The 127386-nt window shown below is 34.9% G+C and overlaps 2 protein-coding genes across 5 annotated transcripts; both read left to right on the forward strand.

Annotated features, from left to right (window-relative positions):
- The first annotated feature begins 2796 nt into the window (after window positions 1–2796).
- On the forward strand, window positions 2797–108405 carry rps6ka1 (ribosomal protein S6 kinase a, polypeptide 1). 4 transcript variants are annotated; one of them, XM_087289572.1, is made up of 23 exons: window positions 2797–3351; window positions 24162–24206; window positions 75391–75447; window positions 83200–83319; window positions 85583–85664; window positions 87927–88007; window positions 89789–89868; window positions 89958–90064; window positions 91731–91768; window positions 91853–91995; window positions 92087–92157; window positions 93797–93885; window positions 95700–95764; window positions 95850–95952; window positions 98032–98162; window positions 99550–99675; window positions 100212–100301; window positions 100435–100593; window positions 101536–101697; window positions 103109–103185; window positions 103274–103391; window positions 103464–103601; window positions 105993–107437. In XM_087289572.1, exons 1-23 carry the CDS (start codon window positions 3289–3291, stop codon window positions 106113–106115), a joined length of 2268 nt encoding a protein of 755 aa, XP_087145698.1. In that variant the 5' UTR covers window positions 2797–3288; the 3' UTR covers window positions 106116–107437. The 4 variants fall into 4 exon arrangements, with proteins under 4 accessions (XP_087145698.1, NP_001071243.2, XP_087145699.1 ...); NM_001077775.3 differs by lacking the exon at window positions 75391–75447 and having other exon boundaries at window positions 2799–3351; window positions 105993–108405; XM_087289573.1 differs by lacking the exons at window positions 2797–3351; window positions 24162–24206 and adding an exon at window positions 72192–72347.
- Window positions 108406–113368: 4963 nt separating this feature from the next.
- On the forward strand, window positions 113369–120504 carry trnp1 (TMF1 regulated nuclear protein 1). The gene has a single exon (XM_087290625.1). It carries the CDS (start codon window positions 113377–113379, stop codon window positions 114052–114054), a length of 678 nt encoding a protein of 225 aa, XP_087146751.1. The 5' UTR covers window positions 113369–113376; the 3' UTR covers window positions 114055–120504.
- Window positions 120505–127386: the final 6882 nt, after the last annotated feature.

Genomic DNA, 127386 nt, shown 5'->3' on the forward strand with positions numbered 1-127386 from the left:
CTTTAAGAAACACAGGTAAAGCACATTGCATAATGGGAAGACACTAGGAATACCAAAAACGTATAACATCCTGACTTTAGCCAGCAGTTTTAAGTTATTATTATTATTTAACCTTTGGATCTCTTCTGGTATGCGTAGAGGCTCATGCGAGCTGTAGACAATACAACAAAGAGAATCCCCTTGCACTGAGTGTCATTGTGTACATACCACAGTATTTGCTGTTCTAGCAGATGCTTTTGATTCGAAGAGATTTTACAGTACTGTAATTGTAGAAAAAAAAGCTTGCTTGCAGTATGCCTGGTCCACTATGTAATAGGCTTAGCCAACAGCAACAGTGAAGAGCATCAAAGCCAGTGGTACTGTCTCAGAAATTAAGGTACAAATCTGTCACAGCACTGCAAAAAATCCTGGTGGGTTTAAATTTTTTAAGCTGAATCAAATGAACCTTATGAGTCCATTGAACTTATATTATGTTAAACTGACTTAAAACAGCTTGTGTAACTTATACAATTGAGTTAGAACTCATTTAACTTAGTTTAATAAGTTGCAATGACCTAAAAACATGCTGTCAGTGTAACCACCCCTACACCACCCAAACCTGCTCTGAGCCAGGATTGAACCGGCGACTCTTCCCATGGTGGTCGGGTGCTCTAACAAGGAGGCTAAAGACCTTGGCCTCCAGCATCTGTCGATAGAGCACCCTTAAGAGGTCAAAGGAGTAAGATTAACCTGCACAGCACTTCACTAGCTGGCCTCCATACACTAAGCCCCCTAAACCTTACTCCCTTCCGGATCATGGCACCAATGTAATCACCACCGGTCCTACACCACCCAAACCCGCTATGAGCTGGTATCAAACCGGTGACTCTTCGCATGGGAGTCGGTTGCTCTAATAATATAGAGGATAAAGACAGTGGCCTTTAGCATCTGTCGCTAAAGGTCAGAAAGTGAGGTTTATCTGCACAGCACTTCACTTGCTGGCCTCTGTTACATCAGGACTAATTGATCATATATTTTTTTTTACATTTTGGTACCTGTAAAGTACTACACTTTTTAGGTATTATGTACCTTTAATGTGTAAATGTGGACAGTTACAGTACAAACATATTTCATTTCTGGCAGTGGAGCATTAGTGCAGAGAATAGCAGTTTCCACATCCTACTGCACAACACACACACACACACACACACACACACACACACACACACACACACACACACACACACACACACACACACACACACACACACACACACACACACAAACACATCAAGTGTGTTTGCAATGCTTGATTTGTTTTTGTGAGAAGGATTTATAATTGTCTTTATATCCACACTTGCAGGTCTTAGTCTTGATGCCTTTTTTTAAATGTCACAGTTTAGCCTGACAAAGCCCTACATTATCATTAGTGTATTTGAGTGCCATTAAAATCAGTTTGTACTTTGTCCCATCATTTGACTCAATGAAACATGGTCCTCTACCAATGCACACTCCATATCCTCCCACTACCATCTCATAAAGGCGGCCATTCATACTCTGTTTTACTCTGGCAACAGATTCACCGGCACGCTGGCAGATGGTCTGTGGTTGCCAGTGGTAACCACTCTCAGCGAGAAGCAACAGTTGCTCTTCTCTGCTCCCTTTGAGAGAATAAAAAGTCAAGAGGTATTGGCATATCACTGCCTCGCCACAAAATGGGCAAGCCTACAAGACAATTACAATTGAGAACATCGAACAGCATTCCTAGCATGATGGAAAAGGAGATAGGCTACTTGTGCCAGTAATGGGGAATACTTTGTTACATCAATCTCTCTTTTGTTGAGAAGTTTTTTTTTTTTTCTGAGAAATGCCCTGGGATGATATGCTTTCATATCAGTCAAATGCAGTTAAAAAGATATTTTATAGGAAATTGGTGGTGGTGTTGTTGTTTAAGTGATAAAAAACATCCAAATGTTATCTTACACCTGAAAAACGTGTAATAATCAAACTGCTAGATTTTTTTATTTCAGAACCCAGTTTATGAATTGATGACTTTTTTGATTAGACTTTAACAAATTGATTAAGTTGGTTGACAAATTTATGAGAGTGTGGACTGAAACACAAAACACAAAGTCTGTAATTCAATCTGAATTTTTGTGACATAGCCAATACTTTAAATTCGCACATAATTCTGACGAATTAATGTCATGTGAACATGATTGATTTATCAGTTCTTGCTGAAACCCCCAAAATTCCATCTAAATGTATCTTTTTCTGTTACTTTTGTCCTTCTAACTTTAAAAAACAAAACAAAATTGTATGAGTTTTGAGGAAGATAATTGTTTTTGTTGTGAGTCTTCTCTGTGAAATGTACTTTCAGACACAAATGGAATTTTTAAAAACAAAAAGTATTGATCTCCAGGAGTTTAAGAAGTGTTTTCATCTGGCCTCTTTAACTTTGACACAAATATATTTAAATTTTAAGCTATGGACAGCAGGACATACTTTTATTTGTGTGAGGTGACGTGACACGCACGTGTGTATGAGGTTTGAACGCAATTTCCCGATAAATCCACGCCGAGACCGCAAAATAATTAAACTACTGTATGTTTGGAAGAGGATTTTTTATTAGTTACATGAGAGTTTGTTTGAATATAACAACCTGTAAATTTGAGCTAGAAGTTTCAGCCCTTGTCAGTGCAGCTTTAGAGTTTGCCTTGCAGTAACAGCACAGGTCCAGAGAGGGGCGTAAGCAGAGTGTTTGGAAAAGGGGCTGGCCGAGAACTGTCTTCAAACCAATGATCGGCTGAAGCTTTTACACTGTGGATTCGGTTCAGAGGAGAACACACTGACAGCATCGGCTCCTCTTTGCAGCGTCTGTGTGCACACCGACAGTCAGTGTCAGAAGACACTTTCCACCGTATTGCATTAACACATCTTATTGGATTTCCTCGGAGGAGACGCGATTGATCGGCGCAGACGCGCAGTGCATGTTCTTCTGAAAGCCGAGTCCACCTGCGCGTGTCTGAGAGATTTGTTCATTTCCAGGAACGGGGCTGTGCAACTCCTCTTCCTAGCCGGACTGAGAGGAGAATCCGTCAACGTCATTTAAACGGGAATAACAGCTTTGATCTTTCTTTTTCTACGAAGTGATTATGCGCGTCCTGCGCGGATTGTAAGCAAGGAAAGTCGCCCGTTTGCTCCTGACCCAAAGGGACATATCAGGTCGTGCCAGCAGGAAATACACGGGTTCGGAAGAAATTCCCATTCAAATTTGAGGACTTGAGACAAACAGAAGGAGCGTGCACAATGCCTCTTGCTCAACTGGCAGAGCCATGGCCCAAAATGGAGCTGGTGCAGTTGGAGACGGAGGTGAGAGGTGGTGAAATCACAGCACTAAAATTAACTGATTTAATGTGCGCCCTTTAGGTTGCTCTATCCGTGCCAGAGGTCCACGTGTTTGACTTTAGGAGTTCATGAGAAATACAGCAGTCGTCTAGAAATGTGATACTTTGTGCAAAATAACTAAAGAGTTGTGCAGGTGTGATGGTCAGGGTCTTTATTCTGTTCTTTTGGAGCGCCAGCAGGACGCGCAGCGCTCAAGTAGTGCAGGTCAGATGTTTCCTAATACTGGAGGGTCGTTTCATAAAAAAGTGCCTAGGTGACCTTCATAATCGATGACTTTAACCAAATAATCTTTTTCTAACTTAAACACACTCACACTCACACTCACACACACACACACACACACACACACACCAGACCCATAAACCTTCTTCATTTGGATGTCAGTCGTAGCCTTGTAATGATAGCAGTGTGAATATCAACCATGTTTTCAAGTTTCTTTTTTGATGAAAACCATAATTTTTTTTAAGAATCATGTTCATGCTATTTCACAGCTGCTTTGGAAAAAAGTCAATTATATCTAGATTTTAAATAATGTGGCATGAAAGTATAATCCAAAAACATGCCACCACTTCAGTGATTCATAACCTTTTTTCTAAATCAGAAAATCACATAAAATCACATTTTCAGCGTGGAAAAATGAACCAATTTTAGGGAATGACTCTGCAGTTGTGTCATCTTTAAACTCCAGCGGAAGAATATTGTTTTCTTGTTGTGCTCAGTGAAGCAGCTGTTTTCCAGTTTTTCACTGTGCAGTTCTCTTCTCTGGGGTACATGTCAAATGTCATAAAATCAAATAAATAATACAGCAGTTTAAGGTCAGAAGAAGCATTGGGAAACAACACTCGAGTTATCGAGCTCTTTTGTATTTCTGAACTTTAGTTGTGGTGCATAAGAAAAACACAATTTTTAGTGTTTTTTTATGTTAAACATGTTATAAAATTATTGGCATATAAATACTTAATATTTACATTGTCAAAATCAAATAGCATCCACTCGTATCTGCAGTATAAATTGTCATGCTTGGTTATAAAAAAATTAGGTGTTTTTTCCTTTAAAAGATTTAAATTGCGATATGTGTTCAAATATGCTAGTTTGATGATTTGTATCTTTTGGTGACAGACCACAGTGCTGACATCTCTGAGAGCTAAACTCCTAGTCAGTTCGAGTTTTGTATCACAGAATACTGTCAAGACGTTTGCATTGTACAGCTCTGGAATTTCCTCTTCCAATTCAGCTGCAGGCCAAGTTTGCAACTACAAGGCAAGCAGAGACAATATGTTCTGTGAGTGATTAATGAGAATGGAAGGAAGAAGATTTAATTTCTTATCTTGCTCTCAGACTAATGTTGATCTCATTTGAGAATCACAATAAGAGGCGTATTTTACTCTTTTGTTCCTGTTCGTGTAATCTGTGCAATTTTGAGATTAAATTAACTTTAATTTTCCCTTGCCTTCTGCTCTCTCACCTGCGCAATGAGTTCACCACCAATCAACTGGCAGCAGGTTTGCTGCAGAAACATTCTCAGTTTTCTCAGTCATTTGAACGAAATTACTTCTGCAGATGAAAACGAGAGGCAGAACTGATCAGAAAAAAATCTAATATAAGTTTAGCAGGAAAGCTCTACTGATTAGAATCTTGCTACAGCATTTCTGCAAGTAGCCTACCACAAGATCTTAAAGTGCTTCTTCCTGATATAGACTCGCTGAACAAAGGACTAAGCACAGGAAGTCACACCACTTAATTTGTCTGAAAAAGACAGGTTTTAGTTTTTTCACATGCTGCTAGTGCTCAAAGGACCCCAGACACACAAAGTGTGTAGTTACTAGATTGAAGAAAAAATGTGTCGTCAAAATGTAAATGTATGTAAAATGCACACCTGCCTATTCTGTCTGATATTATTTTAAAAAGGGCATTTTGCCATTTGCATCAAATTATATTCAACATAAGTGCAATTTTGCAGTCAAAACATGACTCTTTACAAATAAATAGATCTATTGCTAGTTTTGATATGTTTGTTTTGATAATCTGACATTACTTGCAGCATTTTGGTGTATATATTTTCATGCTTACAGAATCATGAAGTATCAGTACACATTAAGTTAGCTTGGTTTAAAGGTCCTGTGAAGTGCTTTGAAATGTGCATTTTTGGTGTGTGACAATTTCAAATGAAACTTGAAAACAGGGCAGGAAAGCTCCTCCCCTTTTAAAAAGCAGCCAATAGCTTTTTATTTTTATTAATACTCTGCCAGTGTGATTGTGTGAGCTCAAGTGCATCAAATTTAACGCAAATCTGAAGCGTCTTGAAGGGGGAAACATGTAAGAAACTACAGAGCATTTGCTTGGTCAGAAGATTTAATGTGAAACTGAAAAATGAAGTGCCATCAAAAAAATAGCTAATCCATTTAGATCATATCTTTTTCCTTTTTTCCCCGGTATGCTCCTGTATTTTACAATTCTATTCCGCTATCATCTCATAAAGGTATTTTTCTATTTCTCCCATATTTTTTATCTGTCTATAAAGGGTGGCAATAAACATTAAAGAGCCGATCCTCTCTATACTCAACCCATACATCCGAACCACCAGGGGATGCCCCTTGCTCTGTAATGTAAATCTGTTCTGTGCCTTCATTTTATTTAGGCAGGAAAACATTTTGAAATAAATATTAAAACGGTGGGATTCCCTTCCTTTCCATTACAGATGTCGTTGCTCTTACTATTCACTAATACAGTCAGTTCATTTAGCTGTGCGTGACTGTCAGACATGCTACATACTGATAAATAGACACTGTTTCCCCAATGGATTCTGTACACGTGATTTGAAGTGGAGCAAAAGTGGACACTCTGTTTTGGCTGCGTTTGAGACAAATACACAGAATATTAATATCAAAACATATCCCTTATTTTCACATCTCAATGTTGACATTTCATTTAGACAGAAGTGACAAGCTTTGGTGGTTTATATCTTCATTCATTTTTCTTTTCGGCTTAGTCCCTTTATTCATCAGGGGTCGCCACAGTGGATTGAACCACCAACTTATCCAGCATATGTTTTACGCAGCGAATGCCCTTCTGGCTGCAACCCATCACTGGAAAACATCCATACACACTCATTCACTCACATACACTACGTACAATTTACCCAATTCACCTATATACTTTTAAGTATATGTCCCAATCAGGTTTTTTTTTTTTTTTTTTTGCCTCTGAGTGATTTGATTTTGGGTATTTGCCGATACCGAAACCTGGTCCGATTCCGATACTTCTAAAAGGCCTAAAAAAAGATTGAAGAAGAGCAAAGACAGATCCAGGATGTTCCTTATTTTTTATTTAATTCATCTTATTTAAACGTTTAACAACTCTGTTAAAAAAACATCACTTTTGTGAAGTAACTTAAACAATCATATGATAAATAACATCAATTCTTCACTTTGGACTTTTTGACTTTACAGCTTTAAAACATGTACTAGCTCTATTGCAGTTCCTAATGCATTAAAAGAGAAACAATACTTCTAATTCATACGTGCGCAGTGCACTTGATGTTAAATTTATCGTTCACTATTGTATTTGCATGCTGTATGTTGACTAGTGATGTCAGTTTACTGGAATTGCTAACATGAACAATAGAACTGTTCTAATAACTTATATTAACATGGACTCATAAATGCTGCAGATCCGTTTCTTGTTACTTGTTATTGTTTGAATATATATTAATACTTATAATTTTAACATCACCATTTTTAAAAATATGATAAACATATTTTTGTGTTAATTTCTTATGTAATCTATGCAGGGTGGTATGTTGAACAATTGCATTTCCCTGTTTACCAGCGCATAAGTCTAGGTTAAAAGGTTCTGCTGTAGGTAAAAAGAAACACCATATTTCACATCCTGATAACTTTTTGGAGTGAAGCACAGACACATCTTTCTGGTGTAATTGTTTCAAGTTTCTATCAAATGAAGTATTCTTTGAAAGACAATGTATTCTCAACAGTGCTTGTAGGCTAACATTAGGAATGCAATGATTATAAATTTTGGTTGTACAATTAAAGTCTGAGGAATAATCAAAGTTTCACGGTTATCGCGATTATTATTCATTCATTCATTCATTCATTCATTCATTCATTCATTCATTCATTCATTTTCTTTTCGGCTTAGTCCCTTTATTAATCAGGGATCTCCACAGCAGAATGAACTGCCAACTTATCCAGCATTTTTTTACGCAGCAGATGCCCTTCCAGCCGCAACTCATCGCTAGGAAACATCCATACACACATTCACAAACACTCAAACACTATGGGCAGTTTTAGCATATCCAATTCACCTGTACCGCTTGTCTTTGGACTGTGGGGGAAACCGGAGCACCTGGAGGAAACCCACGCGAAAACAGGAAGAACATGCACTTCACACAGAAATGCCAACTGACCCAGCCGAGCCTCGAACCAGCGACCTTCTTGCTGTGAGGTGAACGTGCTACTCGCTCTGCCACCGCGTCACCATGATTAATATGTATTCATTAATTTCAAAACACTTCTAGTTTAGATAAAAACACGAAAACACCTTAAAAGTGTTATTTATTGCTGCTCAGTCACTAAGTAATACAGCACAAAATAATAATAAAAAACAAACAATAGTTCATTTTTCTTTAGACTTAAAAATAAGTGAAAAATGTTTTTGGCATTTAAACATAGGTACACAGCAAAATCCTCTGACTAAAATTTACTCAGTATTCTGTCCCTCTTAAAATTGAATCAAAAGTTACTCAAGTCATTGAGACAATGAAAGGATTAATTAAAAGATGATTGAGCACTGATGATGAAACCTGATGTTAATAAGCAGAAACACAGAAGAGAAACACAAAACTACATCTGAATTCAGTCACAGCCTAAATTAAGTCAGTGAAAATATAATACATTAAATCTCTCAAAATCTCAGCAGAGGATCATTAAGCAACTCCACAAACAGCAGCTTTACTTTTTACCAACCTGTTTGTTCTTATTTAAAGAGGGACCAATTACTCTCTGAACTGAGTCAATTTTATTCAAAGGATTTTGCTGTGTAATAATTTTACACATCTTCATTGGAAAAAGCAAACTTGCGCATGCAAAATATGGGATATGTGAAAACCTTAATTATAATAGTAATAGTAATAACCTCAGCCATTGTTAAATTCAGCAGTTTATCCAGTGTGTATTCACCTTGGTATATAAGCTTGGAACTTTAAACTAACACACATTTGGCATAACTTTAAGTTGCAGCAGTTTTGTTTCATGCAGAAATGCAGTGTTGATAAGTGTTTATGATTAATTAACTGTGACTAATTAAAGTGCAGTTAGTAGTGAAACTGGTTAATCGTTGCATCCTTAGCTAACATACGCTTAAAAATGTTTTGAAAAGTACTTTAGAAACTGGTAGGCAACTGCTTTAATTATTTGACAAAGTCTTATTTCCTTCTTTTTTAATCTGTGTGTAGAACTATCATTGCCTGATGAAATCTATCCATGCTTTTAACTGCAAAGGTTTTAGTTAATATTTTGTAAAGGTTTAGCTCCGAACACCTGCTGTTCATCTATTTGATGGCTTTTGTGCCCAGGGGTTCGACAGTGAAATGTGTTTGTAATCATACATATTACACAAGGAAGATTGGCGTCATTATTTGAAAACCCTGCAGCTCTTTGGAACATGCAGTCTGTTCAACAAGAACTTCCATCCCTTTGGAGGTTAAATGTAAAGAACAAAGGAAAACATTTGAGGCAGTACACTTCCATTAAAGGACATGCATTCTGTGAGCTCCAGGAGTCACTGGTTGCGTTCTCACTCCGTCACCGGTAATTCATGAACCTGGGAGTCTCCCAGATGCGCTTGAAGCGAGTTGACGGTATTTCATAGTGTATGAGGCCCAGTCTGTCCCCACAGGGAGGATGATATTTCACTCGGAAGAGCCAATATGAGTGTGTCCTACTAGCCAAAATGTGAGGTTTGAATTCAGAATGAAGGAGAATTCAAACATGAGTGTTGTTGGGTTGGGAATAAGCGATAGCTTATTGTTTCTAATAACACAATTCTTTCCTAAGATAACAAGGATAAAACCAACAATCTGGAAAAGGGTTTGGTCAGGGCTTCACAGTGAGACAAATATCGTATGTGCAATGAATAAATGTGCTACAGAACCATGTGTGCAATACAGAGTTTAATACGAGTCTTTTTTCGGAGATTTACTGAAATCGTCTTACTCTGATTTCACTTTTTTACACCAGTCGAGTGTTTAAATGAATTATTTTTGTGACCAGACATGATTTCACATAATGGAATAAGGAAGAAAGGATACTATTTCATAGATCATAGCCATATACAACTATAGAGCGCCATCTGCTGTTAAAAGCAAAGCTCAAAATTGATACAAGAGAGAATAGCGATGCATTTTAAAAATGTAAGATTCGATTTCTCAAACAATTTTTCGCCACAGCTCTACTATTTTATATTATTCTATACAGTTAGAAGAACTATGACGTTCAGCATCGCATTACAAATTCACGTTATTCTTTTAAAATACCCAGTAAGGCTTAAGGAACACCGAAAAACCATGTATTAACACAACTGTATGCTTATTGTCATCATGTTTGATCAGGATAGGCATTTCTATCTTGTTTTTACTCCATTACAGGCAGCTTCTAAAAATCACAGACTTCCATACTATATAGTATGCTAAAAACAGTATGCGCGCTAAGTAGCATGTCCGAACACATAGAATTTAAAAAACAGTATGCGAGAAGTACCCGGATGACCTACTACTTCTGGCAAGATTTTGAAATGCACATCCAGTGCATGCTATGCTATCCCATGATGCCCTGTGAGAGAATTTATGAAAGGGAATGAAGTGACGCAACTGATGCGGGTAGGTCACGTGATCATGACAAAATAGTGGTTAGTAAATCTGTGTTCCATTCATAATGTACAGAATGTACTTTTCTAATGGTCGAGTTGTACGTTTAAATACAAATCCAGTAACTACTGAGAAGTAGGTGATTTCGGACGCAGCCACAGTGCTAAGTTCATTTTTTTTTCCTTCTGTGATGCATTTGCTTTACGTGTTTTTTGAATTTAAGCACATGCTGCCCTCTAGTGTCCAGTGTGATTGAAACCTTTTCATTTCATGCCTTCTCACACCCAATGTTTGGTAAAAAAGATAGCAATTATTCTCTGCAAAGATAAGTAATATTTTCTGGTATACATATAAATGCTGATTAAATGACTATAATTTATCATCTTTGATTTTGTGATCACAATAAATGCTAGAAAATATCATGATTATAGGCTGGTTTCAAGTCCATATTAAACATCTCTATGTTGGTTTCACTTGCGTTGATTAGATATCGTCAACATCAGTAGTTCCTTTTGGTTTCCTTTGTGATTTTCCAAAGAATATTCTAGTAGAATGTTACAGCTATATTCTGTCAGCTTGCTCTTGCTTCTTTTGCGTAAATATCTCGTACTCTCATACAAAACGGCACATGTTTCCAGCATATGTTCCTTGGGAATATGAGATGTAAAGATTCTGTGTCTCGGCTGTCGTTGTACGCAGTGGTTACTTTGAAACGTGATACGCCGTAGCAGAGCACGAATATAGAGATGGCCACGAATATAGAGATGATGATTTGATCCGGAACTCACAAATAAAGACAGAATATCCACTTGTCATTTACTTTTCAATCCTGTCACCTTTGAATGCTAGTACAAATCAAAATGAACATTTGATGAGTGTTTAAATGATTAATCTGTAGTTTCATCCATAATTCAGTTCATCAGTGATTTTTGTTTTCATCTTTGTCCTCCTTTTCTCTTTATGTCTCTTTCTACATTGCCTTCTTCCTCATCACTTTCTGCTTTTCTTTTAACCAGGGCACACAGATATTCTGTCAGACCTTCATCTTTGATGCGTCACATTCATTGTTGTTCAGTCTTGTATAACTGCTTACCATGCAGTCTCACATGCTTGTCAGGTTTGACATTGAAACAGGCACAAATGTTTTGTATGTCAAATGTCTGAATCATCAGCAAAGTTGACAGTTCTGACTCATATTGTTTAATTTTCCTATTTATATGTTTTATTATTATTATTATTATTAATAAATAAATAAATATATAGATTTTTTGTTATATATTTTTCTAATTATTTTTGTAAATATTAAATGCATTAATCATTGTAGACATTTTTAGATATTTTATTTAGTATTTTAATGCTTTCTTTTGTCCATACATACATCCATCCATAGATAGATAGCTGAAGACTAAAACTATTAAATATTCTGTAAAATAAAAAAAAATTCAATTCCTTTTTATTATATTTTTTCATGTACATACACAGTTTCATGTACCAGATATAACATAAACCAACAAGCAAACAAATGAACAAACAAAACAAAAGGCTCCTCTGTATTTTAAATCAGATTACAATATCACCTCTTTTACTAATCTACAGGGACTAAAGGTCCCTGCATCTCAAGCAAGTAATCTGCAATATTTTCATTATATTTATGCAATAAAACTGGAGTTATGTAAATCCTCATCAACCACTTATATTGTAACAGTTTCAAACAAGTGTTCATTTTTAGTGATTGAGTTTCCTCACATGTCTTGACCCAGTCTTCTATAGATTTATCCTTCTTAAGATTCAATCTCTATACTTCTAATTTACAATTAGAAGATTCCTTTGATCCTGACACCAGCATCTTGTATAATGCAGAAATTAAACCTTCACTAAAACAGTCTTTAAATATAATCTTTTTCAAATATTTCACAATTGATGTTTAACAGAGCAAGAACATTCGTACACAGCATTTCTGATTATATATTTAATCTGGAGGAAAAAGTAGGGATGTCCCGTCAGGTTTTTTTTTTTGCCTCCTAGTCCGAGTCGTTAGATTTTAAGTATCTACCGATACTTAAACCTGATCCGATACTTCTATAATACATAAAAAAGAATAAAGAAGAGTGAAGAAACAGATCCAGAATGTTCCTTATTTTTTTTGTTTAATTCACCTTATTTTAACTTTCAACAACTCTGTTAACAAACAGAGCACTTCTGTGAGGTAGCTTGAACAATCGAGTAATAAATAACATCAATTGTACACATTTGGACTTTAGCGCAACAGTAAATGTATAAAAAAATAATATAAAAACAAACAGCACCTCAAGTTAAAACACCCAGCAGGCAATCCCAAGTTTACAAATCTCAAAGTTTGCTATGACAGTGTTGTCATCATCAACTTTATAATACCTCCAAACTGCAGACATACTTGCGCTTTCTGTTTCAAGCTGCTTTCACATTTTACTTTGCCGGCATTTAACCAATAGCATCTCTGCAACAAAGTGATGTCATGCTGCACGCGTTGCTGTTTTTGTGTGAAGTCAAGATAGAGGTTTAACTCTGTGACACCGCATAACTATAGATCTGTTAAAAAATGATTCCGATTTTAATTCAAGTCTGAAACCGTGTGATCGGGCCTGCTTTCTGATCACGTGATCTGATCTGGACATCCCTAAGAAAAAGCCTTATTTCTTTTTATTTGGCTGGAATAAAAACATGTAAACGTCATCAGCATCACCTGATTTGTAGGTTAAAGGTGAGATTAAATAATGGCCTAGTTGCATATTCCCTCTGCTATGAGGAACAGTGTGACCTACTCGGGGACTTCAGAAGGATGTTGAAAGTTTCAACATCCACTTTATCTGCCTGTCAGTCACATTTGTATGGAATTGAGTCACACATATATGGACAGGTCTGACTGTTGATAATAGTTCCTTCAGGGCCTGAATAAATGAGAATATTCCCCTTGTGTAGTCTAGATGAGTTTCCTTCAGTCAGGGTGCTGTAGAGGTGATGTTTGACTGGACACATATTACACCAAATAGGAAAGTCCAGCATTCTTGTCCAAATACAGAATTTTGTTCTTATATTGATGGTTCTGCTATTAATATTCTGTAGCTTGGAGAGGAAAATGGCTTTCATTAGTAGACTGTGAATCACTGTACTGAAGGTTTTACCTAAGGGAATTGTTCATCACTAAAAAAAATTTTCTTATTATTTACTTACCCAAGGCCGTTCAAAATGTATGACTTTATTCAGCAAAGAGAAATTAAAGGGATAATTAATCCAGACTTTAATATTCTGCCATTTACTCCATTTGTTCTAAACCTGAAAGACATTTTGAAGAATGCTGACGTTCTTCAGAATCCTGACGTTCTTCAGAATATCTTCTTTTGTGTTAAACAGAAGAAGAAAAAACAGTTTGTGTAAAACTTGAGTGTAAGTAAATAGTGAGGAACCCTTTATATTTGGGTGAACTATCCCTTTAAGGTTTTTAAGGACACATCCCAGGCTTTTTCTTCCATGTAATAACATAAATGTAATGAATTCTCTAATGAATATGAAAGTATTCAGTGAAATTATCAATAATTTTTAGAAAAAAACAAAACATTTATATATAAATTTTAAATAAAAATGTTAATTCTTTGTACAACTCATTTATTTATTTGTTTGTTTGTTTGTTTATTTATTTATCTTCCTTTAGCAATTAATCTGTAAATTTTAGTTTTGGGCTATAAAAACTTTGTTTAAAGGGTCAGTAGGTGAGTTGCCTAAATGCTATCCATTAGCATAATATCTTTGAAACATATCTCCCTCCCCTGCCGTCCAAAGCCACGCCTTCTAAAATCCCAAACATGCACATTAAAGATGACAGTAGACAACCCACTAGATCATGTCATTCGCCAGTTAGAAAACTTGACAGTACTTTGCAATACTACAATTCTGAACGAAAAACGATATTATAGCTAACACATTTTCAGTTGTGTAACAAGGAAAACTTTTCACTGTGCAATATTTCATGCATGCAAGGATCACTGGTTTCACTCTCTCATGCATTTTGTCTTAAAGTGACTACTGTATGCTTTGTGTTTGGCCAGCAGCATGCAGGAATTACACTTATTACTAAGCCGTACTTGCATGCTATTTCAGATAGAATATTCAAAGTAGCGTGGTAAACATTATAGGGAGCGTTTCACAGGTTGTCATTGTTCAAAAACGAACCAAAGTGAATATAAAACCAACTTCACCTCAGTAAAGCAGGCTAGGCTGTAAAACAGGGGTGTCCAAACTCGGTCCTGTACGGCCAATGTCTTAGAAAGTTTTGCTAATACCTTAGTCAAACACACCTGAAGCAGCTAATCAAGCTCTTACTAGACATACTAGAAACTTTCTGGTAGGTGTGTTGAAGCAAGTTGGAGTAAAACTCAGCAGGACACTGGCCCTCCAGGACCGAGTTTGGACATCCCTGCTGTAAAAGGTCCCATATAAAATTGAAAATAGTCACATTAATCTTTCGCCAGAAGATTTCAGTGACTGAACAAATTCCATGCACCTAACCCATTTGTAACAACAAAATCTACATCAGCTTTAAGTGATTAAATCAGTTTTAAAACACAAACTCCAATACTGATTCAGGATTTTAAAAAGTTTTGATTCAGCATTTGCTTCTACCGTTCTCTCTCATTCGTGCATGTAAAAACAGCACTCGTTCACGCTCAAACGGCAGATCTGCTTGAACTGCTGCACAGATGTGCAAATCTACATTTGTTGACAGTTTGGGCTATACTTATCAGAATAATGGGAATTGTCGGCCCAACAAACTTTAAATGGATGAACATATTTTTAGTCTAATGCCTAATCCAGAATATAAAAATACACGTAAATCATTAAGTTTAATAATTACTTTTGGACCAGCTTAACAAAAAACATTTTTGAAGACAATCACCTTTTGCACCTTTAAGTGTGTGTTTAAATTTAAAAGAAAGTGAAAAAGACTCACTTTTGATTGATTGATTTTTTTTATTTATTTTTTTTTTCAAAATGAGTTGTACTGTATACACAGTAATGACTAAAACATAAACAGTATACAGTATTTTAAGGGAAAAAAGAAAGAAGAGAAAATAAAATAAATAAATAAAAATTATGAAAAAAAGACAGCAGTATGGTCTAATTTAAAACAATACCGCGGTGTGCACAATTAAGGATAAATAGATGACTTGTAATCATTGTCATGACAGGTCAAACCTAGTAAGCACAATAATGGGGAGACTGTAACCTTCTGTTTATGTATTATGGACAGTTTGTCACAAACGCTTTTGATTTAAGATTAAAAAAACTATTTGTAAATGATATATTTTTGAGATATATCAACCAAAACTCAACCCTTACCACAAGAATTAGCATCCTTAAATCATATTTTGTGTAAATGTACACATACATATTATGAGTTTGGTTGGACCCAAGCTTTAGGCTTCAACAACAAAAGCTGTTTAGTCTTTTCTTTCAGAAGTTTCGAAGCCTTTTTATTTTGCTGTGTAATGAAATCTGCAGTTTTTGCTACCGTTTCTGTTCCCTCCTGCTATGCACTTTACTTTCATGAATGGCTAAGTCACTTAAAATACAAGCCTTTTAATTCTATTCACATCTCCATTCCCCCTCTTTTCCTCTCTATCTCTCCCTCAGACACACACACACACAGTTCCTCTCACCTCTCCGAGGAACAGTTTGGTCCCAATTATTCGCTGGCTATTTCTGTAACAGGGTCACATTATGGGAGAGATGTTGTTAATTTTGTGCAGACGGCTCTTTTAGCGCTTCATTTGCATGGTGTTGTCAGGAAAAGAGTTTCAGGGTCGCTTGTGACCAGCAGCCCTGATCGAGAGCTTGTTATGTTGTGTTTTTACTTTAGTTTGCACATACATTTTGCATATACTCAAACTGTGATCTGTGTGTGCGCTTTCTTTTTCTCATTAATCATTTGTTTGATTGTTTTTCTAGAAAATATATGTACACGAAAGGTTCTTTGCCTACATTTTGTTTCCCATGTTGAAATATCATTGATTTCTTTTTATTTTATTAATACGTTTAACATTAGGCACACTTTTCTTTCTTATATCTTAGAGAGAACAACTATCAAACATAATCTATCAGTAGATGATCTGTGCATCTTTTATGAAGTTTTAGATAAGCTGTATTCATCAGAGTCGTAAGTGTTAAATGTGTGTGTGGCGTTAATTAAGCACAGCTCATATTCCCTTATCAGTTTTCTTACAGATATCTGGTGTTCACGGCTCACTTTGAAACACTTTGTTAATGATTTGTGAAAGCACACATTGGTTCTTTTATAATTAAGCTGTAAATTAAAGCTGGAGCCTGTCATTTCTGTGCTGATAGCACCATAAATGTACATTGCATAAATTATTACTGTTTTTAATCTAGAATTGCTTGGTAGATGGTCTTGCCTCTGACTCGACTAACCCCAACCTTTTTTCTTTAGGGTTAACCTTAGTAATAGATTGCTTATTGTTAGAAATGTGCAATATGGCAAAAACGTATCTTGCACAATATTGTTATGTAAAAGTACTTGTATAGTCTATAGATGATGTGTATAGCTTGTAGTATATGCATAGTCAGTGGTTAGTATAGTTAGTTTATCGTTATGTATAGGTTTAATATAGCTCTTACGTCCAGTCACAGTGTTGTGTTCATATATTTTTTTTTATGTAGCACCGTGGTCCTGCAAAACACAACATTTCGTTCCACTATATGTCCACACATACTGTATAATGACAATAAAGCTCAACTTAAACTTGAACAACAAAAAAATATGTCAAAATTTTGTCATTTTGACTGATTCAAAAACTGATTCCAGATTTCTAAAACATTACTTTATATAACTAGTTTATATTTGCAGAAAAGAGGTCTGAACTATAAAGGCAAACATTGTGAATGTCCCAGTCAAATCCGGTACAATCAGAAATTATATAAAATAAGAAAATGCTACATAGTTTTGAGCCACAATGTACACATATGGTTTTAAAGGTCAACTCATTTTATTTAAATTAGCACCAGTACTAGCCCATTATTAACAGTAAAGGTTTTGTAAATAAAAATAAAATAGCAGGTTCTTTCAGTCTCTGTGAAGACATAAAGAACATAAATAAAGAACATAAAGAAATATCAAACGTACAGTATTTAGAGCTTTTTTTTGCTGCCTTTTTAGTTTTTTTTTTTTGCATACATTTTTTGATTGTTGCAGTGAGGTTTTAAATTTGATGAAAACGCACATACAATTATTAATAAGGCTTATCAAAGACAGCTCATTTAATGATGTGAGTTCTTATGACTTAAAATTTGTTTGTTGAAAGTATCTTGTCTTTCCCTTTATTGGTTGGTTTTCCTCACTTTCTATAAATAACAAGAATCATCTTCAAGGCATTGTTAATTTCTGCTCAAAAGTTTTAGAAGTTCCCCTGCAAAGTATTGCATCCTATTACAAACAGCAGGTGTTGAGGATGGCACATTAAATAATAGAAGATGGCACACACCCCTAAAACAAATATTTTGGGTGAAGTCTAAGGACAGATCTTCCACAAATCGTTATAAATTTACTTTTGTGCCCTAAGCAATTCGTTTCACAGTGATGGGTTGCAGATGGATGGGCATCTACTGTGTAAAACATGTGCTAGATAAGTTGGCGGTTCATTCCGCTGTGGCGACCCTAGATTAATGAAAGAACTAAGCCGTGAAGAAATTGAATGAATGAATGAAGTTCATTCAGTTCGGTTACTTGGTAAATGTACTGTAGTTAATCGATTGGTTATTACTGCATTATTTATTTATTTATTTTTTTCTTTAATAAATAAATATTATTAAATTTGTTTTCTTTTTTTTCTGCAGTTTTCTCGATAATTATCTTCCTTATTGAACGATAACTATAGATTTTTCGGTATAAGTTGTTAACGCTTTTAGCTTTAAGAGTACCCCAACAATGACTGAAGCCACAAAAATTTGAGCGTCCATTAAATGCCGTAACATATTTTTGACAAATCGATACATCTCTAATATCAACACACTTTAATTCCCATTAATGCACATTTCTGCTGTGTGATTGGCTCTTAGATCAATATAGAGTAAAAAAAGTCCTGATCTTATTATGATTATTGACATAAATTATATTGTGATTTGATATTAAGTCGTTTATCGGCCCAGCTCCTATTTGTACAATCTCATTTGTAGATTTTAGTATGGTTTGTTCATCTCACAATGATGCTTCCTTATAAATATTATACATTTTCATACTGAACTAGCATAAATTCTTATAAATTAGCCATTAAACTGACAAAATGTTGAATTGTTATGTTTCCTTGAGATCAGGGTGGGTTTTCCTTTTAATGTCATTTCATAACAAGTCTTCGAGACCAATATGGTAATATTCATGGTAAGATTACCTGGTTTAAAGGGATGGTTTCCATACTTTTATACCTCTTTGTCTGTTAAACACTAAATAAGATATTTTGATGAAAGCTAAAACAATTGTTTTACATAAGTAAAACAAATAAGTTAATGGCTTTCCATTTCCAGCTTTCTTCAAAATATCAATATATCTATATTTTGTCTTCAGCATTTTCAGTTTTGGATAAATTATCCCTTTGAGCTTATTGTAATGTTTATTTAATCATTAATTTAGTTCATACATGCCTATTTACACATTTTATACTGTAGATTAATCATGACATGAACTGTGCACCAATTCTTGATTGTAATTTTGTCAAAAAACATAACAAAAAGCATGTTGCAAAGTGACAGTTTTCTTTATAAAGGCAACTTGTAATAATCACACAAGTTATCCACATACTTTGCACTAGAGCTTCAGTATGCCAGTCCACAGTCAATGATTCACTACAGAGAGTAAAAGCAAAAACAGACAGAGCTGTCTCCATCTGTCACACCATTACCATCACACATTCTCTCAGAAAAGATGAAAGATAAATCTACTTAAGATTCTGAAGCTGCTCACAAAGTAAATATCCAATTGATATTGTCAGTGGCATTAGCGGGTGATATCTCTGGCCGTTTTATCTTCGGTCTGCACAACTCTAGTTTTGGCATCCCAACTGAGGTTGTCGTTGTTGTTGTTGTAGAAAGGTGTGTGGAGTGCCAGAGGTTCTCTTCACAGTTTGGAGACAATGCCCGAAGGTCTTTGCAGTTTCCACGGAAACTCCTTTCCTCAGACCTCTTGTGTTTCTTGTCGTCAAAAGTGTCATTGACTTGGCTTTTTTAAAGCGAGGCTTCATAACTTCCAGAGCCCTTGAGTAAATCGATCTGAAGTCAGCATAAGCGAACAACGCTCTGATTTCATGTGACAAATCCTTGATCTCTGTCTGTTTTTCTAGTTTTGCTCTGAGCTGCCAGACGTGTTTTCTTCCTTCCTCCAATTCCTTTTGTAAAACATTTGTATTTTTGTCTCTTTCATTTTCCTGTCTCCTTGCTCAAGGTTCTGTCTTGAATGAAACTGAAGCAGCAGCCAGTGTTAATAGGACATGATTGTAGTCTCATGGGAGAACTCTTTGATAGATTGCATTTCTGCATATTCATGTTTATTCAATTTTATGAATACTCTCTCACTGTTTGTTTCTGATCATTTTAGTTTTAAGGTCAGTTGACTGAGAGGTAAATACTTGTTCTATGGGAGAAATGAAGGAAAACCACACAAGGAAGTGTTCTTTACTTGTGTTTTATAGTCCGTTTCCACTGAGTGGTATGGTACGGTTCAGTACGCTTTTATGGCCGTTTCCACTGTCAAAAGGTACCAAAAAGTGAACCATACCGTACCACTTTTTTGGTACCCTTTCGGAAGGGTACCTAGCACAATAAAAGGGTACTAAAAGACGGAGCGAGACGTGCTACTGAACGCTATTGGTTTACTGAGATAGGTCACTAGCTCATGCACAAGCCAGGAGAATAAAAATAAAGGAAGCGCCATTTTTGAAAACACAGCTGAGACATCACACTGTAATATTATATACATATAATAATAAGCCATGGTTGACCCGAGCTTTAACAAATCTTGTCGTTTTATTTTTATTTATGAATTTATTAGACGATCAAAACGATTTGTGATTGTGATACAGATTTAACAAAACACTAAAACTGCCCATATGAAAATTTACCTACAAATAAAAACAGAATACCATGATAATTGAAATTGAACCACAGTTGCCACACAATTATATTTTTAATCTAAATGGCAAAAATGACAGTGATACCGGTAAATATCTGGAAAATTTCATATATTCAAAAAAGCGCTGTTCACACCGGCGAGGACGTTACGAAAATTTTCCGGAAAAGAGCATTCACACATCCATTCCAAAATACCGGTAAATTCTGACATCATTCACCACAAATGAGCTTTAAACGGCTGCGCTTGTATTTGTAAACATTTTACTAAATTACAAACTCTGTGGATGATCAATATTGTGAACAACTTTCGCTGGATCACTTTCGCATGTCGAGATGTTCATAATATGTGCGTGTGCAGGCGCTCACAGGCTGTTTCACAGGCAAACGCAAAGCTTGAAGGTAAACAAACAACGGCTTATCATAAGCATCTCATCGATGATTATTTACACAGTTGGCATTAAGAAGAACATATAAACGTGTTCTGAGTAACATCTAGCAGCTAAATGTGTCTGGAAAAATATTCAAAGGCTTCTATTCTCACAAACCGCGCGGACGTAAATGCGTCTGACTGTTGTGATTGGCTAAAGCAGACGTCTCACGTCAGCACATTCTAGACGTGCACGCGCTAATTACGGCAATCTTCCTTCTGCATTCACACAGCGCAGCATTCCGGCAAATTGCCGGTAATGTTACAACTTCTCTTTCCGGAAAATAGCCAGAACGAATTTACCGGTATTTTCAAAAAGGACCTGTTCACACATACAACCTTTCCGGAAAATTGCTGGCAATTTTCCAGAAAGGTGTGTATGTGTGAAAGGGGCTATTGTCAGAACACTTTTCCTATAATAAATCCATAATATTTTTATAGGAGTTAGCTTGAATCAAAAATGTGCATCTTTTCTTTCTTGTGGTTTAAATACAGGTGAAGTAGCCTCTTAAAATGAGAACAATTGAAGGGATTAATCTTTTTAAATGGGAATTTATTGTTTTGTTGCAGGATTGTGGTTCAGTCAAGATTGCTATGTCAATTGAATAACGTAATTGTGCACAAATACACCATCTGTAATCAACAGCAGTATTATGTAAAAATATTAAAATGGTTAGTTTTTCATGATTTATTTAACACTGCATTTCAAGTATAGCATGTACAATCTCAAAACCTAACTATAATAAATAACACAGGATTATTTTAGGATTCATTTGTAGCCAGACTTTGATTCTATGCTTGATCTATTCTATTCTCTATAAGCACACAAAATGAACAGTGAATCACTGTAAACATAATAGTAAACATCTTGTGAAATTGGTGTTACAGAAGATCCAACTTGTGGGCAGAACAGATGCTCGGGCATATTCTTCACAGATAGTGAGCGTGGATGTGATGTAAGGAACCAAGTCTGTATAAATGCCCTGGGAGCCATTGATTATGTCACCTAGACATAACACGCATTTATGATTTTTGACACCACAGCTGTGAGCCTTCAAGTACATTGATTCACACATGCGCAAACACTCATGCCGTGTCTGTTCTCACGATAAGCCAGAGGATCCAGCTGTAAACTGTCCTCAAAATGTTTATGTACACTAGTTTAAAGGCTACGTGCTTGCAGTTATTTTGCATACAATTAATCAAATTAAACTTGATGAAGTAAAATGAGCCCTTTTAAAATGCTTCCCAATTGTGTTGCACAAAATTGAGGATAACATTTGACATTTGTTTTGTGTTGTGTGTCTGCGTGTGTTAGAAATAGATTCTCTTACAATTCTGAAAAGATATCTGAAGTCATTTCAATACTGATTTTGAAAAATATGGATTAGCTGCAATCTATGTATGAAATGCATCATTAAATATGAAATGGAAAAGTTTGAATTAATGATTCAGTGTCTTTATTCAGTTCACATCACTTGTTTGACATCTACAATATTGGGATTTTGTATGCAGGATTGGGTAGGCATGAACCGGTGTAAGATTCTGACAGTATGATAACCTTGGATTTATATATAATTGTGTCATAGTATTACTGAATTGTGATTACTGCTGTAAAGTAAAGAATGTCTGGGTAAAAAAAACAACTTTTTCCCAATAGAACAAAATGCATTATATTTTAAGAAAGATTTAAAGTATTTTGGAACTGTAAACATGTCAGGCCAAATAATCAAATTGCTCCATTAGAAAACACAGATTTCTTTACAACTTGAAAAGGCATCTTTGGAGATCTTTTTTATAGATATACAATAAAGCCACTGCACTGTTCAGATCTATAGCACGCTAGGATTTTGGTGTGTAAGTTAATTTAAGTTAAGTGGGCTGACACCAGTAGCTTTTGATGTGGAGGGTCCTTTTCTGCTGGAGAGACTGTTGCCCTGAATACATAACTAAATGAAATTGTTGTTTAGAAAAACAACTTACTTATACCATAGGAACATATAACAGAAATGTTTTTACAGTTTTAAAACCTCGACTCTTCCAATGCTTAGTATTTCGTAGTCCATGCATCCCAAATGACACTGTAGGCATAAGATTCTGACGGTATGATAACCTTGAATAAAAATATCATGATTTTACAGTATTGTGATTGCAGATCTAAAATATATTCTTTTAAATGTCTGGGTAAAAAACAAAAACTTTTTTCCCCTTTGAACACAATACGTTTTATTTTGAGAAATTTTTTATAACAGTTGAAATGTCAGACTAAATAAGTGAATCATTGACTTCTGCTGTCTTCATTAGTTTCATAAACACAGATTTATTTACAATTTAAAACAGCATCTTTGGAGAGATTTTGTGCTGGAGATGCTGTTGTCCTAAAAAAAAAAAATAATGTAAAAAAAAAAAATACATTTACCTTAGGAATGGTATAGCAAATAATTTTGGCGGTTTTAAAACCTTGACTTTTCCAAACCGCAGTATACCTTGAAAACGGTTATCATCCCATTCCTAAATGACACACTATACAACTTGTACTTATATGCTTAACCCTTAACTGTGATGTTGTTCCCAAAAGGAAAACAACATTTTTCCAACCATTTCCCAGGAGATGATTAATGGTTGCCAAATAAGTGAAATAAACAACAAAGCTTTCAAATAGTACCTTTCATGAGTACAACTGCAGGTGGCTTAATTAATAACATAGGAGAATTTTGACATGTTCGTCATTCCACACTTCTGTTTATTGGTTAAATTCATCTTCCAGAAAAAGACTTTTTTTTTTAATAGATTTATTAGATGAAAACGGATTTCTGTATTTCCCGATGAGTAGCTTGTAGCTTATCAAGCTAATACCAACACTGGTATTATTTAATTAATAAAGTGTTCATTTTGCACTTTGAACTACCACACCAATGTTAATGAACAGTTTCCCAGTACTTCTGTGATAATTTGAATGTTTGTAGCATGGAAATTACAGTTTGAAACACTTATGTCATTTCATAACTACGCATGACAGCTGCTCTCTAGGTCAAACACAGATCTGATCATACTTGACCATCATTTACATTTACATCATTTGTGAATAAGATCATGTGGGTGTTTTCTAATCGAGATCACTGTCTTTTAATGATTAATCACCACTCTTCTTCCCACGTGGCACCTCAAAAGTGGCTTTTTTGGTTTATATGACTGTTAATGTTATTGTAAAATATGGAAAATGTAAAATACTTTCTATTCATACCCAAACTAGTACTGTGTGTGCATTTAAACATGAATTTCTGTCTGGTTTTCTTGCAGAATGGGCAGAGCACCACTGAGGATGGAGTTTCTTCATCTGTAAAGGTAGGATTCAACTGACCACAAAAAAACACAAACCAACTTGTTTAGGATGGTCATAAGAGTTTTAAAGAAACAATATTAAAAACAAAAAGAACTTATTCATCATTGAGTTTCTTTCTCATAGCAAACGAATTGTAAGAGGGGTGTGGTTAAGAATATTGAAGTTAACAGCGCAGGACGGACACCCCAAACACAGAAGCAAATGGTCAGAAGCAAAGTTTTTTTAGTGCGTTTACTTGCATTGATTAGTTGCTCACCTAAAGAATAACAATGTGTACAAACAAAATAAACATCGTACATTTTCGATTTCACACAAACTTCATATTATATAGGTAATTTGCAAACTCGGTAAAAGAGTTTATATTTGTTTTTTTGTATATCAGTCAGTTTTTTACAATTTTTACATTTTTATCAGTCTAATCAGTAATGATGCAGTAATCTAACAAAAATAATTGATTTAAGTTTTTTTTATATTGTAATAGTGAATACTGTAGTTTAACTGAAAAAATATGAAGTGTTTTGTATTTTTTTACATTATGATATAATACAAACTTTATTCATGAACGACCTCCAGCGAGCAGAACAAAGTGCTGAAAATTAAAAGGAGTTCATAACACAACACAAGACTTATAAAACATATTTAAAAGAAGGAAGACAAACACATATGTAAGATATATAAAAAACACTATTCAAAACAAATATAAAATTAATTGTCAAAGGCCAAAGAAAAAAGATTTTTGAGATGGGATTTGAACAAAGACAATGAAGGGGCCTGCCTTATATAAAGAGGCAGAGAGCATTCCATCGTGTGGGAGCAGCCACAGCAAAGGCTCGGTCTCCTCTGATCTTACGCTTGGCATTAGGCATTTTAAGGCCGCGTTTACACTAGTACAATTTATTTTTAAAGCCGTGTTTTAGAACAAAGATGATCCACGTCCCGACTGGCGTTTCACCTAGCATTTCTAAATAGCTTTCCATCCACACTGCATCACTGAAAACTAGGCACGGTTTGGTTTACGGTTTTGGAACCACGGTTCGGTTTTTGTTTATTTCTGATGTCTTTCCTCTACAAATTACTTTTAGTTTTCGACATGTGTGGCAAAAAATGTTTACATTTATTATATGTTTTTTGAAAAGTCCTTTTCACAGATCAAAAGTGACAGGTCCTGCTGTAGAGATCTGTTATGAGATTGAATTACGATCTTGTGTATGAGCCAGGATTGTGAGTGGCGTATTTGACAGACCTCAGAGCAGCTTCTGTCTCACAGCAGTGTCTGAGGTCTATTGGCAGCTTTCTGAAACAATCGATGGAACAAGCACTGTAGATTTAGAGTTGTGGCTCAGAGACTCAGAGGCCTCTTTGGGTGTCTAAACGGGTCAAATTACTTGCCTGTTCCTCGGTCAATCTTGACTTTATCTAACTGTATGAGGAAAGCCTTTTTCCTGCTCCCTCACAGATCCCTGTATTTAAAAAAAAAATGTATGTGTAACATGAGCCTGATGTGCTGGACAAAGAGACAGTCTGTCTCCTCCAGCAGCAGCAGCAGCAGCATGTGCTTTTCTTCATCTTTCTGAATGGTGAGCTCACCTCAGGACTGCAGTGAAGCTCTGGTCAAGGTCCTGTGATGCATAAAACCCCAGAGACTGTCGACAGATATTTTTGGGCTTTTAATTTAGTCTGTCCAAAGACAAAAGTGACCTCGCTTAAAGGCACAGGATGTCATTTTCTCGGCTAGAGGGCACACATTTGCAACAAAGGCATATTTTAATGAGTGTGGAATCATGGGAGTTGTAGTCTTCATTGCATTCTAAAGGACTCCTGCTAAAATCATGTTCATGGATGAGCTAAAAGATTCAAAACTTACTATCATAGTAATATGAAGCAAAGTAAGGCTGAAAGCTTTGAAATTATTTGAGACTGCTGAAGAGATATGTACACTGAGCTTTTATCATGGCGTAGTCAACTGATTCCGGTTCTTCCGGTCAGGATCATGTGAGGAAGCACATCTTAGAATCCTATATATATATATATATATATATATATATATATATATATATATATATATATATATATATATATATATATATATAGAATCCTGCTATATTGCTGCTATGTGTAGTGTAATAAGCATATATTAAAGCATAAATGTCTTTGGGGTTTCAATGTTTTTATGAAACCACAATGAAAATTGAGGATTTACAGTATGACATCTTTATCATTGTGAAACAGGACATGGTCTGTGTCACTAGTAGGTAAAATGGCTTATTTCTCTAAATTCAAACATTTTTCATAAGATTTCTATAACAAACCATTCACATATAGCAAATTATTTAGCACAGTTTTAGTGTTTTGGGATATTTGATTAAAGAAAAACTTACATATGGTCACTTTAAGCAGTAGTTTCACTAGTCTTTGCAGCTTCATTTGTGAATGACTAAATATTATGCAAATATTATCATCAATTAGTGAAGGTAGTTCATTAGCTGTTGATTAATAAGCATGCATTTGTGTAAATACAGCTTGTTAACATTTTAGTTGTTATTTCCTGACATTTCTTAAAATAAATTGCATTCATTTTTGTTATGGTTAGTGCATCATCATCATTATTCTCGGCATAGGCCATGATATGCATCATTTCCAGGGTGCTTTGACAAAAGTGATTCAATATAAACGATTTACTGCACATGTAATGTCCTGTCTTGTTAAAATGAAGCCTCTTCAATGGCAATTAAGATATTTCTTTTAAAACAGCATGTCAATTTTCTTTTATTGTGCTATTGTGCTCATGTTTTAGGGTTTTTTATTCTCTGTGGTGCCATTAGATTCTCATAATATGTTGATCTCTTAAAAATAACAAAGAATTAAAGACAGTAGAACAGATATACTTTGATGCTTAAACAAAGTAAAAAAAAAAACTGAGACAGACTGTGCAAATAAAATGTAAAGATGTTTCTTATTTGACACAAACAATAGATGTTTTATTGTTCCAAAGGCAAAATGAGTCGTTTTGAAAAACTTGCATGTGGATCATGCATCTTCCTTGCATTGAGATTTTTAACAATAACATTTGGTAATAATAATAGGTTACATAGTAGATTAATTTTTTTCTATGAATATTTTTAGATCAAATTTCTTTAAGTTAAATACAGTTTAAAGGAATTGTCAGTAATTTTTCCATTTAAATAATGTAATCAAAACAATTCAGTTTTTGAATCCCATTAACTGAATTGGTGATTACACATTTAAATGATTTACGAGTTTGTAAAAATCCCCTGAAATTCCTCCATACAGTATATATGCACATTGATAAAGTTCATGATAACTATTAAACTGATTAATTGTAGTTTTTGTTCAATGTAAACTAGGGCTGTGCGATTAATCAAAATTAGATTAGATATACTAAATTAGATAATTGCAAGAGGCTGCGATATGAAATATATATATTATTTAACTTCCCCCACTCAGAGCAAATGCGTGACTGCCGTCTGTGTGTGACTGACAGACTTACTAGCCAATTGATTGAGCGCACTTTCGTTCTGCCCAATCAGAATTGCGCAACTGAACTATGCTGCACAAACTACTACAAACAAACAGTTTTTAGTGCTAAAAACCGGGGTTCTGCCCAGCCAAGAACAAGTAAAAAAAAAAGAGAGAGCTATACAAGGCCTGGGTAATCATCAACAAATAAAACAACTGCATTCTGACACTGCACTCATATGACAGGGTATGTGAACTGTTGTAAAAAAATAAATGAGTGAATAAGAAGAGAGAAACCAGTCCAGGAGACTCGAAACAAGCAGAATTCCTTCATTGAGACGTGTTGGTTGATCTGCAGTCATACAGCGTCTTTTGGATGTCCATGTGTCCGCAGAGCCTACTGGAGGTCCGCAGTCTGCAAGTTCTATCACGAGTCTGAATTAAGACAAAGATGTCCTGTCGATATTGTCCTGTTAGGAGGAGGGGAGATGGCTAAACAAAGCATGCAAATTCAGTATTGGAGTCAGCATGGCATAGGTGTTAAAAACCGGCCCAGCTACTGACCACACAAGTTAATCAACATAGGGTTTCTGTAGCATAAAAGCAACACCCGAAGACAAAGATGGAGCCATTTAAAACATTTGCACCACTTTGGCTTAGCCTGTAGTCAGAAAGACAAAGGTTAAATGTCCCTCCTAGCTGGCATGTTAATGAAATTATATAATTAAAAACCAAAGAATATAACTTTTGAGTTATACGTAGGTTATTGTTCATTCGGAATTCGGAATTATAAATTCGAAATTTATATTTCCACAGAACTTACTCTTTCACGATTCATTCTTAGCATTCAGTGTACGCAGTTGAATTAAACATATGTAACTGTTTTTGCTGAAATCATTGCTGCAATCAAAAACGAGTAATGTGTATGATTAAGCATAGCGTGAACTTGCCTGATATAAAATGAGAACTGCAGAGTCCAGCATTTTTAATTAGGTCCTCACTTCTTTCAGCTCCCTTTTAGCCAAAAACGTCTGCGGTTGGCATTAAAAGCAGTGTGGTGTACAGTAAAAGTTAGGTTTTCTATTTTCGAATTGGGCATCCTACTGCACAACACGATATGTTTGCTATTTCAACTGGTTTCTTTTTGCAACTGGGAACCCGTGTGACGTAGGTTGGTAATTCCTCCATTGCCAGTGACAAGCTAGTAGCAAGCAAAATACAATTTCAGAGTTGTTTGCTAATGTAAGTTGATATCTTTTCAGTTCCTTTTATTAACTAACACTCACTGTATTTTAGCAGTAAAAAGCTACACTACAGATTATTGAGATGAAGCTTTACTACATAATTAAATCAGAAATCGAAATCCCAATGTCTGTCAAAAAATTGCACTTACTGTAGATATTTTCCTCAAATCACACAGCCCTATTGTAAACCTTGTTTTACCTTTTTTGTAGTTCATTTGTAGACTCTTCCCAAAAGGAGTCCTGACCACCAGAGAAAGAACCACTGTGCTAAAAGTAGGTTTAATGTTCACACCATAAAGAATTTCTCATGATTTGTTGGCAGTATTTGACCTGGACAAGTTTTGAAGATTTTCCAAATGCTGCCTGAAACCCATTTAACAGAACTCGTGCAACAAATATGGGCCCATAGCAGCAGACACCATGATAACAGCCAGAGCCTGTGATTCATGAAGCCATTACTGATCCACCAGCTCACGAACTGTCACTGCGCCCCTTGATACATGCTTATTGGTTGTTGTTGTTGTGGGAGCACTTGGAATAAATCACATGACTTTTTATTTCGTTTCATGTCAGCATCAGGTCGTTGGTGAGGGTCGATTAACTGTCGATGAACTTGGATGTGATCTACGGTCATCATAAATACAGTGAAGTCAATCTGTTTGGAAGGACAGGGCCGGCAAAACAATCCAGCTATGCACTGAAGCTAATCTGAGACGAAACAAGGCCACGCACAAACAAAAGCAGATGTGTTATGGCAGATTCACTGTGAACACTTCAAAAGGCCATGGCTTGTTTCACTTGTCCATGTTTGCGGATGTTAAATTGGGGTGTGTGAATAAATGGATGGATTTGTGCCTGTTGAGGGTTTTGTCTTTGGTCTCTTTATGCAGTTATTTTAAATAATCTTGTTCCTCTTTTTGTAAGGGAACATTCTGTCTAAGGGATGTTGATTAGTGGGAACAAGTGGTGAACATGAAGATGAAAGAGATCAGTTATTGAAAAAAAAAAAAAAACAGGAACAGTTAATGAGGTGAACTCTTGTAGTTTTTACTTCATACGCAGATTAAAATTGCTGTCTAGAATGTGTTGGTACCAATTTGCCTTATTAAAGGTGAATTTTTATTCTTCTCTTTTTTCATCTCTCTCTCTTTAATATGCTGTGTAGACCTACATCACACAATAACCCTGATTTGCATTTACATCTGAAAGATGTGTTTTTTTAGCATGTTTGCTCATCTGCAAGATGTTTTTGAGGCTTCTGCTGCTTTCTGAACTGTAAATAAATGGAGTTTGACCCTTTTAGTGTTCGTGTGGAGATCATCACTATCATGGACAGAGTAATAAAGTATTAGAGTAATCTACAAGTTAATTAAAAAATAATCCAAGGCATGAATGGATGGGTTTGCAAATGTATTTAATAATCTATAAATTAAATAAATTGATTAAATGGCAATATTTCAATGGTTAATTGATCGAGTAGTTCTAAAAAAATCTAAAGGAAATAGGAATCCATCAATAAATCATTCAAATTAAAAAAGAAATTACCAGAACGTTCAGAAAGTTCATTTAAAAGGGTAGTTTAATAAGAAAACACATACCTGATCATGTACTCTCCCTTAATATATACACTTATTATTATTATTATTATTATTATATTTCTGTTGAATGCACATGCACCCATTGACTTCCATAGTAGGAATGTATTGCTATGAAAATTGATTGGCCCCATCAACCAGCATTCTTCAGAATATCTTCTTTTCTTTTTAACAGATGAAACAAATTTGATGGGTGATTGAAACGATGACAGAATTTTCATTTTTGGCTGAACAATCCTTTTAGGAATTCATACATTTATGGCATTTCAAAGTGCATTTGCAAGGGCAGTTTAAAAACAGAAACGCATAACTGGAGCAACAAATAAAATTAAAAGTAGAGATTTTACTGGAAGTTAGCTGTTAAAATGCCAGTTCGGTTTTGATTTCCTAATGTTAGCTTTTTTTATAATAGTATTTGGATTGCTTGTTAATTTAGCCTTTCTATTTTAGCTGCTCTATTGAGCTTCTCTTTGAGCATTGCACTTGTAAAGGTAAAATAATGCAGATTGGCCATGGTTGATGAAGATAACAAGCTCTCTAATTGGCTGTCACCTGACAAGTTTGACAAGTTTTTTGCCAATACACAACTATTGTGTTGAATAATAAATACTGCATGTAGAGCATGAGTTATTCAAGATCTGAAAGCAGATGTACAAGGCTATTCCGACTTGAGCTGTAGTATCGATATTATGCATGAATGCTGCTAATAATACCCGGTTCTACTGTAACCCTCCCCCAGACAGATAGCAGGAATAAATAGCTGCATGTCCAGGAATCTCTGTCAGCCAGGTCTTGAGTTGAGCAGAGTCAAGCGTGACATGTCGGAGACTCCAGAAGACTGTCTTAGATGATAAGAACAGAGAATTTAATGAGATCTTATCATCTCTATTTCATGGCTTTTCACTTTCATCTCACTTTCATACTGCTTTACCTTCACATCTTGCTTCCTTTGTCATTAACAGTCTCTCCTTTTACCCCTGGCTATCTGGGATTCTAAATATGGGATTATTTGAAACTACAGTGTGAACATTTTATTTATTTATTATAATTAGAAATGGTTAATTTAATATATTCTTCATAATTTAGGCCCGGTTTCAACTTGGTATTAACATATGTTAGAATGTGACTTTTGTCGAGACTCTTTCCTGTCTTGTTTCATCATTTTTGCCTGAGCACTAAGTGTGTGAGTAATAATGAATGAATGAACACGTTGATGAATTGGTGGGCAAATGGGAAAACTATGTATTTAGGTGGAAACTATGATTTAGATTACATCTATTTATTTTGTTTCATTACAGAAAACTATGAACACTTTGTTTCAGGGTACTAACTCACAAGACACAAACATATAAAGCATACGAGTATTTCTAACAAAATGCCTGGAGCATTAAGACAATACGAATGTCCTACAAGTGGTTTGTCAGGCCCACTCACCTGCATGCATCACACTCATGCATCATACCATTATGTGTTGCATTGTGTGTATGATTTACTGAAATTTAGTCTTTAAGTTTTGAACTGAGATACTGTGTCTGAGCCTCGGACATTATCAGGAAAGCTTTTCCAAAGTTTAGGAGCCATAAATGACAAGGATCGACCTCCTTTATCAGACTTTGCTATTCTTGGTAATACCAGAAGCCCTGTGTTTTGAGATCTTAAAGAGCGGGTTGGACTGTAGCGAGACAGAAGTTTGGTTAGATAAACAGAAGCTTGATTATTTAAAGCTTTATAGGTACGAAGCAATTTTTTTATAATCAATACGGAACTTAAATGGCAGCCAGTTTAGGGAGGATTAATTTGGGGGGCACATGGTCATATTTTCTTGATCTGGTAAGAACTCTGGCAGCTGCATTTTCTACTAACTGAAGTTTATTAAAAGAGGATGCTGAGCAGCTAGCGAACAGAGCATTACAGTAATCCAGCCTAGAAGTCATAAAAGCATGGACTAGCTTTTCTGCATCTGAGATGGATAGAAAGCTTTGTAACTTATTTCTCAGATGAAAAAAAGTCAGTTTTTGTGACGAGAGATATGATTTTTAAAAGTTAAGTTGCTGTCTAATATAACTAACACCTAGATCTTTTACAGTAGAGCTAATACTTGCATTGTATTCTTATTTCATTACGGCTCCCATAGTTAGTAAAACATTAGTTAATTTAGCTAAATTGTAAAATGAAAACTACAAAACCGTTTAGACAGGATCTGACTTATTGTTTCTTATTTTAAAATGTTCTTTGCTTTTTCTGTGCAGAATTATTTTTTGTAACATTTTAATGATTGATGCTGGTTGAGTTTGAGAGTATAAACGCTTAAACTTAACACCTAAAATAAAATAAATCACTTCTTAACTTTTATTTAAGGTTTATAATGCAAGTCCAATTAGAAGCACTGCAGCAGGACTTGTATAATACATCTACTAAAAGAAAATTTCACTTTACAAATTGTGATGCACATAAGTCCTTTAATCATTTGCATATTATTAAATTATATTTCTGAAATTAATTTCTAAACTCAATACATGTACAGTTGAAGTCAGAATTATTAGTTCCCCTGATTTATCAGCTACCTGTTTATTTTTCCCCCAATTTCTGTTTAACAGAGAACACATTTCTAAACATAATAGTTTAAATAACTCTTTTGTAATAACTGATTTATTTTATCTTTGCCATGATGACAGTAAATAATATTTTACTAGACATTTTTCAAGACACTTCCATATCTTAAAGTGACATTTAAAGGCTTAACTAGGTTAATTAGGTTAGCTAGGCAGGTTAGGGTAATTAGGCAAGTTATTGTATAGCGATAGTTTGTTCTGTAGACTATCGAAAAAATATATAGCTTAAAGGGGCTAATAATTTTGACTTAAAATGTTTTTTAGCAAAATCAAAAACTGCTTTTATTCTAGCCAAAATAAAACAAATAAAACTTGAAATGTGGTTGGTTGAGTGAAACGACTAAAATGCCTTTCCACTACCCTGAATCAAGCACACATGGATCTTGAGAAGTTGCATCAGTTTCTAGAGTGAGACTTGGCAGAAATTGGCTGTAATGGATGTCAGATCTCATCCTCCCATAAGGTGAGCCTCCTCTGCCTCAAGGCTTGTTTTGGCAAGTCAGGCGGTTCCTCTATATTTTGCTATTCTTAGCATTGCATAACTTGCATTATAGGAGTTTTTGAGTTTTGCCCTGGAAATTTGATTATGATTTATGCTAATAATTCTTAATAGCTAAAGTACTGTAGCTCTATTACTCCTTATTCTAGAAAATAGATTTACTAGTAATTTTACTATCAGCTTGAAAAGTCTTTAGCTTATTAAAAAATTTGATTTTCTTATCTGAGAATTTAAATATTAAAAAACTATGTCAACAGCATAAACTATTAAACTATGTAAATCACTCAGACTGACCGTAAAATGAACATTCATGTAAACTGTTTATGTAAACATATAAATGAGAAATTTCAGTAAATTGCCGAATGTTTTGACGCCTGCATAATTTCCAAAATCCATGTAGTATCCATGGGCTACATTTAAATCTTGTAATTCTTACATAAAAGGGGAAGATTGTGATTTCATGATATAGATTGCACTGATACAATATATTAAATTGTTCTCTTATTTTGAAATAAAAAATATGTAAGTGCAAAAACCAGAAACCATTTTACAAAAAGTTTTTAGTTTAAAAAAGTATTTAAATTCCTTGTTGTATGACGATCTTTTCAACTGAATTAGTGGAGAGGTTTATTTTAGCTAGGAGTTACTGAGATATCTTTACTTAACCAGAGTAACCTTGTTTGCTTCAGAGGTAAATTGCGGATGGTGAAATATAGGCTAATGGCAAAATCATAATATGCTCAACAAAAAGGACCAACAAATGTTTTTACAGTTGTATTTTGTATTTTAACATATATAAAAACACAGGTATGACTTATTTTCAGCCTCTACTGTACAAAAATAGTGATGTTTATTGGCACCTTTTACTTCAGAAATATCACAGTAAGAGCTTAGTTATGACACGACACATAAACATTCACTTTTATAAGCAGTTTACGTGTGTTTGTTGCTTCATTACAAACATTTACAGCAAATTTCATAATCTGCATGTTAAACAGAAGATATACATTCAAACAGGCTTTTAATAGTAAGAATATATTTATAATCCTTATATCCTGCATTTTGAAGTACTGTGAACATTTTGGCCAGTCAAATGCTGCCTGCGGGATGCCTTAATGGCCATGTGTGGATTGAGAATCTTTAAATAATTCCTTGCAATTAGTGAGATATGTTGAGGTTGGCAAATATTTTGCATGACTTGTGCCCTCTAGTCACAACATGCTCTAACATCTGAGATCATTCTGTTTAGGGTGGCTCCTTATGTTGAGATTATATTCAGGATGTTCTCCTGTTTTCTTTCTTTGTACAGTCAAATGAGACTCCTATTTGTCTGATGATTTTGATTTTTATATTTTTTCATCTTATCAGGCGACTTTTCAGAAATTATTTTTAAAAAGATTATAGTAAATCTCATTTTACATCGTCATCAAGACTCTATTGATGAAATACTGCCTTTTTTTAGTCAGTCCTCTGATTTTTAACATTTCTGCTAGTGATTTTGGCCAATTTATGGAGTCATTTCCAGAGTCGCTGCTGAGATTGGAACAGAATCAAAAGCTCATGTGAAAATTGAAAGTGAGAAATTGGTCCTGTATGAGACAGTTCAGCTCTGTAGAGCTGCAGAAGCACTAAACTACCAGTCAATATCTTCTGATGAATGTATAAAGCTTCTCATCTAGCCTAGTGGTAGAGTTCAATCTTCTTGGCTCTACTTTCTGTGAGTATGTTTTGCTGAAGTTTGTTTAAAAATTCTGTTCTGTCTTTTGTTCTGAGAGGTTTTCAAAAGCAGGAACGAGCCCTGTGGGAGACGTCCAGTGGTTTGTCCTGTTTATAAAGTGCTATCAGAACTGCAGCTTATTCTCTAGAGAGCCAGGAGAGAAATAATCAACAGATATTAAAACAGACAAAGTTGTTGCTTGAAAGCAGAAGACTACAGGGGTTTTACCCAAAATATAATTTTGAAAAAAAATTTCTTTCAGAACATGAAGATCTGGCAAACTGTTCAAATATGATTGTCAAAAAATTAAAAAATTTGACTCCAGAATTTAAAAAATCATTTTGTTGATCATTAGGAAGAATAGTATTTTTTATTTAATTATTATTTTTTGCTTGGTGCAAGTAGTTTTTTCAGAGTTTCATTCATTTTTTCCCACACCTTTTGCTTAATGCACAGAAACCGTCTTGAACTCATCTGGGAGCATTTTTTTGCCTATTAAAAAAAGAATTTCACAAGTAAATAAAAAAAAAACAATACAGTGGTCCCTCGTTATTCATGGGAGTTATGTTCTAAAAGTAACCTTTAATAGGCGAAATCCATGAAGTAGTCAGCTTTATTTTTTACAATCATTATAGATGTTTTAAGGCTATAAAACCCCTCACAACACAGTTTATACACATTTTTCAGACAGGCATTAACATTTCACACTTTTCTCTCTTGTTTAAACACTCTCAAAGTTCAAACCTTCGTAGAAAAACAAGTCCAAAGATCAAAACCATCAAAGCCAAAAATCTTCATTTATTTTTTGTGTAATGCTGCCCTACAGCTGCGCAACTTTTACCTTTCTTTAGCATGTCCAGAAGTTCAGTTTCTGTGCTATGATTAGCATCTTTCTCTGCCTTTTGAGTGCTATTGGGAGAAAACTTGCAAGCATACAGTACAACACCTTAGAGTCACACTGCTAGCGATGGAAGATTTATGTTAATTTGGTAAGCTGAATGCATTCTGTACTGTTTACGATAGATACGGTACGGAGGAGATTGATTGACATGGTCTACAGCCAGTCAGGACGCAGAACACAATGTGCTGTAGAAAAAAAGCATGTCAAATTATGTAAAAACCCACGTCATAGCGAGGGATCACTGCAAAATTAATAGCTTATGCACTTAGTTTCTCTTTGAAAATAAGGTAATGTTTTGATACGACAACAGAATATTCATGTATCGACATGACATTTTCAACTTTATATCACACAACGTATATTAGCATAGCATACATTTTTATTTTAAACATGTACAAGTCATTGTATGTGTGAATAACATTTTGTTTTTGAATGAACTCGAATGTAAAATGGCGTCATTACATCATTGGTCTTACTCGAAGGCCTTCACATACAACTTTAATTCTGCTTCTTCTCTGCATTTAAAAGTCCCTCGACACACTCATGCGGTTGTGTTTGCTTCATCCATAATTGATTTTCACATGAAGTGTTGTCCTGTTTGTTAGGAAATGTTGTTAAATTGATGAATGTTGCCCCTGTTGTGTGTTTGCCGTGTGCCGCTTTGCTGACTGTATTGACCTTGTTGTCATGGTGTTTTATAATCGGCATGGCAACAGCATGAGATTTCGATGCATTAAACGGGGAGAGCGAGGAACAAACGTGTTCACTGAAACATTGCAGCTCATTGTCAGCTGTCAGAGTTGGAGTAAAAGGTTTTTAATGAACGCATGTTCATAAATACGGACCATTGGCACTAATGAGAGCGAATGGAGTCTTGCCATAAAAACTGTTGTGAGAGGTGTTTGTGTTAACGTGAAAGAGGCTGATGGATGTGGAAGCTCACTATTTGAATAAACATTCTCTCTGTGGATCATGAGATAATCAGTCTTTTACTCTAAGCATTATTTCAAGCTCTAACATTATGTTTGCAAGCTGAAGGCAAAACAAAATGCAATGTAATCTAATAAAGCATCAGTGAAGTAGAATAGTTTTTCTAGTGTGTTATTGTTGATAAATAGTTGTTCTTGTGTTTGTTGAAAATCGTGATAATAGGTTTGATTGCTAAGAAGGGAGATTTTAGTTCAAATTTTCTTATGTGTAAGGGATATATATGTATATATTTTTAAAAAATACTGTAGACACAACTTACAAAGCCACTTTAGTTGAGTTTTACCTGTTTGGATCCATGTAGGTAATTTCTGGCTCTGGCTGGAGCTTTTTAGCTTGGCTTAGCTTAGCTTAGCATAGATCATTCAATTGGATTAGACCATTGGCATTTCACTTAAAAATGATAAAAATTTTCATATTCAATAGCAATTTTTTTATTTTCCTTCAATTTTAGTACAATATGTAACTACAGAAGAGTCCAGCTTTGAGAAAATTATCTGAACCTGTTTAGACTGTTACGCTGCCATATAAAGGATAACTAGAAATTTAATTCACCCCATGTTATTTCTAATCCCCCAAGACTTTTGTTCATTTTCAGAACACAACTTAAAGATATTTTAGCTGAAATCTTACAGCTGTCTGACCCATTATATACAGCAACAATCCTGAGATGTTCAAAGTCAAGAAAAGGAACCAAAAACCTTCCCTGTGATTTGTGTGGTTTAACTACTAAATCAAATTCATATGAAGCGCCAAGAACATTTGTCTAAAGCAAAATAATAAAGCAAAGAACGTTCATCTTTGGGTTAAAAATCCCATAAATATCTGTTTATTTTTCCAGAATAATTAAGGAAATTACCACCAGTTGTTTTAATACTGTACTTCAGAATATATGTAAATTAAGGCTAGCTAGGTTGTTCAAAATTTGGGAAACTTTAGTTTGCTGTAATTGTAATCTTCAATGTGGTCCCTCTATCTGCTTGCCTCTTGTTGTTTGGCCGGACCTTGCTTAACCCTAGATTAAACACTATGCATCTCTACAAAGACTCTTTAATATTTGATAGAACACTTGTGCTTGTTGCGGAAGAGGCTTTTATTTACGCACCACTAACTGTCACCTAATGCAGATCTTAAGTTAATGCCAATAAATCAGTTCTTTGTTCTACTGTCAAAAATACAATGTTGCTAAAATGTAATAATCTTTTTTGTGTGTGTGTCATGTTTTTAGTATTGTTCACAATGAAATCTTAAATTATTTAAATTATATAAAATTATTATTATTATTATATTTATTGTTTTTGTTGTTATTATTACTATCATTGTTATTGGTATTATTAATATTTTATAGTTAAATTATTATAAATTATATTATTAGTATTGTGAATATTATTATTATTAATATAGAAAGTATTGTGATATTTATATTTCTCATTTAAATTATTGAAATAGTGGCAATGTGGCTCATTTAAAAGTAAAGTAAATAAAAATTACTTATTAGAAAAAATTATGAGAATTAAAAATGAAATTTTAACATACTTTTGCATGAAAGCAAATTTTTTGGGCCCATTCAGGGTGTGAATTGCAGGGGAGTGGTGGGTCAGTCTGATCCCCCTGAAGGACATCAAAACAAGATGTATGCGGGCGTCTGTCCTTTAACAGTTAAGAAATAGTTTGCTCTGATCTGTATCTTAAATAATATTAATATTTAAAATAATACAGCTTCAATACTCATTCGACCACCCCTATAATGGTTTATACCATTGTGAATGCATGTTTGCGCCAAAAATATTAATTCATAGGTTTGAAACCAGCAAATCTAGAGCACCAACAGACAGCGTAAGTTTTTACAAAACTTAAAAAGAAGTTTGCAGATGTCTGTAAAACTAGATGCATAGTTTGAATTTTATTTCACACTGGCTCGCACATGGAAGTTAAACGGTAGAATAAAAATACAAGCAAACCGGTCGCAGTTTATTTAGTATCACAAATGTCGTTGAGAACCACTCAATTTCGCTCAAAACACTGAAAACATTATAACAAGTTTGATTTAATAAATTTTGTGTTGTTTAATTAAATGTATACATTTGGCTCTCTGAGGCATATTACTAAACATAACCAAAAAACTTGACCACCCGAATCGCCGTATAAATTGCACTCTGGGCCCATTAAACCCTAAAAATACTTTTAAAAATACTAGTAAGGTTATTCTATTCAAAAGTAATTTTTGTTTCTTTTAGAGTGTGTTCCTTCTAAGCAGAGAAACTCCCAAAGCAGAAAGCAGAGAAACTCTTTCCAAATACAGCTATTATTATCATCTGTTGATTTTTTTTTTGTTGCTTTACTGTATATTGCAGTAAAACAAAATGTCATTTTTTCCAATATCATATAGTTGATGCTAGATTATGTGGGGTATGCATCTTGGACATTTCTACCAAACTTCTCATGTGGGTTTGAAACAACATAAAGATGAGTAAATGTTGACAAAGTATTTCATTTTTCATTGAACTGTCCTGCAGCACTGTGAAATTTCAGAAGCACATGGGATTTAACTTAAGACCTTTAAAATACAACACTGCTGTGTGAAAAGAGGGGGATCTAAATCTGAGTGTGTGCATGTGGGTGTGTGTGATTTATTCCCAATAGAAAAGGGAGGGCTGAGTAATAATGTCTTTTCCATTGGTGTGAATTTGATTAGTTTGCGCTCTTATGTTAGATAATGGCCTTTTAGGTTCGATCTGCACAGCTGGGGTGCTTTACACACCATACGTGAGTGTGCGTGAGTCAGTGAGTATGTTACAGACATCTGTGTATGTGTTTTAGAGAAGCATGTGTGTGTGTAGAGAGAGAATTTCATATCACTTTCAGCATCTGAGTGAAATCTCTTTGAGGTCGTCCTCCCTGAAGAGGAACTCTTGTGCTTGCTCATCAATTTTTCAGCAGTCTCGGCCGCTTTGTGGCACTGATGTTATCTGATGCCCTCGGCTCGTCGTGCGTTTGAACCTTGCTCTGTGGACGAGAGTGTGTTTCTCAGGATCTGTGTAATTAAAGCTTATGTTTGGGGTGCTGCTGCAACAACTCATCACATTCAGAGTTAAGTGGACATGAAGGGCTGCTTCTCATTAATAGTGATAGTAGTAATAGTTCAGAGATTTCCTGGTGATTCTAAATAGGAATAAAGCTGCCGTCACACTGGACTTTCCTTCCTATAGACTTCCATTCATACGTATGCGAATGCGTCAGACCAGAAACACAAGGTCATGCATCAAGTTTCGCAGGTCACTGTAGTGCAAAGTTCAAGCTTGGTGAACTCTTGACCTGCGAAATTGCATCACTTGACGGCGTGAGACCAATCGAGGATCAAAACATGACCTCTCAGAACAGAAATTTTAAATATAGACCGATCACTTGCTTTTTTAAATGTCTAATCATCTCGTTTAATTCCTCCTCTTTTCACAGCGCCGTATGGCAGAATTTCACTCACACAAACTCTAGTGTGACCGTTGAAATTGATAGATATAGTACAGTCAATAAAATAAATAGTTGTTTTAGTAACTTAGGTAATTTAATTGAATTCTGACACACATTTTCACTCATTTGAATGGCAACATTTCAGCAAATAGAACCCAAGGCCAAAATTAATTTTGTAAACAATGATGTCAAATCACTTTCATTTGCAAAACCTTAATAGTTAAACTTGATTGGAAAACAGCTTAGGCCTATTCCCAATTCTACCCTATAGCCTTTTCCCTTACCCCTACACCTCTTTTTGGGTTATCCCAATTCTCTTTAGCTTAAAGGTGTAGGGCTAATTGGAAGGGCTAGATACCCCTTGAAACAGATATTTTTCAGGACCACACTCAAAACCAAGGGGTACGAAAATTTCCCAGAATACACCATCTTCAACGGCAGCATGGCTGCGCATTGAAGTCAGGAGATGCACAAATTATTATATATATATTTTTTGTCAATATTACAATATTTTACAACAAACAAGCGTATGTTTTAAAACATTTATAACAGGGTTTGTGTTTTACTGTCATGCTTTAAAAAAAACATAAAATTTTGCTAGCTATAATTCATAATAATAACTTTTTAATAACTTTTTTAAACTGTATAGCAGTCCTGCAACATTCTGTCTCGTGTGTTTACATAGATGAATATGGCCAGGGTGTAAATGCACAGTTAAGATCTTATTGCCACATTATATCGTCATGATAACATGATATCGCTGCCTTCAGTGATTTCCTAAAGATAAATACCAAAAAACAACATAGCTGGAATCACTACAGCAGGCATGATTGCCTGATCTCAAATAAAGCAAGAGATTGTGATGACATATGATGACGTGTGCAGGTGCTGTGGTATACCATTTTTTATGGGAAATTTTGAAGCCCTTCAAACTCTGTTTCAATGGCCAAGGGGAAAGGGTAGGAGTACAAGAATAGAACTGGGATTGGGCCTTACTCTTGTGGAGCCAATCAAAACCCAAAACCTTTCTTGAAACTTTTCTAAATCTTCAAACTAAGTAAAGATTAAAGTCTAGCAAGTCTTTCTTTTAATTTAAAACATCTTAAATAAGTTGTATTGTCTTTATTATTCCTTTTTAATGTAATAATAGCCAGGCTGTTACACCAACATAATTTTCATGTTGTCCCAACACAAAACATGGCATGTTAACTTAATTTTTACTAATTTTACTGGATTGATCATCAATGATGGGAATAATTGTGTTATAAATAAACAGTGTTACTAACGGCGATACTTTTTTCAGTAACGAATAATATATTAAATTACTGCTTCCCCTGTTAGAATGCTGTTACTGTTACTAACAATAAAAGTATGCATTACTATAATTGAGAACACAGAAGTAGTTTTCATGTAAGCAGCGTCTCCCTCAGCCATGAACTCCCTTTCTCTGGGGTGGGTGTTTATGTGTCCGGGGCTGAGGTGAACACATAACCAACCAGAGATGATAATAGGTGTGTCTGAGAACATGATGATTGGCTTAGAGTAGATTTTTATCGCTTGGCAATCAGAGGCAGAGTAGTGTTCACATACAGTCAGTCACACACACACCAACAACCAGGAGTCAGAACGATGGCACATCCAACAAGTTCGAGGGTAGCGCTTGCAAATTGGAGATATAAGCACTACTTTTCTCTCAATGAGGTAAAAGGCAAGAATGTTTATGTATTGTGCAACTTATACCCTGGAAAAAAAAGAGTCTCTCTGCGTCGGTGACAAGTAATTATAAGTTATAAGTTATATTATAAATATAAATTATATTATGAAGCACCTAATGTCGTTACACGCCACCTTAGTGGCTATGCAGGTGATAACGTGAGCTTTGCTACCAAGGAGATGAAGCTACGACGTCAAAGCAAATAAAACAGAATTTTTCTCCACTGTAAACACTCATCACTCAGACAGAATTAAACAAACTAATATCTAGATATGTAGTTGAGGACAAGCTGTCGTGGTTGTTTTATAATTATGTAACTCGGGTACTAACTCGGTTACCATTTGTAAGAAGTAACTATAACTAATTACTCTAATTAGGGCATATCAGTGCATTTTTACTCAAAACACTATATCTTTACTGTGATTTTGCAAAATCTATTCCCATAGAGCAAGCTATCAGGGCGTTTATAGGAATGTTAATAAATACAGACTCAAAACTTCTAAAATTTTTAGGTATGCAGAGCGTTTGCTGCTTCTTTAGACGCCTCTGATGTGTTTTCTGCTCTCTCTCCTGCTTTCTGCTGTTTGCTGTTGAGAAATGCTGTCCTGCTCTGGTAATCCTGCACTTATTCAAGTTCTTCTCTCCATCGCTGTTGAGGATTATACAGATTTACGCTTCGACCTATCACACTGAGTGTGTGTTTTTGTGCACGTTTGCAGAAGGCCTTCTTTCACTGAATCTGACCCTTGTAAACCCCTGCTGGCTTACAGTATATTATTAAGGCACAGCATTAGAGGTCTGAGGTCTTTGCATTTGACGGGAATAATGTGCCGTGTGTGAAATCATTAAATGCAACTTAACCACCAATGTGACTTTCCCTTTTTTTCTCTTAATATAATTTTGACCAGATTGTATCCTAGTCAAGGGTTATTTATTTTTGTTGGAAATATAGTTTATAGTTTTGATGTGAAGATTTGTCTATTTTCCTCTTGTCAACAGGTCAGTAAAGGAGACTGAATATTCATGTATTTTATTTTCTGAACAGTTCTTTATTTGTGATTACTGTAAGCTTTCTTTTTAGATATGTCATTGAAAACAGCATGATTGTGTCATCTTGCAAGATTATCATGGTGTATTTATTTGGTTCTGAACATGCACTAAACATTTAGCTCTGTATACGTTAAAGTTTTGTTAGAAGCACATAATGCAAAGGTAAACAAATGTGAAACAACATTATTTTAGATGAATTATTTCATTCATTCATTCATTCATTCATTCATTCATTCATTCATTCATTCATTTTCCTTCGGCTTAGTCCCTTTATTCATCAAGGGTTACCACAGCACAATTGAATTGCCAATTTATAAGGCATATGTTTTACACAGCGGATGCCCTTCCAGGTGCAACCCAGTACTGGTAAATATTTTAGATGCATAAATGCATTTAATGATCTGATTTCTGGTTTGTTTCAATACGATTGAAAATTAGTGCATAAAGTATTAGTGTTCTTGCCGAACCGACAAGGTTTACTGTTGAACCCATACCAGAGAACACTTAAATACTATGCGAGTGTACTGCATTCGTGAGATTGCTGTGTGATTTCATGACACTGCTCTGTGGATAGAGGTGTTTTCATGGCATTTTAGAGGCACAGTGGGTTGTTTCTTGACATAAGGCTATTCTATAAACACCAAAACAATCTGTCAGGTGCTGGTTTCCAAACAAGGGAGTTTGAAAAGGAAGCAGAAAGAAAAAAAATGTGCAGGATTTCAGACATCACATTGGTTTGAAAGGAATCACACAACATAATTTTTTTTCTGTTCACACACTGATAGCAAGGCTTACAGTATGTGTGATGCCACATCACAGTCTGAGGGCTGTTAGGAGGAGGTCTGTAGATGTAGTTCTGGGATGAAAAAAGCATAAAACGTCTAAATATTTCAACATTAATGATCCAGTATATAAACATACAGTACTGTATACTAAAAAGTATATAAATAATATATATAAACCTCATTAATCATATATTATTATGTTCTGCTTTCTAAAGACACATAGATCCATGTTTACTTTGTAGAAAATGACACATTGCTGTGTAATATTTTACGCACAGATAAGACTCAATAGATGTTTCATTAAGCTTTTGTAAGCAGAGCAAGGCCAGGCAAACTTAATTTATAGAGAACAAGTTTTCACAACCGTATTGATCCAAAGTGCACATTATATTCTTTGTCTCAGTTTGCACTATTAATGCATACAATTGCACTCAATCTGCTCCAGCCATTATGCTGTTGTTTGCACAAGCCAATTGCATTGGGCACTTTTTGCAAAATTAGCACAATTTTAAACAACTTCTATACATTGTTTACATCTGTTTACAGTACTCCACAATCAGTATTATATATTGTTTACCTTCATAGATATATATACAGTTGAAGACATAATCATTAGCCCCCTTGAATTATTAGCACAAATGTTTATTTTTTTCTCGAAATTTTAACACTAATGAATTAGCTGTGCATCTAAATAAATCTGAAGTAACATCAACAGATTAAGTCACAGGTCTCCAACTCTATTCCTGGAGGGCCACAGCTCTGCACAGTTTTGCTCCAACCCTAATCAAATACAGCTGATCACACTAATCAAGATGTTCAAGACTACGGGAGACTATTAAGCTGGTGAGAATTGGAGCTGGTTGGAGCTAAACTGTGCGGAGCTGCGGCCATCCGGGAATTAAGTTTGAGACAATTGGTTGAATGAATGCTTTAACAAATGTTATGTTTGTTTTACATTACAGTACCTCATCAAATAATACATGCAAACCAATAAATCTTATTGTAAAGGAACTTTTCCTTCTATTTGATGAATGAGTTTGCAAATATGGAAATACAGTCTATAGAGGGTCTCTCTTTCACACACATATACATACAAATACATTGTACATACAAATATATATATGCATGAATACAGTATATACCGTAGTGTTTATATTTATATCCTCTCTCGCAAGACTCCCTATGAGTGTATTATCAATTGAATTATGTAAACACTGGAGGCATTACAGGCATCTATTTCAGTCTATAGCAGCACAATAGACCCTACAAATTGGAGTCAAGCTAGAATGTGGGCAGAGCACTTTATGCATTTGTGGTTTGGATCTATGACAGTATATGTATATGTTGTGTAACCATGGTGATGTGTATCCATGGTGACACTGCAGGCAAGCCATTCAATAGACCAGAGTAAGTTAATGCTGTATGTGTGTGTGTTTGTATGTTCACAGTGAGCACAGGTCACACTCGCTCACTCGTTCTCTCTCTGAGTAATCACTCCCTTGAAAATGACAAATTGCCTGCCATCCTCGCACTGTGTGTGTGTGTGTGTGTGTGTGTGTGTGTGTGTGTGTGTGTGTTCATGCTGCAATTATGATCCACTTTGAAAGGACCTCCAAGCAGTCTATGTTCATCTCCTGTGCTATGACTCCAGGACAGCCTGTGTTTGTGTGTGCATGCACTGTTTAACTGAAAGTGTGTATCCTGCTCGGACTTGCCTTTGGGAGGAGACACAGGTCCTGCTCCAGAAGACAACATGATATGGGGAAAGTCATGAACAGACAGAGGGCTAGGTCTTTAATGGAATCTTAGAATAAAAGGGATTTGGTATACAGATGTCATACAGGTACGTTTTTCTAGCCTTCAGGGAAGGGCAGTGACTCCATATTGAGATGATAGCAACATGCACTTAATGCGGATTTGTTGGCTGCATGTCCATGACTTGAATCTCTTGCTCCAGCACATCCCAGAGGTTTTCAATTTGACAGATGTGATGACGGTTGAATAGGGGTGTAAAAATTATACATCAGGGCCATCGTTCGGTTTTGTTCACAGTATTAGAGCTTTCAGTTTAGATCTGTTTGGTGTAGGGAACGGGGTTTTTGGGGTGATAGTAGCAATGTTTAAGAACTAAAGATTTAATTTAATGTTTCCCAATGGTCTTAATGAAAAGTCTATAACTTACTTTATGTTTCTCAGTGGTAGTGTAAACAAAGTCCCTTTAAGGCAATTCATTTCACTCGGCGGCCACCTTTAAAGCTCTCAGGCATTCTGTCTGAATGATTAAACATCTAATTCTAACAACAGCGGTCTCATAAGTTTCATTTCTAAACATTTGAAGCAAAAAAAAATAATCTTTATTTTTCAGGTTCCCCAATGCACATGCGAACTCGAAAGGAATGAGATCACCACACCAACCTTATTTATGGCCGTTCTACACATCATGCTCACCTAGATAATGCTTCGTCTGATAATGCTCGTCTTCTGAAGTAATTCACAACTTGGTCTTGATGGCGAATCTCCTCCAGAAATGTAGTTGCTGTCATGTGATGTGCGTTTGACAGGACGCACTGTACCTCGCGTTAGTTTCATTTGGATTACAAAACAAAAATTGAAAAAGCACAGATTTCAAGCTTTATGTTGATATATTTTTATGTCTGTGAAGCAAGTATTCGCTGAGATTCCAGAGTGTTTGTTAACCACAAAATCTGTTGCAAACATTTGGTCTGAGCTTCTCCCTCGGAGAAACGTATTTAGATCGATGATTTTCTCCTGAACTAGTAGGCGGGGCTTCATTCGCCATATTGACTCTACAATTTTTCCTGTTAAAAACTATTCTTCTTTTGTTTTCTTTAGGCTTTTGTGTAAATAAAAACTATTTTCATCCTGTCAAAAACACCTCAGGCCACAGTGAGCGGTTTCACTCAATATGTCTTTAAATGCCAATGAGCTGCTGCTCCCCCTCCCATCTCTGAAAATGCAAGGTCATGGCTGTGTCTGCTCCTAAAAGCTATACTAGTGCAGCAAACATTATTCAACCACACCTTGAGCAAACCTTGATATGTAGTATGTAAAGCTGTTTCCATGTTTTGATTATAAAAATGTGAGACCTTGCTTGGTGTATATAATTTATCATTTTTTGTCACTGCAGCCTGCCATTATCAATGTGCAATGTATTTAAACAAACATCTATAAATATGAACAGGGACTTGTGGTGGTTAGGTATTGGGTGGTACACTAGTTCGACGTGTCCTTGTTTACATGTTTCAAGTGTAACTTTAATAATTACAAGAATTATGCATTATTACACGCAACTAACCCTAAACCTAAAGCCTGTTTAACACTGCAAGCGCAAGCAGCGCGTGACCAGTGCTTGTTTTTTTGCCGTCAGTGTTAACAGATTAGAGTTTTCATACTGCATGTAGAAGCAGTGCGTCAGCATGAGGCGTGAGTATCGCTGAAGTAGCAGTGCTGCGATAGTTTCGGCGCTGGGTCTATTTTTGCTGCGCTGCTCACGCTCAATTAAAGTGACAGTTTATTGGTAAGAACCAAAAACACATTAAATGACAGTAAAAAAAGTAGCTATTTTACCGCAAAAATGCAGCGATAATATCCACTGATTTATATATATAATCAATTAAATGAACTTAAACAATTAAAAAAAACAACCAATATTTATTTAGGCCTGAAATATAAAACCAAATATAAAACAGTTTTAGTATCAGTTTTGCAAGAAAAGGGAAGTAGAAAGTGGAGCTTTAAGACTGCTATTTACGAGAGTTGTAGTACATAGTGGAGTGTATTGTGGGTAGTGTAGTTCGACAAGCATGCTGGAAAATGTGAGCTCGCTGTGCAGCTGAAGCAGAATTAGTTTGGCTTTGTTTTATGTTCACTCAAGTTAATCCAACCGGGAGCTGTTTAATTTGTGAACCTGAAAACACGTAAAAAAGTCAAAGAAGGGCGTTGATTACTTTTGTCCATCTCATCCTTTGCACAAGCATGAATTAATGAGCTGTTACCCTGCTGCTGGACATCGCTAAAGCGGAGAAAGTAACACTAGTTTGATCATGTATAAATATCATAACTATATTGTATAAATATTATTCAAGTTAGGCCTACAACATCCTGACATTTATAAACAAAATGACATGATCAAAATGACATCACAGGCAATTGTTTTCTGAGTGCACCAGACATGAATGACACTCCACATAGAGCGTGATAAGCAGACAGTACTGTATGATAAGTAGTGTGTGGTTAAGAAAACAGCATTAAAAAAAGTTAAAGTGTATTTGTATATATTAAGAGAGATAGGCAACTAGATAGAATAGACATAGATGCAGACCCAGTCAGTGTGAAAAGCAAACACCTGCGTGCTGCTTCTGCTCTCCATACGTGCTGTGCACGTGCTGCTCACACTTTGCTTTCACGTGCGGTGTGAAACAGGCGTTAACCCTGCATTCTAACCTTAAGCATATAATACATACATTTAATTTAATAACATTCAGTAGTTAAATGAATATTTACATTGTAACAAGGACACCTAGAAATAGTGTTTTCACTGTCCCATGATATACCAGACATCTAATTATAATAGGGTTGTCGCAATACTGGAATTCGATACTGAAATTTTAAAAATGTATTTTTTCCGCTAACATTTGAGCGCTGTAGAGCCCGTTCCTAAACACCGTTGATTTGTCATTGTGTTCACATGCTCAACAGAAATGACTGGCCTTGTGATTGGCCTTGAAGTTCTTCAGTTCACCGAACTCACCGCTATTTACTGAGTGTAACCACAGATACAGGGACACTGGAGCATTTAAAAAGCCGCGATTCATCAGCGGATCACACATATGTCAACTGATCGATGTGACTTTGAAATTCACCAGTGTCCCTGTGTCTGTGATTACACTCAGTAAGCATCAGTGAGTTCGGTGAACTGTGGACCTTCACAGCCAATCACAATTATTTTTGTTGAACAACACTCAAATATTAGCGGGAAATGAATATTTTTTTAATTTTTATATCGATTGGTACCAAATTTCAGTATTGTGACAACCCTAAATTATAAACATTTAATATTGTCAGTGTTCATCAATTTTTGCTAAATATTTACTTCATTCTTTGAGTAGAAACTTCAAAAGGTCAGCATTTGTTTTAAAAATGGAAATCTTTTGTGATATAAATGTCCTAACTGTATGTTTTTGTTAAATGTAATATGTCTTTGATGAATAAAAGATCTAGTCTACAAGACAGCAGCTTTAGCTTTTCGGAATAAAGCCAACTTTAGTTTTTCCAGATGTGTGAGAAGTTATCAAGGTAACTCGATATGCTAGTTGTAGAAAATGTGCCATAATCCACAGTCGGCCTCATTCAGTCGAGAATATGAAATGAACTGGGTCGTGCTGTTCTGATTTTGAGGTGTTGTGGGAGATCTTTTATTGTCACAGACGTGTTGAGTTCAGTGCATTTCATCTGTGCAAGATCTGACTGCCACGCTCCAACATCTTCTTTTCTTCTCAAGAGTCTTTATTTCTCACTGTGAATCATGCTCCTTCATCTGTATATTTCGACTCAGACACTCACACTTTTCCTCGCGTGCTGCAGTGATGTGTTAAATGAGTTTGAAAGCAGAGCTTGTTGAATGCGTATTGTGTATTTTATTTAAGATGTCACAAAAGAATGTCAATTTTGTTTTTATTTCTTGCTAAGGTCATTTTCATATGGAAGAAATTGATTCTGATTTGATTTGAATTTGAATTAGAACTTTTATTTCTCATTTTAAATTCTACAAAAAACCAAGATCAAAAATCTTCCACAGCTTACAAATGTTCACTTATAAAATTATATTGTATTACATTACATTATGTGAAAATATTTATGTATTTGTTTTTACACAGAGTATGGACATTCCTTGGTACATTTAAACTCCTTTTTTTTTTAAATCATAAATAGTCACTAGTGGAATTATCATCTAAATTGTGCAACAAAACATACCCGGGGCAACATGGTTTACGTTTCACAAAAAAGTAGACCGAGGCACTTATTTTCAATCAGCCTGGGCTGGAATTGTTTATGACTTTCCAAAAAATTCCTTTATCATGAATCCTCTCAATATACAGATGTATATGCATTGTAGGTGTTCTTAGTAGACAAATTGAATCAACTAATGTGACAAAAACACTCAAGCACGAAGGTCAGAATCGGCCTACAGCTGAAGAAATCCCCATCTACAGTCTGTGTTTGCTCTACAGTAGCTTGCGTCGACATGTTTTTGTGTAGTGGAGCGGTTTGGCTCTGTGTCCATTCATATTGTTGCTGATCCAAGATGTGCTATGTGTGTGTGTTGACACCTGCACACACTCAAACTGAGTCACTTCAGACACGTTTCAGCACGACCGACTCTGCACACACAGCGAAAATCTGATCTGCTCTTTATTCTGCTCTTACACACATTTTTTTCTTCGTCTTTCTGTCAGGTCATTTGAACCATCCGTGTTGTGTCTCACTCTTTATGTTGAGTTCTTTTAATAGGCTGGCATCTATTCCTCTGTTATGCACTGCGGCAAATTTCATTGGCACATTACGGCCCATCATGAGCGCAGAGCGAGGATTTCTGGCTCTCTCGCATTGGAATGACATCATCCTGTGTGACGTCACAGCAGTGTGCTCAGTGCTGTGTTTGTGTCTGACTGCAGTTGAGTGAACTGATCCGATGTCTGTGCAAACAGATTTCTCATTCCTACTGACACTCGCGTTTCTCATTTTAGCACGTTTTCTTCATTAACAGTTGATTTGGGGAGAGAATGAGTTTTGAAGACAGATAGATGAAGAGGGAGTAAAGCTACACTATAGTTTTAGGATGGAAAAAATAGCTTTTTGTGGACTGTTTTAGAGTTTTGTGGATAATATTATGAATGTTATTGTTAATTTTCTCTTTTAATATGAGCATGTGTCGATTAGGGCTGCACAATATTGGAAAAATCTGACAATGTAATTTCATAAGATGATTTGAATGGCTCTATTTGGGAATATTTAATTAATTTAGATCAACTTAGACCATCAATTCTTTTTCTGTTCAGTGCATATGCATTAAAATCCGATAAATTACAAGCATATGTAAATATGACAGAATTACTATATATATATATATATATATATATATATATATATATATATATATATATATATATATATATATATATATATATATATATATATAAAGTAAAATAGACAGTGCTTCATGGATTTCTGGAAAGACTAACAGCATCCAGGTGGAGAAATTGAACAGTCAAACTTTAAATAGCTTGGTCATTATTATATAAATAATTTTAAAACAATAATAATTAATTATATCTTTATATTCTTTTGATATTTAATAACTAATCTAATCATGCGGCTATTGCAGAGACTCACATTGCAATATCGATGCTCAACTGTTGTTCAGCCCTAGTTTGGATTGATCATTATATGTGGACCTTTTATTGTTTACCTTCTTTAACATTGCAGATATTGAAGTAATATTATTGTTATTATTTATATTGTACTTATTGAGTCCACAAATCTAACCTATGGTTCCTCTAGTTTTGTGTCGTCAATGCCAAGATGATTGGTTTGATTACTATTGAACATCCAAAATTCATGAACTATATCCTTTGTTTGGACTTGGTAACTTTTTAATTTTTCTAGTAGAGCTGCACAATATATAGTTTCAGCATGTGCACATCTGCAATAGTCGCATGGCAGGATCTGCAATGTATGGATTATATATATATATATATATGGACAAAATTTGTGGAGTTACTTCAAAGTTTAACCATAATGGAGTAAAAGTTTATCGTTTGCACAAGTTTTTAGGCGGTATGAGAGTTGAAAACATTCAGACACGAGCAATTTTACCATATGTAGATTTAATACAACCTTTATTGAAGTATTTAAAGAGTAAAGTCTTTGCACTGTTATTTTACGTTTGATTTTACTTTTTGAAATTCTGCACCTGAATATGATTTCACTATACCCTGAAAACCATAAAGCACTGCTTATTTCACATTTATATTTGACAAGTTCAGATGCAAAAGCCATTAAATGTCACTTTCTCCAAAAATGAGCTAATGACACGTAGAACATGTCCAACAAATATTTTTGCTTCAAATCATCTAAATTCCAGCGTCAGCACATTCAGATATAACAGATTGTTTGCAAAAGCTTCTAAACGCCACTTGCCTTTAACAGCATAAGCTGCTATGTCCTGAGAACCAATCAGAAGGCGCAAATCGAATCATGTTTTCAATGTAATGGCGCACTGATACTCCGGCTTTTATGAAGAGACTCCTGTTTTTATTCCGCTTCCGATTTACGTATTTTGTATTACACAGAAATACAAAATATCTTTTTTAATATTGCGCATCCCTGTTTTACAGTATTTTATTCTTTACTATTGTTAAAAACTGTTATGCTGCTAAATATTTATAGGAATAGGAAGAACACTGCAAATTAGAAAGTACATTTTTGTCTTCCCTGTGTCTTTTAATTTTCGTTGATGAATAAAAATATTAATTTTTTGGGTGAAAATAAAAAATATCTCTAACGCTAAACTTTTGAACAATACTGTGAGTTACAGTAAAGTTCACATTAAAAAATATGAATGAATAAGTGACTTATGAAAACTGTAATAAAAATTGAATTTTTCTTTTCCGCTTAGTCCCTTCATTAATCTGGGGTCACCACAGTGGAATGAACTGCCAACTTATCCAGCATATTTTTTAACGCAGCAGATGCCCTTCCAGCTGCAACCCATCACTGGGAAACATCCATAGACACTCACGCACATGTTCACTATGGACAATTTAGCTTACCCAATTCACCTACAGCACATGCCTATAGGCTTGTGGGGGGAAACCGGAGCACCCAGAGGAAACCCACGCAAACATGCAAACTCCAAACAGTTATGCTAACTGACCCAGCCAGGACTCAAACCAGTGACCAGTGACTCCTTGCTGTGAGGTGATCGTGCTACCCACTGCACCACTGTGACGCCTCTATTCAGTCTTTGTTTTTACTAAATTATTCTCTACATTTGATTGGAAACAAGACATATTCACTCCTTCCCTGATGTGTAAAAGAAAGGTTTGTGTGTGTCCACATCCTGTTTGAAGCCATAATTGTTCACTATTCATGGTGATTCATCCAGACATCTAAATCAATGCAATAAAGACAATCATCCAGCTATTGATGTCCACAAAGCAAAAGAAACACGCTCTTGCTTGATCATTTCCTCTCTTCAATTGCCTAGTTATCTCTTATGTTTTTTCGCCCATATCCTCATGCGCTATTTTAATATTCCCTTTTAAAGGTATTTTGTGATATTAGTTTATGTCACAGCTCTCTTTTGATGAAATATTAATATGTTTATGCAGAGATTTCTTATGTGAATTCATCCTCAGCTGGACTGCTGCAGGGGGAAAAAAAGAAAAACACACAAATCCAGCCCCGTCAGCTACTGATGGCTCAGCCTGCAGTGTTTTTAGGCTAATAGACCTTAAATAGATTTCACGTTGATTATCCACTTAATCTGTTTGATCTGGTGTAACTTCTGTTTGTCTGGTCAAATTTGTAGGACAGTGATTGAATCTGTCAAGTTACAGTCTATCATTTCCCATTAGAAAAGCAGTTTAGCAACTTCAGCCAGAAAATAAAATATTAGTCTGAAGTTTTTGTTTGTCTTTTGTAGACCATAAAAAGTGTTCAACAGATTGTTTAGGTTGCTATACACTTAGGGTGGTTTCACACCTATATAGATCGATTGTTTTGTTTTGTTTTGTTTTGTTTTGTTATGCCTTAAAAGCTTTACTGTGATATAGCCTGGTTCGTTGGATCATATTGCTTTTTTTGGTACAATAGAACTGCTCATTTCAAGCGAGCTGAGACTACCTCGTTCAGGCAATCTTGGACCGATTGTTTTGATGCCGATTTGAGCCCGATTGCAGTGTTCACATATGCCCAAAAGAACTGAGCTAAGGGATCAAACATGCCATGTTCCAAAACAAATGTCTAGCTGTGAAAGCACACTTAATATCCAGGTTGAGGTATTTCGGCAAATGATATCTTCAACTTTAACCTGTTTCTCACATGAATTTAATATACGGCTTTTGAAAATTTGCAGTGATGCTGATATTTGTGCTCCGATCAGAGTTTTTGCAGCAGATATCAACTTCAGATTTTTATTCACCATAATATAAATCCTGATTATTCAGTTTTATTTAACTTGTATTTAAGCTGAATTCTCTGTTAATTGTCATGGTTAACTTGTTTTTAGTTTTCAGCAAACTCTGACATTTTCAGCAGTGCCTGACCTAACACTCCTGATTGGCTGTTGCAACAGAAACGCATGTAAATGATTAGTAATGCTTAGCACTCCAGAAAAATCATGAAAAGATGATGAACTGAAGCAATGCTGAAAACATACACTACAGGTTTAAAGTTTGGGGTCAGCACGATTTTTAAAATACGCTTCTCCTGCTCACCAATGCTGCAATTATTTAATCAAAAATACCGTAGAAATTGTTAAATGTTATCGCACTATAAAATAACTGTTCAAAAGTAGTTTATCATTTATTCCAGTGATTTTAAAGATTATTTTTCTGCTTCATTACTCCAGTCCTCAGAGTCACTTGATCCTTCAGAAATCACTCTAATAATAATTACTATTGTTGTTATTATTATGATTATTATGATTTTTTTATTAATGGTAATACTAATAGTAATAAAAAGCAATAATGACAGGAGTAATCATTTTATTTGAAACTACAAACAAGTAAGTGAGAATTATTAGCCCCCCTTTGATTTTATTTTTTTTAAATATTTCCCAAATAATGTTTAACAGAGCAAGGAAGTTTTCACAGTATTTCGGATGATTTTTTTCTTTTGGAGATAGTCTTTTTTGTTTTATTACGGCTAGAATAAAAGCAGATTTTATTTTTTTAAACAATTTTAAGGACAAAATTGTTAGCCTTTTTAAGCTGAATTTTTTTTTTCATTAATCTACGGAATAAATCATCGCTATACAATAACTTGCCTAATTACCCTAACCTGCCTAGTTAACCTAATTAACCTAGTTAATCCTTTAAATGTCACTTTAAGTTGTATAGAAGAGTCTTGAAAAATATTATTTACTGTCATCCTGGCAAAGATAAAATAAATCAGTTATTAAAAAGTGAAATGAGTTATTTTAAAATATTATGTTTAGAAATGTGTTGAAAAAAATATTCTCTTTAAACAGAAATTGGGTAAAAAATAAACCGGGGCTAATAATTCGGACTTCAACTGTACAATAAGAAAGCAGTTGTATGCAATAAACATTTAACAGGTTAAACTTTTTTTGAATTTAATAAATGTGTCCTTGATCAACAGAAAATTTTTCTAAAAAAAAAAAAACATGAAAAAAAAACTGACCCCAAATTTTTGACCAGTAGTGTAATTTAATTTTCCATGAGTCAACGCAGAATTAAGTCAACTAATTGTTTTTAAGTGATTTATTATTTAATAATATTGTAACACTACTTTTTTCATGCTTTCACTAAAATAACAACCTCATAGCATAAGACAAAATTGTCTCATAATTCAAAATTGCCTGACTCACCTCAGAAATGCTATTGATTTTTTTTCAAATCTCAGTAACAAAAGCATGATGCATGAACACCTGAAGATGAAACATACAGTACAGGGGCTATTATGGATGATGGACTGCTAGAGAAGGCAAAGCCAACGCAGATGTTTTTGTAAATTAGCTTCGCCTTTGTAAGCCAAAGCTTCTAAAGAGAAGTTGTTGGTATGCTGTGTTTTAAAATGAATGAATGTTTAAGAAAACACATTCTAAGGTAGGAGACCTACTGCTCTGCATATTTTGTATGCTTGTCCCATCACTACAGATACTATGACCTAGTTTGACAACGGATTCATGCACTTTTGGAAGCTTGAAAATAAGTCACCAACGACATTACACAGCATGCAAGAGCCAGGATAAACATTTTAAATTACTCTGACTGTGTTCATCTGTCAGAAAAAAGTTATGTAGACAGAGTATGGCTTGAGGATGAGTAAATTATGGGGTAATTTTCATTTTTGGGTGAACCATTCATTTTAATGACTTTATTGGTTTGTTAATTATTAAGCATTTTTATCAATCTGGCAGCTGTTTGGTTACAAGGTCTCTTGTTATAATCCTATTTCTCATCACACGGCTTTAATAGCAGCTGTCATTGTTTTGTTTTGGTCTACTCTTACAGTAATTCATGCGCATTTGTAATGTGAGAGGTTTGTGTTCGTTAGCTTTTGCTGTTCGATGTTAGATGGTTGTTTTTATTTGTTTTCGGCTGCAGCAGATTCATGCAGGACAGATGGCGTATGGAGGCAGAAATAGATTCAGACGTCTGTAGGTGTTGAAGCTAGATTTTTAAACCGCTTTTTTTTTTTTTTTTTTACTTCACAGCTGTCTGGCCCGAAGCTGAACTTCCTCGTGACCCTGCTGTCACTATCGGACAGAAGCAGCAAACAGATCTGTGCTCCGAGGCTCAAGGGTTCCTGCTGTGCGTCTTGGCCTCGCAGAGCTTTAGTTCAGTCAACAGAATGCTGTTTATTTGTCAGACGCTGTTTTGTGGGTCTCGTTAGGGTTGTTTTATGGTGTTCGTGGTTGCTGTGAGTTTCCAGTTTATTTTCAAAGGGAAAGAGGACAGAGGCAAAACAGAGGCGGTGCAGAAAATTAATGGCTTGCGCAGAAAAGTCATGGTGTTTACATGCATGACTGCTAGTGAAGCAATAAAAATATTTGCTTTTCAAGGCTGACCCATATCTCTGACCTGTACCAGTGCAACTGCAGATTTTGTGTGCGATATATTTATGCGGGAAAAATAACACGTTTTTATAGAGATATAAGTAGCTTCTAACATTATTTTTGTACGTTTGTTTTGCTATCACTTACCTAATACTCAAAACAACACTGTAAAACATACGTCTCAAACTCGATTCCTGGAGGGCCTCAGCTCTGCACAGTTTTGCACAGCTGATCAAACTTTCAAGACTACTAGAGACTATTAAGCAGGTGAGAGTTGGATTTGTTTGGAGCTAATCTCGATCGAGTTGTAAAAGAATCAAATAGAAGCTTCTAGTTAATCGTTTGGAAAAGTGGCAGAGAGTAGATTTTTCTGATGAATCATCTGTTGGACTACATCCGAAGCCCAGCCCAGTCACCAGACATGAACATTAATGAGCATGTCTGGAGTAAGATAAAGAAAGAGGCATTGAAGATGAATCCAAAAATCTTGATTAACTCTGAAAGTCCTGCAAGAACGCTTTCTTTGCCATTCCAGATGACTTAGTTAAGTTATTTGAGTCATTGCAGAGATGTATGGATGCAGTCCTCCAAGCTCATGGGAGTCATACACTATATTTTAATTTTTTCCCCACTGCACCATGACTTTATATTCTATACTGCACATTATTTCTGTTATGTGACAAGACTTTTGTCTAGCAAAGTCAGACCTTGTTGTCTTAATCAAATACAGTTAAAAATCAAGGCATGATCATATTTTATTTTGGTAAAATATGCGTAATCTAGAGGCCTTTGCCTTTCATATAAGCCACTTCTGATGCCAATTGCTCAACTAGAAGTTAAGTTATTATTTGTTTTTCCTAAAACTTGGACAAGACAAGACTTTTTTCAGGTAGTGGATTTTAAACTTCAACTGTTGTTGTTGTTGTTTGCCGTAAAAATGTGTGGCTAACAAAGATAATAATATAACTGAAATGTGCATCTTCAGTCCAAATAACCTTCAGTACTAAGTACCAAGTTTATGCACATGAAGATAAAGCCACCTGGACAATTGAAATAACGCAATAAATATAAAAAAATTTAGAGAATAAAAATTAAAAAATTTTGAGAATGTATTAAAAAAAAAACAATAACACATTATAATTACTGTTTTTTTACTGTCTTTATTAAAAATGTACAGTAAAGTTACATATATTTCAGGGTTAAAACATTTAATTTTTTTAAAAAGTGGTTGATAAGATAATTTACAGTTTTTTGTAGCATTTTTAATTTTACAAACACTTCTAACATTTCACATTTTAAAACTCTTATTCAAAGAAGATTTGACTCTATTTCCACATATGTCCATAACTTTGTGATATTCACCAGATATTAATTACAGTATATCAATACTTTATTATTTAGTGGATTTTTCACCTTTACACTTTCACTTTTTTCAGTTTTATTTACACTAATGAAGCAACAATTTTTTTTGTAACGGCACCATATTAAAGAGTAAAAAAGTTTGAAAATAATTAGAAAGTTAAGACAAAGCACAAAGACCAGCAGGTGTCCTGTACGTTTTTAGAGAATGTCCAGCATCCACAGAAACAGAAAGATCAAACTTGAGATTTAAGAATCTGCCCACAATACATTGTGCTTTGGACATGAATTTGATTAGAACTACAAACGCGACGCGAGTGATAAATGTAAATAAACTACAAAACATGGTGAACATGTGAGACCAACTGTCAAGTAGAGAGGCTTTGGTAAAGATATTTGTATGACTGTTAAGTAATATCTAGCCCGCTGGAAAATATTTAAATCACGATTTCTGTGTTTTAGTTCATCTGCAACAACGTTAACTTATATAAAGACATGTTTGGACATTAACGTCTGAATGAACAATTATCAAAAGACCTGAGGAGACTTCTCTGCATGAAAGACTCGCGAATGGGAGATTATCCTGCTGCTGCTTCTCCAATAAGGTTGGAAATTAAATATGCCAGAAATGTGAATGATGTGTGGATGACTGACAGGGCTCATAACTAAGCAACACAACAATCTGTTAATAAGGAAGTAGAATGTCCCAAATCTTGCATAATCTTCTGTTAAACACTCAACAGTATATACTTTTCCTTCACACAAAAAATACATACTTTTAGTATAAGCATGCGAATTGGGACGCAGCAATAGTTTTTCTCTTTTGTAACCACTATAAAACTATGAACAGTCAAAAAATACTATATAAGAAACGTTAATTAAACTGCTTTAGTCAGTGATTCTGACCACACATAACCTTTTTCGGCAGGCAAAATTTCTAAATTGACTCCTCTTCATGTTCTTAAAAAACTGTGTGGTGTTCTTTCTTCTGTGAAACACAAACTGACAAGTGTGATGACGGAAGTTTCTCTTTTGGGGTGAACTGTTCCTTTAAGGTTTCCTCTCCAGCTTAGTCTCTCGCTTATTTCTTGTCATGTTAAAGTGACGAGCACACTGTACTGCGGCAGTGTTTTAACTCACACACAACTCCGTTCCATTCATCAGCAGGCCTGGAGAAATGAGAAAAGTCAGCCAGGCTTGAAGATGCCCGCCTGTACTTCACATCCATCAATTGTTTGACCGCTCTGGCTGACCTTCAGACACTCATATCAGGTGTGAGCATGTCGCCATTTATCTCCAGCCGTGCTCTTAAACTACTGGCCTTTCTGCGAACACATGCGCCTTTCACTGCTCTACAAAGTCCAGATCATCTCCTACTTCTGTTCTCAAATCAGCCTGGTCAGAGCTGAGGGTTTGAGCGGATTAATCATTAGCCTTTATTGCCTTTGTCTGTGCCGAAGGTGCATTCGACCCGCTGCAAACTTAATTGCAGCCGAAATTGTTTGAGTTATTGGTCATCGTTATAAAGTTGTGCTTTGGTCGACAATGGCTCGCCTTGCTGGCTGTGTAGATTCAGCTAAAGTCAATATCGCGGTGAGTCACAGAATCGACTCTGATGTGTCTGTATGCTGTAAATCTCACCCACTCCACACAACATAAATGACATTTAGGACAATGATAGTATTGATCCACAACTCTTTGCAGACTCTGAATTCAACTCCCCCTCATATGTACCCGATTACCCTGCGCACCCTGTACTCCCGACCATATTCAAAGCCTGTAGAGAGTTATTGATCAAGTTTTGCCTTTCAAGCTAGCACATTTTCATCAAGAAAGGAAGTCTACAGGTTTGTAAAGGAATTGATATTGCATTTTTGTATCAAAATTTATTTAAAAAAAGAAAAAAATATTGTTATTATTGATGATGTAATTAGATTTCAGAAATTCCACTTTTAAATATTAATGAATTTATAAATTAGCCTGAAATTCTGTGCATATCATTATGTACTCAAATTTGGCCAAAATGAAAATCAAACACAAAATCTAAAAATTAAAACCATTTCAAACTATTGATAAAATGTAAGTTACTAGAAAATTGACATGAAGAATAATAATTTCAAACATGTTTAAATGTTCAAATTCTTCCCAACATAAATCTTAATACAATTTTTTAGTCAATGTAAAAACGTCCATTGCTTTACCTTTATTACTTTATTTTAAGAGTTACTATATAAACAAGAGCCAATAATAATCATAATAATAATTATATATATATATATAATCTTCTCTCTATTTCTTATCTCATTTTAAAGGGGTGATCCACTACGATATTATATTTTAAACTTTTGTTCAACTTTAATGTAGCTGTGTGAACATACATGAACAACATCTTTGAATGTAATATGCTCTAAGTTCAATGCAAAGGGAGACATTAGCTGCGTCTCAAATGGCACACTATACACTATGCACTCATGCACTATGTTTTATGGAACACTAATTTTTTTTTAAGAAGCGGAAAATTCAAACCATTTCCCTGATGACATTTGACAGTTGCCAAATCAGTGAAATAAATGACCAAACTATCAAATAATACTTGCCATGAGTATAAACACATTCACCATCGGGAGGCGCTATAATCACTCTTGTAGGAGAATTTTGCTTTCACCATCCAAAATAAATAAAGGTACCCAACATGTGCCCGATAGCTCCGCCCCTTCCGCTACATGAGCAAACCTGCGGTTGTTGAGTGTGTGAAGAGTCCATCATTACCCACTTCATTTTAGCGGCTGAATGAGTGCATCATCCGAGTAATTAAAATGCACTTATTATTTTTTTAGAGTTTTCAGTGTGAACGCACTACTTACACTATTTATTCTACAAAATGGCATAGAATAGTGCATAAGTATGCGATTTGGGATGCAACTATTGGCTTTTACGGAGTTACCTTAGCAAAGCGACAGCGAAAGAAGATTGAGGACTACAAAAAAAAACATCCGGGTTAACGAAATCACACGCTTCCGGTTACACACATTTACCACGTGCATACACCCCATGCCGCAAAGAGGCGTAGCCAGAGGCGCTGTCATGCTGTAATGTAATGATATCAGAGAAAGCTAAAATGCCATCCAAATGCAGGTATTTCCAAAGAGCTTTTTATGTTTCTGTTATTTGGGCTTAAAAAGGGCACGACACAAAGAGAGAAGGGCTTACAGTTTATTTTAATTATGCTCCAGAGAATTATAATAAATGTATAACAAGCATTTGACAAAGGACAGCTTTCAGAATCTCTCCATGTTCAGTGCTGGATTCAGCTAAAAGCTCCTCAAAGAAAGAGCAGCTCCAACCATAATAGATGAAGCTGTAGATTGTGAGCCACAACCTTTAAGTATTTTTATTTGTTTCAATTTAATAATTACATGCACAGTGTCTAGCCTAACGGTATGTTGTAGTCAGCGGCATGTAAACAGCGGGAAAATGCTGTTTGGCACCATTAACAATTTAGCTACAAATTCATATTTATCCGTCAAACCCCTGTAAACACCCACAATCTTCAGCAGTGCTGCAGTGTCTCTATATGAAGATGCTTATTGTGCATTCTACTTCTCAAATAATGAGCTCGCAATATATCAGTATCAATTCATTGATTGTTTTTGGATTCAATAGTTACTTATTGGTTGGTTCTGAACCAGTTACTGAATAGTTCAATCAATTACTGATTGTTGTTTATTTAGTGTTACATTTAATTTTTTTAACATTACTAACTTACATAACTTACATTACTTAGATTACCTATCTCATGGGATTTATCCTAAAGAAAAAAATGTGTTGATTTTTTTTTTTCATAATGTACATTATAATGTGATGAATACACTTTATTGTAGCATACTGTTTAATTTGACTTGTAATTGCAATATCTACTTGTAATTTTAATTGTAACATTGCTTTTTATTTTTAATATACCAATTACTATTTTCAGAATTTAATTTCGTCTTGTGAATATCAGCATTTTCCTCAGTGGCGTGTAGAATCTGATTAAGGTTTTATGTCACAGTAGAGCTGTAACTCCCCTCAGAGCTGTGCACAGCCAGTGATTCATGAGCTCTTGCCCTGTTTTATTGCTTAATTGTCCAGCCAGCTGGGACAGACAGTTATTGGGTGCCCTCAGAGGTAATTTTGCATCCACATGAGAGCCTGGAGGAGGCAGTGATGGTGTGTTTGGGGTCTGCGCACGTGGTGTAAGGTGTCCTGGCTTGAGCAGGCCTTAGCAGAGCACACTTTATAAATTAATGAGCTGTGTTCTTGTGCTGGAGGTCATTTATCTCCGAGACTGTGTATGTGTATGTGTGTGTGTGTGTGTGTGTGTGTGTGTGTGTGTGTGTGTGTGTCTTTAAACTGTTCTGTCTGGGTTTGTACGCAAGAATACGTCACATATTTAGATATGTCTGTTTAAAATCAGAGGGTGACGCAGGTATTAAGGTCGTCTGGTTTTTCCTTTTGCACAGGTGTAACAGACAACATCTTTGTGTGCTTACATAACGCTTAAAGGGATTTTTCACCCAAAAATTTTAATTCTGTAATTATATATTCACCCCTAACTTGTTTCAAACCACTTTGACTTGGTCTGTTGAACACAAAAGAAGATATTTTGAAGAATGTTTGAAACTGGTAACCTTTGACGTCCATCATTTTTGTTTTTTTCTAGTATGTTTGTCATTCATATTTTTCAAAACATCTTCCTTTGTGTTCAACATAAGAAACTCTAACTACTCAAGTGTGAGTAAATGTTCCATTTAACTAGATCATGTTTGTTCTGATGTGGTGTGTTATCTGTTTGAAACTGACTACATGTTTTATGTGTATAATTTATGTAAATGACTATACGTGCATATTGTTATATGAAGCCCTCAGATGCTCCCGTGTCTCTCGTCTTCAACCCTGACTGCAGTTTCCATGGTTATGCTGCTCATCCTCTATTCTGTGATGACTCTTATTATTTTCTGACACTCCCCACGGGACTAATCTTCCATTCACACCTGACCCGAGCAACTCATTCACAAACCTCACACGCTACATCCTACAGATGGGCTTCTGTCATCGCAAGAAGTGGTGAAATTACTGAATTACTCATTAAAGCATGATTGAAATGTTGTGTGGTGCTCCTCCTCTGACATAGTGAAAAAGTATACTGGACTTTGTAGATTGAAGTAATAGTTTCTTCAAAAACATTTCTACTTTTACTTTTTTTTTTTCTTTTTTCGCTGGGTGATATGCATTTCACCTGGTGTGGAATATGTGAAAGCTATTTATAAGTGTCACACTTCCTGATGCCAGCAGGTGGCGCTGTGACTAACTGAATTTTAGCTTTTAGATGTGTCCAGGCTAGGACTTTTATCAAACTTAAAGTTTGGAGCAGACTGGAAAGTGTATAAATTAATCAGCTGTGCATTATTTTGTGATAATTTAATGGACGGAAGTAGGGCTGCAAGACTAATCGAAAAAAGATTGCAATCTTGATTTGACCCTGCACATGATGTTAATTCAGCATTTTTACAGTTCCGGCAATTCTATTTTCTAGTTTAGGAGAAGAATAAAGGCAGTTGTATAAGGCTTCATATTGTTTTAAATGCCAAAATAGTGTTAAAATACCTCCAAATAGTGTTAAAAGTGTCACATACTGTATTTACAAGGAATAATTCACCCAAAAATGTCAGTTTTTGTCTTAATATAATGATGTATTCGCGGCTGCGAAATCACACGTGAGCTCACGCACTTTGTTTCTTATTGAGAGGGGGTGTGCGCAATCGATGTCTAATTTAGTGAACAGAGCCTGCATAGGCTGTGAATGTTGTTAACAGGTAAGAAAGTTGTAAATAATGTTCAGTTTGTTGCACAGACTGTTTTTTTCCTCTTTCTTTCATAGCTACCACAGTGTTATGCATGAAAATAAATGTTTTATAGTGTCAGTTTACCTACTCTGGCCTATATAATGTTGAAATAAATGCAAGAGGGAATCTGATAATGGCAAATGTTTCATTTTACCAGTGAAAATGGTCTACTAATGTTGTCAACGACAGATAGCAAGTTGTTGTCTCTTCAGAATGATGAATAGTTGAATTCTGATGCATGACTTTACTATGTGTTATTGACCAGGACAAATTTAAAGTCTGCTCAAGTCCACCATTCCAAGTCTATTCAAAATGTATCATTTTAACCAACATTAGACCTACACACATGCTTAATATTATTGTTGTTTTACCATATGATTGAGAATAACAATAATACTAATAGTCTACTCGTATTAATCTTTATTCTATACCTACAGAATCGTAAGAAATTTGTAATCTTGATTTCTAACTAAAAAAATTGTGATTCTTGTTTTAGCCAGAATCGTGCAGCTTTAGACTGGAGTCAATACTACTGCTACTGCTCCACACCTAAAGCTATTGGTCAGATGTTCTCTTTTCAGACATTTTTTGTTAGGTTTCTGTCCTTAAATCTCTCTCTGTCCTAAAATTCATTTCTTTTGTTTTTAGCTGTGAAGTATTTAAACTCATTCACCAAAGTAATATGGAACTTCAGTGCAGTCAAGACCTACCACCAAAAACTTTAGTTGTAAATTTTTTTTCTTTGAAAATAAAAATAACTGCACACTTTAGGGCGTACTCACACTAAATACAGTTGCCTTGAACCATGCCGAAAGTGCGAATTTTTTATTTTTTTTTCCCTCCTTCCCCTGACGGCCTGCACTCACACTGCATTTTGCCTTCTGAATGAGAGCACGCCCTATTCATACGGGGCTTCAGCGTCAATGTTTGACAGAGGGTGTTCCTGAAGTTGGGACTAACGCAATTGTCACAGCAGCGTCAGCCAATGAAATTAGTCAGCAATCGACTTCTGTCTGAGCTGGTGTATTGGCATAAAGTGATCTGATTGGCTGACAAGTACATTGGCGCTTGAAAAGTTGAGAAAGTCCCAAGTTCTGCAGCGAGTAACACCACTGAAGCAGCGCCGATGGATCCACAATGCAATTCGGCAACGCCTGACGTCACCCATTCAAAGTGAATGGGAAGCGTTGACGCCCCATGTGAATGGAGCATTACATCATCGATGATGCGACTGTTCAGTTTAACAGAAGATTAACGCTCTTGATAGGCACAGTGGAGATTGCTTGAGTTATATCGCTTTAGTGATTTGGGATGCAGTGACACGCAGTCAAATATTTTGCTGAACAGATCTATTATTTCTGACACTCATAAGTTATCAGAAAAGCTCTCGTGCTGCAGGTATTAGGAGGTTTGCTGAAGGTGCAGCTGACATGCAGTGAAGGGTTTGTGTCTTCAGTTAACAATACCAGTTTACGTTCATTAAAAAGTAAGAATCATTAGTAAATCCATATGAAACAGTCTTCAGTTTCAGGCTCAGGTGCACTTTGCACTAGCCCAAGGCGGTTTGGATAGGGTTTGTAATACACATTGGAAATTTGATTGTTTGTAAATGTTCAAAAGGAAGAAAAAAAAATCCATTCATCTGTCCAGAAAGACAGATGTTTTAGCTGTAATTTTAGTTTTGGCATCTTAACACTTTTGTATCTGCTTAAGTGCAGTTCTTGTGCTGAATCTTTATTGGGAATCTTCATCTTAATGGACCCTTTCCCACAATAGCAACTCGCTCAAGAGCGTCTCAAGTGCAATTACCAGGAAGATTCATTGTAGTTTCTTTCTTCTTTCTAGATCTCTGCTTTCTTTCTCTCTCTCTCTCCCTCTCTCTCTCTCCCCCCTCTCTCTCTCTCTCTCTCACACACACACACACACACACACACTCACTGCTTTCTTTTTTCCTCTTTCCCCTGTTTCCCATTTCTCTTAGCTCCTGAGCAGCAATTTGCCTTGAACTTACAGGGGTCATGATCTCAACTTTGTCCTGAAGAAATGTTTAATATAATAGGAATCTGATCAGGGCTTTATGTTTGAATTTAAAATGGTGCCCAAGTCAATGAGGTCAAACAAAGACCCTCTGATATGTGACTCAATCACAGAACTGTTCAAGTATTCTGATGTAATTATGAAGAACATTGCTTCCCCGATTTAAATGTCCGCACATTAACAGAACAGATTTGAGGAACAAAATGAAACGATGTGTTGAAGTCATTGTAGATCATGAATATTTACATTTTTGGAAATATGGTCTAATTCTTCATTGTGGTTTAAGCAGTAATTAGAATAAATTATTATTCAGGGTAGTAGTCACAGTGCTCCTTAAAGATTTTTTAGCATTGTTTAAGGAAGAGCCTAATAGAGTAATCAGCCATTCCACTGTTTTTTATTATTATTATTATTTTTTTTTTAAGAAACGGCATATATTAAGGCCCTCCAGACTTGACATGACTCACTCTGAACTCTCTGAATTTATTTGCATTTTAACAGCCTATTATATTTCAGTGTTCTGTGTCAGACAGGCTGTTCACTTAAGCAGGAAGGTTAGCATCATTTGCTTTTTCCAGTTGTCACACTTATCTGATTTGCACAAATGCTGCCACTTGATTTCTTCTTCCTTCAAATATGCAAAATAATTACATTTTTAAGTTTTATATGCATCTAAAAATAAAAACCAAAATGTATTTTTCTGAGAATGAATGAATGAAAGAATGAGTAATTCAATAAATGAGTAGTTGCGCATATAAATAAGTACTTTAAGGAATAATTAATTCTTTAATTTAAAAGAAAATTCTTGTATTAAATGGACTTTAATTTTGAAGTTTTATTTGTATAAGTTGTCAAATTATAAAATGTTTAATTGTTTAGATTGTGTAATTTAATTTAGTATACATACTTGTTGATTATTCAAATTTGCTTTACAAAGCAATCTTTTTTGTTGATGTTTTGAGACCAACAAAAGTATTTTCTATTACCATGAATTAGGATTTTTGTTTTACTCTAAGTCTGTGTGTGATCAAATGAGATCTCAGACATTTTTTTCCCTGAACTCTGTACAGCTGGTGAGTTTTCACGCTGTTTCCTAGCTAGGCGCAATGCTCCAAGCAAATCCTCTGTCCACAATCAACATTAACCTGAGATGAAGCGCCGTAAAATCACAGCCAGTCAGAATCTGATTAATGTACGGTTACATGCACTAAGTTTTGTTTTGACTTAAAAATTGCACAGACTACAATAATAAAAAAGTTCCAAAATTAAGTTTTTGTAACATTGCCATAGAAAATCCATATTTGATTCCCATAAGAACCTACCAGTGAAGAGTATCAGCGAACCTACCATTTTGTGTAACATAACAAACGTTTTTATAAACATTCTCTTATGTGGAATGTAAAGTTTCTTCCTGGAACCATTGATGCCAATAAAAAGCTTTGTTTTTAAGAGGGAATAATGTCACTGTAACCTTTGCATGATGTGATATGACAGAACAGTCTTGTGTTTGTGTTGATAGGAGTCTGAATTTGATAACAGGAATGAGTCTCTCCAGTGTATTCAGACCAACTCTTAGGTTTGTTTAATCCTCACTGCTCTATACTTTAGGCCAATAATGTTTAATATTTAATGATTAAAACATGAGTGTGTACATTTTTATACAGAACATATACAAGTAACCATAACCAAATTTCAAATTCACTTGCAGTCACTTGCAATAATTTTATAGTTTCTTTACAGAAGGACTTTTATTTCTTAATGTGAAAAACATTTTATTAATCTAATTAACCTTTTCTTCTTTAATAAACTATTTGAACTAAATTCTGATGGAAAAGGCTGCATGTGCATCTGATTTGGATAACTTGATAAACAGTTATATTTGTCACTGCATGAGTTTGCCATCAGTTTAGTTTATAGGTGTTTCTTTTTATGTCTGACTGAATTTGCTAAAGATTCAATGAAGTTTAGATCAGATAGAAGCACCTTTCCTCTTTTAATACCCATGATATTGTATTGAATCAATTTGATGTATCAGTGATGTAAGAAAAAATACCAAGCAAGTTACTTATGATGCTTTCAAAATCAGTAAAATCATGTCTTTTTCTGTATGTATGTGTGTACCTTACTCCCCTCATTACAGGGACCAAAAACCTGACAAGATGAATAACACTTGTACATTTTGACCTTGTGGGGACTTTTCTTACAAATAAAATATACTGAGAATGTAAAACTGCAGATTGTTTTCTATAAAGGTTGTATTTTAGTGTAGGGTGAGGTACGGTGACAGAAGATCGTTTAAAGTAAAGTAAAAAACAAAAAAGTCTTTTGGAAAATGGTGTGTGTGTGTGTGTATGTGCGAGCGTGTGTGGTCCTGCATGGTATTCATCAAACAATCAATCAATACCAATCATCAAAAAAATAAAAATACCAGTCATTTTTGACAATGTGGGGACATTTGTTGTCCCCCATGAGAAAAACAACTGAATCATTCAGAATAGAATGATTGAAATGAATGAAAAACAGAAAGTTTTTTTATTATTATTATTTTTTTTTAAAAACTTGCAGGTTTTCTCTCAGGATTAGAGTAAGAGAATAATTTGACCAACATTACATCCACAGCAAGTCCCCATTTAACATGAAAACCCAACATTTGTGTGTGTGCGCGATCAGATTGGGTTGCAGCTGACGCAATAATTTTAGTACAAGTAAAAGATCCTTTAGCAGAGTACAAATCTTTTTAAACTACACGTGTATCATGTTTCACTTGCACACCCATTAAAATTTAAATGACCCATACCTGTGCTGCCCTCTAGTGTCTTGTTCTGGCACTGCATCTGCACCCGTTCACTCATAACCCAAAGGAGAACAATGTCTGCCTCTTAGCGACTCTCAAACTATGAAGTGTTCAGCCACTTCATACAGTATATCACCAGCCCAACAACACTGTGCTCAGCTCATTACAATCTCATGTTTATTTGCTCAGTTAATTAGAAGGCTATACATATTCATACGCACTTTCCACTGATCAAAGAGGCTCAAACTGTTCATGTCTGCCAATTAATTATTAAGCCTCTTCCAGCCTTTGGCCAGCTAATTAGCATGACCAGTGTAGATGGCATCCTCTCACACACCAGCTTTATTAAGCCTCTTCCAGCCTTTGGCCAGCTGATTGGCATAACCAGTGTAGATGGCATCCTCTCACACACCAGCTGCACACACGTCTTTACGCTCAACGAGCAGTTCTGTAAATCCAGTGCAACAGGTGGCCACACAAAGAGACACACACATCGCGTGTGGTTCAGCGAGGAGATTCTGAAACACGTGTTGAGCTGTAAATGTTGCGTTCAGATGGTTTTGGAGACTGAAGGGAGTCTGGTGGTTAAGTGGGGTAGGTGTTGACGTGTTGGTTGGGAAGTCATGAAACTTGTCAAGCGCTCAGTGATCTGGTTAGGCTCATGAATATTAATTAGGATGCTTTGACTTAATCTAACCATACACTTAAAAAATGCTGAGTTTTGTGTTGGGATGACATAAAGGAATTAAGTTAATTTACAAGTCTTTACAAATACTAGTGGATTGAACATAAAGCATAAACTGAAGAATAGTTGTTTCAGCTCATTTTAAAGTTGTAGTAAGTAGTTTGAACAAGCAGCAAGCATATTTTTTGAGTGTAATAGATCATAGTAGAATCTACTGTACACTATACACTTTAAAACAAATCTTGCTGCCTTCATCTTTTGAATTTTTGAGTCAAAATAACTTTTCTAGTAACTCAATTTCCTTCAGTTTAGTCTCTATTTCAGAGGTTGCCACAGCGGAATGAACCAACAACTGCAACCCAGTATTGGGAAACACCCATACACACTCATTCACACACACACACACACACACACACACACACACACACACACACACACACAATTTAGTTTATTCAATTTACCTATACCACATGTCTTTGGACTGTGGGGGAAACTGGAGCACCTGGAGGACACCCGCACCAACACAGGGAGAACATGAAAACTCCACACAAAAACGCTAACTGGCTCAACTGGGACTCAAACCAGCGATCAACCACTGAGCTACCGTGCCGCCTTTACATCAATCAAACTGACTAAAAATATTAGGTTTAACTTTGTAAAACTTAAATTAAACTATAGCCTGATTATCTTGTTAAAATAAGTTAAACTAGCATGAACTTTGTTGTCACATTTTTGTCATGTACTTTTTACAGTGTAAATGTTTGGGCTTCTTAAGTATTAGGTTACTGAGTATGTTTGCATGGACACCGATAATACGATTGTAATACGATTAAGACAGTACTCTGAAGAGTCTACATGTAAACAGCTATTTTTGATTATTTTAATCTGATCTAATCGAATTAAGATGTGTGGAGTATGCCGATTTTAGTCGTGTTTTGAAGCACTGTACAGACATGTACACAACTTAATCAAACTATTACTGTCATGTAGGATTTTTGTAACACATATTGTTACAGGATGAACTATACACACACAGATGTTTGACATTATTCTCTGCATCACGAAATGTGGAGGGATTTTCCCCATACAGTGTTTGGTATCAAACTCTATTAAAACAACTTCCAGCAGTTCATACCTGCATGCAAAGTGTATGCAAAGTGAATTATAGTAAACTGCTTGGCAGTCAAGCCCATGTCTTAGAGCAGAGATGCCTAAAGTAGGGCCCACAGGCCAAAGTTGGCCCATTGAAAACCTTTCATTTGGCCCACTATACCATCTGAGAAGAGAGTGAGAACAAAGGACAGGGTTGGAGAGAATGCCTTTCGTCATGTTTAATTTGATGCAACTTTTTTTCATTGTTTTATTGCTGAGATACAAAAAGGCAAATGTTTCAATAACATTTTTTTAAATGTATATACTGTCACTCGACAGATAGCAGACTATGCAGAAGACATCGGCAAGCGAATCATGGCAAAAATTTATGTATCTCCATTAGGGCTGGGTTGATAATGTTGAAATGATATTATATCGAGTCACAAAAAACTTACTGCAACAATGGGAATCTAAAAGTGTTGATATTAGAGATGTGCCTAAAATATGAATACAGCTCAAAATATCTTATGCCATAAGATATGGACCCTCTATTTTTTGTAGCTTTAGTCATTGTTGGGGTACTTTTTTAAATCTGGAAGCATTAACAACTTATATTGAAATATATATTGTTATCGTTCAATATGGAAAATAATTATGGAAATGATTAACTTAGATTCATTATCAAATGTATAAAAGCATATTAGTTACTATGAAGCAATTTTTTCTAGTTATTTTTGAATATTATAAAATTAATTAGGATATTACCCATGACAACTATTACCTTTGGCCTATTAGCCCTAATCAAGTGTGGTTTTTTGGCTCTTCATAAGAAAAAGTTTGGGCATCCCCAGTTTAGACTTTCTAATTTCATGCTGCTTTACCAGTTAAATACACAAACTCTATGCATAGATTAGTTAAATATAACTAGCTGGTTTAGCTGTAGCATTTCTGCTTTAGTATGAAGTAATTGCTTTCGTTTTTGCTTCCCAACACTAATGACATCAGTGTCATTAAATATAGCCTTTAAATTACTGCAGTTGCAGCTGTTTTTAGATGCGCAAGTGCTGGGGATGAAATTAGTCATGGCAAAAATTGGTGGCCACATTAAATGACACAACCGCTAAAGCCATTGGGCCTGTGGAAATGTACCTGTCTAAATGCAAAAGCAGAAACTTGGGAGTGACTTGGGTTGAAATTTTGTTCTGGTCAAAAGTTTCAACATTTCCTACTCTGTGTCCTCATCTGAATATATGAGCCCCTTTCTGCATTTCCCCATTTCTGATGACTCAAGAGGTCTGTGTGTGTGAGAGAGAAAGACTGTGACGGATAGCCTCACTCAAGCCTTTGTCCTCAATGACTTGGGTCAGGGTGGAGATGTGGAGGCATATCTTTCGAACCAAGCCACGGATGCAACAGGTAAGTGTACTTGACATTTACCTGAGGGGTTTGTTTTAGGATGAGAGATGAGAGGAACAGGAAGCACATCATTTTACATGGTGCCCAATGCCCATTCTCTTCTGATGTGGGAGAAGATTAGAGAAAGTCCAGACATCACATTATTATGCTGTTGTATACTTCATATGTGCTGGTCTAAAGTCGTAGGGGTCTTTTTAGAGGGCACGTCCCTAGATGTGTAAGCTGTTTCAGTTTGATTCTAGTGTGTGTGTGTGTGTGTGTGTGACTGAACGCTGGGTTGAACATTTCTGAAACAGGAAACGTCTGGTTTATGATGCAGAAAGCGGCAGCCTGTAGCTATGTGGTTTGCTCAGGCTTGCAAATAATACATTAGGTGTTAAATCCTGTGTGGCTTTACTTTCATATTAATGTTTAGGATTGTCGGATGCTTTCTTTTTATTTCTATTTTAGTTGCACCTAATTGAGAGCATATGGAGACAGATGTGCACACTGCTTTTGCAAAATATTGGTAGCAAAAGTGCATTTTGTTTTCTCTGTTGCTGTTTTTTTTATCATGGTGTTGATATTTTTGAAGCCCAGCAGAAGTTGATACAGATGTAGATGCTCATAAATCTAGAGGCTTCAAATAGATTCCATAACTGTTACATGGTGTTTAAGATGCTAAAGGTCGTTGTTGATTGCACGAGAGAATAATAAAGAACTTTCTCTCTTTTTCTGTCAACCTCAGCTGAAACAGGAAGTTTCGAATTGTTCCTGCTGTCGTATGGCTTTGTTACTGGTGTGTGTTCATTTTGTGATGTCAGCTCCATACACTTTCAACACTGAAAGATCACATTAGCGTCCTTCCTACACAAAACGAAGGACTAATTGACTGAATGGAATCTGTCATTTGATTAAACGTAAATTGTTCCAAGTTAGTTTGGACTGACTAGAATACAAAACGCAAATCTAAAAATGTGTCAGGCGCTGTTTAATTGTGAACAGGTTTAAAGTTGGTAGGTTACAAAAAGATCTATGAAGTTTTCTGAAGTTTATAGTACCATAGTTTAGTGTGAAAACAGACATTTAATGATATTTAATCTTCATTTCCTTACTTTAAGAGACTCATTTACACAAGAGCATAGAAATTTAAGCCTTCAGGGAAATCATCTGTTTTTAATGTATTTGTTTAGCATAGAAAGCTGTTAGCAGATTAGCTTGCACATGTAAACATTAGCAAAGACCTGCTTTATCAGATCATGTAAACTTCCTCCTCTGACATTCTTAATGCTATCTTGCAACTATTACACTAGTTTCAAGTAACGATTAAGATAGCTTTCAATCCAGTTAATGGTGCAAGATCACTGTGCTTGTTTTTGGTTTTATATGTTATTATCTGCATCTGTGAAATTGTTATTGTATTGTGTCCCTGGTGCGTCGTATCTGCGTTTTATGTTGCCGAGTCTACGTTATAAATGAGAACTGGTTCTCAATTGACTTACCTGGTTAAATAAAGGTTATTATATAGCCAAGCTGTGTAGAAAGTGTTGAAAGCTGCTAGCCCTGCCCCTAGATAACAAATGTAAACATTACCCGTTAAAACGTCATTGCTGAAAGAAATCTCTTGACCTCTTCATATACTGTAGCCATTTATCATACACTGTCAGAAAAAATGTGCAAAATTTGTGCCCTAAGAGGTTAAAATGGCTTGTCACTAGGGCTGTACTCTTAAGGGTTCACTTGTTACCCATATTTGCACCTTAGCAGTAGATACCGTCAAAGGACAAATATGTACCTCTGCTGACTAAATTGTATCTTTTTTCTGTGATAAATAATGCTATCTTCCACAGTGACTAAATTAACACCCTTTGATTTTAATTCTATATATTAAAATCTATATATTTCACACACATTCATTTTATTTTATTTTCGGTTTAGTCCCAAGTTATCCAGCATATGTTTTACGCAGCGGATGCCCTTTCAGCTGCAACCAATCTCTGTGAAATATCCATACACAATCATTCACCTGTACTGCATGTCTTTGGACTGTGGGGGAAACCAGAGCACCAGGAGAAACCCACGCAAACACATGGAGAACATGCAAACTCCACACAGAATGCTCAAACCAGCAACCTTCTTGCTGTGAGGTGACAGCACTACCTACTGCACCACTGTAAAAAAAAAATATATATATATATATTTTTTTATAATATATAATATATTAAAAAATATATATATATATATAGAACTGCGTAACCTCTATCAGAATAGTAAAACGTGTTTAACCAACAGTTCCAAACTGTTCCACTAAAAAAAGAAATAAAATAATCATCAAAAAAAAAAAAAAAACTAAGACACTTCTATATACTTTTATTTATACTTATTTATAAATGGTTTAACTAAATTTTTGCGATTTTTTTAAAACCTTGACTTTTCAAACATTGAAATCGATTATCATTGAAAAAACTTGAAAAAGGTTATCATCCCATGCCTGACATGGACTCTTTGACAGTTGGAAACATATTTGTACCCTTTATATCTTTAAATGGTACATATGAATACCATAAGGTGCTACTATGAACCATTCACCATTTGTACCCCAAGTGTTCACAAATGGCCTTTTTTTTCTGACAGTGCAGGCGTGAAATGACACAAACGATGGCAGAATTTACTTTATTCTATTTTTGCTCTCTCAAGATTGATGCAAACCTGGAACAGCAATGTGTTGGTTGAGAAATTTCGGAGTTCTTGGTGCATCAGGACATACAGTTGAAGTCAGAATTATTAGCTCCCCTGTTTATATTTTTTCCACAATTTCTGTTTAACGGAGAACAGATTTTTAAAACATATTTCTAAACATAATAGTTTTAATAACTTACTTCTGAAATACAAATACAAACAAAAAAAACTATATATATATAATTCTATAATTCTGTAATAAATATATAATAGTAAATTTATAATAATAAATATATAATAATTCTGACTTCAAACATACTTGAGATATTTTGTACAAAGTTTGACTGTCTTTTTGTTAACTTTTTCCTCAACCCTACATGAACAGTACAAGGCACAGCACTTCTACAGTCTAGAGAAAGAGATTGCCGCTGTCAGTGTGAAGGTAAGAGATCTGGGGTTTTCTGCTGCCGCCTGCTTTCCTTTCTGAGCTCCGTCCTGCAGTCTGTCCGCTTGGGTTTTTGTGGGATTCAGGATAAAGGAAGAGGAGTGCTGAAACTTTCATGGCTGTCTTGGGTGTTTGTTGTTTCTTTGATTATTATGACTTCCTCTTCTTGTATTAGGCTGGAGTGCTCAGGGTCAGAGGAAGAACCTGTGTGTTTTAAAGAAGCACCGTATTTTTAGCACAGTCAATGGTGGAGGAGAACACAGACAGGGGAAAACAGCAATGCATTATGGGACAGGATGAGCCCTTGTGTGTTCACCCGACGGAAACAGACATTTAGATAAAGCTCAGACAGGGACTTTTCTCTTGGTCTACTTCTGTTTGTGGTTATGTTGATTTTACAGTCATCTGATTTGTTTTATTCAGTCTTTTTTATTTGTTTGTTCTTTCATTTGTTTGTTTGTTTTTTTTCTTTTCGACGTTTGTTTCGCTTGTTTTTCTTTTCATTTTTGTTTATTTCGTGTAGCAGCATAACCGATACAATATTTTCACTGCCAATCATTTCACTTTTTTATACCAATATAGAAAGTAACAAAACTCAATGTCAAAATTCAATAAATAAATTAAATAATAATAATAACAATACAAAAATAATGTATACAACATTAATAACAAAATTTACACAATTAGGCGAGGGTCAAATATACTACTATGGTGCTTATAATATGCCAAAACAATCTGAATTTTAATTGTGTTGATTTGAATTATTGACAATTATTATTTAATAAATCTGAATTAATTAATTAATTTCTTAAATTGAATTAGAATTTTATAACTTATATATTGAACATCTGAAATTTAAGACAACTGAATTTTCTTTTTGACTTTTTCGGTGATTCATCTTAAATTCTTTTTATTTTATTAGTTATATGGATTGCTTCTTTATTTGTTTCTTTTTTTTCATTTACCTTTATACTTCTGTGTTTTTTATTAATTGGTTTATTCTTTTGATTAATTTATTTTTGTTATTTATTTTTTCTTTTCATTTTGTTTGTAGTTGTTTTTTGCTTTTACTTTAGTTCCTTTTTTTCTTGTTTTTAGTCATGTTAATTTTTCTTCAGTTCTTTTTTGTTTTTTTATTTGTTTGGTTTCATGTTTTTTCTTTGTTTTTTTAGTACTTTTTCTTGCACTTTTAATTTTGCAATAATAAACACAACACAAAAAGAGTGTGTTTATCGTTTAGTACTAGGAATTCACCGATATGGATTTTTTTGGCCAATATCGATAACTCTAAAGATTTGGAAGTCGATAACCGATATATTAGCCAATTAATATAAATATTTTAAAATGTCTTACTTTTATACAGTAAACAACTGATTTTGTTTTTAAAACTTCCTAAAAGTTTAAACTTTGAACTGATCTTATGAACTGAATGGTCTATACTCAAATAAAAAAACAATCTTTTTAAATTGCAAGGTGATTATTTAGACCTAAATTCACGATTTCACTTAAATCAACATGTCAAGAATAAATTGTTTTCTTTTATTCACATAGCAAATTATTATGCAACTTGACTGTTGCATAAAAATAATAGGGTAAATAACAAAACAGGATTTAATTAACAAACAAGTATAATAAATAGATTTTAAATAAAATGAAAGTGAAAGAACTAAGAACTGAAACCATCCCAATTGTTCTTGAATAAAATGTGTTATAGTAATGTGCATATGTAAAAATATGTATTGTCCAAAAAAGAGGTGTTTTGACAGTTCAGAGCCATCAAGCGAAAAGCTAAATGCGGATAGTATTTCTTTAGAAAACGTGGCATTAATGTTTAGCTGCAGGCACTGTGTGATGCATGTGCATGCGAAGCTAGTCGGATTTGTCCTCGGAGTCAGATTTTGATACAGCATGACTTTGACAAACACAGAGCATAATATAAAGACAGAATGTGGCAGACAGTTGAGAACACCCATACTGGATTCAGTGACTGGCACACGTCTCCACAACTGCTGTAAAGGCTTTGTCAGATCACTATGTATGTCTGCTGTGATATCCATCTTATGCTCTCGTTAAAATCATTATAATTATGCTAATCAAACTGAATACAATCCTACATTAACACATAGCAAGCAACATGTTGATAATAACAAATAATCATATTAGATTACGAACAACCCAACGAGTTGTTTAGCACATGTTCATTGCAGCTATTATGTTTACACAAGTGATATTTTTCCTGAGGTGATTTAAATCAAAATACACAATGGAACTCTATCAAACATATCTACAATGATAAGGAATATGGTTACTTGGCGCACAGCAATACCACACAAAGAAAGGACAGACTTTGAAGCAATAAACAATTTGAGGAAAGCTCCGTTATAGTGCACTGGACATGTCTGAACAAGTTCAACCCATGCTTGCATAAGGCAGGCAGTTCTGTACAATGACATAATCTATCGGCTTAACGATATCGGCCTAATTTTGATATCGGACCAATAACATAAAATATAGCATTTATCGGCCGATGTTGATATGGCCGCCGATATATCGTGCATCCCTATTTACTACATGATTATAAAAATATTCATCAAGTACACATAAATAAAAAAAAATTCTTCAGATATATAAAATACAATTTGACAAACTGAAAAAAGTATGTTTTCTTTGCGCTATATTTACATTAGCGTGTGATTATTCTGCCACACATTACTTTCACACATCCTCCCTCCCTCTCTCTGTTTTTTTTTTTTCTCTTACCAGTTCTGTTTTCAGGTCTCAGTCTCTTCCTTCCTCTTCCTGTCTTCACTTTAGTTGTCGAACAGGGCAGAGCAAACACCCGTACCAACTCACACACACAAACACACACATTTCGCTCTCTTATCTGGGATGAGTGTTGTTGTCGCAACCCCAACTGCAGGCGGATGGGGGTAATAGTGAAATGCCCTGACTAGAGGAGAGATGAAGAGATGGAGAAGGAGAAAAGGAAGTTTAGTAAAGTCAGTCAGTTGTTGACTCTTTACCTGTTCAGGCGTCAGCACAGTAAGACTTTAGCCAATGGCACTCAGTCCAGAGAGGACACAAACACCACCACAAACTGCACTTCATCTAGTGCAACTTTAACTGAACTTACAACGTGGACGGTCAGTAATTGCACACTCTAACACAAAATATATATGCATAGTTTTGTTGTTGGCTTGTGTTGTTATGGAGTTTGTATGTTGAGGGGAAATGTTTCATTTGGTTTGTTGTTTTGGGCAACACTGAAGTGAATAAGTGCAGGTATTAACATTGCCTTCCTTTTAAAGACATCCATCTTTCTTGTGGTGTGCCTCTATGATCATGCTCATGTTTTTTTTTTGGTCATACAAGTGTTAGCACGGAAATGAAAAGTAAATTCTGTTCAGTCAAAGTGTTTGGAAAAGCAATATTGTGTCTTATTGGTTTAATTAATTCTTGAATAATTATTACTCTTATTGATCATGTTTACATTTACATACAAACGACACTGTGTTTACTTAAAAATCGAGTTATTTTCTGGTGGTGATATCAAAACATGAGCACCCATGCATCAGTTTAGATCTTCAGTGTAAGGTATTTACATGTGTGAAATGGGGCAATGGGCAAAAATCTTAAAAATTAATTAGTTTATATCTTGTTGATAAAGGAAGATTGTTTAATATTTACATGACCACAAATGTTGTCTGCTTAAGTGTAATTAGGTGAAGGCACCAGTTCACCCAAAAATAGATATAAAGTTGTTTTAAACTTTTATGAATTTCTTCTGTTAAAGCCAAGATGAAGAAACTGAAGAATGTTGGAAAAATGAGCCACTGATGTCCATAGTAGGAACAAAAAAATACTATGGAAGTCTGTGGCTGCTTTCTTCCAACGTATTTCAAAATATCTTTGTGTGTTTGTGTGTGTATGTGTGTGTGTGCGCGTATGTGTGTGCGTGCGTGTTTGTGTCTTCTTTAGCAGAAGAAAGAAACTCAAACAGGTTTGAGAAAAGTAAAGGATGAGTTCGTTTCTGGATGAACTTTTCCTTTAAATATCACTTTAAACTAGGGGTGCCCAATTTTTTTCTTATAAAGGCCAAAAACCACACTTGATTGAGGCTAGCAGGCCAAAGGTAAATATAGTTGTCATGGATAATTTCCTAATTTATATAATATTTAAAAATTACTTGAAAACATTGCTTTATATTAACTAATATGTTTTTTTTTACATATGATAATGAATCTCAGTTATAACAGAATGGAGATAAGGGCTGGGCGATATGGCAAAAATGCAATCCTAATTAATTATTTTTCATATTGTATGATAACGATATATATTTCGATTTAAGTTGTCAGTGCTTCCAGATTTAAAAGAGTACCCCAACAATGACTGAAGCCACGAAAAAGAGAGTCCATTAAATGGCATAACATATTTTCGGCTGATAAATTTTAGGAGGCTGAAAATTCGATACACCTGTAATATCAGCACTTTTGGATTCCCATTGTTGTACATTTCTTAGATCAGTATAGAGTTAGAAAGTCCAGAGCTTAGTATTGTTACTGACATCAATTTATTTCGCAATTCCATATAATATCGTTTATCAGCCTAACTCTAATGGAGATAGACAAATTTTTGCTGTGATTTGCTTGCCAATGTCTTTTGCATAGTCCAATACCTGTCGAGTCACAGTAATTACATTTTAAAAAATCTGATTCATTTACAACATTTAATTGAAACATTTGATTTTTTTGTATCTCAGGAACAAAACACACCAACAAACAAACGTTACATCAAATTAAACATTACAAAAGGCATTTTCCTCAACTCTCTTTATCATTCTCACTCTCCTCTCAGATGGGATGAGATGGTGGGCCAAATCAAAGGTTACAATGGGCCAACTTTGGTTTGCTGGCCCTAGTTTGGGCATCTCTGGTTTAAACCAATACATTTTAAACAAACTTTTAAAAGAATAATTTAATTTATTATTTTTGTTTATTTGTCAGGGACAGTGTACATTAATTAGCATTGCTGCAAATGCTCTACAATTAGCTAGAAGGCTATTTTTTTATCCGTTGTCTCTGGACAGATGTTAGAATTGTATAATTTTTGTATTATTTTTTAGAGTGACAATCAATCGAGTATAACTAAGAAGCACTAAAATAGATATAGTTAAATATATTTTAGTAAATAAAATGTATATACAAAAATAACTAAAAACACCAGCATTATTAATAGAGATAAGAGTAGTTAAAACATATTTAAACAACAAATCATTAAGATCCAGGCAGAAGTGGTATCATGATAGGTAGGTACAAGCTAATATGAATGATGACACTTCTATAAACCTATTGTAAGTGGTTATTTCTCTGATGCTCCCAGGGGACCGTTTACCCTAAAATCGAAATAGTCATTTTAAACTTGTGGACATTCTTCTGTGAAACAAAACCAGATGTATTGAAGACTGTTGTTCATTAAGCAGTTGTGTTGATCATTGACTTGCATTATAAGGGCACACATTTACACCAAATCAAAACGCCAAGACATTTGTCAAAAGATATATTTGGTGTTCCATGGTAACAAACAAGTCATACAGGAAAGAGCATGGCAGTAAACAAAATTATGTGTTTAAATGACAGCTTATTAGTATAATGACAATGTTTCCAACTTCCCACTGAGTGATGATGTTGGTGGTGAGTTAGTCAGCTTGTGGGTTGTATACCAGCAGCTGTTAGTCTAACTGGGTTTGATATTTTACTGTTTGTGTGGTTTACTAAACCATGTTCTCAGAATGCTCGTCTTCTCCTCTAATCTGATTTCTAGCAGAGACTAGCCAATTGCTAATATAATAGCTAAATCCAATTACAGTAGCTAACATCTACTAACTCTAATGCTCTAATCTAAATGCATAAGCTTTCCATCTGCACTGCTGATGAAGCTTGCAAAATAACAAAATAACATGGTGGTGGTATTTAAACCCTTCATAGGGCAAACACTCATTAGATAAACCCTGAAGTGTTACAAGGGTTTAGTACAAGGGTTTAGTTGAACTGTTATGACTTTGTATATGTATAAAAATGTATGTTGTAATCAATTTCAATGTTCTTTTCTCAGTAAAGTGTTAATAGTGTCATGATAATACTAAAAATGTGTGTTTAAATCAGGTTGTGCAACAATCCCTGAAAACTTTCTGATATAACTGTTATATTTTATCTCTTAAAGAAGGAACTTTATTGAAAGATCCATCCCTCTTGGAGCCCCATTTAGATGTTGGGATGTTGTTAAAGTCACTGACAATGCTATTGATTTACTCTTGAAATTAAGGTTAAATGTTCAGTGACATAGATGATAATACACTCAAGCATGGCACATCATTCAGTGCCTTCTCTCATAAGAGACTTAAAGTCCTATCTATAGTATTTACTTAAAGTCCAAAATATCTTTTGTTCTTGTGTGTTTACGTTAGCGTACACCAGTGGTTCTCAGTTCCAGTACTCAAGTCACCCCCTTCCCTCCTGACCTGCACATTTTGTATTGCCGCGGCCATACTTGATTTTGCGCATGTGAATTTATGTTGTACAATGTTGCGAAGAGGGGTGGAATTAAACAAGTTGATTAGACATTTAAAAAGTTGGTCCATATTTTAAGTCATGTTTTGATCTTCTACAGGTCTCATGTAATCATGTGATGCGAAATTGTTGGTCAGAGTTTACCAAGCTTGAACTCTCACCACAGCGAACTGCAAAACTTGCCACATGAGCTTGTGTTTCCAGTCATGAATGGAAGACTATGGAGCGAAAAGTGCAGTGTGACCGCGGCTTACGTCTTCCTTAGTTAACACACCTGATTCAGATCATCAGCTTATTAGCAGAGAGATCCATGAACTGATCCTTTTGTGTCAAATAAGACATCCATACAAAATGTTCAGGACGCAATTGAGAACCACTGGTGTACTCAAACAAGTGAATGCACAGTTTTACAAAACTATAGTCTGTTTAGTAATGTCCTCAGACTTTTAAAAATAATCTTAAAAACGTGATTAGTTCATTTAATTTGTGATTTAACTCCAAAAAGTGAGATGTTGAATATACTTTTAAAAAAAGAGCAAACATTTTTTTTAATAACTTAATTTTATAGTTATGCACATAGTTTATTTAATAAAGGGAGCAGGTTTACTCACTTTAAAGCCAACTAATCACTTTAAAACAAAGAGTTCACTCACTTTTTAAAGTAAAGTCAACTAATTGCTTTTTACAGTTGAGAGGTTCATCCTTAATAGATTGTTCTCTCTCAGAACATTCAGAATCAAGTCAGCATTAACAATCAAGCTTGTCTTCCTGACCAGTTGGCTCTGTATTCTACAATATACGTTATATTCTGGCTACCCTTATTGAACTTATTCTACAATGCGGAAGTGCACTCGTTTTTGCGATTTGTTTAGAACTTCCGATTCAGTCGCCAATGGGAGAAATGACTAGGAATAATAAACCGCAGAAAACGGTCAAACTACTTGCTTTTCAAACAAGTGTGCCCATAACTATACAGACAAAGTAGAATAATATAATAAGAAAATATCAGTTTGCTGCACAATGAGCTATTTTTAATATCTAAAAATGAATGGAAGTTAATGAGAGCAGAAGTCTCGAGCCAAAAAGATTCCAATGGCTGCACCCACTTGTATGCAAGGAATAAGGTCAGTACAGTAAAGCTCATCTCTGAGGTTGAAGTCCATTTCTATCTTTTGTGTTGTAGGAAGATGGTGAGGAGATCAAGGAGATCAACATCACACATGTGGTTAAGGAGGGATCAGAGAAAGCAGATGCTTCGCAGTTCGAGCTGCTCAAAGTGCTTGGACAGGGCTCCTTTGGAAAGGTAAAAAGAACCATACAGTACATTTTGTATTTGTTCATAGAGGTCTTGTGTTTGTCAGTTTGATTTGTTTAGCCTATAAGATGCTGCAAAAACTGAAGCAAGCACTAGTTCATTATGATTTTGTAAAGCTTTTAAACTTGTTAAAATTAAAAAAAATTTAAAAGCTGATTTTGTTTTGAAGCCCCGCAATTTTCTCACACTTTACTTAGCATCAAGTGGTTCCAAACCTTCATGAGTTTCCTCTTTCTGTTGTAGTAGCCATTTACTTCCATCCTTTTTCAACAGAAAAAGGAAACTTAAACAGGTTTGTGACAAGTGAAGGTAGAGTAAGTGATGAGTTGAGAATTTTGAGTTTTGGGAATACATCAAATGAACAAAGAATACATTAAATTGATACTTAAGCTTTCTGCATTGTTGCTTATTAACACTTTACTTCTGGATTTCTGTTTATCTGATAGTCCTGAAAACGTTAAATTAACAATTTTTTCTGAAGAGTTGCAGAAATTGAGATTTAAGACTCCATTAACATTCAGCTTTTCCATCCCAGACTAAATAACGTTTTATTTAATTTACATCAAGTGGGTATACAATAACAAAGCTGCCTACAAAACAGTACATGTCCACACCCTTCTTATATACAATTGAAGTCAGAATTATTAGCCCCCCTTTATTTTTTATTTATTTATTTTTTTTTAAATATTTCCTAAATTATGTTTAACAAGGAATTTTTACAGTGTGTCTGATAATATTTTTCTTCTGGAGAAAGTCTTTTTTGTTTTATTACAACTAGAATAAAAGCAGTTTTATAATTTTTTAAAAACCATTTGAAGTTCAAAATTATTAACCTAGTAAAGCCTTTAAATGTCTCTTTAAGCTGCATAAAAATATCTTGAAAAATATCTAGTCAAATATAATTTACTGTCATCATGTCATCAAGATAAAATAAATCATTATTGTTATTAGAAATTAATTATTAAAACTATTATGTTTAGAAATGTGCTGATTAAATCTTCTCTCAGTTAAACAGAAATTGGGGAAAAATAATCAAGGGGGCAATAAATCTGACTTTAACTGTATGTATATACACGTATACACATATACACATTCAAATAACTTAAATAAAAAATAAATAAATGAAATAATAACAAATAAAAAATAATGAATTGAAACATTAAAAAATAGATAATGATAAAATAACAAAACCAATAATACAATAATTATAAAAATAAATAAAACTACATGTTTACAAACACACAATTCACATAATATTCATATAAGATTCACTTAATATAGTCAAAGTTCTTCTGCTTGTCTTTGATGATATAAGTTAGTTTCTCCTGTCCAATACAGTTCAATATTTATTTTTTCCCCAATTCTATGGATCATCAATGTTTTCTATGCAATAGCCCTTCTAGCTAGAAGAAACCCCAAATACCATATTTTTGTCTTACCAATTGTAAGTTTCATAAGATACAAACCAAAAATGCAGAGCTTGGCATTTAAAGGGATTTTATTATTAAACATGTCTGACATGATTATGTTAATATTAACATTTAACTTTGCTGAGTTTTGTTGAAGTCAGGTTCTCTTTTGTCATTCAATTTAAATAAAACTTCCTGTGGGAAGTTTTCTTTTAACTCGTGAATTTAAAAAGAGTTATTCACCCAACGCTGCAGATTGAGGAAAAAATAACTAATAGAGTTTCTTACATTTTTTTTAAAAACCTTTAAACAAGATATTATAACATTATGAAGTCATGGTGGCGCAGTGGGTAGCAGAATCGCCTCACAGCAAGAAGGCAGCTGGTTGGAGCCCCAGCTGGGTCAGTTGGCATTTCTGTGTGGAGTTTGCATGTTCTTCCTGTGTTCACGTGGGTTTCCTTCAGGTGCTCGGGTTTCCCCCACAGTCCAAAGGCATGCGCTACAGGTGAATTGAATAAGCTAAATCAGCAATAGTGTATGTGTGTGTGAATGCAAGAGTGTATGGGTGTCTCCCATGTTGAATTGCATTTGGAAGGATATCCACTGTGTAAAACATATGCTGGATAAGTTGGCGGTTCATTCCACTGTGGCGACCCCTGATTAATAAAGGGACTAAGCTGAAAAGAAAATGAATGAATTACATCCATTAATATTTTAAACCAGTAATATTACAAGGCAGTAAATATACCAACGGATTGGTTGCTTTCAGATTCATTCAGCACAACAGTCTGACTGAACTCTAGATTAAAAACATGTTTTTTTTTTGTCATCCGTGTCCACAGGTGTTTTTGGTACGGAAGGTAACCCCTCCTGACAATAACCAGCTTTACGCCATGAAGGTCCTGAGGAAGGCCACACTCAAAGGTACAGCATCCGTGTAAACACACATACCACAAACCACACACGCTTCCTTTGCTCACATTGACAACAGATACTTTCATTTCTCATTGTTCTCCTTGCCCTGTTTATTTTTCTTATCTAGAGTCACTCCTAGTTTCACTGTAAACACAATAATCAAGCCTAATCATGCAGTTAACTGTTCCTAGTGACCCTTTTCTTAAATATCATTGAATCTGTGTGTTTCAATGTCAGTATACACAATGTTTAGGCTTATTCCTTCAAATCTGAATTGATGTCAGCTTGGAGTTTGAATGAGGTTACAGGTAAACTGTAACTCTGCGGGTTCACAGACTTCCTGTTTTGTTTTTTCTTTCTTTTTGAGGGGCTTTTTTTGTTTTTGATTCGTACCCCCCAAATGACAAGAAATCCCACCTTGTTCACAACCCTGAGGTTTAAGATTGAGGTGTTTGTTCCTCTTCAATCTCTTTTGTTGTCTCTGTCTTCTCGTTCTTTCTCTCTGCTCCTGAAGAGGATCTCTTGACAGATTAGAGTATGTTCTGATGAGAGCTGATAACATCACTTCCTACAAACACGTTATTTGATAAACTTCTGCTTCGCACTTCTGTGAAGCTCGACTTCACTGAATCTGCTGTTGTGTTGGTCACTTTTACAGTAAAGACTATCTTCCTACTCAGGCTCCACTAATATTGCTAAAATATGTGAATTTCATAACTGCTGTTTGCTTGATTGTATTGTAGTTGTGTTTTATTAGTGTTGCTCAGTATTTCAGACTGAAAATTAAAATGTTTGAATTTAGGGCTATGCTATATAATGATGGCACAATCCAAATTCTGTTTTGTACCCCTTTCCCTTCCCCTTGGCCCTTAAAACTGAGTGTGAAGGGGAAGGGCTTTAAAATTTACCCCTAAGAGCTCATACGCAATTGCATGCTTCATTTGAAATCGACGATCGAAACTGCTGTGGTAATTCCAGTTGTTTTATTTTTTAGGTTTTATCTTCAGGAAATCACTGAAAAGATATCAAAGATATCATGTTTTCACAACAATATAATGTGGCAATAAGATCGTAACTCTACTGTGTATTAACAGCATGGCCATATTCATCTATGTAAAAACAACATTAACATTATTGCAGACACTGTACAAAGGTAGTTTCCAGTCACTAGACTTTTCTGACAAAGTATTCGAGTGTCTTCGAGTGTCAGAATGTTGTGGGACTACCATACAGGAGTTTGATTATAGATCGCCAAATTTAGCGGTTTTTATTTTTGCGGGTTTTTTTTATTTTAATTTTTTTTTTTTTTAATTACGATAAAACATGAACGCGGTTTTGAATATATTAAAATGTGCTTGTTTGTTGTAAAAATTCATAATAATGACAAAAAAATACTAATTTGTAGATCTCCTTACTTCCGGGTGCAGCCATTCTGCTGTTGAGGCTGATGTATTCTGGGAAATTTTCTTACCCCCTGGTTTTGAGTGTGGTCCTGAGAAATCTCCTTTTGAAAGGGTGTACACCCCTTCCTCTTAGCCCTACACCTTCAACCTAAAGAGAATTGGGACACCCTTACCCCATTCACGGGAATGCGCAAAACGAGGGGTAATGGGAAGGGCTAAGGGGTAGAAATGGGATTGGCCCTTTTTATATCCTACTGTATGTACAAAATAAAAAGTATATTGTTTTATTTTATACTTTATCGCTTATGTCATATAAAAACCGCATGATATCATGTCACAAAATAAATTGTTTACTGTAATATTTTTTCATTGTTTAAATGCACTCAATATTACATGCTATTATATCCCATTATGTGAATGCAGACAGAAACATGAATAACAGCATCGTGAGAAAGTTGCAATCTTGAATTTACAATGTTTACTTTTTGCATTTTATTTAACAATTTTGTTGTTCTTCTTGATGGACGTGTAATCATTAGTTTTTGAAAAAAGCTTTATATTTTAATAATATTTATTTTAGATTTGTACATTTTTAATCAAACATTTGCCCTGAAGTTATAAGTGAGATATGATGACACAAGAATGAGTACATTTCTGAGTATGATTAAAAAACTTTACATGCTTATATAGTATTAATTGATTGAAATGACAGAAATGGCACTATATATCAGGACATGTATATCTTTATCGGATTATGAGATGACTTAAATCAGAATATGAGCTTTTTGTCATATAGCACAGCCCTAATAGAATTTGGTAACTTGGAAAACATATTTCCTTTCTAAATGTGAAATTGATCTCATCACAGTGAGGGATCGAGTGAGGACCAAAATGGAGAGAGACATCCTAGCAGACGTCAACCATCCATTTGTGGTTAAACTCCATTATGGTGAGTTGGTGAAGTACTTTGCAAATAATACTTTATCATGCCACTTTTTCCTAGAATGAATTATGCTATTTTAAAGTGTCTCAATATTGTGCTTAAAGGAGTCTATGATATGCAGAAAGAACTGGTCCATCTCTCCCATGTACATTCAATAAACATGGACAACAGAACAGGCACTTACAGAAGCTACACAAAAACTTTTAGTGACAAACCCAAAATTTAAGTTGTTATTCAGTAAAAATCCTGCCATCCACCCACAGTCATTATAATCTGTTGATTTATTGTTTCAATGATCCACTCACAAATCCAAATACCCTGGTGTGCAGATTTAACTGTTTAGCTGTTGTGTTTAAAGCCTCACTGCATGACGATAATGAGGGAATAATAACGTAAAATTTACATCCATTTTTGAAGTTTCAGTGACATGAGCTTGAACATATTTTGATGACAATGTTTTCATTTATGGAATGACTAAACTTGAAATGGCACAGAAAAGCTCTTTGGTTTTAAGTCAGTACTTGATCAAAACAATTAGAGTGTAATATAACTTTAAATTGTTTTGTGAGCGTGGTTTTACTTTGAATCCTGTCCTGTTTTTTCATGAGCATAAATTATGATTTACTCAATTTAGTTTTATTCTATTATTATATTTCGGTTAAGTTTAGTTTAGTTTAGTTTAGTTTACTTTAGTTTAGTTTTGTTTTTTGTTTGGTTTGGTTTGGTTTAGTTTGGTTTTTAGTTTAGTTTGGTGTTTAATTTAGTTTGGTTTTTAGTTTAGTTTGGTGTTTAATTAGTTTAGTTTAGTGTTTGGTTTGGTTTAGTATAGTTTGGTTTGGTTTGGTTTTTAGTTTAGTTTGGTGTTTAATTTAGTTTGGTTTTTAGTTTAGTTTGGTGTTTAATTAGTTTAGTTTAGTGTTTGGTTTGGTTTAGTATAGTTTGGTTTTAAGTTTAGTTTGTTTAGTTTGGAGTTTAGTTTAGTGTAGTTTAGTTTAATTTAGTTTACTTTAGTTTAGTTGGGTTGGGTTTGGTTTAGTTTGGGTTTTAGTTTAGTTTAGTTTAGCTTGGTGTTTAGTTTGGTCTAGTTAAGTTTATTTTTGTTTAGTTTAGTTTTTGGTTTGATTTAGTTTAGATCAGATTAGATTACATTAGCTTAGCTTAGTTTAATTTAGTTTAGTTTTTAAGTTTAGTTTAGTTTAGTTTTTAGTTTGGTTTAGTCTCATTTCATTAAGGTTTTGTGTCCTTGTTTGATTTTGTTGATTTGTTGATTTTGATTTTGCTCATATTCACGAATGGATCTGTTGTGCTTCCTATACACTGCTTCTTGTACACTCTGAGGGTTTGGTGAAGGTCTATATGTGATATAGATTTTTAGATTTTCTAGATGTGCTATAGATTCATTCATTTTCATTCTCTTGTTATTATTTATTTATTTATTTATTTATTATTAATCAATAAGTCACACATACAGTTTAATAAAAATAATGACAATTATACATTTTACCATGATTTACAGAAGATACCCACGTAAATGTCATTCAATTGATGAAATAGTTTATACACCAAAAATTGTATCAGGCATTTTTAAAACAAAATCCAGTTGGTCGATTGGTGCATATTAGTACTGTGTAAGTAAGCATATCAGTCATGAAGCCACTGTATAGACATCTACTAGCATACAGGAAGCTGTGATCTGGTCATTACTGACAAACAGATAAGATTAACTTCGCTTTTACTGCATTGGAAGATTCTTCATGTCTTTGTATGTATATACTGTATGTGTTCAGCCTTTCAGACTGAGGGTAAACTCTATCTGATTCTGGACTTCCTCAGAGGAGGGGATCTGTTCACCAGGCTGTCAAAAGAGGTATATACTGTACAGTAATTCTTACAACAATGAAGCCTTTATTCTCTTCTTTGTCTCTCTTGCATTCACTGAGTCACTCTTTTGTTCAGGTGATGTTCACAGAGGAAGATGTCAAGTTTTATCTGGCTGAGCTGGCATTGGGTCTAGATCACCTGCACGGTCTTGGCATCATATACAGAGATCTCAAACCTGAGAAGTACTTAACATGTTTGCATCTTTATTACAAACACACTTACGAGATACTTGACTGTACAAATGCATCTTATATTATGCTACTGGATAAAGATTAAGTACCTATAGAAACTTATCATAGCATGTGAAAATCTAGACCTTTACTCACATTACACATTGCTTTCCAAAGATACAGGTTATGAGAAAGCTACAAAATATTTTAAAGGCTGAAAAGGTTATATGTAGTGCTTTGATTTCAGGTTGTATGACAAATAAATTCATTATTTTAAAAGGGTTTGATGATACGCTCTGTATAGATACCCATAATGTATGATAATAATCACTTCCATGACAATGAACAATATTGTTCTGGGGTGAGTTTTCCAAACAACAGCATAACTCATGGCTGTACTATTATAGTATGATGCATTATTTGAGAAAAGAATGGCGAATGAATGTTTTCCAAAGCCATAGTTGCTTTGTTGCAGATCCATCATTTGAATCACGTTAGTTACAATGTGAAAACAACTTCCTTTGAGAAAAACCCCATACTTTTTTGTGCGTATTATATTGTTTTACACACACACATACACACAAACACACACAAACATTTTAAAAAAAAATTGAATATTAGTTTTGGTAAAAACATGCACTCACTTTTAATATTAATTTAAATTTATGTAAATGGCACATATAGGGCCTATAAACATTTCCTTTACAGATATTATTGAGAATATGCCATATTCTATTCTAAAACATAAAACCACTTAGCTAACATGTATTCTAATCTTACTAGGAATAAGATGCAACCAGAACTAGATCTAACTATAGCTCTAGAGAAATAGTTGCAAACGTACAAGTTTGCATTGGAACGATGGAAAATAATGCACCAAATCAACTAACTATGTTTGTTACGACGCAACTTGTGATTTTAGTTGGCTAACAATGGCTTATTTAAATGAGATCAATCATTTGATACTAATTATATACTTTTTGTCAATGTTAGGATTAGTTTTACTGTAGTAAAACTATTCAATTCAATTAAATACATCTTTATTTCTATGGCACTTTTACAATGTAGATTGTGTCAAAGTAGCTTTAGATAGAAATTCTTTGAAAAATGAAAACTGGACTAACACAGATTCAATTTTAAGTTCAGTTGAAGTTCAGTTTAGTTCAGTTCAGTGTGGTTTAAATTTCACTGCAGAAAGTCCAAACACTGAAGAGCAAATTCATCAATGCGCAGCTCCACAAGTTCCAAACCAAGCTAACCAGCAAGCAAAACTACTGTAATTTATAGTGATATTTATTTTACTTCATAAAATGGTTGTTTACTTTCAAGTATGACCTTGATATTGATTAAATAAATGCTTAAATTTATACAAACATAAACAGGGATAAATGTTAGTATTTCAGTTTGGCTCTCATTAAAGCAATTGAGATTTTGTTTTGTGCTAACCCAATATGTACTTAAAAAAAGAATTATAATATTAGCATCTTTATTATGTTTAGATTATTTGAATCATTTTGATTGTTTTCAAGTGTAAAATCTGCAGGCATGTGTGTAAATTAAATGAAATAGAGTCATGGCAATTTTCAGTTTTAGCTTATATAATTTTACAGTTAGCCTGCCTCAAATGCTGATTGTGAATGACAAATGTAACAAATAATTTCAATGTTCTGTTTTCTAGCATCCTCCTGGACGAAGAGGGTCATATCAAACTCACAGGTACAATAAAACTAGTTTCAGCTGACAACAATTCAGCCATAATTTCATAACTGGCTAAACTGGTGGTGTTTTTCTTTCTTTCAGATTTTGGATTGTGTAAGGAAGCTATCGATCATGAGAAGAAGGCATACTCGTTCTGCGGGACGGTGGAGTACATGGCTCCAGAAGTGGTCAACCGGCAAGGACACACTCACAGCGCTGACTGGTGGTCATTTGGGGTACTGATGGTACGTCCACAATTGTGCAGAGTTTATGGCTTGTTTGATGTTGCTTACATTTACTCTGATTTATTTGGCTTTTTCTCTCTCTTTGGAATAGTTTGAGATGCTTACGGGATCACTGCCTTTCCAGGGAAAGGACAGAAAAGAAACAATGAATCTCATCTTGAAGTGAGAATCCACCGAGTTTTTATGTTTATAGAGAGAAAGTTTAATGGTGTTTTGATTGGCTTGTTATTTTGTTTTAGTCTATGAGCATCAGATATTTCCGTTTCACTGGTTTGCTTGATTTGTTTGTAGGCTGTTGGAAGAAAAGCAATTTATGTTGATTAACTACAGTGTCAGCAGTGTAGCATTTCTTCTTGTACTTTCATTCAGCATTTTATTATATGAGTGATCAAAAGTGACACTAAAATAATAAATAGTTGAAGGCAAACCTATTTCCTTTCCTATGAATATTTCCCAAGAGATGTTTAACAGAACAGTATTTTCTTTTTTTATATATATTTTTTAAGTTGTTTTTCTTTTAGTTTGCTGGAAATCAAATTAATGATTAGCCCTCTTATGAAATATTTTTTGACTGGCAATAAACAACCCACTGTTGTCCAATGACTTTCCAAATTAACTGACATGTTAAGCCTTTTAACTGCACTTGAAGCTGAATATAGTATCTTGCAAAATAATTAGTATAATATATGCATATTTGTTATAGCAAACACGACAAAATAATTGATTATTAGATATTAATAATTAAGACTGTGTTGGGAAACTCTGTTAATTGGTGCTTGGCAAATCTTTGAAATGGAATAGGCTGCTAAGTTTGTCTTCAAATGTATACTGTTCTGTTCAAAACAAATTATATTTCTTTAAACCTTTTGTCTATTAAATAAATCATGGCTATGAAGCGCAAACTTTATACAGCCCAATAATTTTAACAGTTATAATGATAAAACATTTTCTTGATCAGCAATTCGGAGTATTATAATGATTTCTGACAGATCATGGGACACTGAAGACTAAAATATTGATTTAAAAAATTTTAACAATAGTATTTCATTTAAAAAATATACAATATAAAATTGTTATTTTGCAGCATTTTTATAAATGTTTTTATAAAACATTTAGGCCCAATCCCAATTCTATCCTTCACGTGAAGGGGTAGGGGTTTCCCAATTCTCTTTAGCTTGAAGGCGTAGGGCTAAGGGTAAGGGCTAGATACCCCTTCAATTAGAGATTTTTCAGGACCCCACTCGAAACAATGGGGTAAAAAAAAATTCCAGGATACACCAGCTACAACGGCAGCAAAGCTGCAATCAGAAATCAGGAGATGCACAAATTAATAATTTTTGTCATTATTATGAATTTTCACGACAAACAAGCACGTGTTTTAATATATTCATAACCGCATTCGTGTTTTACCGTCATGCTTTTTAAACAAAAACTTCTAAATTTTGCCATCTATAATCCCTAATAATAACTCCTGGATAGTAGTCCCACAACATTCTGTCACTCGATGACACTCGAATACCCTGTCAGAATAGTCTAGAGACTGGGAATGGGCTTTTTACAGTGTCTGGTATAACGCTAATGTTATTCTTGTGTTTACATTGATGAACATGGCCACTGTGTAAATACAAAAATAGAATTGAGATTGGGCCTTAAAAAGAGCAAGATTCAAGAAAAAAAATTTTTAAATTTAGTTGAAATTTTGTAGTTTTAATTTGTGACTAAAAGTGACAAAAATATTATTAAACAGTTAAGCTAGTAGAATATTATTTAATGCGTTATCACTGTTTGCTTGACTCTTCAGAGCGAGGTTGGGGATGCCTCAGTTCCTGAGCTCTGAAGCTCAAAGTTTACTGAGGGCTCTGTTCAAGAGGAATCCCACCAACAGACTGGGTAAATACTCTTTGGCTTTGTGTAACCTCTCAAACAGTATAAACTGCTTGTTATTTTGATTTAGTGTATTTTTCTGTGCATGTTAGCATATGTGCACCGTTGAATGCACAATCTTTATAGGACTACATTTGATCTTGTGCTTGAACCATTGAACGGCGTATATTGGCATATATCGGTATAATACAGAACTGGATTACTCACTATGACTTGAAGCCAATGAAGCAAATTTCAAGTAAAAGGTTATTCATTTAAAGTCAGCAATTTCCCCTGCTTATTAAAAAGTTGCATTTATCATATTCAAAACAGAAGATAATATCAGATCTACAGACAGAGACATCTCAGCATATGTACGATAAATGTCAAAGTGCACATTAGCACATTATCAAATTGCTGTTGCAGCTACTGTATATATTTTTTGTACAGTAGCTGTATTTTTTTCAGTGGTATTGATAACTGCTTGAATATAAAGTAGATTTTGCTTAGTCACACTCTATCAAGAACAGTTTTACATATCAAATCGGTCCCACTTTGTATTAAGTGGGCTTAACTACATGTAATTACATTCAAAAAAATAAATACAATGTACTTCCTGTGTTCATAATGTATTGCAGAACACTTTTGGTCTTATTGAGGGTAATGTTAGGGTCAATTTTGGTAGTATGGGTAGGTTTAGGGATGGTTTAATGTGCAAGGGATGGGAAAGCAGTCTAATTCCACATTTAGGTATAGTGTTATTACATCCATATATTTAATCAAGCATACATACAATGTAAATACATGTATTTACACAATAAGTACCTTGTAACAAATGATTAATTTCAGTGTAATTACATATCAGTTAAGATTAGTTCTTTAAAATCTTTAGATTATATAATTGTACTTCAACAAGAAATGTATTTTTGCAACTTATTTGCAACCTCATTAAAGTGCAATTTTTAGAAGGTAATTCATACAGTGTAATCCAGTTATGATAACAAAGGGTTGAATCTTATTATTACTGTATATTTGAATAAATTTATTCTGCTAATACTTGTTATGTTCAATATTTTCATAATTATGTACATACAGACATATAATTAGAATTAGGTCAGTATCTGTGTGTTATTGTCCTTCACACCTAACATGCAGGAAGAGAATAAAACATTAAAGATGACATCAGAAATAACAATTCATTAAAATACAGAAAATGAATCCTGTGCAACTGAATCGCTATGAAGCGGATGTTTTTACATTAATGCTTTCAGTTAGTGATGCTTTCTGTTGGTCGGAAAGAGTAATGGGCTACTCAAACACTTCTTTTGACTTTAGAGACTGATACTTATTTACAATGAAATAAGCAATTCTTGATATGATTAGCATAAACAATAGTGTTTTACACATTGCATATTAGTATTATTCTTTTAAGACATTAGACATGTCTTTATAAAAACCATATGAGTGATTAAATAATTTCTGCTTGTTTAGAAAAGTGGATCATGCCCAGAATATGCAGTCACTAATGCATGTGAAAAAACAAAATTTTACTTTGGCCTTAAAGGGATAGCTCACCCAAAAATTGACTAATCCTCCACACACTGGACGGTAAACTGAAGAATGTTGGGGAAAAAAACAGCCTTTGTCATCCATAGTATTTTTCTTATCCTACTGTGGATGCTTTTCCCCAACATTCTTCAGAATATCTTGTTTTATTCGACAGAAGAAAGAAATTCATAAAAGTTTAGAACTGCTTGAGTAAGGGGATTTTCATTATTGTGTGAACTATCCCTTTAAGAGATTATTGATTCTAGTTTTACTCATACATGAACTGTTAACAGGTTCTGGATCAGACGGTGCTGAGGAAATCAAACGCCATTCATTCTTCATGACAATTGACTGGAATGTAAGTACAGACTTTAAATTCCTATAACTTATGAAAGCAATTCTTTTACAGCAGCTGAACGTAACAGTCTTTTAATCATTTTCAGAAACTTTTCAGACGAGAGATAAAACCCCCATTTAAGCCAGCAGTGGCCAGACCAGACGACACCTTTTACTTTGACTCAGAGTTCACGTCTCGTACACCTAAAGGTAAGTTTTGTTATCTGTGATCAAACTCTGTATGACTCGTAGTACTTTTTTGAGGGGGCTGTTGTGAGAATAGTTAAACCAGTCTAAACATATATAGTATGGCCAATCAATTAAACATGTTGTTGTGGAGTTAAATGGGATAGTTCTCATCCTCAGGTTTTCAAAACCCATTGATTTGCATTGTCTGTGTAAAACAATAGGAGGTTTGGTGGAATGCATGAAGGAATACTGCGTTTTTATATTATAAATGTGGATGGGGACAAGGGGCTGTCAAACTCCAAATAGGATGAACAATATCATAACCCAGAGGCTTTTGCAAGTCTTCATAATCCATGCTATCATATCATTAAGGGATGGATTCATGTTTTATCCCCTCAAATACAGTGCTTAGCATATATAAGTACATCCCTCACAAAGCTCTCATTTAAATGAGTATTTTCTATTGGATGCTTTAAATTATTATATTTTTGCATATACATTAGTTTAGTCAGTCAAATCTGGAGCTAGTATAATATAATAACTTAATAATAATAATAACGTAGATTAGCAGCCTAAATTTATATGTTAGAGAAAATTATTAAATAAAACATTAAAAATCCCAGAAATGTTTAAAATGTTGTCGAAATCTTGTAGGTTGTAATTTATTTTTGCAATATTTTGCCTGAATTTAATTCTATTATCTTTGTTTTTCTAAATATGTTTGGTGACTAAAATATTTTTTTTAATAAATGTATCTGTTTAAAAACTGTTTTGTTTAAATGCACCAAAGTTTATGACCTATATTCACTGATAACTGGGCAAAAATATTCATTTTTAAAATGAGGTGTACTCTATTATGCTGAGCACTGTATGATGTGACTTCTGTTCCTAAGAGACTTTAAACAAAATGAATTTAGCTGGCAAAACATTCAGTGAAGACACACGTTGGATTTGTACTAAATTAATAAGATACAAGAATTTTTGTATATTTGGTTTTGTTTTTGTTTTTTTGTTTTTTTGATGGTTAAAATAAATGTTGTAGATGTTGCAACTATTTCTGTTTTTGTTTCAGGGGGTCCGCGGGGTCTTAAACAGTCTTAAAATGTCTTAAATCTTAAAAAAACTAATTTCAGGCCCTAAAAAGTTAAATATTTGCTGAAATATTGTGTTGTAGGTCCTAACTTTTTTCCCTTTGTTCATGTATAGCTACACAGTCTGGCCATCACTGCCAACAATCTGGCCAACATTTCACCTCAATAAAACTTATAACTTTTTATTTAAAAATGTTATTTTTAACTTTACATAATATTTGTTAATTAGTTCTCCATTTACTGTATTTACTGCTGAGGACACTGACCCGAACAGATATTTTTGCATACATTCAGTTTTTTATAATTTTAAAACATTTTTACAACTTTTTTTATTTTATATTAAAGAAAGGTTATGTTGAAAACAGATTCATGTATACAACTGGAGCTTGCTTGATTTGAGACATCATTTGAAACATGTTGCTTAGAAATAGTATTATTAGTATTATTATAATTAGTATTATTATTATTACTATTAAATGTATTAAATTTTATTTTTAATAGGTAAAAAAACTATAATTTGGGCCATTAGGAAAAACTCCTCAGCGTTTATTCTAAAATTTCATTTATGATGGTCTTAAAAATGTCTTAAGTCTCAACTTGATTTTACAGGTACAACTACTGGTAGCCTATTAAACATTATTTCTGAAATAAATATTAAAATGTGACAATCACTTATCCAACATGTTTTTTTTTCTAGACAAAATAATTATACACATTTTCTGTAAATATTGATAAAATATCTGACAATATTTTTTTATTTAGTAAAAGTTTCCTAGATAGTCATGGTCTCCATTCACTTTTAGTGTATTTAAAACTGCAGTATGAACATTCTTCTCAGCATCTCCTTTTGTGTTATGGGATTTTCATTTCTGGGTTAACCATCCCTTTAATAGTTCCTGTGGTCTTTTCATAAATAAGCTAGTCATAGGACAGAAGATTGAGTTTTCATGCCAGTAGATTTGATATGGAGTTTCAGCTTCATGGTTTCTCTGGTTTTTCTTTTTTTCAGATTCCCCTGGTGTTCCCCCCAGCGCTGGGGCCCATCAGCTTTTTAGGGGCTTCAGCTTTGTTGCCACGGCGATGCTGGAGGAGGAGGGCAAAGAAGAGCCCTCAAAACCCCCTCCACACCCTGTGGTGCAGGTCAGTGATAAAGGAACTAATAAAATGAATAACAAGAATTACATTGTGCTGTGGTGCTTAAAAAGATTCCCTGACAACTTTTAAGATGCTGTTTGATGAGGCTAATCAGTTCAGGTTAAGCTTAAGTTAATCAGTGGCGTGCTTTTAATTACCACAGAGAATAATTAAGCATTTAGTCTCATTACAGTGTGTCCAATTTTCTTCTCATGGTCATTTAAAGTGGTTCACTTATGCTTTCAACAGTAAGCTTCCTGCATAATATTCTTCTCTGCATCTGTAAGCACTGTTTCTAAACTCCCTCAAACAATATCTTAGGATAGCAATATCCCATGTCAGAAGAAAACAAAAATACTTCCCAAGGAGGTAAAGTCTGGTTAATTTGTGTTGGTATAATGTCACTAAAAGACATCTGTAAAATCTAACATACTGATACACATTAGTTTTCTTCCACAGATTCATCTTTACATCTCATCTAAGGGCAGTATTAGAACCACTTTAAAGTAAAAATACTAGAATAAACAAATGCTATAGCTTTCTTGCTGGTTATAAATACAGTAGATCTAATGTTTTACATTTTATGTTTAAAACTGTTTTTTTAAACAACTAATAAACAAATTATTTACTTGGGTTAGAGTTTGTTTTAAACCCAGATTCGTTTCTTGAACTTGCATTGTCATGTCATTTGATTTATGTGTATTTGCAACGGTGACCACTAGAGAGCAGTATTTCCACCTTTTCTATTTGATTTATGTAGAATTCAGTTTAATGTGGTTTAACGGGCATGATAACATGAGTACATTTTGATGTAGGGTGTCACTGGGGGGTGGGGGTATGTAAAAGCTGTTAATGGCTTCACTCTGTTTTGGTGAAATCAGATTTCTGTTTAATATTGATATTGTGTCTCTTTGTGAAAGCATGAAATTATTGTGTTTATTTGTATTATTTGATCAAAGGTCCCAAAAATAATTAACATTTTTGTTGCAGGGACATTATTGTGTTCCATATGAAGAAATTAGCTTATAAATCAGACCTAATGTCTTGCTTGAAATGTACATAAATCATTACATCTGTGGGAAATCCTAAAACATTGAAATCCAACATGCTGTGTTTTGTTCAGATGTTTCCTCAAGAATAGTAAAACCTGACATTTTGACACAGAGATCACCAGAAATATATTTTTTCACATAATGTAAATGGCAAAAAAGGTTTCTGTAATAGTTTAGGATAGGTTTATAATATAATAGTTTAGGGTTTGAAATCATTGTTAGGTCAATAAACAAACAATATAAGTCTATAGTCAGCTGTACAAAGCCATCTGTGTGTGTGAGACATTAGGTGCAAACTGTTCTTATGCTCTATTCTCTGTTGTATACCTGTCTCCAAGCAGCAGCTTCACGGTAAGAACATTTTGTTCAGTGACGGATATGTGATGAAGGAGGACATCGGCATGGGCTCTTTCTCTGTCTGCAAACGCTGCATACACAAAGTAACCAACACAGAGTACGCAGTGAAGGTTAGAGACTCATTATCTTATCCTCTTCCCATGTTGTTGTGCCTTTTATAAAATGATGTAATGGTAATAATTCTGAAAAATTTGGACCAAAAAATAAATAAATCTGTATTTTAGATACATTTATTGAATACTACACAGACAGTACTATATACCATTTTGAGGGATGTAAACAAAAACAATGGTCCCAACGCATTTTCTGTTTTACATTTTTAATTTCTATAGCTTCTGAGAATCCAAAAAGAGTCTCAAATTGATAAATAATGGTATGATAGCTGTTTTAACATTAAGTTAGGATTGAACTGCCTCCTGTTACTGTTTTGAAATAGTTTGATAATAAGCTGGAAATGTTCATGGCCCAATAACATGTCCACATTGAAATGGTCAATAGTATTAATGTATTTCCTTTATACCATTTTAATGAATACATTAACTCTTAAATGCTCTGTATGTTATAAGATTAAGGATATGCTCACTAAAATAATTTTAGATGCCTTATGTACTCAAGTGACTAATATGCTTCTGTATAATGCTGAAAGGTAATTGATAAAACAAGCACGGATCCAACTGAAGAGATTGAGATCCTGCTGAGATACGGCCAGCATCCCAACATCATCACTCTCAAAGATGTAAGTCAACAGAATATATTTTATTTTCTGGAAAAAAATTTATTCTGCATTATTTTAATTTGACAAATTTCACAATACAGAGAGTTACTGGGTTACAACTCTATATTAAACACAAAAACCCATTGTGCTGTAGGTGTATGATAATGGGAAGCAGGTCTATCTGGTCACTGAGTTGATGCGAGGAGGTGAGCTGCTGGACAGGATCCTCAAGCAGAAGTTTTTCTCTGAGAGAGAGGCTAGTGCTGTGCTGCACACTATCACAAAGACTGTGGAATACCTGCACTCTCAAGGGGTGAGAAAACCTGCATGAACAAATGCACTCACATTTATCTTGGAGATTAACTTGACACAAGCACAGAATTTGTTAGTATGATTCACAGCTTTGCTTTTCCTTTTCTTTCTGAGGGTGATCCCCAAGGCTCTACCGTGTGCCCTCTTCTATTCCACTCCTCTCTGTTCCCTCTCCGCTATTTACAACGTTTAATGTGATTCAATAAATTGTGTGTTGATGTTTTTTTCCCAGAAGAACCACGAGAGATAGAGTTCTTAGGGCAAATATCATCCTGTAGCTTTTTATAGAGTGCATTATAGCCGTGTTTGAAAAACGAAAAGTTGACTCAATTCAATTCAATTAAAACACTCTTACTTGAAATCTTAGCCCAATATTATAGTAAAAAGTGACTGGGGCTTTTGCAACACTAAACATGTTTTATTGGATTTCTTATGATTGTTAGACAGATGGACTTTTGATTTAAACATGTTCCCAAAAAGAGAAGACATTAGCTACTTTCACAGATGTAGACTTTTCTGGAAAATAACCAGCAGTTTTCTGGAAAGGGATCATGTGTGAACAGGCCTTTTTTGAAAATAGCGGTAAATTTGTTGGATTTGCAGGAAAAAGCGCATTCACATTTAGAATTTACCGGTAAACTTTATTTAGTAATTTTCCAGATATTTACCGGTATTTCTGTGTGAAAGGGGCTAATGAATAACTTATAAAAAAAATAAAAACTTTGACTACCTTAAGCTATCCTTTATTTGTGATCATGTGGTAATATATATGTAGTAATTTACCCATTAGAGACATATTTATTCAATAACATGTAACTCTAAATTTAATTCTTAGTTTTTTTTTTACTGTGCATTAATGCCTCTTGAATTTTTAAAATGGCAGGTAGGTTTGCAGTTGTTTGTGAATTCATTGTAGTTCAATGTAAGTTCTTTTGTCCTGCAGGTTGTGCACAGGGACCTGAAGCCCAGTAATATTCTGTATGTTGATGAGTCTGGAAATCCTGAATCTCTGCGCATTTGTGATTTTGGCTTTGCCAAGCAGCTTCGTGCTGATAATGGCCTCCTCATGACGCCTTGCTATACTGCCAATTTCGTAGCACCTGAGGTGAGCAGTTGTTCTCACAATGGAGCAGGGAATGCTGTATAGAGGGATTCCACTAAAAACTTGTTGAGAAGTCTTATTTTGACACATATTTTGAGAAAATGCTATGAATAAAAAAAAAAACAACAAATTAAAAAAAACGCAACATACACTCTGGGCAAATAGACTACCCTTTTGTTTTGTTTTTGCATAAATCTGTTAATCAACCTCAGTCCTGATTAAAACTACTAAATTGCTTAGAAAATTACAGGATTTTAACTCTCTAATTGCCAAATTGATAAATGATGTCACTGGTTTGGTGAAAAGCACACAAAATGACGTATTATATAAATTATATAAAAATGATGTATATAAAAAGTAATTGTTCTCTAGATTTTTTTTACCTATCTTAACCTTTTTTAAACCTTTTATCACAGTCTTGGAAATGTGAAACAACATTGCCTTTGATGCATTTGTATTTGATTGATTTTCATTTTTTCTCCCTAATTTACTGTTGGTGGCTGTTTTGCTCCATTGACTTCTGTTATAACCATTTTTATTACAAAACTATGACACCCTCATAATCATGCATTTTTTATTGTTGGTGGCTTCTCATGTTGGGACGAGATCAAATTTGTCATTTTTACCGTTGGCCATCTGTTAATACAATTAACACTTTAGATAGGCCTGCAAAGAAACGTAGTTCCTGGAGTTTAAATGGAGTATAACAGCAAATAAAAAAATTGTATGTGTACGTGCATGTGTGAGAGAGTGACCTTTACGCACTTACCTTGATGTGTCCAAGAAAATAAAAATATGCATCTCGGCTCTCAGAACTACATGGAGTAAACAAAAACAAAGACTGTGTATTTATAAACCTTCAAATGTGGTTATAATGGAAGTCAATGGGGCAACAACAGCCACCAACAGTAAATTAGGGAGAAAAAAATTTAAATCTACCAATGCATCAAACCCAAATGTGTTACTAATCGTTCACTTGTCAAAGACTGTAATAAAAGGTTTAAAAAATGCAGTTCACAATTACTTTTTATATTAAAAATATGTCATTTTGTGTGGTTTTTCACCAAATCAGTGACATCATTTATCAATTTGGAAATTTAGTGGTAAAAATCTAAATTTAAAAACAATTTAGTAGTCCTGATCAGGACTGAAGTTGATTAACAGGTTTTATGCAAAAAAAAAAAATTTTAAACATATTTATCTGATGCATTTTACAGCAGTTTAATTCAGTTGATGTGTTTATCCCTAACAACAAAAAGGGTAGTCAATTTGAACAGTGCACAAGGGTTAAGATTTTACAACTATCTTGGCTTCTGTATTGGAAATTATTACTGGCTAAATGACTTCAGATTCTGTGGGATCAGTGTGATGTGGATTTTTAATTTTTTCAGTAACAACTGTTGTCCTTTTGCAGGTACTGAAGAGACAGGGCTATGATGAAGGCTGTGACATTTGGAGTCTCGGCGTATTACTATACACTATGATTGCTGGGTGAGAAGATGCTCATTCACTTCCATTTTTGTAAATATCTTTGCAACACATCCACAACCACTTTCTTTTCGGTTGTTACTTGTTCCAGGTTTACGCCATTTGCCAATGGACCAGAAGACACTCCAGAAGAGATCCTGAGCCGGATAGGGAGTGGACGCTTTACTCTGACGGGTGGCAACTGGGACGCAGTGTCTGATGCTGCCAAAGTAGGCCAATCCCCATTCATCCAGACTGCTTTGAAGGGAGGTGTTTTCTCACACACATGCTTTTCTCTACAGGATTTGGTCTCAAAGATGCTCCATGTGGACCCTCACCAGCGGCTCACAGCCAGGCAGGTGCTGAAACATCCATGGATCGTTCAGAGAGACAAACTTCCCAACAGCCAGCTACAACATCAGGATGCTAAGCTTGTCAAGGTATCCCCGCCTTGAGGATTTTGCACTATTTATATGCAGCATGCATGCCCGGTTCCAGAAAGAAATCAGTTTTTGAGGGTGCTTCTAAACTTAGGGTAGAGTGCTCTAGAAAACTGTAATTATGTAAGGGCCAAGCATGGAAGGTTGATGGTAAAATATTCTATTTAAGGATTACAGTGCAGCCCTAAAATACTGATTAATTGTCATTTTATGACAAAGGATTTACATTACATAGGTTTACTTTCTAAAAGAAGCAGCTTTTTTAAACAAATCATTTGAATGAATGATTCATTGAATCTCTTGGTAAAGGGATAGTTCACTCAAAAATGAACATTTACTTAACATTTATTAACACTCAAGTTGTTCCAAATCTTTGAGTGTCTTTTTTTCTGTTGAACAAAAGAAGATATTTTGAAGTAAGTTGTAAACCTGTAACCATTCACTTCTATTAAAGGAAAAACAAATACTGTTGAAGTCAGTGGTTACAGGTTTTCAGATTTCTTTAAAAAAATGTTTTGTGTTTTTTTAAGATTGCGTAATTCACTCTGACCGAATCCCTCCTCCAGATTCCCTTTAGACTTTAAGAGCTGTTTGTAATGTGGCTGGCAGTATAAATGTCCATGGAGAGAGACAAAGTTTCTGAGGCACAAAAAAAAAAAAAACTCAAAAAGGTTTGAAACAAGTCAAGGATGATGGCGATTTTCGGGGGAACCATCTTAAGACAGGGACTTTTCTTGATCTATGGGCAGTTATGTGAATAACGACACCATAAATAACTTACGTTACTAACAGCGATACTTTTTTCCAGTAATGAGTAATCAAATGAACTACTGTTTCTCCCGTTATAACGCTGTTACCGTTACTGACAATAAAATGTCCGTTACCATAGTTTTCATGCGAGCAGCGTCTCTCAGCCAGCCATAGGACCTCTCTTTTTCTGCGCGGTGTGTCTGTGTGTGTGTTCAGGGCTGGGGCGAGGCACATAACCAACTGGTGATGATGATAAATGTGTCTGAGAACCTGAATATTGGCTAAGATAGAGTACATTTGCATTGTTTGTCAGTCAGAGACAGAGTCGTGCTGGTGTTCACACACAAACACACGCAGTCAGTCGCACACATCAATGACCAGGAGTCAGAACAATGGTAAATCCAGCAAGTTTAAAGGTAACGTTTGCAAACTAGATATATAAACACCACTTTTCCCTCGTTGAGGTGAAAGGCAGGAATGTTTATGTATCATGCAACTTATGCCCAGAAAAATATAGTCTCTCTGCATCGGTGACAAGTAATTCTAATCTAATGAAGCACCTCACAGCGTCACATGCTGCCACAAAATTAGATAATGTGAACTCTGCTACCAAAGGAGGAGATGAAGCCGTGACGTCAAAACAAATAAAACTTAAAATTCTCCACCGTAAACACTTATTACTCAGACAGAATTTAACAAAATAATATCTAGTGTAGATTAGTGAACAGTGTTTGGTAAGAGTTTAATTTGATGGTCTCTATTGCACATTTTGTTGACTAAAAGTTGCATTGCAACTACAAGCCAACTAATTATCATTTGAGTATTAGTAGACTGTCTGCTTAATATCTGCTGATACTGCTCCTTCAACAGACATTCAACTGACTATAAAAAACTTTGCAAGTACGTCAACTTACACTGACACTAACCCTAACCCCAACCTAACAGTCTACTTATAGTCTAATGAAAATTAGTTGGTATGTAGATGCAATGTTATTTAAAAATCCACAAAAATGTGTTAAAGGGACCATTAAAATAAAGTGATACCCAATGTTTTATTTTTATTTTATAGTCATTTGAAAAAATTGACTTTTTAAAGTAACACAATAGTTACTTCCTCTGGTAATTAGTTACTGTTATAATTATGTAACTCGGTTACTAACTATTTGTGAGAAGTAGTAACTATAACTAATTAATATTTAAAATGAATGTTCCCAACACTGCCTACAAGCAGTTATTATTTATTCAATCCTGAAAGGCTTAAACCAGCTAATGTACCGACACAACCTTTATTTATTTTGTTGCTAAATAAAAAAGCGGCCAAAAAAAATCACAAACCCTTGTTATAATCTTTTTGTTTACACTGTACATTAAATGTAATATTTACATTGTATCAACACTTTGAGATGTTTCAGTCACATAAAACTTTTCATACAAAAACAAATAATGTATAAAATGTAAAAACACCTCTGATTGGCCGCTTTGCTCAAAAGTACAGAAGATATGTTTGTGATTGGCTACTTTGCTCAGCACGTTCGTTGCAAACACAAATATAATTGAGCCTTTACTGCTTTCGCATTTTATAGTGACTTGTTTTTTTTACCATAAATGATGGTGTATTATTTGATTACTCTCTCTGCACAGGGTGCGATGGCCGCGACATACTCGGCACTGAAGAGTTCCCAACCACCTCCTGAGCTGAAGCCAATCGAGTCCTCATTCTTAGCTCAGAGACGGGTGAAAAAGCTCCCTTCCACCTCTCTGTAGAGAAGAGGAGAAGTATTCCTGACTGAATGCAGTTGTGGACCGGATGGATGGACAGACGGACGGACAGATGGATGGATGAAAAAAACCACACTGAAGCTCTACAGACTAAAGACGGTCACTTGAACCTGCCCATGACATCAGCACAGGAGGGAAGCTGTCAAGCACACTAGGCAAGGGAGCTGATTGGCTGATGAAGTTTGAGGGGCGTGGTCAGTGAGGGTTCCAGACTCCCTTAGGAGTAAATGTGTTTGTATTTGTTTAGTTTTTTGTGCGTCCAATTTCAAAGAAGCAGGTAAAGGATTCTGTTAAAAAGTAGATGATATTCCCAGTGCATTTATGTCTTGGTACTGTAATTGCTAAATATCAACACTTTTTTTTTCATCCTCAGTTTTTTGTTTGATTTGCTTATATTTTTTTTATCTCTGTATTTTGTTCGATCTGGATTGTCATGTTGTTTTGTGTACAATATGTCTTTTTTGAAAGCCTTTCAACTTTTTTTTTTGTTTTTTTTGTCAGTAGTTCACTTTTGTAGGCCCTCTTTCTGAAAGCTCGGGAGAAATAAAGATGTTCCAGTATAAGATTTCACCCAGATGAATGACTAAAGTAAAAAATATCTTCCATGAGGATCCGGTGAGAATGTTCACACGACTATCATACTGGAAGTGCTCTCTGCATGGATTTGTACAATGCTGTCTTGTTTTCCCCCAACTCAGCACTTTCGTTTCGTGAACGTATCAGCACTGGTGAAGACTGTTCAGAAAATGTCTCCTTTTGTGTTTATTAAAGCAAACAAGAAAAAAAGTCTGAATGTGAGATGACATCTAAAGCTTCTGGCATGAAAAAAATGTTGCTCTTGTTTAGACCAGTGCTTTTTCTGGATATTGACTGCTGTCTCCTGTGTGTTTTGATTTTGTTGTTGTTGTTTTGCTTAAAGAGAAGTTATTTTATAAAGGCACACAGAGCACAAGATGTATAAATATGACCGCTGAGAAACAAAAAAAAGATTTAATGATTGTGTATATTTTTTATCCTGTCTGTCCTATTCTTTGTTCTCTCTCTGTTCAGAAGCCCAGCGTGCTGGAAATATCCACTATTTTGTGCTCAGGCTGTTCTTAGCGATGCCTTGCAAATTCATGAAGCCTTGTCTTGCTCAAGTATTGCACCCAGTCAAACTCGTCTTCAATGTTTTAAGATGTGCTTGCAGTATTGTTTTGCATTTTCCTCACTAGAATTTTTGAATTGTTTAAACATTTGTTTACTCCAATATAAAGATTAACAAAAGATTTAAGATCTGATTATTGAAATTAAAGAAATCCATAAAATGATAATGGTAATCATTTAGTCACTACATGTTTTTCCAATCCTCTGACATTTGTTTAATTTTTGAAGATACTAAGAGACATGTTCACGCTGTACTTTTGAATACAAATGAAAGGGACCAGGAATCATTTATATTCAATCTAAAATGAAAGCATAACATAATGCTAAAAATACAAAGTGTTTTATGGTTGGAATGATGTGAGGATGAGTAAATGCTGACAAGAATGTAAAGTGATGCAGTCATGATGTCAAAACTTGGAAGACTAATTTGCAGTTCCTTGAGATTTTCTTTTGGGTTTATATATTGTTTGTTTCTTTTTTTTTCTTTTGATTCTTAAAATTTGGTCCGCAGTAAATAAAACTTGATTCTTGGACACACACCACACTCTTATGTGGAACTTCGAAACCTGTGTTCCTAAATAATAATAATAATAATAAATAAATAAAACAAACCATCTTTTAAAAATCACACATTAAAAAAAATAGTCATGTATCAAAAACCCGTAGGAAAATTTTGAGAAAAACAATCATCTACATTTTAAATAGTTCTTTCATGTTTTTGGTGTTACGGCTGCACCATTATTTCCTTTGGGATTAGTCATTTAAATCAAATCTCTTTAAAAACAATAACTGGAACAGAATTTGAAATTGTAAACAAAGTGTTAAAAGAAAAACAGAGTTTGTGTTTGTAGTTGTGCTTTCTGTTTTTTCCAAACTTTAATTGCTCTTTTTGTGGTATTCGACTTTAATCTTTAAAAAAAAAAAAAGTTAATTGTGATTTCTTTGTCTTTCCTTTAAGAAAAAAAAGTCTTTATTTGCTGGTAGTCACAGCATTCGGTTGTATTACTGTGTATGTGTTTGTTTCTCCTGTGAAGATGTTGGGAGGGGTGGTGTTTTCTGGTAAATGGGTGTAAATGAACACTCTGCGCTTTTACAGTTAAGGGGCTGAATTAAAAGAATCTGCATCCTGATGCCTTTCTATTAAAAAAAATAAAATAAAAAATGTTTTATGTCTTGTTTTGCCCAGAGGTCAAACAAAGCATGAATAGTGAGGAAAATAACCACTAACAAAAGTAACATTTTTAAGGTGTATAATTTTACAAGACATGAGATAAAAAATAAGATTATTCACTGATTAAAAACGGCATTATCTTGTTTTTGGCTAAAAAGGATCAAAATCTAATGAACTTGAAAGTGAAAATCTCACTTGTGTTCTGATAATCTAGAACAGGTTTTCTTGTCTGTGTGATATATGGTCAAAAACTAATTTATTCATTATTCATTCATTTTCTTTTCGGCTAAGTCCTTTTATGAATCAGGTGTAACCACAGCGGAATGAATATTATATTTAGCTTACCCAATTGCATGTCTTTAGATTGTGGGGGAAACCGGAGCACTCGGAATAAACCCACGCAAACACGGGGAGAACAGAAAACCCCACACAGAAATGCCAACTGACTCTGCCGAGGCACGAAACAGCGGCCTTTTTCCTGATTGTAAGGCATAACATTAAAAATAAACATTAAATATTATATGAAATATTCTCTCTGCTAGCGAAATACAAAAAATGCACGTCTTTACATCGTAGCCCTGGGCTAACTCTAAGAAAAAAGTGATGATGAGACAAACGAAGCTTTTCTTCGAGTCATTTGAATCTTGAATCAGTGCACTGCAAAATAGGTATACCCCAGCAAACACGCGACGCAACAAGGTTCCAGCAGCTACAAGCAATTTGGCTGTCTGCATCAGAAACGTTTAAATACCAGCCACTCCTATGAAGTGGTAAGGGTACATAATTAATCATTATTAACTTTGCTACAGCTAGTTTATTTTCAAGATCTAAGGTGAAACGTTGCCTCAGTAGTAGGCCTAGGCGTACGGTGAAAATGTTTTCCAACTCGCATTGGTAGCGTTCAACACTGATTAGCACATAATCTGTACCTGAAGTCATAGTTGTTTATGCTGTTTTGCCGCGACGTCGTGGAAATAGAAAGTGTTTAAAATAGTAGTTTGATGATAAGGGCAAGCTTGAAAAACATATTCTGAATGTAACAAAAATAGCATGCATAAAGCTTTCATAATTTTATAGAAAGTCTGTCACATTTAATTGATAATCGTCTAATATCATTATATAATATCTGCACATTTCTAGGTTTGTTTTATTTGTTATAGAGGGCACGGCTAACTATGATTTCTGATGTCTAAAACAGATCCTATGTCAGTTAAAAACAGTTCACTTGTTCGGTAGTGTTTCTTTGTAAATCCACTGAATTGTGTTTTGCAAGTCATCACTAAATTTTTGACAAACGAACTGCGGTGAAAATGATCGACGGCATTTGAAGACGGTGGAAATTAAAATTGGATTTCAGACAAATATGTTTAGTTTTTTCCCGTCTCATTTAACTGAGTGGACTAGTTGGGCTCACAGGCTAAGTAGGCCACCCTGGTCCTTACTTTTATTTTTAAATGATTCTTAATTGGAACTCTTGAATTTGTCAGTCACAGGGCATATTATATTTTAATCTGCTCATTGGATTAATATACAAAAAGTCAACATGAAAGCTCGCATCAAAATTTAGGCCATGATGTGCTGGATTATTCGAGACTAAATCCATAATGAATGAATAAAATACAAAGCTTTTAAGGTAGCCTATCTCTATCAATTCACCTACATTGTCTGTTTTTAATCCTCTCTCATTCTTCTCTCCTCTCAATCTGTTCTCCCATTCCTTCTTTATAATCTCCTCCCTTGTCAAATATGTGGACAAGTATGACAACATTGTTCAAAAGAAAGCATTCTTAAATATGTTAATAAATATTGTCTTGTCATTGTTGGCAAAAATCATATAACTACATGACATCTTACGTAAGATTTATGTATATTACAGTATGTATCAATAATTTCAAAGTTACCCATGAGTAGGCATGGGCCGGTATAAGATTCTGACGGAATAATAACCTTGGATAAAAATATCACAGTTTCACGGTATCATGGTATTGTGATTACTGCTCTAAAATATAGTATTTTTTAATTGTCTGGGTAAAAAACAACAATTCTTTCCTATTTGAAAATAAAGTATTTTCATTTTTCAAAGATTTATAATATTTTGGAACAGTAAACATGTCAGGCTAAATAATGAAAAAATCATTGACTTCAGCTGCTTCATTAGTTTCAAAAACACAGATTTCTTTACCATTTAAAATAACATCTTTGGATATTTTTTTCTGCTAGAAAACAAACAAAAAATGTTAATAAACTTCTTCCATATCCCTTGGGAACGGTTTTTCAGAAAATTTTGACGGTTTTAGCACCTTGACTTTTCCAAAGAGCAGTATACCTTGAAAACGGTTATCGCCCCATGCCTACCCATGAGCTTTACTTCTTATATGATGGACATGTGATGCTTTTTTAAACTGAATTTAGTATCTTTAGTTGTATTTTTAAAAGTATTTAGCCCCAAACTTGTTGCAATGATTGCAAATGTCATATAAAATTCAACAAAATTTTAAAGAGTTTAATTAAAAGATTTAATTTAATCAAAGTTTTCTACTCTACGATATCTGTAAAGGGTCACCTTTGCCATAATCTTATGTTTTCCCTCTCTTTGTCTGTTCATTGTTTATAATCACTATGTAACATCTGTAGCACCACTCAACTTTACTAATGGAATGCTTGGGGAAAAACATTATTAATCCAACACTTACAGCCCCCGCCTGTCCCTCCCTTCATAACGGCTATAATCTCAGATGGATTGGGCTTTTAAAGAGTTATTTAAAGCATGTCTGAGTGATTCTCCCTCTGTACTGTCCCAGCTATTTTTTCACTGACCAAACCACTAAAATGGAGCTCAGCAGGTCACCACTGCTCCTCATCTGCTTTTATTGTATATGTTCTACTAATAACATTCATATCTTTTAACAATCTTCTCTTATTTGCTACTCTAAAAAAATTCAAAGTGGACAATGTCATTTATTGAGCCTCCTACTTCAGAGCTGGTGAATGCTTGATTCTGATTGGTTAGTGAGCATTCTGTGGTGTGCAGTTATCATCAGATTAAAGCACAGCTAAAGCAGTTCTAGGCAGATTGTGACTGTATATGGTTTTATATGCTGAATGATTTCAGTTACTTTAGAGTCAACAATCAAAACAAAACTAAAGGCTTTGGACCATCTAGATCAGGGATGGGCAAACTTGATCCTCGAGGGCCGGTGTCCCTGCAGAGTTTTGTTCCAACACTAGTCAAACACACCTGAACAAACTAATCAGTGTCTTCAAGATCACTAGAAATCTATAAGCAGGTGTGTTTAATTAGAGTTAGAGCTAAACTGTGCAGGGCATCGGCACTCCAGGAGCGAGTTTGCCCACCCCTGATCTAGATCATTGATCTCAAACTCAATTCCTGGAGGGCCACAGCACTGTACAGTTTTGCTCCAAACCTTATCAGACACAGCTGATCCAAATAATCGAGGTGTTCAAGAGTTGTTAACACCTTCCTTTTTTGGGAAAGCTGTGTTTGATCAGGGTTGGAGCAAAACTGCAGAGCTGTGGCCCTCCAGGAAGTAAGTTTGAGACCTATGATATAGTACAGAGATACCCAAACTAGGGCCCGCAGGCCAAAGTTGGCCCATGGTAACCTTTGATTTGGCCCACCATCCCATCTGAGAAGAGAGGGAAAAGGTTGGAGTGAATGTCTTTAACAGAGATTGTCATTTCTAATTTAACATAACCTTTTGTTTTTTTTTCTTTCTTTCATTGTTGAGCTACAAAAAGCAGTTTAAATAAATATTGAGCATAAATCAGATTTTTACAAATGCAAATGCTTTCACTCAAAGATAGAGGACAATGCACATCGATGAGCAAATTAATAAAAAGTTCATTATAGAATTTAACAAATATATTTAATTAATACAATTAAAGTATTTTTTTTTTATTTTTAAATCTTATTAAATTAGAACATAACCATCGCAATTTTAATGTACCCACCACCCTCAACCAAGCTGGTTTTTGGCCCTTCATAAGAAAAAGTTAGGGCACCCCTAAATTTTGAGTAAACTGACGAAAATGCTGCTAAAGCCCTTCTTGTTGTGTCTGAATTACAAAACATACAAAAAGAACTTTTAAAAAATATCATTTACAAATATTTGTTTTATTCCAGTTCTATTTTTTCCTTAGTAGTTTATCTTTCACCGTTTTACGTCCAGCAAACATTTAGAAACTTAAATTTTTTTGTATGCATGTACTGTTGCATAGAACTGTATGTATCCTTCACAGAACCATCATATTGCATACTATTTAATGTATATGGGATGTCACAGAATTTTTAAAGTACACTTTCTTAAATAAAAATGTAGACTTGTATAAACTTTATAATAAGAGAAACATTCAGTCACAAAATGTGAGAGGTTGTGATATATTTCCTTTATAATGGAGGCTATAAACCCCATTTTTATGAGTGTCAAAATCTGTTGCTTGGCAACAGCAGATGATGAAATGTTGTATTTGCAAACAATCTTACATCTCTGGCTATTTATGAGCTCAGCGGGGGAGGACAAGAGCGAGAGAGGTGCACAACGATGGAATAACTTCAAAGAGAGGGAATGTGTATGAGTGTGAGGCAGGCATTAAATTCTGCTTGCCTACAAACCATTTGATATCAGGCTGTGTTGCTATGGGCAACACACAGTGGGAGTGAATAGGGTATGATTAAGCAGCGATATTGAAAAAAGAAGCACTTTTTGGCTTTTTTCATTGCGTAAGCTGATGTAGATATCTGGGGGATGGCAGAGAGAGAAAGAGAGAGGATGCTGAGTGGGCAGGAATACAGAGGGCAGGCATCCAATCAGCTGCAGCTCAGTCAGCGTCTGTTTGTCCAATAGAGTGTGACGAGGCTCCTCTAGTGTGAGCTCACAGCGCTGCTGCTGCCTGGCATCTTATTAATGAATGGAGCGTCTCACAGGCAGCAAAACGTTGCTTGAGCTCTCTCTCCCTCGACGGAGAAGGCAACACAAACAGAATAGTACAAGCGATTCACACCTCGACAGAAAGCAGCAGCAGCCGTGTGGCAAAATGAAGAAGCAGCAGAAAGAGGACGAGAACTCGGACAGCGATGCAGAGCTGGAATCTTCTCTTCCATCAACCATGGATGTCCGTTCCTCTTCCTGCTCATCCAACCTGCTTGTGCCCTCATCTTCTCAGCGAAGATCCATCTCCATGGGAGACTTTAGGAGAGTCGCTGCTGGACAGACAGGCTCTGAACCCAACTCTTCAGCTGCAACGGCGCCCTCGTCCAAGCTGGTGACCCCTAGCTCCAGTATGGAGTTTGAAGCAGCTCGTCGACGCCTCCTGGAGGTGGAGGAGCGCCAGCGTGTTATCAGAGAGATGGAGAGGCGACTGGAGGAGCTGAGGGAGGTGTTTGTGCGCTCGGAGCAGGAGGTGGTTGAACACGGAGAGCTGGTGGCCCGCATCACTGCTGCTGCCCAGCAGGGCGAACTATACGTGGCGGAAAACGGACAACGACTCAAAAAAGGATTGCGTTTCAAACGGCACAGGCCCACCATTGTCTTTTCCTCCATGCTGGGACTCAGAACGTGCCTCCCTTGGCCTGTGAAGATGAAATAGCAAAACAACTGGCTGGTCCTTCACTGATGTCACACGTCACGAGAGCATCGTCCACTTCAGGTCTAAGGATATTCAAGTCTCGCTCTTAGTCAGGAAATGCTTCGCTTCGTTCATATATATCGTTACCTGGGATCTGAGATGGTGCTTCATTTGAGCCCATTGAAATGGCGCAGGCCTCGTTTTTGCTGCTTGAACCACCCAAGACACTAGGGATGTGTGTGTAATGTGTGTGAACTTTGGAGCTCTGTGCATGTGTCACACTTCATAGGGTTGCGTAGTGTGCGTGCGAATGTGTGAATGTCAGAAAGGAAGCTGAAGCATGCTGTTCCTCCTGGAGAGGTCACTTAAGTTTCCTTTGATTGGTCCAAAAAAGGAAAAGCATTCTTCTTCTTGTAGTAAAGCTGTGCAGAATCTGAGCGTTCAGGCTTTGTTTACACCAAGAATGATAACTATTATAAAAAACTATATTTGGCATCACACCAACAGATGCATGCAGCTTGAAATGTTCAGGATCTTTCAATTAAATTGCAATTATGTCTGTGGGCAATCAGTTACCACCAGAAAACAAATCATCCTTGATGTGATTCCAATTATATCATATATACACTTATGCATCTGGCAAGTGCTTTTTTCCAAAGTTCTTTAAATTGAATTTGTTTGTTTTTTAAGTTTTCTGGAAAAATAACCAATAATCATGTGGGAACCAATGGGGCTGGGCCAATAAACGATATTATATCGAATCGCGCTAAAATTTATATCAATAACAATGATAAGAACTGGACTTTTTTTTTTTACTCTGTATTGATTTAAGAGTCAAATCACACAGCAAAACTGTTTTTTTAACCTTTTTTATTAAGATAGGATAATAGAGGACAGACAGGAAAGTGTTGGGAGCAGAGAGAGATTAAGGATGGGCATAAGACCTCCAGCCGGGAATTGAACTTGGGTCACCCTGAGCACTATGGTGCTAAATGTCGTCGCACTTAACCACTAGGCTATTGAAGCTGACACAATGGGAATCTTAAAGTGTGTTGATATTAGAGGTGTACCAAATTTTCAGACACCGAAAATTTATCAGCTGAAAATATGTTATGGCATTTAATGGACCCTCTAATTTCCGTGACTTCAGTCATTGTTAGGGACGTACTCTCCTAAAACTGGAAGCATTAACAACTTGTATTGTAAATATATATCGTTATCAATCAATTTGGCAATATTTGTCGAGATTAATATGGCCATATCACCCAGCCCTATGTACCATGTCATAGTGTTTGAGCTAGAGGAATGCTTGATTATAAATGAATAAATGTTAATAGTTATCATCTTTGGGGTGAACCCCAGATATAGCACCAATGAATAGATTGTATGACTGCGAATGTTGATCTGTGCACATACTCTATACTTGAGATGAAGGCTTCTATGCCACTTGTGTACCCACATGTGCTTTAGTTCTCTAATGTACATTTGAGGTGCCTGTCGGCGTGCGTTGATGGAGACGAGAACCGGCCATTTCTCTCTCTTCTCCATCAACATTCCATCTGTGGCCTCTCTCTCATTCCCCTGTCGCCTAGCAACCTGGACTTTCAATTCCTTCAGAATGTATCTGACATCAACAGATCATCCAAAAGTACAGCTCATGAATGACAACTAGAGGACATTTTAAGATTTGCTGCAGAATGCTAGTTAGTTTGAGAATGTAGAATGCCTTCAAATATGTAGTTAAAATACGTAAGCATAGATGATGGCTATGCCCGAACGAGTTTCAGCCTGGCATCATAATGTCGTGTGTAATGATCTAGAACAAATCCTTGAGAACCTGCGAGAGATAACCAAACAAATATTTAATGACTACAAATGCAGAAAAGTAATACGCTATGAATGTACAGTGTTCAATTATTAAGCACTCCATGGGTTGTCATTTTGCAGCCTTTCCATTAGGCCACGCATAGAATCATGGAATTAATATTAAATGGAGCATAAGTTTTAAAATCCATCAAAGATGAAGGCAGATTGGCTGAATGCTATGCTAACATCAATTTGATGCCTTCCTACCTCTGTACATGCTACCTACAAACGCTGCTCTTTTTCAGGTATCAGACACAGCCAATGCTAAAAGGCTAAACAGGCTAAAACCGGTATCAAATGCAGCTTGCTGTATTGGTATTGGTCGGTTGTTTGGTGCAAACTTCCCGTCTCTTCTGCATTTCTCTCTCTCTCTCTCTCTCTCTCTCTCTCTCTCTCGCTCTCTCTCTCTCTCTCTCTCTCTCTCTCTCTCTCTCTCTCTCTCTCTCTCTCTCTCTCTGTGAGCAAATGGCTCATAGCCGTGTTTGAGTGAAGTGCGTTTGGGGACTTCATCAAAACACAGGAGACTGCTATTCTTGGCTTGAACCAGTTAAGGCTAGAAGATTCTGGGCTATATAGAGAGAGAAAGATTGTGTGATGCAAGCTAACCTTGTTGGTCTTGTGAGCAGAATAACCTTTTTCTTCTGCAGTTAAATTTATGCTGTACTGCAGGGTAGGCCAGCAGGACCGTACATCACCACTGAGAATGTAGCCTGCACCTGGCATCCTGCCTCATTGTGTAAGCAGACAGTTGCTGCACCTTATTAGGAAAAAAAGGACATTGACTTACTGCAAATTAATATATTATTATGTAACATATTTTAAAGTAATATTCATAATAATTACACCTTATTATTTAAATTAGTTATTATTCAAATTCATAATCGGATTTTAAATTTAGTGGTAAATATTGTCAATATATGTTACATTACCTGTTCACTCTGATATTAGATTCTGTTCCACCAACTATTCTTTAGATTTTATGCATATATTCACTTGTAGAGGATTATTTATACCATTGAAAAGCTGTGAATACAATACACATAGAATGTCTCAAACAATTATTTCACCCCCAAAAAATGAACATTCTGTCATCATTTAATCATCCTCATGGCATTTCTATGAGAAATATTTTTCTTAAATATAAATGATTTATAAGCAAATCCAGGAATTTCAGTCTGTTTATTATAAGTTCTGATACTTCAATATGTACATAAAAACATTACAAGAAATAATAATCCAAATGAACTGAACCATTTAGTATGTTACTAAAGTAACATAAGTTAGAATCCGAAGTTAGTAAGCTACTTTTATGTTCATTTGTGGATAAAATCTTAAATTAAATCTATTCATCTTACAAAATGAACATGTTTTGAATGAATATTATTTAAATGGAGGGATAATTGCTTATGGTTTCTGAAATGACGTGAGGGTAAGTAAATGCTGACAGAATCTTCTTTTTAGGGTGAATTTACCCTTTACTCACTTCCCAATACAGTCCTGTCTTCTATATGCGATGAAGATCAACTATTACAGAACAATTCTTAGGTCACTTACTTGGTCCAATTGTATGTTATCCTATATGAAGTGAAAGAGTGAACTTTAGAGAGTTATTCATTGGGTATATAAGTATATACCCTAAATAGAAACCATCACAGAAAATTCCAATGTTTTACACTACAAATACCATTACAAACAATCAAAATGAGTACATTTAATTGGTTTTAAGTATGTTTTGGGACATATTCCTTTAGTATTTATAGTTATTTATTTTTTACAAGGCTAAAATTACCAGTAGAGCTTGGCCATTGGGTTTTTAATTTGCATTATACAGTGCGTTTGTGTTTTATGGATGATCAGTCTTGAATTAGAGTTAGTGACTGTAAAGACACCAAATTCTCTTGCTGTGGATGAGAGGCTCATCCCATTAGCCTTCATTTGGACGATCTGCTTTTTGAGGGTTTCAGAATAACCATGAATGTCTGGCAGTTACATTGAAAACATAAAAACTAGGCTTCCAGTTAAATAGTTCAATTTTATGTTGTTTTAAATGAACTAAGAGAAATCTAAAAGTGTTAATTTTGATTAGTTTTATATTAGCAATATATATGCTATGCTTCAAAATTTAAGCAACTTGTGAAAAATATGGCATCATTTTAAACGGGACTAAGGAGTGATTTTGAAATTGAGGAAATTGTAGGTTTTCCTCTACTTCTGATCTCCACTGTATATATAGACATTACTGTATGGTGCTTTTTGTATCTGCAGCTGTGTGATGATGTTGCTGGATTTACGTGGTTTAATGATGCAGATTGCCTGCTCACCGCAGTCTTTATTCAGTTTGATGGATCGGTGTAAGTCAAACTCAACAGAGGTGATGGAAGCACAGTTCAAGGGCTACTTTACTTTAATGACAGAACATCTGGGTGTCCTTATTAATGCTTGCGTGATCTCCCTCATTTTAGGAGGGATTTGATTTCAGCAGCTGTAGATTATGTTAGATTTAGGACACGCGATTGGCTGCTGTAGAGTGTGAAAGATGATGAATGCCTGCAATTAGGGCTGCACAATATTGGAAAAAACCCGCATTATGATATTTGTTCCCTGCGACATATATTGCAATAGAAATACAAGTTCAACACATGACTTAAATAGCTTTATTTGGAAAGTCACTACTTTAGATTGATTGGAATGATTTTGTATGGGAGTGAAATATAAATATATGTTATGTAAATTATGGTAAACATATAATAAACATTAAAATATATATATAAACAATAATAAAACTACAGTCATAAATTAACATAATGGAGCAGATGTTAAAGTGAAACAAACAGCGCTTTATGGTTTTCTGAGGAGAGTCTTAACAGTATTTCGGTACAGAAATTGAATAATCAAACATAAAAGAGCATTGCATAGTCTTCATTATATAAACAATTCAATAAAATGTTACAATTTTAAACTCCTTTATGTTTTATGTTCTCTTAATATGCTTATTAACTCTTAAACTGTTCACATAGACCTTAAAAACACATGAAAATGTCACATTTTCACTCCATAATGGTTAGATTTTGCTGTGTCTCCACAAATCTCATGTGTTTTGACCTGTCGATTCTGGTCAACTATAATCCCATTCAACATTGCATTGCTCAAACGATATATTGTGCAGCCCTACCTGCAATGCTCTTCATCATAATCATCATATCAAACTACATTATTGTGACGAAAGCCTCTTGTGTGAGGATGTGTTATCAGTAATCGCTGTTTGAATAAAGAGATGAACCCTTCAACGAACACTTACCACGGTAACTTTAGGTTCTACTCATCTATCACTTATCTTGGCTTGTAGAATATAATTTAATTTGATTTAATCACACCAAATTTTTTATTCAGTCTCTGTATATGTATTTATTTATTTAATACACAGATTTCTTTGGTGGGATTCAGCATTCTGAGATTTCCAAATAAAGTACAGTATAGCAGGGTTTTAGAAGTACCAGGTTTCATGTAGTGTACTTAAATGTTTGTAATGTTGTGGTTTACCTCTTTGCTGTCTGGTTTGGTTCATTTCTTGTAACACATTCTTTTTAAAAAATCTGAAAAAATGATTTGGCAATTACATTGTTTCTGAAAGTGTTTTTTCCCATTAATTTCTAAAAGTCTTTGTTTAAGAAAACCGTGTAGATAAGAGGTGATCCACAACATTAACAAAAGTTCAAAGCTGTGTTCCTAACAGCTCAAATAAAGAAAGGAACTACACTGCGATTTGATGGATGATGATCTGACGAAGAAAGAGGGAGTAGGTGAAAATTGTGGAGTAATTTGTTTGTCACGATTATCTGCTCTGATGTAGATTTCTTCAGAGAATCATGGCTAATGTAATTACATAGAGAAGGACATTCCATATTAGAGGCAAATCTTCAGATATTGTTTAAAGATAAAGTTTTACTTTCTGTGGATAAACTTAAGGTTTCACAAAACACAACTATTAATTGTCACCACTGTCAGGGACAATGGTTTTTGTGAGGGTTCCTCAATGTTGAATGGTTTCTTGTGGGTTTTATTTAGTCTTTTTAGCTATAAAGATTCATTAAATGCCTTATCTCATTTACTGTACATATAGAATTCTTTTACAACACGTTTAAAACACACCTCAGCCAGAGTCTCTCTCATGCTAATTTTTGCACTGCACCTTTTCTGAGTTTTACTATGACAGATGTTAACAGAAAAGCTTTCCCAAAGATCTCTCTGGGCCCACTTGCAGGATGAATGTAAAGTCTTTGTGTCCATGTCTATAGTTATGATGCCATTCTATAGGCTCCATCTTTGTAAACGGTTCTGTTGGATTTTCAGCTTTTGTTGTCGCATCTAGTTTAGACTTCTTCTTTTAGCTGTGAAATAACACAATCTTAATTCTCACAACTATTCAGTAGCTTTCATTTTTATTCAAGGACTTTCTTTAAACATAAGCTTTTGACTGTAATTTTGAACATTATATGAATGTATCATCCAATGACTTTCTGTTATCAATGAGTTGTGCGAGATCTATTCGAATAAAAGTTACTGTTATTTAATATTTTTCTTTTAAACAAGATTCAACAATTCCCACTCGTCTCTTGTCCGTCATTGAAAGGATATATTTTTTTTATTGTTGGTTTTTGCTCGCTGGTTTACTATTTGTTTGCTGAACAAAACAAAAAAAAACACGAAGATTTAAAAGAATCCATTTGCTCCTGTGCACAATATTTATTCCCTTGACCTTTTTAAATGACCAGATATGCTTATGAAAAATGCTGATCTCGTGCCAGAGAGAGAAACTAATATGCCAATGTCTATTTTAAACAGTCGGTCTCTCAGCAGAATTTGATAGGGCAACAGGACCTGAGGAAGTGCTTGATCCAGCATCACTTGAAAAGAATTCTGCTGAAATCAGTACCAACACCATCATTTCTTTTCCTGAGCCATCTGGCAATCAGACAGACATCAGCACTGAAGGAAAAACAGACTGCTAATGTCAGTCCAGCTGACATTTATATATGCCAAAGTCAACCGATTTAAAATCGATTGGCTCAAAGAAAAGCAGCATTGAAAAACTCCATAAGCTTGTCAAACTTTGATTTAACTCTAGAAAAAAAAGCACTTTCAGGTAAAGAAACAGATAGTAGTCGACAAAATATAACATGATGATCTGGAATGTTTTGATCCAGTCCAATCAATGATACTGACAACACAAACATGCAAAAAGAGACGTTAACCTTTTAAAAATGTACAGTGTTAAAGTTTATGAATTGGCAGGATTAATTATGAACAGTATAAAGCAATGTGACCTGGGATTCTGTTTATCCAAATAGAATGAGCAAGAAACAAAGATAAAGTATTTTAAGTGTGTAAAACCCTCATTAATCTTGGTATTACATCACATAGTTGCATTTTATTTAACAGTGTGCTAAGTTAAACGATAACTGCATGACCTAAGACCCAGTTTTATTTTCACTTAGTACTTATGTATGTTCTAAGTATACATACAGGGTTTGTACGGGTGCTGGAAATCCTTGAAAATACTTGAACTTGAAGGTTTAATTTGGATCATTGAAATGACTTGAAAATGTAGTGATGCTTTCTAGATAATTTATCCTACTAAAAAGGTAATAATAATACACTACTTAAAAGCAATCTTTTTGCTTTTGTATGCACATGTGCCTGTAGCGTAGTATTTTATTCTGTGCTAATTAAAATGAAAATAAAGAAAATAATTTAAGAGAGTAAATGACTGGTATTTAGTGTTGTGCTGTGACAAACATTCCATCAAAATGTTTCCTTTGAATACTATACAGAATAAAATAATAATTAGCATCTCATATGATGCGTAAAAAGTCTGTATATGTATGTAGAGATGCACCAATTGGATATTTTCACCAATAACTCTTAAGATTTGGAGACCCATAGCCAATATGTTAGCCGATCAGCTTCTCTGATTTTTCTGCATGATTGCAAAAACACAAGGCAAAAGCATAAAGCGAGCAACTGATTTTATTTTAAAACCTTAATCTCTAAGCTACTGTTGTCTATGGCCAACTTTCTATTTAAATAAAATCTAAATAAAGCAATAAATAAAGCACCCATATCAACGAACATAAACCAAATAAGCAGCAGATATCAAGCGTGTGCAGTGGTTCAACCAGCGGAAATAATGCAGAATCTATCGACTTAAAGATATCAGCCTAAATTTGTTATCAAACCGATCAAAAAAAATAGCAGTTATCAGCCAATATGGGCGCTAATATATATTGTGCTTCATTTGCCACCAAGTGCTCAAATTTTGGCTTTGGCAAATGTGTAAGAACCCTGTATGCACACATGTAAAAATGTAGCTACCTTACATAACAGTACTTTCTTTGATAAGTACATTGAAAGTACACACTAATCACTCCTGTTGTAATATAAAGTGCAACCTTAATGTCTCATATTCGAGACTAACCTGATGATGGTGCTTTGAGACTTCATCCCCAATCCCACAGTTATGAGTAATACTAATATATCAGAGTAATCACATTGTGTAAATATATCCCTAAAACGAGCTCAGATCACTTAAGTAGTGCAGAAAGCACTTAAGCGAAACATCTGCAACATCACCGAGATTAAAACTCTGAAGTGCAAAAGAGCAGCCATTCATTTCATCTTCACTTTCAGTTTATGCAAAGATCAGTAAAGCACTTACTGTGTTTGCATAACATAAGGTCTTGCATAATGGTTTCAACCCATAATGGAAAAAGCGATGATATTATAATAGCCCTGATCCAATGAATGGGTTTAGTTGGGGTAAAAGCTTACCCTGGTGATTTTCTATACACTTTAAATGACCCAACATACTCTATAAAATAAAAAATTCTGCTTTTGTGACATAAGAATCTGAGGCATATCACATTACCTTTTTGTAAATCATGCAAATGATAAAGTTTATAAAGAAGCAAGGTGTATAATGGAGAAGTCATTTGTGGGAACATTTTCTAGAGGTAAGCCGTCTGTCTATCTATCTACCTGTTCACTTGCGCACACACAGTTGCTGCAGATTTGTCGGCTGCACATTCATGATGCGAATCTCTCGTTCCACCACATCCCAAAGGTGCTCTATTGGATTGAGATCTGGCGACTGTGGAGGCCATTTGAGTACAGTGAACTCATTGTCATGTTCAAGAAACCAGTCTGAGATGATGCGTGCTTTATGACATGGCGCGTTATCCTGCTGGAAGTAGCCATCAGAATATGGGTACACTGTAGTCATAAAGGGATGGACAGCAACAATATTCAGGTAGGCAATCTTTTATTGTCTGATTTTGGTGAGCCTGTGAGAATTGTAGCCTCAGTTTCTTGTTCCTGGCTCACAGGAGTGGTACCCGGTGTGGTCTTCTGCTGCTACAGCCCATCCACTTCAAGGTTGGACGTGTTGTGTGTTCAGAGATGCTCTTTTGCATACCTCAGTTGTAACGAGTGGTTATTTGACTTACTGTTTTCTTCTAAACCAGTCTGGCCATTCTCCTTTGACATCAACAAGGCATTTGCACCCACATAACTGCTGCTCACTGGATATTTTCTCTTTTTCAGACCATTCTCTCTAAACCCTAGAGATGGTTGTGTGTTAAAAGCCCAGTCGATCAGCAGTTTCTGATATATTTAGGCCCGACCGTCTAGCACCAACAACCGTGTCACGTTCAAATTCACTTAAATCACATTTTCCCCCCATTCTGATACACGGTTTGAACTGCAACAGATTCTCTTGTCCATGCCTAAATGCACTGAGTTGCTGCCATGTGATTGGCTGATTAGAAATTTCTTTCAATGAGCAGTTGGACAGCTGTACCTAATAAAGTGGCCGGTGAGTGAATATGACAGCATATATATATATATATATATATATATATATATATATATATATATATATATATATATAATAATTTTTTATATATATATATAATTCTATGTATTTGTTTGTTGTCACGCTGATTATGTTGTCAGGTTCTGTGTTTCTATTGGCTCTTGATTTGCTCGACATAGAAGCACACTACAATATTTGCAAAATTAAGTCAAATATTTGACTGCTATTTCAAACATTTACCCACTGCATTGCTAAAAATTCACTTTTGCTTTTTCTATGTTGGCTGCAAATAGTGAAGCCAAAGACAATTGATCGCCCCCCGTTGGTTGGCTGCAGTATAAAAGCCTAATAAACCACATAATCTTCATGTACATGAAAAAGACGGGAACCAACTGAAAATGATTGTAATTACACTGTGCTCTTGTGATTATATCAGCTGGAGTTTGAGTCGAATTTTAAAACCATGGCTACAGAGCTGGGCTCCAAATGACATCATCACTTTTGTACAGTGGAAGGAAGATTATCCCAGAGATAATCTGTCGTACCCCTATAGAATTAAATACAAGTGAGATCATGTTTGTTCAGTCTGACAAGCAAAAACCTAAAAAAAAACTATTATAAAAAATAGACCTGCAGTGTGGTACATTTTTATTAACAGCAAAAGAAAAAAAGTAAAAAGTAATTCTATATAGTCTCAATTGCTGTGTAATAATAACAAAAATATATAGGCATTTTTAAAAATCTATATACTATTAAAAGCAATATTCAAAAGTGTCTCACATTTGGTCTGGATAGCGTGCACTAGAGGGAAAAAACTATAGTCATTTAATCTGACTGAACCTCTCAGAATAGAATCTTGTTTTTACTTTTTTACATTACTAAACAACAATGGTCATTTTAACTTCCCATATAATCCATACTGCATTTACTTGAGTGTCTTGTTTCTATTCCAAAAGCATGTACTAGACCAGTGTTTCTCAACCATGTTCCTGAAGGACCACCACCTCTGTAGCTCCTTAACCGAACACATGAGATTCAGATCATCAGCCCATCAGCAGAATGAAAAACCTGCAATGAGTGTGACAGACAAAGGAGACATCCAAAGCATGAAGTGTTGGTGGTCCAACACAAGCAAAAATATTGTTTTCAGAAATAATAAGTCAAATTAAGCAGGGTTTCCCTTAAAATAAGCAAAATAGTCTGCCAGTGGGGTAAACTAAATTATTTTGCTTGTTTTAAGGGAAAATGGTCTTTCTAAAACCAAGACAGTATTTTTTGCTTGTCTAGAAAATGGTAGTAGATATTTGGAATAGAAACAAGACAAAAACACTGAGTAAAAAAGCACTTTTTGCAGCTTGATCTTACACTTAAACACTACTGAAAAGCTTGATTAATTCAGCAACACTTTTACAGTACTACACATTTGTTTCTCATATACAGGTTTAACTGCCCTTTTTTTTAAACAAACAATTTTTTGAGACAGTATGTTCAATAAAATGACAGATTACACTGGCACTCAACCAGCTGATGTATCACGCTGCAAGCATTTCAGAGTGAACATCTGCTTCACACTGACCTGAAACTTTCTGCACTGTCTGACCCTCTGACCAGTGACGTAACACCTGTCAATTATGCAACAGCTCAGTCAGACACTAAGAGCTACCGATTTTCAATCTGTAAAGAAGCTGAGTGCTGGCAACCGTCCATTAGGCCCATCCAGAGTGATGGCTGAAAGAGGAGCAACTAATATGGATCTACACATATATAGCTGTGGAAAAAAATTAAGAGACCACTTGATCTCTGGATTTACTGGATTTATAAGATATGGCTTTGAGTAAAATGGTAATGTTTGTTTTATTGCATGAAGGTTTAGTCTTGCAAATTTCAAATAAGAAGTGATTTAGAAACATTTTTAAAGGGTACTTATTTTATCCCTTTTTCAAGATTTAAGAGAAGTCTTTTGTGTCTCCAGAATGTGTCTGTATAGGTTCTACTCAAAACACCCATCAGATTATTTAATATAGCTTTCAGAATATTTGATTTTCTGCTCTGAACACATTGTAGCTGTTTTTGTTTCCTGTGCCTTTAATGCTAGTTCTCCCCGCCCACCGATCCCACGTGCCTGTCAAGAGTGTGCCGCAATCTCCGCCTCGGCTGCGTCAGAAAAACAGCACAGTGACAGACATGAAGGAAGCAGCGCTCACGTAGCGTTTGTGAGAAATACTACAGTAAGAACTTTCCCAATGATTATTTGATGTATTTGTTGTGGAGTTGCAACGATGAGTCGCACACAATGTCATTATAAAGTTCACGCACACACAAAGAGCGTGCGCATTTAACTTTGCACTGTTTTTGCAAGCAAATGTGACAGGATACACGTTATTATTCACTGCTATAAACCTGATTTATTGTCCACAAACCAAGATTGAAGTGTCTTCTTTTATAATTGTACTACATGCGGCTGTGTTGATAAAGACGTTTAAATCGATGTAATTCATTACAAACATGCACTTTAAAGACATTTTAAAAACGCTTTAAGCTTGTAAAACTGATTCTTGATCACATTTGATAATGATTGATGATCACAGAGAGCTCAACAGATCTTTTAATCTCAGTTGCTTTGCACATGTCCTGTCTTGTGGATATGATTATACGTGTTACTATAGAGACGTGCTAATACACAGCTGTCAAATCAATTCGGTAGGCGGGTTAATCGCACTCCTATGTCACGTTGCGGTGGGCCTCAAAACGGGAGGGATTTGGAACCTATTTTTAACATCAGGAAATTAAAAAAAAAAAGAGCGATATACTGTCTTTATAATACCCCAACAGTGAACACACTATACCTACTCACAATTCTGTCCAAACAGCTTACAAAAGATGATTTTCATCATAGGAGCCCTTTAAGTAAATTACAGCTGGTCTAAATAACAAACTAGGGTTATTCCACCAAATGCTGATATCTGAGGTCTGCACTGCTAGTGTGCTGTTTTAAAGCAGCTGAAACAGTACTTTTTTTGACATTTACGAAAATAAAATGATTTTAAATTAGAAGAAATGGTCATTAGTAGTTAACAGAATAAATCAACCCAAAACAATTAATCCAAACACAAACTATACATTGTAAATTCAGAGTAAAATGAAAATTGTCAAGTAAAGGCTCTTATTTTTTTCCAATAGCTGTATATGTGTATATAATCCATTTGCAAAAAGCTCCCATTCTTAAGCCAAGATTTGTGTGGAAACAAACTGCCGAGAGCAAAAACTGCATGTGTGACAGTAGAAGGCTTACATATTCTAGAAAAACACACTTACGCCATTTCTTCAAGTGACAATGTATTATGTCCTATTATAAAGTACTTGCTGTAAGTGTTATGGACATCTTTTACAAGACTGTTATGACGTGTTTAACGGTCATCATAATCTTAAATCTTTGAAAGTTTTTATTATTTTGATTTTATTAAAAACATATGACCATTTGTATGCATTTATGTAAGTATGTATGTATTATATAATCTTTACATCAAATTACAAAAAACGAATTAGTAATTGTGTGAGGCGTTTCTAATGCAGCATATCTATGGGGCTGAGAGTAAATTTGATGTTATTCTCTCCTC

Source organism: Danio rerio, chromosome 17 (genome assembly GCF_052040795.2).
Source record: "Danio rerio strain M-AB ecotype USA chromosome 17, GRCz13ab, whole genome shotgun sequence".
NCBI classification, from domain to species: Eukaryota; Metazoa; Chordata; class Actinopteri; order Cypriniformes; family Danionidae; genus Danio; species Danio rerio.

What these genes read in the sequence shown, in the direction of transcription:
- trnp1 (XM_087290625.1), top strand. Translation starts at nt 113,377, where the DNA reads ATGGAGCGTCTCACAGGCAGCAAAACGTTGCTTGAGCTCTCTCTCCCT.
- rps6ka1 (XM_087289571.1), top strand. Translation starts at nt 78,420, where the DNA reads ATGGAGAAGGAGAAAAGGAAGTTTAGTAAAGTCAGTCAGTTGTTGACT. An exon ending in TCATGACAATTGACTGGAAT is followed by an intron (nt 95,765 to 95,849) that starts GTAAGTACAGAC and finishes AATCATTTTCAG; the next exon opens with AAACTTTTCAGACGAGAGAT. An exon ending in CACGTCTCGTACACCTAAAG is followed by an intron (nt 95,953 to 98,031) that starts GTAAGTTTTGTT and finishes TCTTTTTTTCAG; the next exon opens with ATTCCCCTGGTGTTCCCCCC.